The sequence below is a fragment of the Pongo abelii genome, chromosome 7 (genome assembly GCF_028885655.2).
Source record: "Pongo abelii isolate AG06213 chromosome 7, NHGRI_mPonAbe1-v2.0_pri, whole genome shotgun sequence".
Taxonomy (NCBI): domain Eukaryota; kingdom Metazoa; phylum Chordata; class Mammalia; order Primates; family Hominidae; genus Pongo; species Pongo abelii.
In genome coordinates, this window is record NC_071992.2 from 438,911 (window position 1) to 545,376 (window position 106,466).

The window sequence follows — 106,466 nt, forward strand, 5'->3', positions numbered from 1 at the left end:
CTGATTCAAGGAGCACTTAGGGAAGGCCCAGAGATGATTTCACTTTGGGTGAGCACATCCAAGAAGGGGCAGGTGCAGATTCTTCACAAGCCCTCCTTGGACACTGGCCCACCGTCCCAGCACTTAACGTGACTGGCCCAGGTGGCAGAGGCACTGGTGTCCATCAGGGCCTGCAGGTCGGGAATGCACACTGCTAACTGCAATTTGCTTTGCTCTAATTCATCTTAGGAGAATTGCTGCAAAGAACATCCCTAAAAAGAATATCAGGGTCTGGACTTTTTTTTTTTTTTTTGAGACAGAGTCTGGCTCTGTCGCCCAGGCTGGAGTGCAGGGGCGCGATCTCGGTTCACTGCAAGCTCCGCCTCCCGGGTTCATGCCGTTCTCCCGCCTCAGCCTCCCGAGTAGCTGGGACTACAGGCGCCCACCACCACACCCGGCTAATTTTTTGTATTTTTAGTAGAGACGGGGTTTCACCGTGTTAGCCAGGATGGTCTCGATCTCCCGACCTCATGATCCACCCGCCTCTCGGCCTCCAAAAGTGGAAATTTTGGGAGGGACAAAGTGCTCGCAGGGACGGGAAGCTGGCGGGGTGCAGGCTGCGGTGCGGCACAGGGGGACCAACCAGAGGGAAAGGCTGACCCCCTGGGTGCCTCAGAGTCTGGCACATTCCAGCCTCTCCATGATCCGGCTCTCATGGGAGGCCCCATCCAGGGGGCATTTTGCAGACTGGGGATAGGACTGTCACGGTGATGGGGGGCACTGATGGTCACCCCCGTGCAGGGGCCTGGGCCGAAGCCCTGCCCCTCCTGCCGCTGCCGGCTGGGCCCTGGCAATTCCCCTGACCCCCTCACCTTTGAAGAAAACCACATTCCCGCCAAGCCTTCCTCAAAAGATGGACTTGGTGTCCATGTCTGTGTCTCGGGACTCTGAGCGATGGGATGGCGTCTGGAATGTCACTGAGCCATCTGCGATTTCGGGAGCTTGTGGCATGTGGCATCAGGCATGGGGCGGCTCCCCAGGGCTTCTGGACGGTTGTAGGCGCAACTTCCTTTTGTCTCTCCTTTTTACTGTAGTGAGGAAGCAGCATTCAGATTTGAAAATCATGTTTATAAGTAGATGCTAAACTCAAATGATAAGATGTGTGACCGAAAAAGAAGGCACGGACTCGGCGCCTGGAGAAACACCCGGAATCGTGCTCCCAGCAGGATGCAGCCCCCTGAGCACAAGCACCGTGGGCCTGACAGGACGGGGGCGGCTCTCCGGGAGCAGGAGTCCTGTGGACTTGGTGGGGGGGCACACTGGGCTTTCTCCAGCTGATCTTACATTTTAAGTAGGGACAGAAATCGGGGAAGGTGTCTGCTATGTTAAGTCTTGGCCGCATGGGGCCACTGCTGCAGGGATCACTGTGTGGCCTCCTGGCCCCGTCCTAAGGCGAGTGCCTGGCCTCCTGCTCGTCTGGCCTGCGGCAGGCTGGCTTCAGGGCTCCTGCAGAGGGTGGCTCCTTCTTCCTTCCCATATGCTGTGGTCATCGTCTCTTTGTAAATTCAGTCCCTCGCTGGGGCCCACAGGTGGTGTTTTCTTGCTTGTGACGCTGAAAAATTGTCAAAGTGAAGGAAGATTCTTTAATGAGATTTTACTATGAAAGAGGAGACTTACTCATGAGAGTCAAACAGCACAACCCGTTTGTCAGCTAAGACCACTGCTTTCCAGGCCTAATTCTGTTCTGGTAGATGCTTTAAGTATTTCATTTTCATTTTGTTTCTAATGAGAACATAATGTGATACAAGGCTAACCTCAAGCTATAGACGTAGAGAATCGCCTGTAGCAAGTTAACAGGACCCCAGCGCCTTCCAGGAGCTGTGTGAGTGGTGTTCAGGGCCCAGCTGCGTCTCTCCCTCTCTGCCCCAGCATTGGTCTTAGGAGGAAAACATCCAGCCTGACCCGTTCTATGACAGACGCGTTGCCAACCTATCCAAGCCTGACCCGTTCTATGACAGATGCGTCGCCAACCTATCCAAACACTTCTCTCCCCGCAGCAGGTCTTGGGGCTCCTAAGTGGACCTGGGGTGAGTGGGGCAAGGTTTACCAGCAATGCCTACATATGCGTTTCAGGCTCAGCCCTGCACCTGCTTCCCAGCAAGCCCAACAGATGCTGAGCACTCGCGGGAGGCTGGGCCCCGAACACACTGTCTGCTCTCTCAGAGGCAGGAGCTACAGGGCCCAGGACCAGAAGGAATGAGATCCTTCTCCCACGGGCTGGTTACTGCTGTAATCTCTCCTCTTTGCTTTCTGAAAAATGAAATTTTTATCAAAGGCCTGAGTCAGGGTGAGGGGATTTCAGAGGCAAATTCCACACAGAGCAGTGAACCTGAGTTTCGCTGGCCCCAGTGGGGAGGTGGGTGCGGCCCTCTGCAGGGAAGGCCCCTTTCCCTGGGCTGGCACTGGAGTCCGCGTTGAGCTGTGACCACACAGACATGCTGTCCTTACATCGGGACGCACCTGCAAGGAGACCCAGTCCAGTCCCCACTGGAAACACGAGGCCTCACCTGGGCCTTGTGGACTTTGCCCCACAATGATTTCCTGTTGTTGAAAAAACTTTCAATCTAACTTTCCCCCAAAATAACACAAGCAGGGTTTATTCTGGTATTTTTAACGCAAGAGATGCTTTGATTATTTAGAAAACACCGCATGCCTGATACTGTGCTTGAAAAGGTAAATCTCTTGAACTTTATGGCAGAGAGTCGTGTTTTCCTTACTGTCCCCTCAACCCTCATCTTTCTTCTGAAGGAATTCTACAACAGACCTGCAATCATCCTGCCATTCTTCCCCCAGCCCTGACCCACTTCCAGGGCGTGGCTGACCATGGTGTCAGGAAGGCCTCCGTGGTGTCAGGGAGGTGACCGTGGAGGCTTGGGAGTTGGCGGGAATTTGAATTTCTGTAATTTTGCTTTGCTGCCCAGGCTGGTCTCAAACTCCTAGAAGCAATCCTCCCACCTCAGCCTCCCTAAGTGCTGGGATTACAGGCATGAGCCACGGTGCCCAGCCCAGAAATCTGAATTTCTAGGACTTTCAGCTCCTGGTATCTTTCACCGCAGCTCTAGCCCTGCTATCCACTTCACATCTGGCCCCCACTGGCTCCTTCTCTTCTGAAATGGAACCTGGCGCTAATTGGATGATCAGGCATTTCTGCGTGTTGAGTGCCGCGTCTGTACATCTGTGAGATGCACTGAGATACATGTTTTTGGCACTGGCTGCTCTTGTTTGTCTCCAACACGCAGTTACTCCAGGATGAAATGCAGTGGAGAAACATGGATTGTTTAATTAAAGCAGGAGCCGTTATAATTCTTTCTCTGAAGGTTTGGCATTGGCCTTGCAAGGTGGCGGCCATCATCAAAGGTTATCAAAACTCACTTGCTCCTCAGCAGGGGCTTAATGACGTCTCCATGAACTAAATATTATTAGACTCAACCAGGAGAAGACCATGCTTCCTCAAACTGGCTTCACAATGCCACAAACTAGAGTGACTTTGAGAAAAACTGGTTAGAGCGATTCAAAAGCTCTAATTAAAAGGAGAAAAAAGAACATTTTTCCCTGCCTGCAGCAGCCGTATGTATTCAGGGTGATTCTCCATAGATTAAAAAAAAAAAGATCCTATCAAGAGTAACAATTTAAGTCCTAGAAAAATCTTTAGCTCTCACAAAGACTAAAATTGGGAAATTTGCCTAAACTGGTGTTTAATTAAATGCAGAACAGAAATCCATTTTGGAAACTGCATTTTATTCCCAAGTAAGAAAACTGGCATCGGGGGGAACTGATGGAAGCTGCCAGGCACATGAACTATGTCCCAACAGCCCCAGCCTGTCCTTGGGTCCTGTGGCCGAGCCCCTTCCACATGGCTGGACACTGATGGAGCCGCGCAAACCGCAGCCCCATTCTGAGGGCCACGTCCACTTGGAGGTACATCAGAGCCCCGGCTTGCCCCAGCTTCCCCTGCACCTACACTTGCTTGTCATGAAGAAGACGGCAAAGGAGGGCCTGGTGGTGTCTGCTGTGAACAAGAATACAGGCGATACGCGACCTCTGCAAATTCCCTGCTGGTGCCTCCGGTGAGCGTCCAGTGAACCAGGTGCCCCAGGGGTGCAGAAGTGTGCTGCCCACACCTGGTCTTGCTGGCAAACAGGCTCATCCCAGAAGTCACGTGGCAAAGCAATTCCCGTCAGTTAATCTGTGCCGAGGGCCTACCAAGCACTCCACGTTCATACAGGGTCCTCATTTAATCCTCCTCAAAATCTTGTGAGGGTGAGCGTCATCCCAGTGTTCAGGTGTGGACACCAAGGCTGAGCATATTGAGGTAGCCTGTCCACGCAGGTGGAGGGAGTCATGCTCAGGCCCTTGGCACGCCCTTGGCAGCGGTTACACGCCCTGCTTTCAGAGACAGGTAGGGTCATCATAACAGTTTCTGGGTCACAAGGGGGAGGGATCCTACCTCTCAGGAAGTGAATCCTGTCATGCCACTGGTTGTCTCTGAACCACAACTGTTACTCACAACGGAGGCACTGGCGACAAGACACGTGAACCTTACCAAGTGGATGCTGAGTCTGTGGTCTTAATAAAATCCAGAATTAGGCAAAGAGGAGGGTCTGGCACGAGTTTGAATGAATTATACCTCGACACTGGACTTGCCCAAGGGTCAGGAGTTTGAGTGAATTTTACCTTGGCACTGGACCTACACAAGGGTAGACATTTGTGTGTAGGATAATTTAAAAAGGACTTGAAATTTGAAAAGAAATTTAAATTTAAATTTTAAAAGAACTTGAAAATTGACAAGGAAACAGTGAGTAACACTGGAAAGGCAGAAGATAGCACAGTGGGTCCGCTAGGAGGGGAAAACACTAACAAATGGACCCTTCGTGAATGGGTCACAGGTGACCCGGGAAGCCGTCTGGCAGCCCTGATGGAGTCTGGCCAGCCCACTCTCCTGGATGAGCCCCAGAAACACTCCCCACAGTCTCCCAAGGTGGCATCCTATGGCTGTTCCCAGGATTTCTCTACGGTATCAGGGAGTATCATCATTAGGGGAGCTGTAGTTGTGGGGTGACAGGTTCAGGGGAGATGGGGCTCTGCCCACGGGGCCAGCTGGACTCTGAGTCTTTCAGTCTTGATCTACTGCTGCCGGACGGTCTCTCCCCGAGGCTGAAGCTGGTTCCCTACAGCCATGTCACAGGACTCCAGCCCCTGGGAGAAGGGACGGGAGATGGGTAGACAGATTTTTCATAAGGGCCTGGCCTGAAAGTTGCAGCCTTTGCTTTCCCTCAGGACCTCACTGGCCAGAACACAGTACATGGCCATGTGCACCTGCAAGTTAAAACTCACTGCATCAGTTACTGAAAGGAGGAGGGCGGAATGGACATGAGGACAACTCGTTTCTGCCACATCAATGGAAACGTACAGTGTGGCTGACACAAACGATGGCATGTCAGAGAGCAGCTAGAATCCACAGTGAGGTGCACAGACAGCAAAATGTGTGCGCATCTTAGAAACAGGCTGTAAAGAGGCGACAGGAAGCAAAAGGCAGGACACTGCTCACCTGAAGGCTGCTGTGGCCTGAATGCGTCCCCTCCCCAGAATGTCAGCCCCTTCACAGTGGGCTTCCCAGCACCCAGAACTATGGGAAATACATTTCTTTTCTTTACGGATGAACCAGTCTCGGGTATCGTGACAGCAGCCCAAGGTGGACCCACACAATCATCCTGAGCACTTTAATGGAAACGACTCAAATCCACACATCAGGCCCACGGCAAGGACGCTGACTGCAGGGCGCAGTAGGGGAGGTGCTGGGGACCCGTGGGGCTGACACAGTCGTGTCCCAAACTGGACACAAATCACACAGCTCCCTGTGGCCGAGGTCACCAGAGGAAAGAAAAAGCAAAAAAAAAAAAAAAAAAAAAAGAGCAGACATCTGAACAAAAGGGATTTTTAATCCCAAGTATGAAGCCAGGAAGGAGCCCGCTGGTTCTCTCCTTCACTCCAGCGTGCACTATGTGTGAACACAGCACTGTCCTGTGGGCACCAGCCTGGCACCACCACTGCCAAAGTGCATCTTAAATGCAAAACAGCAAACCACGCTTCTGTGTTTTCATTTTGAAAATACTGGAAAGAAAGCTCCTTTGCAAGTGATTGAAACAGTTATTTTATATTTTGATGACTGGGCGAAAACCACATTTCAGAGATGAAAATTAAAGAGGAAATTTAACAATTGCATGATGATAGTAGATTGAAATATAAAATACTGGGAATCTAATAATTTTCTGAAGGCAAAAATAGCAGTTCTGGCATTTCCCATAAATCTATACACAGGACATTTTCCCGCCTATCATCTCTTTGCATATTTTTAAGTGGATTAGTTCTGACGGGTGTGTTCAGGGATATTTGCATACTAGTGCAAATATGTTAAGCTCAGCAGGGTGATTTCCCAAATTCATTCAAATGCTATTATTGATAACAGGATTTTCTGTGGAACTGTGTGCCACTGTGGAAGGGCTGATCTGAGTTACTGCCTGTACAGACACAGACGCACTTTATTACCTGGATGAATTTAGACATGGGGGGCAGGAAACTGTGAGGCCAGGCTTTCCTCCTGTCCACCAGCATCTACCAGCATCCAGGGAGAACAAGAGATGGCATATCTGTGCCAGTGCAGCTGTCTTTAGAATAACCAAATATTTAGCTAAAATAACACATACCTATTTCTTTGCATTTCACCCTGAAAACAACAAGAATAGAGTTTGCGGAGGGGCTTTTACGCTCACAGGGTGGTAAACTGGCTTCTCGGCTAAGAGCGGGGCTTGCTTTTATTCTATGCTGTCCTCAAGGTAGAGCACAGAGAATTCCAGGGTGGGCGTATCCTGTGCATTGTGGAAATGCTCAGAGCCCCTGGGCCCTGGGGGGAAGATCCACAGGGGAGAGGTGAGCCCTGTTGTCACCTCTGTTGGATGTCCAGGACCGTACCTCTCCCGGGGGAGGGGGATTGGGTGGGGCCGCGCCGGCTGCTCTGAGCCCTTCCCGCAGGAAGGTGGGCTCAGATCATGAAGCACTCCCTCCAGGAGGCAGGAGCTGGAGACGGGGCTCCAAGGCTCTGCGGCCCCTGGCTGAGCAGTGTGACCATGAGCGCAGGCACCATCCATCCACGTGGAGACAGAGCAGCCGCACAGGGCGGACTGCGTATCAGAGCAGGTGAGCTGACAGCTGGGCTCCAGCAAGAGCTTTCCAGGAATCGGTGTCAGGGCTGGGAGGAGCAGTGGACCCAGGTTGGGAGGAGACGCGGCAGGACTGGGCCTGGGGAAGCGTGTGCTGGGCATCAGGGAGAAGACGGCAGCCGCAACATCTGACACCTGGGGCTGCAGAGCCTGAGCACCCCAGACCGGGCCCGGCGAGGGCGGCCTCCCTGCGCTGAGCATGACCTGCGTGTCCTGCGCTCGGCTTTGCTGCTCGTTCAGAAGAACAAGGCCGGCGGGTTGTGGTCTCGGTGCTCACTCCATGCCGGGAGCGCGCAGAGCTGAGTGCGTTACAATGTGCGGCACAGCATGGAGCCTGCGCTCCTCTCTGCACTCGAGGGAGCTGTTCCTGTTCCGGGCTGTCGATGAGGACGCCGGCTCCGCCAGGCCGAGTCAGCACTCTGTCCCCGGGGTCTGACTCCGTGGCCCCTGTCCTCGCTGGGTCTCCCTGTTCCAACTTCAGTGACACAGTCTCAGGAGAGGGTGCAGGCAGAACGGGCTTTCCTTTTTCCTGCCCTGGGGGTTGACATCTGCCTCACGGATGCCACCGAAAGGGCAGCCCTTGTCGCCTTAACTCGCTTTTCATCTCAGTTACCGTCCTCGGCAGGACATCGTCACATCCTAAGGTGAGGCTGAAATGGGCTTGAGCTCCCAGCAGCAGCCGCCCCGGTGGCTGCAGGTGCCCCCGAGGCCGGCCCCAGACACTGAAAGGGAAGCAGCCAGCCTGGCCAGGGAGGAACCGGTGTCAACGCGCTCAGATTCCAGAGCCGGCACCGTGCCGTAGGGCAGGACAGAAGGAGGACATGAGGCGCAGGACGCAAGTTCAGGCCACCCTGACCCTGAAGAGGGTGCAGCCACCCCGCAGCGCACGCTGATAAAAGGGTCTCTTCTGTTGTGGGCTCCGAGGCCTGCAGAGCCGAGACCTGACCTGATAAAGCCAGAGCAAGGGGCTGCAGCCACCGCAAGAGGCTTCACCGCTTCACGGTGAAAGGTCCGAGTGAGAGCCCTGGAGTGTGTTATCCCAGGGGAGCTTGAATGTGACTGAAAAATAGATCTGGGGTCCTGTCACCAAGGCGGTACATAAACAGTTTACAAATGACAGCAGATACGAATCATCGAAGCCAGGCGGAACACCCCTCGTTCGTGCACGATAGAGCTCTAGTCTTGCATGGGTTCAAGGGTTTAAGGAAGATGCGTTGTTGGGGAGCCACAGTCCCTGGCTTATCACACATCTTGCCATGGCTTGATTCAGGCCAACATTGATACTGCATTTCAGTTAAGTTGAATTTGACGCTGCAAGTCAATGTCAGTTGTTTTGGGCTTCAGTTCATGTCTGGTTCAGCTCAAGTTGTTAGTCCAGGGTTGGGAAGAGGAGTGGCGCTGGGCTTAGGGGTCCTCATCTCCCAAACCTGCCTGACACTGTGACACTGGGTTGGGTGGGAGTGGGAAAAGAGGGTAAGGGATTCTGAAAATACTAATTCTAATTTTGCAATCTATCTTTACAAATATCATCCCAGGGCTCCTTGGAGAAGCAGCTGATCCCAGCTCTGGGGCACAGAAAATTTCCGGTAAGCCTGGGGCTTCGGGGTCTTCAGAGCAAGAAAGTGCCCTTGGCAACGGGGCAGGTGGAGAAGATGCAGGAGCCAGCCTGGAGCGGCTCCCACTGGCCAAAGAAGAACCTGGGAGTCCACGAAGTGGGAAGGGGGATTAGGGAGAGAGACAGAGAGCTGGGGGCAGGGGAAACAGGAAAGCCTGAGAGAGAGCTGGTGGGCAGGGACAGGAGAGCCAGACAGCGAGGGAGACGGGCAGGGTGGGGGAGAAGACTGAGGGGAGAGAGAGGCTGAGATGGAGTGGGAGGGGAGGGCATCTGCTTTCCCTTCGGCGGCCACTCTGACATCATTGTCAACTCTTTCCTCGGAAATCGGTGAGGAAAGGGATTGACTTCAGCAGCTCCCCCTTGCTTAAGAGAAAGTGTGTTTCTTTTCCTCTTGATGAGAAAAAAGCCCTTTTCACAGAGTGCTTGGTAATAAATGTGGCAGGAATGGTGAAATTAGAAGATCAACTATTTTGCAACCCGAATGAAGGCACTGATTTGGGAAAAGGCCGTTGGCAGTTACTGAGGCATCCGGGGACCTGGAGGCAGAGCGTTTGCGGGCGCTGGGGCATCTCTGCATAGGTTTACCACCGACGGCTCTGCACTCACCTCCTCAGACAAGCGATTGCCCTGGTGCTCCATGCCACCCCATTGACGCCTTCCCTGAGCTCACCCTGCACCCACGTGCCCCCTGAATCCGACGCCTGCAGACCTTACTTCCGGTGGCAGGAAACGCAGCCGGCAGGAGGAAAGGTTACGTGATGGAGGGAGAAGCTGTTCCACAGGAGCAAGACTGTGGCCTGGCCCCGTCGGTCACCACCTTTAGGGAAGCAGTGGACGGAGATAAATGAGACAACACAGGCTCACAACCAAATGCAGAGCCCGACTGTTGTTGGTCGCTGGTTGGAAAGATGTGCTGGGGACAGTGGAGAAATCCAGATAGGAACGGAGTGGAGTTGATATCACATAAAGTGAACACGAGCTTGCCTGGGATGGTTCTGGCTCACACCTGCTGTTTTGGCATAATTATTAATCCCACCTCATTCACTTTCCAAAGTGTCGTGTTCTGGTGATAATTCCTATGGTCATTCAAAAGCTGGGGAATTGGTGTAGTTGTCTTAGGCATGAATAATAGTGTTGAGCTTACAGGGTGTTTTCATTCCTAGGAGATGCCTCAGGCTCAGAGAATTTAAGCTACTTGGAGAGACCAGGGGCACACAGCTCATATGATGTAGAACTGGTTTATAAAAACTGTGGTAAACAAAACAACCCAAAAAGTAGGCACGGGACTGGAATGGACACTTCTAAGAAGATAGACAAAGGTCAACACGCACGCAAAAAGATGTCCGGCACCACTAATCAGCAAGGAAATGCAAATCAAAACCACGAGGTGCTGCTTCATAACCATCAGGATGATTATCATATATTTTTGCAAACCAGAAATAAGTGCTGGAGAGGATGAGGAGGAATGAGCACACTCATGTGCTGCTGCTGAGAATGAAAAACGGTGCAGCCATTGTGGAAGATGGGGTGGAAGTTCCTCAGAAAATGAAACCCAGATTTAATTACCGTATGATCCAGCCCTTCCACTTCTGGGCATAAACCCCCAAACTGAAAGCTGGAACTCAACAGGTGCTTGTACACCCATGTTCAGGGTAACATTATTTTAACAGCCAAAAGGTGAAAACAGCACCATGTCCATCTACAGATCAATGGACAAACATAATGCCATGTGCTAACGCGAACTAAATATGGCCTGAGAAGGACACCAGGATGTCTATATTTGAGTCCTTGTGGATGAACTATAACCTACCTTAATAGCAGACAGGACTGAAAATCTAATTCAGGAGTCTGCGCCTGTAACAGTGGCCGAGTCTTGACCAATCCCAGCAGCCATACGTCAACCATGCATAGACTGCCGAGTGTTCAAACTGTTCCAATAAGGCAAACACCAACCTGGAACCAATCTAGCTGTTCTGTACCTCACTGCTGAGTTCTATATATCACTTCTCCTTTTTTTTTTGTCTATATATTTGTTGTGACCACGAGGCATCCCTGGAGTCTCTCTAAATCTGCTGTGATTCTGGCGCTGCCCGATTCATGAATCATTCATTGCTCAATTAAACTCCTTTAAATTTAATTCAGTTGAAGTGTTTCTTTTAACAAATGGAATATGATTCGGCCTTAAAAAGGAGGGGAGTCTGGACACAGGCTATAACACAAGGAACCCTGAGGCTGTTATGCTGGGTGAAATGAGCTGGTCACAGAAGGACAAATCCCACAGGGCGGCACTGAGGAGAGGTCCCCGGAGGGGTCGGAGCCACGGACACAGAAAGTAGGATGGTTGGTGGCTGCCAGGTGCAGGGAGGGGTGCGGGGTTCCTGTCTAATGGGGACAGAGTTTAGGTTTGGGAACTCTACATTTTAAAATGTAAATTTTACAGTATGTGTATCACAATACAAACGTATTTTTTTAAGTGTAGTAGACTTTGCCTCAAAAGCCCCAGTTCTTCCAATCTAAATAAGAAAATAATGCAAAATACGCCAAAGGCTTTAAGACAGTTTGTTCATCCGAAGGCAACGTAACAGTTCACAAATAAAGGAATAGCTAAGTTAATTGAGGCCCGTTAACTTACTAGCATATTGTGCTACCATTAGGATGGATGGCCAGGAAGCTCCTTCAGAAGCTTGGTAAGAGAAAACCTGGAGTGACTGGAGGGGCAGAGCTAGGACGGGGCCTCCTCCCAGGGGCTGTGGCACTGGAGAGGGCTGTTTCCCAATCTGGGTGTGGGTTACAGGGGTCTCGGCATTTTGTGAGAATTCAAGGAGCTGTGACATTATGTTTTATGTACTTTTCTGTATGTATGCTATACATCAAAAAACATTGACTACAGTTTTAAATAAATTAAAAAATTATGGATCCATATTGGCAACTATGTAAAGACACACACTGAAGGGAAAGATGGAAAGGAACCTCCCACCGGCTACCAGAGATGGCTTAGGTGACATCCCCCCCAGGCTGCCATGGAGACGTCCCCACAAGGACTTGGGCCGACACCACAGTGTCCCCGTTGCTGCGAGGGGCAGGCAGTGGTGTCCATGGTGGCAGTGCAGGTGGATACACCATGGGTTTGCCACAGGAGAGGACCCCCCAGTGGCTGCTGTCCCCGCGAGGGAACCTGAGGCGGGAACACCTGCCAAGCTGGAGACAGTGGGTCACAATGGCTTTGCTTGTGGTGACCAAATCCTCTCAGGCTGGATGCCACCCCCTGGGGAGTTGCACCCTGGTGCTCACTTGGGCACTTTAATTATCTTTAGTAACAAATTCCCTTCAGCTCAACTCACTACAGAAAGCCGTGGAGAACAACAAAAAGGAAAACCAACCCCGAGTGGTCTCCGCCGAGCCCAGATGCACAACGGGACCTCAGGCCAAGCCCACGCCAAGTCAGCCCCAAGGGACTAGGAAGAGCAGCCGCGTTTGATTTTGTTCTTCAGCTTTGCCTTTCTAACAGCAAGGACTTGGCTGTCTCTAGACAGGAGACAGACGCTGTCCAACTTATTCTAAAATTCTCTTTCACTCTTACGCTCAGACGCCCTTATGCCACAGGCAGGTTGTAAGCAAATCCAACATGGCAAATAGTAATTAAGCCTGCAGAGAGGATTTCTGTACGTCAGCACACCCAGGACTGCATGTAATAGGAGTCTCACTCGTTTTCCTTTGCCCGTCTCTCACATAGGCTTAGGTTCTTACCTACATGTGCGTTTCGTGTTCTGGACGATGGTGCACCAGCACCTGCCCTTGCAGGAGCTCCTCTTTTCTTCTTTGCTGTGGTCAGTTGCTGGGACCCAGGAGCTGAGTGGATCATGCAGCAACCTTCATCACGGGGGATCATTCTGGGGGCATGTGTGGCCTTTTCTCTGGCTTGCTCGCTCCTCATCTGCATTCATTCTGTCCTCTGCATTCCGTCCTTCCTTCCTTCCTCTGTGCCCCACTTCCATTCCACTCCTCTCTCATGCAGTCACACACGGTAGACAGTGTATTATTCAAATACATTCTTGCAGAATTTCTATTGTTGTACGTGCCTCATTTTTAACTCATGACCATGTTTCTCATGACACATCCTTTCCTGTCTTACTTTTCCCTCCACGCACGCAGGTGCAGAGACCGCCCATCCACTATACTGTTCTCGCAGTTACACCCAATCCCAACAGGTCCCTCCCCCTGCCCAGGTGGACACCAGGGGCTCCCTCTTCAGCCTCCGCAGATGATGCTGCAGGGCTGTCTCTGTGCCTTCCAGACTTATGGCCTGAAGACTCCCCCAAATCAGGCTGTAGAGCTTCCCGCCAGGTGTGAACTGACCGTGACCACAGCCATTCTCAAGTCTTCTCTGAATGGCCTCGCTGCTGGCACGGTTCTCGAGGGACATGCCCCTCATCCCCACAGCATCTTCTAAACTCCCCTGGTTCCTCCTTTTTCTGTTTTCTCCTACAAGCCTCCCGTCTGGGTGCTCAGTGCCAGTGGCTGGATCCCTCCTGCAAAGCTGCTCCTCCCCTTCAAAATCCGCAAGTCACCTGTGGGGTAAGGTGAGGCTTCGGGACTCTCCCCTTCCCCAAAATATCTGACCCGGTGATTTTAACATCCGGATCATCCTTGTTGGGTTTGGTTATTATTCCCTTGGGGACGACAAAGCACTTTTCTAATTCTGTCATCTCTATGTTTGCCCCAGTTTTTTGTGAGTAGAGCTTTCTCCTCCTGACCCTCCCCACCTGTGCTCTGGTGCTATGGACCATGCGCTGTGGATTACACTGCCCTTTGTAACGCATCATCCTCCATTAATGACCTTGTTCGCATTGAGGCTGAAATCAGCCAGGGCTTGCCCCTGGGAACCTGTCACTCTGACAAGTGTGGAAGTTTGGGGCTTACTTGCCTCTGGGAATAAAGGACATCCCCACTCATGCTGTGTCTTTCCTGCTGCAGGTCTGGGAAGAACATTTCTACAAGGGGCCTCAGCTAGTGTTGTGCCAAACGGTGCACAGCAGTGGTTCCCGGACTCCTGGCCTCAGGACCCCCTCACTCTGAAGAGCCCCCAGGAAGCCCCCCAGCATGCTCCAGCCTAGAAACCAAAGCAGAAACTTAAACATTATGGATTAATTCATTTAAGATAAACAACACACTCCTTATATGTTAACCTAAATAATGCATTTTAGTGAAAAATAATTTTTAAGAGCAAACAATTTTACTATTATTTAGCAAACGTTTAATAGAATGGGAAAGAGGGGAGTATGTTAATAGCTTTCTCAAATAAATATGGATTTTTTTATACAACAGCAAAGCTCAACAAACTGTAGTTTCTTAAAGGTTGGTTGCAATGTGGAATATGAAACCGTAACAATAATGGTGATAGATACTGCAAGAGTTGAAGAAAGAAGAAAGAAACACGAAAAGCAGCTCAACAGTCTAAGACAGGTTTATTTTGGAGAATCAACCTGAGAGGGGCTTCTGCCCAATTTCGGTCAGGAGCCTTTTCTCTTGGAGACTTAAGGGTATTTAAGAGTTCTGGGAGGGGGAGCTTATCACAGGCTAGGAAGGTTTTTGTGTGGAGGAGAGTCTTATTGCAGGATTGGAGTGTCTCTGTTGGGAGGGAAGGTTATCTCGGGGTTGGCACGTCTCTGGTCAGAGGTTTCATTTGTGGTTTAAGGTCATGCTGACATTAGCCATTAGGCTGATGTTTTGGGGCTGGATTTAGGCAGTTTTGAATCAAGTAGAACTCACAGGGGTGATGCTTGTCTAAGATGATGATGCTCCTGCTTCGTCAATCCAGATGGTGCCATGGTCTCCCTGATGGTAAATCCAGTCTGGGTCTCTGCAGGGAACTGCATCATTGGCCACTGGATTTTGTACAGGGGCTTGATTATGGAGTTCATTGGGATGGGTTTCAGCTGAATGCCAGGGGCGCCCTTTTCATCAGGAGTGAGGGTGGAGGTTAGCATGATATAAATGTCATGCCACGTTAAATTAAAGGACTGAGTAATGTGCAGGAATTCCTTGCGATAATGAGAGGGATTTTCAGAGGAAGATCCCAGATGCTGTTGGATCTGCGACAAATCAGACGTAGCGAAAGGGCCATGAACGCCAGCACTGCCTTTGACCCCAGCCACTCCCGGTGTGCACTGAGCATCCTGGGGAGGGGGTGACCATCGAGATCTCCGGTGTGCACTGAGCATCCTGGGGAGGGGGTGACCATCGAGATCTCCGGTGTGCACTGAGCATCCTGGGGAGGGGGTGACCATCGAGATCTCCGGTGTGCACTGAGCATCCTGGGGAGGGGGTGACCATCGAGATCTCCGGTGTGCACTGAGCATCCTGGGGAGGGGGTGACCATCGAGATCACCGGTGTGCACTGAGCATCCTGGGGAGGGGGTGACCATCGAGATCTCCGGTGTGCACTGAGCATCCTGGGGAGGGGGTGACCATCGAGATCTCCAGGGTGCACTGAGCATCCTGGGGAGGGGGTGATCATCGAGATCTCTGGTGTGCACTGAGCATCCTGGGGAGAGGGTGACCATCGAGATCTCCGGTGTGCACTGAACATCTTGGGGAGGGGGTGATCATCGAGATCTCCGGGGTGCACTGAACATCCTGTGGAGGGGGTGACCATCGAGATCTCCAGTGTGCACTGAACATCCTGGGGAGGGGGTGACCATCGAGGCTTCCTCTGGCCAGCTGCTCCCTGTCTGTCCATCTACCTTCCTTTGTGTCCTCATTCGATCCCTTAGGAGGATCCTGGCCTCAAGCCCCCCAAGGGAAGGGGGCAGCCCCTCGTCAACTCACTGTGCCAGATACAGCTGCAGTGGAACAGGGGCCTGTGCTGAGGCAACGAGGTGGGGCTGAGCTCCCGAAGGCAGGGCCTTCCCCGACTCTCCCCCTGGCCCCTGCCCGGTGTCGTGGCCTCCCCTCCAGCATGTGCTCATGTTCACACACACCTGGGGCCATCACCTGTGATGAGGCTTGGCAGTTGTTATTGTAATATTTGACTTTTAACAAAAGGCAGATTACCTGGGCGGGCCTGACGGAGTCAAATGACAGCTTTAAAAAGAGGTTCTCCATACCAGAGGGTTCTTCTGCCACCCTGAGGTCGGCTGCCAGGTTGGAGGGGCCACGGGGCTGGGACTTGGTGCCTTGAGGTGTGGCAGCAGCCACAGCCTCAGCCAGCAAGGACACGGAGCCTCTGTCCTGCGGCCACACGAACAGCGTTCTGCTGGCGGCCCGTGAGTCCCCACACAGAGGTCCCAGCCTGGCTGTACTGAATCCCCACCCACAGACACTGCGAGGCGGCAAATGGTGTCGTTTCAAGCCACTGTGCCTGTGGTCATTTGTTATGCAGAAGAAGAAAATTAATTAATACTTGTTACAATAAAAATTTTGGAATTCAGTTTCCTCCATCCCTGGCCCCGGCCCAAACTGGGAGGGAGCAAGAGATCAAAGAATGGCTGGAACACAGCCTGCCTGGGCAGCCTCAGGACAGTGCTAAGATCCGCAGCTTCCGAGCTCCTTCTACCTGGGCTCCCTGGCTCATTGCCGGCCATGAGCGATGGGACTGCTCTCCTGGGTGGTTCTCGGGCTGGCTCCGGGTTCCTGGGATACCTGCTCCTCCGCCGGGTCCTGGGCGGTTCTCGGGCAGGCTCTGGGTTCCTGGGATACCTGTTCCTCTGCTGGGTCCTGGGCGGTTCTTGGGCTGGCTCCGGGTTCCTGGGATACCTGCTCCTCCACCAGGCACTGTGACCTTGGCTCGCTCTCGGCCTTCAGGGTTCACGCAGTGGACAAAAGCCCTAAGTAACCTGGTAGGGAACTTACTGCACCACAGTATCCTGTTGACCGGGTTTTGAGGAATTTCTGACCCCTTCAAAGCTGTACCCAATATTGGTGCAAGGCGGGGCGGATGCATGCACGCTTCTTATTTTGGAGGGGGTGGAGCCCATTCCTGCGATTCTCTGAAGAGCCCCGGGATGAGAGGACATGTCACCTGGAGAGTGCTCGGGGCAAGAGCTGCACAAAGAGGCAAAGCCCAGAACTGACCCTGTGGGCCCTGGAGTCTCCTGAAGCCACCACAGTTCTGCCCTGGAGCCTGGCGGCAGCTGGGCCTGGGAAGCAAATTGGAGACAGGCTCGTGCAAGCCCTCCCTTCTTCTCAGGCTCTGCAGACACAGGCGGAGGTCCCAGGGTGCAGGCAGTACTGACGGGCTCAGAAATTCTGTGTTTTTTTCCTTCTAGGCACAACTGTCTTAATATTGGCAACCTGACGACAATTCCTCATGCTCCTGAGTGCTTCCTTCTCTGCCTGTCTTAATTGACATGGTTTACAGAAAAAAAATGACATGAACTGAATGAATATTTTGCACTATTGTAGAAGATAAATTGATCTAATTATTATCTAACTTCAAACACAGTGGAATAAACAGATTATCGTATCTATGCTGACATTAGAGACGATATTTATTTGCTTTTGTTTTGTAGAAGATGCATTTTCCTTTTTGGAATCAGAATGATACACAAAACGAATTAACCCTGAACATCCCACCTGCTCGACTGTATCCCTATTCCTCAATATTCTCAAGGTCAGGAAAGTGAATGCAGAAGGTTTCGCAAAGTAAAGCCCCACAGGATCACAGAAGCAAGAAGGGAGTCTACAGGGATTCTGTGGAACCCGGGAAAGGGCCACACGTGACCCACCACCCCCCGCAATGGCAGGGATTCTGTGGAACCCGGGAAAGGGCCACACGTGACCCACCACCCCCGCAATGGCAGGGATTCTGTGGAACCCGGGAAAGGGCCACACGTGACCCACCACCCCCGCAATGGTGCATTCACTTGCAGGGGATGGAGAAGGTGGAGACGGTTCATCATTAAAAGACACAAACGGGACGTTAAGAATAGTAAAATTATGAGTCTGTCAATATTGAATTTATTTTCATATTTGCAAAGCATGTGCTATTAATTAAGAAGCATTTAGGCCGGGTGCAGTGGCTCACGCCACTAATCCCAGCACTCCGGAAGGCTGAGACGGGTGGATCACCTGAGGTCAGGAGTTCAAGACCAGCCTGACCAACATGCAGAAACCCTGTCTCTACTAAAAATACAAAATTAGTCATGTGTGGTGGCGCATGCCTGTAATCCCAGCTGGTTGGGAGGCTGAGACTGGAGAATCACTTGAACCTGGGAGGCGGAGGTTGCGGTGAGCCGAGATCGCACTATTGCATTCCAGCCTGGGCAACAAAAGTGAGACTCCGTCTCAAAAATAAAAAATAAAAATAAAAAATAAAAAAAGAAGCATTTAAACGGGAGGTTTGCAGGCTGGTGCCTCTGAGAGCCCAGGTTCCACAAGGCCATGGAGGTTCTCAGTGGAGGCAGGAGTCCAGCTTGGGCACCACTGCAGCACGGGTTCTTACCGTGGGATGAGCGGCTCCTGGCCACTCCCACGCCTCACAGTGACTTCCGAGTTAGGGGAAGAGAAGGGAGGGCAGGGGTGGGCAGGGCACCCTGCAGACAACCACAGCTCCCCGATGCCAAAAGACGGTGGAGCAGTGGCGCCTGCAGCTCCTGCCTCATGTGTGGCCTCCTGGGAACACCCTGTCTGGAGCAGCCTGCGTCCTGTCCTCGGGTGACTCTGGGAAGAGTGGCGTCTGCTGCCACACGCCTGTGCTCCAGGGCCTGCAAGCCGCATCAAGACGGGGACACTGCAAAGCCACCAGATCCAAGGGGACTATTTCCAGAGCCAGAAACATCCCTGTTTCACCTGCTTCCAGAAGGTTCCAGCATGTGGAAGAGACGTCTCTTAGGGACCTGGAGGGAAGTGGCAGGACAGGGGTCGGCAAGGACGCCAGGGCTCCCTTCCCCTCCCTCCACGCTGCCTACCTGAGCATCAGCTTTGGGCAGGGGTGGTCTGGGCTGATGTTCTCCAAAGACAGACAGAAGCAGACAGCAACACTTGAGCAGCCACATCCACCCAAGAGAATGGCCCTGATCAGGGTTGGGGGTGTGGGGAGCCCAGCAGCCCGCCTGGCACCCCCTCAGGATGTCACCATCACCAGGCGACCCTGCAGTTCCCTAGAGGAAGGGAGACGAGCACCCACACAGCGTCTGGGACACAGATGCTCACAGGCAGGACAGGCGGGACAGGGCACATGTGGGTCCTGGAAGGCACAGAGGGATGCTCTCACCACAAACAGGACGAGCGTGGTGGTCCCGGCAAACACACGTGGTACCTTGAATCATGCACCTAAAATGACTAAAATGAATTGTATGTATGTTTTACCACAATAAAACCCTTTCGATAGAGGCACCTGCCCTCACAAAATGCTGTACCAATTGACTGACGGTTTGGTTTTTTTTTGAGATGGAGCCTCGCTCTGTCTCCCAGGCTGCAGTGCAGTGGCGCGATCTCCGCTCACTGCAAGCTCCGCCTCCCGGGTTCACGCCATTCTCCTGCCTCAGCCTCCTGAGTAGCTGGGACGACAGGCACCCGCCACCATGCCCGGCTAATTTTTTGTATTTTTAGTAAAGACGAGGTTTCACCGTGTTAGCCAAGATAGTCTCGATCTCCTGACCTTGTGATCCGCCCGCCTCGGCCTCCCAAAGTGCTGGGATTACAGGTGTGAGCCACCGCGCCCGGCCTGACTGATGCTTTTCACACTTAGTAATACCAAGAACTGATGACTGCTTCTATGACAGAAAAGAAAATCGAAACAGGAAACACAGGTACCTGATATGATTCACAAAGTAGAGAAGAGAAAAAAAATTCAACTATAATCAAACTACTTAAACTAGAACATTTTAATACCCAGAAAACATTCTTAAAACAGAGACTTTCAGATACAAGGTGATTCAAAACTTCATAAAAATATATGAGCTTCACACTATACAGTTTAACTTAACAGAATGTCCACTTTCAATTTTTACAATAAGTACAAAAACAGAATCAAGTTTTATGTAGTAATTCAAGACATATACAATTGCAAATAGGTGAAAAATTTCCATTTTACCCCAGTTTCTCATCCAAAGCCTCAGATGGCATCTTGCCCACCAGGAACAAACACATGAATAAATAATACGGCAGAAATGTCTTTCAAGTTCCCAGAGGACTAACTCTAAGCCCATCTCACATTTGTCTTTTAAGTTTTTTTGTTAAAGAGGAACTGTTCTTAAAGAGATATTCCATTTTAGTCACTGCTCTTCTCAGGAAGGATATGTGTGATCCAGTAACTAAAGAAAGCTGAGATTACTCTGGCATGGTCTGGAAAGCAAAAAACACAAAGAAAACAAAAAATAAAACAAAGACAAAAAGAAAAATCATAAGTTATTATTACGTAGACATGAGCCTTTGGACCCAAAGTGAACTCCCAAATAATCTAATAAAATGCAATTTTGGCATAAAACTCATGTTGAAAGGGACACATTACACTTGTTAATCACACATGACGTAATCAGTATTGGCAACACAATGGCTGAATTCTGAATATTTGTATTTCACTGGGGTATGTACCCTTGGTTCACTGGCTCTATTACACCTGAACTTCAAAACATCACAGTGCAATATTACAGGCTTAACATCAGACCTGGAAGAAAACCCACATACAAACTGAAATGAAAAGGAAATAGAAGTTCATGTCAAGGGTGAACAAGCAGAAAAAAGCCAGAAGTGGAGCCGTAAGTGAGACAACACAGGACCACGTGGCGCCCACGTCATGAAACCAGGGCTGTGGCAGCGCTGGCCAAAGGCAGCCGAGACACCACAATTGCGACACCACAGTCGCCCCTGATGTCACCACCAACCCTCAGGGCTTCACGGCAGGGACATGGCTCCGACCTCTGAGCCCACTGGTCCCCGGCTCCGACCTCTGAGCCCGCCAGCCCCGGCTCTAACGTCTGTGCTCACCGGGCTCACGGGGGGACACTGGCTGCCAGTGAAGGCTCTCCCCAGGGTCAGGTTTTATAACTTGTTGGGGCACCAAATGCTGCACCTGGAATCCACTGCTTCTGAAGTTTCCAACCACAGAGAGCCAAGCCACAGATAACAGAAGCCTCATCCACACTCCCCCCAGGCAGCCTCCATCCCGCCCAGGGGGAAGTTGCCTGAGCTCTAGAAAGCCCCAACAGTCAGGATGATAAAAATCTAATTCCCATACAGAGGGTTAGAGGAGGGTGATGTTCGGAAACTCCCAGCCCTTCTCAGTGCACGGTGCGAGGAACACTCAGGGAATGGCAGCTGCTACCGATAAGGAGTGCATGTAATAAAACGTCACAGAAGCGGGAGAGCTTGGCCCTAACGCTGGCATCGCAGCTGAACGCAGCCCCCACGACTGAGGAAAAGTAACTGCTGAGCCAGACAAGAGGGAGAGGAGACACGATCGGCAGAAAACACCCTCACCTGCTTTTCCAATGTGATCTCTATAGAGGTGAGAGACACAGTGACTAATTAAACTCCTAAGCTAGTTTTACGGAAAAAACCCTTAATTTCAAAAACTCATATAGGCCAAGTCTGCATTAAACAAATACAACGTGTGAAAATGAAGCTTCACTGTTCGTAAAATTTTATTTCATAAAACAGCTTGACATAGAAAAACTTTAAGCATATATCCTACAGAACTCAAAGGAGTCCTTTCTTAGAGAAAACAGGTTCTTACACACAGTTTAGTTCTATCAGTGGTTTAACGTAAATGTGTGTGTATACAAAACATGTCTGATGATTTTAATATAAGAAACCAATTGTTTTAATAATGGGGGTTCTGCTAAATTCCCCACAACTGCCAAAACTCTTTTGGTGCATTTCAGAAAAGCCTCAAGTGTGAGAAACAGAACAAAAATTAAAAAAATTAAAAAGTTAAAATCGCTTACTTTCATCTCTCATAAAAATCTCCTATCAGTTTAACATAATAAAATCGGCTTTTTTCTTTGCGGTTTGAGATAAATCTGATTATGGAAATCTAAGTTTGTTAAGTACTTGCTGTAAGAGGCCTGACAACCCACCAGAAACAAAGAGATGCCGGCCTGGGGCCAACGCCGCCCTCTCCGCACACACAGATGCCTTCTCAGGAGCACCGCCACCTTCCTGGTGGGGCTCCTCCTCTCTCCTCCACTGTCACCCGTGGGCCCCGCTTCCTCCTCCAGTGTCATTCCTCATGGCCCCTGGCCACGCTCCTGGTGGGGATCTGTACTCCCTGTCCCTGACCTCTCTCCTCCCTGCACTCCCGGCCCCAAGGCCCTCTTGAGCCTCAGCTGGAACCTGAGGTCTGACTGGCACCTGCATAGCTGCCCAGCACTGCGCTCTGGGCAGGGCCTCTCACCTCAAACCCTATCTTTCTGGGAGCCCCTCCTCCTCCTCGCGGTGACCTGGTCCTCCCAGTGCCTCACCGGCCACTCGGCAGCTCCCACTGGTTCTACCTCCACGGCCCACCTGGACGTTGGCTACAGCTGCCTAACCCGTGGCTGCACCTTGGTCCACGCTGCAGGCCCCTCTCGGCAGGTCCTCAGCAACCCCAAACTGGTCCACGCTGCAGGCCCCTCTCGGCAGGTCCTCAGCAACCCCAACCTGGTCCACGCTGCAAGTACCTCTTGCCAAATCCTCAGCCGCCCCCACCTGGTCCACACTGCAGGTACCTCTCAGCAGGTCCTCAGCAGCCCCTACCTGGTCTCCATTCTCTATCTCCTCCATCCAGCCTCAAGATAACAGCCCAGAAGCCTCATAGCCTCCAGAAACCTCCTGTCTCTGTTTGCGTAGAAGCCCACAAGGCTCACATGCCCAGGGTCCCATGTGCCTGGTCCTGTCACCTCTCCCCCTTCTGAGACTCATTCAATGCACCTGGCCCTGTAACCTGCATCCTCTGGTCCAGCCGCCGGGCTCCTCCCATGTGCCTGGCCCTGTCACCTCTCCACCTTCTGAGACTCACTCAATGCACCTGGCCCTGTAACCTGCATCCTCTGGTCCAGCCACCGGGCTCCTCGCAGCTCCCAAACACACGGGTTCACCCATCTCAGCGCGTGTGCACTTGGCTGCACAACACCCTCCTCTTCCTGCTCCTCCACGGCCTCATCTCCAGGATCTATCTGCAGCTCTATGACGCATCTCACCGAGTATCTGGCTTCTTTTCCAGCTCCTCAGCTAGGAAGCAAGCGCCCCAGGGCGGGGTCCCCACCAGCCTTCCTCAGTGATAGGCTCCACAGCCCGGAGCACCATGCAGGGCAACACAGAGCCAACACCTCCGCGACGGATGAGGGTGTTCTGCATAAAGGTAGCTCCTCCAGCACCCACATGCTCTGCACGCTGTGATTCCAGTTTCGTGGTCCCTGCAGCCCCCAGCTCCCTGCGCCGGTGCCACGGCGTCATCACGCCATGGTTATGTAACCGTTTGCTACCTGGCTTCTCTAACATGCCGGTCTTGACCCCTCAGCAACCTTGTGGGTTTCTACAGACAGAAACCACTCCCGACACTTACTCTGAAACTCCCTTCATGAAATCTGCAGAGCCTCCTTCACTCCTTCTCTGGGACGGGTGCCACGGACCCACCTTCACTCCTCCTCTGGGACAGGTGCCACAGACGGGTGCCACACACCCTCCTCCACTCCACAGGTGCCATGGACGGGTGCCACAGACCCTCCTCCACTCCTCCTCTGGGACAGGTGCCATGGACGGGTGCCACAGACCCTCCTCCACTCCTCCTCTGGGATGGGTGCCACGGACCCACCTTCACTCCTCCTCTGGGACAGGTGCCATGGACGGGTGCCACGGACCCTCCTCCACTCCTCCTCTGGGATGGGTGCCACATGCCAGCCCTGGGCCAGGTGGGCTGCTCTGCACTCAGTGGTGTGCAGGTGAATGGCTCAACAGCCTGAATTTCTGATTTTCAGCATTTGCAGGTTTCTGTGGCCTGAATACCCTCACCACAGCTTGTGTCACTGCACACGGCATTGGGAAGACATGAGCACAGCCGCTCCAGCACACAACAGTTTGCATGAAAAGGATGCCCGGTGAAGGTGGCAGAAACGTCATCATCGCCACGTCAGGGGTTCAATAAGGTACCAGAGAGTTGGAGGCCAGCAAAAATTTACCATCTACCACACCAGTAGAGGAGAAGGAAAAGAGGAAGAAATGAATTCACTTCTATTTGAACTTAGGAAAATTTGGCTCCAAGAGTTGACAGCTCCCAAGTCTGGAAACTTAGACTGCACATGCATTTCTGCATATATTATGTGAAATATTTTTATATCAAGCAGAGATGCAGGAAGCCTCTTTCTCTCTGGGACTCTATTCTCCATGCCATATGTGCAGTGTCATATTTTCCAACTCATTGCTGTTTGGGTGGTGTAAGTCTTTTAGAGGCAAACCTCGATGAGAGTATCTTAAGCAGGACCTTGAATAAATCATATGGTACTTACCAGGAGGCATCGTGCAATGTTCTGGGAACATTTCCAGAGCATGCTTCAATCTCTCAGTATCTTGCAGAAGCAGCAGCGTTTTCATGTGGTACAGGATGGTCACGTCTGAGGGCGGCATGCTGTGTGACGCAAGACGGTCCAGCAGCTCCTCAGCGGCATCTGCAAGGGCGGCTGAAGCTGCATCTCTGGAGACACCTACATAAAGTCAGTTTTGCTTGGAAATACAGTTTTGTTTTTATTTCTATAAACTAAAGATAAGCTTTCCTCTCTTAAGGAAGGTCTCAAACCTACGCTTCCACATAGAATGTCTGGGAGATAAGAAGCTACTAGAAGAGAGAATCAGAACACAGCTCAGTACAAAATACCACTGCATGAATGACTGTGGAAACCTGGCCTGTCTAGATGCCTGTCTGGTGAGATGGCTCCCCCGGCCCGTCTACACCTCTGTCTGGTGAGATGGCTCCCCTGGCCCGTCTACACCTCTGTCTGGTGAGATGCCTTCCCTGTCCAACACACGACTCAGGGCTACAAACAGCAGCAGGATAAACCAGACAATGAAACCAAGCTCTCTATGTCCATGTCACATCGCTTAAAAAAAGAATCAGACTGTGGCTGTTTAGAAGAAATCAAGGAGAACTGAAAACAAGCCTGACTTCCCCTCGGTCCGGCTGCTGGTCTTGCCTCTCTGGCTGCTGTTTAGCAGTTTGGCTGCAATGCGCTCGCCTCTGGTGGTTTCGGCATTAACCCTGCTTGGACTTGGCAAGACTTCTTCAACCTGTGACTCTGTGTCCCGTAACAATGGTGTAAAACTCCCAAATGTCACGTCTCCATCCCGCCCCCGCTCCGTCCTCTTTCCTCTCCACCTGGGCCTGTTTCAGGGACACCAGACTTCCCACTCTATGTCTGCCGGGCTCTTTCCTGTGTTTTCCGTCCGTTTTCTCTCCAGCTGCATTCTGGGGACTTTCTTCCTGGTCACCAAGTCTCTTTTATGCCAACTCTCGTTTGCTGTCTCCCTGTCTTTCGGGGCCTGAATTTTAGTTACTATATTTCTCAGGCCTAAAATTTCCATTGATTATTTTAGTAGATTCAAATTACCTGGTGAAATGCTCCAATTTTTCCTTTTTTCCCCCCTTATTTTAGGCTCCTTGTCTGATAACATCAGCATCTCCCACTCCGGCTCTACTGCTGTTTTTTTCTCATGGTTTTTGGTGCTGTGGTCCTGTCTTGTGGCATGCCTGGTAAACTGTTGCTGAACGCATGGAAAGACTGCAGAGGTCTAGGATGGCGATATTTCCCTCTAGAGGGCTCACCCTTTGCTCCCCCAGGCAGACCGAGTAGAGGTGGATCCCCCGGACCGTGCAGGGACTGAGCTGACTCCAAGGTGGCCACACATTTGGGACAGGGTTGTCTGCCTCTGGGCTGCCTTGCTCTGCTGGGCTCGAGGGTCAGGCCGATCCTCATCTGATCAGCACCTCAAGATGGCCAAGAGGCCCCTGTGTTTGTTATTCGGAGGCTCTCTGTGTGGCTTCTCATCTTCCACCCACAGCTTCAGAATTGGGCAAAGGCTCTAAGGGAAGCCATGCAGAGTGTTGAGTTCTGTTCTCTGACCTCTGAGTCCACTGGCCCCAGCTCCAACCTCTGAACCCCCCGGCCCCAGGTCCAACATCTGAACTCACTGGTCCCCAGGCTCCGACCTCTGAACCTGCCGGCCCCTGCTCTGACCTCTGAGCCCACCGGTCCCCAGGCTCTGACCTCTGAACCCGCCGGCCCCTGATCCGACCTCTGAGCCCACCGGTCCCCAGGCTCCAACCTCTGAACCCGCTGGCCCCTGCTCCGACCTCTGAGCCCACCGGCCCCCAGGCTCCGACCTCTGAACCCACCGGCCCCCAGGCTCCGACCTCTGAACCTGCCGGCCCCTGCTCCAACCTCTGAGCCCACCGGTCCCCAGGCTCCGACCTCTGAACCCGCTGGCCCCTGATCCGACCTCTGAGCCCACCCGTCCCCAGGCTCCAACCTCTGAACCCGCTGGCCCCTGCTCCGACCTCTGAACCCGCCGGTCCCCAGGCTCCAACCTCTGAACCCGCTGGCCCCTGCTCCGACCTCTGAGCCCACCGGCCCCCAGGCTCTGACCTCTGAACCCGCCGGTCCCCAGGCTTCGACCTCTGAACCCGCCGGCCCCTGCTCCGACCTCTGAGCCCACCGGCCCCCAGGCTCCGACCTCTGAACCCGCCGGCCCCTGCTCCGACCTCTGAGCCCACCGGCCCCCAGGCTCTGACCTCTGAACCCGCCGGCCCCTGCTCCAACACCTGAGTCCACTGGTCCCCAGGCTCCGACCTCTGAACCTGCCGGCACCTGCTCCAACCTCTGAGCCCACCGGTTCCCAGGATCCGACCTCTGAACCTGCTGGCCCCTGCTCCGACCTCTGAGCCCACCGGTCCCCAGGATCCGACCTCTGAACCTGCCGGCTCCGGCTCTAATGTCTGAGCCCACTGGTCCCCAGGCTCTGACCTCTGAACCTGCCGGCCCCAGCTCTAATGTCTGTGCCCACTGGTCCCCAGGCTCTGACCTCTGAACCAGCCAGCCCCAGCTCCAACCTCTGAGCCTACTGGTCCCCAGGCTCCAACCTCTGAGCCCACCGGCCCCTGCTCCGACCTCTGAGCCCACCGGTCCCCAGACTCTGACCTCTGAGCCCACCGGCCCCCCAGGCTCTGACCTCTGAACCCGCCGGCCCCTGATCCGACCTCTGAGCCCACTGGTCCCCAGGCTCCAACCTCAACCTGCCAGCCCCGGCTCTAATGTCTGTGCTCACTGGGCTCCAGGCTCCGACCTCTGAACCTGCCGGCCCCGGCTCTAATGTCTGTGCTCACTGGGCTCCAGGCTCCGACCTCTGAACCTGCCGGCCCCGGCTCTAATGTCTGTGCTCACTGGTCCCCAGGCTCTGACTTCTGAACCTGCCGGCCCCAGCTCTGACCTCTGAGCCCACTGGTCCCCAGGCTCCGACTTCTGAACCTGCTGGCCCCAGCTCCGACCTCTGAGCCCATTGGTCCCCAGGCTCTGACCTCAACCTGCCGGCCCCAGCTCTAATGTCTGTGCTCACTGGGCTCCAGGCTCTGACCTCTGAACCTGCCGGCCCCGGCTCTAATGTCTGTGCTCACTGGTCCCCAGGCTCCGACCTCTGAACCTGCCGGCCCCGGCTCTAATGTCTGTGCTCTTTGGACTCCAGGCTCCGACCTCTGAACCTGCCGGCCCCAGCTCCGACCTCTGAGCCCATTGGTCCCCAGGCTCTGACCTCAACCTGCCGGCCCCAGCTCTAATGTCTGTGCTCATTGGGCTCCAGGCTCTGACCTCTGAACCTGCCGGCCCCGGCTCTAATGTCTGTGCTCACTGGGCTCCAGGATCTGCTTTTGGTCTCTCAACCTGTGAGGCTGGTTTTTCTGCTCTCTGGGCTCCACCAGGTCCTTTCCCCAGACCCTCACCCTACGCCCACACTCAGGACTGGCAGATTCCTGAAGACAAGTGGCTGCAGATGTTTCCATGATAATCTCCCCGTGAGGGTTCCAGGAGTTCCATCTTTCTATGAGCTGGTTTCCTGAGTAGCTTCCTGATCCCTTCAACAGGTGTTTCTCAACCTGGCTTTTTGGTTACTCCTGGCATGACTGTTGGTCTGCCCCAAGCTGCTCGATCACACACAGAATAGAAAGTTTACTGAGACCTTTCTGAATTCTACGTCTACTTTGCAGTGTCTTAGCCATGTCTTCCTGATGTGCCATCTGGATACGTGTTTTCAATTTGTTAATACAATCTGCTGAGAAACACGCTAAAGAGGAAGAGGCTAGGGTGCTCTTCATGTTGACATCAATCTATTAAAAATGGTACTTCTGCATCACTGTTAAAATCAGTTACTTACTTCCCAAATTATTACATAGCTGATATTTCTCAATCTTGTTGATAAGAACACCATCAAATGCCTTGCTTAAATCTGGATCTGCTAAACCCACCACATTAACCTGAACCTGCTGGTAACATCATTGAAAAGACACCTATACCCACAAAAATTAAAAAGTATTAAAAAAAAATTAAAGAGAAGAAACCCAGGAAGCCAGCCCACGGTGAGTATCTCTGTTCCGGGGCAGCCACGTGTCCCTAAGTCAGCTGTCAACAAAGTGTAGTGCAGATGTAACCAAGTGCCATCTGTGACATTAAACCTACGTTTATTTTCCTTATCTTATGTCAGTATAAACAACTGCACAAAAATGCTTGCTGAGAAATTGTGCATCCGTTCTATGTGGAAGAGAAAATGAAATCTGTCCTAAAGGCACAAGCTGTGTTTCCTTCACCTCTCAGTCTGCTTATGAAGGTGAGCTCAGCTCATCAAAGCCTCCAATCTGGATTTATCTCTTGTTTAGAAAAATAGCCTGGATGCCAACACACTCCAAAACCTGACCTTAGAGGCATGGAGGACACGGGGCCAGCCTGTCCTTGCAAGGCACAAGCCACAGCTGGCCACGGCCACCACACTGCTTCTCTGGATATGCCAGGGGCACATGCCTATCCACATCATCGGTGGAAAGCACGTAAATACTCTAATCTTTGCCTTATAACTAATTATTTACATTGAATATTTTTAATGTATGTTTTAACATTTAAGCATTATATTTGTTTCTTTTAATAAACTTTTAAGTGGATGTCACTATGCAAGAGAAAAACAGTAAAAAACATACCGTCATAAAAATACATTTCCTGTGTTGACTTCAAAAAATTTAGAATACTGTCTGCCTTTTCATTGGTAATTGTATCATCTTCCTCGCTGGCATCCACACCATCCTCCTCCCCGGAGTCTGCACCCTCTTCCTCCCCAGCCCATGTTGGGTCTTCTTCACTGGCATCTGCACCGTCCTCCTCCCTGGCGTCTTTAACGTCTTCTTCCCCGGCCGGTGTCGGATCTTCCTCACTGGCATCCGCACCATCCTCCTCCCTGGCGTCTTTAACGTCTTCCTCCCCGGCCCGTGTCAGGTCTTCCTCATTGGCGTCCACACCGTCCTCCTCCCTGGCGTCTTTAACGTCTTCCTCCCCGGCCGGTGTTGGATCTTCCTCCCTGGTGTCTTTAACGTCTTCCTCCCCGGCCGGTGTCGGATCTTCCTCACTGGCATCCGCACCATCTTCCTCCCTGGCGTCTTTAACGTCTTCCTCCCCGGCCGGTGTCAGATCTTCCTCACTGGCATCCGCACCATCCTCCTCCCTGGCGTCTTTAACGTCTTCCTCCCCGGCCCGTGTCAGGTCTTCCTCATTGGCGTCCACACCGTCCTCCTCCCTGGCGTCTTTAACGTCTTCCTCCCCGGCCGGTGTTGGATCTTCCTCCCTGGTGTCTTTAACGTCTTCCTCCCCGGCCGGTGTCGGATCTTCCTCACTGGCGTCCGCTCCGTCCTCCTCACCAGCCTCTCCCACGCCTTCCCCTTCACTGCTGCTGTCCTCCGGCTGGTACATGAAACTGACACCAGCAGCCTTTGCTGCCAAGCCGGCTGCTTTCTTCCTTTTAATTTGCTGTTTCTTTTTCAGTTTCCTTTTTTTATTTTTGCTTATTGTGGTGCCATCTGTGTGCTGTTGCTGAGATTTCTCCTGTAACAGACTCCACTGTTTCTCTAATTCTGCTTGTTCTATAAGAACATTATTGGGATTTTTAAATTTTTTCTTTGATTTATGCTTCCTAATTCTTTTTCTCTTTGGCTGGTCATGAGGATCCTGATCTGTTAAAAAAATTCAAATATAACGATTTTCAGTACAATGAAACTATAACAAACATATTAGGCTAAATAAATTTTCCATCAGGATCTTGTAGTTTTAGTAGAAAAAGAGTTTACACCATTTACTTCGGTGATTCTCAACTTTACCATCAAAGATCCTAGGACTAACATAATATAAATTAGCAACCTGCTTTTCTTTTTCCCATAAAAGGCTCATTTAGATGTATATACACTCACAGATGCGACAATCATAATATATGGTGTGTTTTGAAGGATGTACAAGTTGTTGCTTTTTTTTTTTTTTTCTGAGACAGAGTCTTACTTTGTTGCACAGCCTGGAGTGCAGTAGAACAATCTCGGCTCACTGCAACCTCTGCCTCCCAGGTTCAAGTGATTCCGGTACCACTGCCTCTCAAGTAGCTGGGAGTACAGGCAAGCACCACCATGCCCGGCTAATTTTTGTATTTTCAGTAGAGATGGGGTTTTGCCATGTTGGCCAGGGTTGTCTCAAACTCCTGGCCTCAAGTGATCCACCTGCCTCGGGCTCCCAAAGTGCTGGGATTTCAGGTATGAGTCATTGCGCCTGGCCAGTTGTTGCATTTTTATAGTAAAATTTCATTTCTATGGGCCTTTCCCTCTATGGGGGGGAAAACCCTTATTTCTTATGCTTTTTAAATAAATTTATTTTACAATTTAGTCCTTTCTAAGGTTACTTGTGTGTGAGAATAAAAAATAATGATGATTTGCCCATCTGAGTCAGCAACAGGTTGCGTTTTGACACGAAGCTAAGCTGGACTCCAGGTTGGCAGAAGGTGGTTTATAAATAGCATAAGTTGGTGGTGTGCTGGTAAATGGCTAACAACCAGCTCTCTGAAAAGTCCGGAGTCCTCCCATCTGCTAATTTCCCTGGTGTAAATACTTCCCCCATGGCCGATTTCAAACTACCACCGTGGTGTTGTGGAACAGAAGAGGTAGCACAGCCAATTCTCACAGGCTGAGGGGCAGCATGCCTTGAAAGGGGCGGGGGAGAGGGTGGGCAGCAGGCACCACGGATAAACCATGGCAGCATCAACACTTCAGTGAGGACAGAGGCGCGGCGCCCCCTCGGTGAGGACAGAGGCACAGTACCCGTGCTGCTGCTCCCTGACAGAAGGGTCTCAGATGAGTAACTGGCGCCAGGCAGGGGGAACAGAGGATGTGTGCAGGCCAAGAACAGACAGCACATGGCGCATACGCCCTGCCCCACACCCAAGACACGCCCAGACACTGATGGGTAAAGTCTATACCACAGGCATCTGTGCCACGGCCGGCACACGGCTCCCAGGTGTTGCCCGAGCAGATCTAGAACTATAAAGTTTGCCGCTGCACCACGCCAAGGGCGGGGGTTCAGACAGTTCTCATTTTAGGAAGTGCCTGTTTGAGTTTTCTGAGCTGCGCACCCCATCACAGATTGCGAAGAATCAAGATGAAACAACGTGAGTGAAGTTTGTGAGAAACTGTAAAGGCAGGTTCCCTATCATTTCCACTCAAGTGCTTTCCCTTCACCTCTGAAATGAGATAGAATACGTGAGTTCCTCTTCCACAGCGAAGCTCTTCAAAGCGGCTTCCTATTCTCCTCTGTCTCAACAGCCTCAAGCACACCGCCCTCAAAGCCCAGGGCCTGCCTGCGTGCTGGACAGGAACCTTGCAGAGGGTGAGCTCCAGGCTCTTCGCCAGCTGCAGACACCGCAAGCTGTGATGCAGTCCCACCCCATGACTCGATAAAGCAGTCCCATCAGTTTCTTTCACCCTGAAAATATAGAAAGTATTTTACCAAGCACCAGCCTCCCCTCTTCATCGGATGTAGACACCCCCCAGCTCTGTTCACGGTCAAACTGAATGCTGCTGTGGAACTGTGAGATGACACTGCTGCCGCTTTGTGGAAGAGTTCCCACCGTGTCTTGATGTGATTGGCATCTGTTCTGCACAGCCTCCACCGCCACAGCGTGGCACAGGCTGAAGCAGCTCTGCACACAGTCGCAAGATGAAGCCGCCCAGCCTGAGTCTCCTCGACACCTTCATCTCGCTCCTCACTCGCCAGTGGGTGTTTGAATAATTTCATCTGTGAGTGTGTGTTGCTATTGGGGTCCACTGTGCAGGTCTGACCAACCAGCCTGGTCCAGACGTCTTTGAACAGCAGCCCCTAGATCTGCCCTGAACACACTGATGTTTAAAACCAACCACGTCTAGGTAATCCATTTTAATTTCCCAGGTTCCGTTAAAAAAAGATGAAATTAAGCCTCTCCTCTTAGGTGTCTATTAAAAAATATGATTGTCTTCATTAATTTGGAGATAAGTAACACATCGAGTGTTTTCCCACCCACAGGAAGCCCCTCTGGGACGCAACAGGCCACAGGGGCGACCCTCATCACCCAGCAAGAATGCTGCGGAACGCTGCTCATCATCCCCCAGGCTCCTCCCGGCATGTCCTTCTCTGCCAGCTCTGTCAGTGCAGCTCATCGCCAGTGTCGTACCTGGGGGTCAGCTTCCCCTCCTAAGACTACAAGACAAACAAATGGTTGCCCTGTTGAGATCGACTGTGCTACTGATCTATTTTTATAAGACTATAAAACAGTAATTTAAAAAGGTGAAGGAGGCAAAAAGGCCATAAAATGGGAAGTTTATCACATTTTTTCACATAAATGTGTGTGCATGTGCTTTTGAAAAGGAAAAGTTAATATACATTAAAAAAAGAGACTGGACATCCATTTCTCAGGATGCTCCCTGCAGTTGCTCCTTGGGTGGTCTAAGTATAGTCTGATTTTTTTCCCCACTAATTTCTCTGATCTCCAAGTCTAGTTTAAGAGAGGAGGCTTGAAAAACCAGCATCGGGAACACAGAAGTGCCGACGGTGTTAAGAAGGTAATGAAAGGATACTGCACACAACGCCATGCAAATCAGTTAATCTGTTAGAAACAGATTCCTGAGAAAAGTACAATTTATCCAATGGACACACAAAGAAACAGAAAATCACAATATTCCTGCATCTGTCTTAAAAAATGAGTCTAGTTAAAAATAATCCCACAAAAGAACTTCAGGCTTAGATAGGTTCACCTGCGACTTTTACTAAACATTTAAGGAAAAAGTCTTGGGAGGCTGAGGCGGGTGGATCGTGAGGTCAGGAGATTGAGACCATCCTGGCTAACATGGTGAAACGCAGTCTCTACTAAAAATACAAAAATTAGCCAGGCGTGGTGGCAGGTGCCTGTAGTCCCAGCTACTCGGGAGGCTGAGGCAGAAGAATCGCTTGAACCCGGGAGGTGGAGGTTGCAGTGAGCTGAGACTGCACCACCCAGCCTGGGCGACAGAGTAATACTCCATCTCAAAAGAAAAGAAAAAGCCAACACGTGTCTTACATACCCGTTTCCAGAGAGCAGAAAAGATAATGACCCCTGACGACTCCGACGTCCCTCACAGCTCTGGGCCCTCATGGCTCCGACGTCTGTCACAGCTCTGGCCTCTTATGGTTCTGGCCCCTTACAGCAGTGACCCCTCACAGCTCCGACTCCTCACAGCTCCCACCTCTCACAGCTCTCACCTGTCAAAGCTCCGGCCCCTCGCAGCTCCCACCCCTCACAGCAGTGACTCCTCACAGCTCCAGCCCCTCTCAGCAGTGACCCCTCATAGCTCCCAACTCACAGCTTCAGCTCCGACCCCTCACAGCTTTGATCCCTCACAGCTTCTACTGCTCACAGCAAGTGACCCCTCACAGCTCCCACCCCTTACAGCAGTGACCCCTCACAGCTCCCACCACTCACAGCAGTGACCCCTCACAGCTCCCACCCCTCACAAAAGCTCTGGCCCCTCACAGCTCCCACCCTTCACAGCACCCACCCCTCACAGCTCCCACCCGTCACAGCACCCACCCCTCACAGCTCCCACCCGTCACAGCTCCCACCCGTCACAGCTCCCACCTCTCACAGCTCCCACCCCTCACAGCACCCACCCCTCACAGCTCCCACCCCTCACAGCTCCCACCCGTCACAGCTCCCACCTCTCACAGCTCCCACCCCTCACAGCTCCCACCCCTCACAGCTCCCACCCGTCACAGCTCCCACCCCTCACAGCACCCACCCCTCACAGCTCCCACCTCTCACAGCTCCCACCCGTCACAGCTCCCACCCCTCACAAAAGCTCCCACCCTTCACAGCTCCTACCCCTCACAGCTCTGCGAGGCCCCCAGCGTCTCCACTTCCCTGACAAGGGCATTGCAAGAAGGGAGTGCCACGGGCCCATCTCTCCCGTGGATGCTGCCACAAATATTCCATGCAAAATATTCACGAGATTCCAGTCATGTAAAGTGTATGATAAAATCTCGAATCAAACTGCCTCAAAAGAAGAAATCTAAATTGGATACAAGATACCTACAAGAACCCACAGCCAAGGTCATACATGATGGTGAAATGCTGAAAACCTTTTCTCTAACAGGTCCTGTGACATCACTATGGTCACCTCCACACCGGGGCTCCAGGCAGGGCACGAGGGAGACAATGTGTGCAAGAGCTGGAAAGGAAGAAACACAGCTGCCACCTCTGTGAACACAGAAAATGCAAGAGAATCCACAGCTGCCACCCTCCCCTGAAAACACAAAAAGTCCAAGAGAATCCACAGCTGCTACCCCTGAAAACACAGAAAGTCCAAGAGAATCCACAGATGCCACTCTCCCCTGTAAACACAGAAAACGTAAGAGAATCCACAGATGCCACCCTCCCCTGAAAACACAGAAAGTCCAAGAGAATCCACAGATGCCACCCTCCCCTGTAAACACAGAAAGTCCAAGAGAATCCGAATCCACAGCTGCCACCCCTCCCCTGAAAACACAGAAAGTCCAAGAGAATCCACAGATGCCACCCTCCCCTGTAAACACAGAAAGTCCAAGAGAATCCACAGATGCCACCCTCCCCTGAAAACACAGAAAGTCCAAGAGAATCCACAGCTGCCACCCCATCAACAGGCAAGTGTGTCACAAACGCAGTGGTCACCACCCAGGAGGAAAAGGAACATGCCACCAACATACACATCATGAGCTGCAACATCCTGACAGTGTGTGAGAGAGCCTAGACTGCGCCCGCTCCCCCAGTTCCACACACCACCTGGCCCCACTTCTGTGAGTCCTGGGGTCTGTGAGCAGATCCAATGGGCAAAGGGGAGGAAGGGGCCGTCTCAGGGCACAAGGAGACCTGGTGGTGACGGACACATTCATTATTTCAACTTCGATAGTGGTCTGAGGGTCATGCTACACGCAGACTCATGAACTGCACACTTTGAACGTCAGTGATGCTGCCCAAAGCCACTAAAAAACGCCATATCCCAGAGAGCCAGACCAGATGCGTTTGGCAGGCTCTGCTGCACCAGCTTGTGGCCTCTGCACCCCACTTCCCCTGCTGTCAACTGGGGGCGTGACAGCAGCTCCAGGGTCACCCAAATCCCCACGCCCAGAGCCCTGCAGTGCTGCCCGGCCTAAGGACACTGAGTCATGGTGCCTACTCCATCCCAGATCTCAAAGTTCCTGATGCTTCTGGACAATGGAGCACTGCACAAAATAGCTTACAATCTAGCTCACGAGAAAAACAACATCCTTTAACTCTGTCTTATTTAAAACACGTGCCTGCGTTTGTGGTGAGACATACCCAGCAGGGGTCACACGAATTTGGCAACTGAGAAAAAAAGATGTTTATGAATGACTTTCACATATGAGATGGAGAAAAGCTTCCTTGGGGATTGGAGTCCCATACAAAGAATGCAAGAGTAATCAGAACTTGGAGGAAGAAAACGCAAGCAGGATTGCAAAGCAGTGCCCTCCACCTAACGCAGACAGAGGGCCTCCACAGGTCTTGCCACCAGAAGCCACAGAACCCATCCGTTTTGCAATTGTTGAGCTTCGGTTCATTCAGACAGACCTGTTTCTTTGTAATGATGTTTTCATTGTGCTGTTAGGTTTCCTGCCAAGCCAGAAACCATTTCCTAAGCAGAAGCCGCACTTACATCTGGGTAGAAAGATGGCCAGCAGAGACTGCCAGGCTGAGCCTTTGTCAGGCTCCGGCACCTCCTCTGAGGCCCACCTGTGCACTTCCCTGCAAAATCCAGTTTCAGCAACAACCCTGCTAAGTCACTTTAGCAAGGACCCCACCCTTGACACCTGATTGGGCTCCTCACCCCACCACCCCTCGGTGACGTCTGGTTGCCCTGTCTGCCTTCATTAAGAATCCTGGTGGGTTGCTTTAGCCAGAATCTCCCTCACCTTTACGTCTCCTCTCAGAAGTTTTCCATCCACCCCCACCCTGCCCCTTGGCTATAGATTCCCACTTTTCCTTGTTGTATTTGGTCTTGAGCCCAGTCTCTCTACCCCCATGCAGAACCCCGTTGTGGTGGTCCCTGCACCTAGGGTGATGTCCTGAATGAAGTCTTCCTCACTGTGGTCTGACAGACGTCTTGACCACCGTAACACAATTATAGTCACAACCTCCCAGCTTCTCAGTCTCATCTGAGGGGTCTGCCAGGCATTCCGTTCTCAGGTTTAGTGAGGAACACAAGACCCTAAGGAATATTACCCAAAAAGACAGCTGGCTCAGCAGGTCAAGGGGAAAACAACTGAGGCTTCATCCAAACAGCTCTGAGGCCCTGAGCATGTGCTCTATGCTCTGACGTCCCGGTGGCTCTGACACGGGCCCTTTTACCCTGATGCACTGTGACTTCTCCGCTCATGCTGCACCCTCCATATGACTTTTCAGAACCACTCCACAGACTCCAGAATGTCCACATCTCCAGGGCATTTGGAAGGTCTATGCCCTTCACAGCCAGCAGCTGAAAGCGATGTGAGGGAACCAGAGGCCAGGCTATTTATAATCAGAGCAGTGCACTTTGAAAAGCTGCCATTCCCAAAACATACCTTTCAGACACACTAACTTTAAAAGTTAGTGTGACAATGTGTCAAAACTCTCTCCGCTACTATTTGGCACCTATGTTCTGATGAACTGCTGGAGTAGAAATAGTTAGATACCAAAAATAATCAGTCTTCAGATTATTCTAATTCTCACAGCTGCACCTTCTTTCATGAAAGTAGGCTAGGCATTTTAAAGGAAACATGAATTTTATTCTAGATTCAAAGCTAGGCTACAAATTGCATCTGATAATTACCCTCAAGCTACCAATGTCCTCTAGGTGCTAAATAAAAAGTAGTAAACTTCTTATCAAGTTGATTTAAACCCCATCTGTGAAAGATCTTTAAAATGTAGTAAGATGAAAAGCCTCCAATTGCTGAGTGTGCTGTTTGCCTAAAATTGAGGATAATATTTTGTAATAACACACATAGATTGTACTCATTTAGCCAAGCAAACACTGGAGTCTCACAGACGTGGACACTCGGGCCTGCTGAGAAGCATGTCCTGCCCCGGGCAGGGTGGTTTGAGACCCTTGGAGACTCTGGGATGGATGAGAGGTGGCTGTGGCTGGAGTGGACCATGGCAGTTGCTTTCCATGTAGAAGACCTGCCACAGAGAGAGGAATTCATGTTCGGTTTGGCCTTTGAGGATAAAATTCAGACCTGGCAGACAGGGCTTCAGGGAACAAAGGTGGCTCACATGGCTCCTGGGGAGAGACTTCTCCTCAGGGCCTCAGCCACCAAGGACTGCCTGTGAGACGGGGAACACCCCTCCAGGGTCAGCCATGAGGGTCAGCAGGTGCCCGAACACCCTCCGAATAAATAGGACTTGAAGAGTTCCCTGTCACTTTAAAAAAATGGATTCTCACTCTCTCTCTCAATGGATCTGAATGTGTAGCAGTAATTTCCAAAGACAGCAAGGGAGGCGCAGCCTTGGAGCCGGAAATGTGGCTTCCTCTCCCGACTCCATGCCAGCTGCAGGACATAATTTAGCTTTTGATTCCAAATGGCAATGAAAGAACATATGGGACCTCAATGTTATAAAAAACTGAGTTGGGCTAAAACACAACAATCTAGATGCTAAAGTTTTTGTGATTTTGAATTTGGATGCCTGGCGGTGATCAGGAACCACCAAAGGGAAGATGGGTTTTGCTCTAGATATGATCTGCTGCTAAGCTAAATATCTGCCTCATGAATACTTACTAAACATGTGGTCAAATACACATTATTTCATAATCTTCAACAAGATTAGCTCCTGAATTGTTCCCTGAGACAGACTTTGAAACCGAAATAATGTCCAAATTTTCTAGGTTAGTTTTGAATAGGCTTGAATTATACATACTCAAGAAAATGTTCTTATGTTTCATGTTTACATGTTTGAGTTTTAAAAACTGACTTAGTGTAAGAGTGAGTAGTTAGTGTCTCACCATAGAACACTTTGATAGATACTTTAAAAAACAATTCACATTTAGTCATTTTCTATAACTTTCCATAAAATGGCCAACAAAATGATAAAAATTTTATAAGCAATAAAAGGCTTAAAATAGGGCAATAAAGTGCTAAATTCCCTTAAATAAAACTGTCAAAACCATGAGGCAAGTCATTAAATTAAAATTAGATGAAGGAAAGTTTTTTTAATTTAAAGAATAGGGAAGTTAAGAAAGTAATTAAAACAATACAAATGAAGAAAAAACTTTGAATTATTCAATAAATATAAAGCCACAGTAAATAAAAAAGTTAAATAGTAAATTTAAATAGAGTAAATGTATCCTCAAAAAATGTTAAAATGAGGTTATATTTGTGGGAGGCTCTGAAACTATGAAGTGTTTTGTAAATATTCTTCATCGACTTGGACTTGTGACTTTTTGAGTTGAAAACTTAACTAAAACGCTCATTTACTTCACGGGTTTTCAGTGGTTCCACAGAGAAGAGGGGGGCTCTGAAGCCTGCAGCTTAATTCCAATTTCTGTCAAGACATCTGTTTTCCTCCCAGGCATATCGGGGGAACCACCCCCAATATTTCAACGTAGGGATCGGGTTCCCACATGCACTTGGGAAAAAAGAAAGACCACGTTGGGCGCCAGATATCGGGGGAAGCAGCTCCCAATATTTCAACATAGGTTCTTTTCTATTTTCCCTAAGTGTCAGCTGGTCTGAGAAATAAAGGGACAGACTACAAAAGAGAGAAATTTTAAAGCTGGGTGTCCGGGGGAGACATCACATGTCGGCAGGTTCCGTGATGCCCCCTGAGCCGCAAAACCAGCGAGTTTTTATTAGCGATTTTCAAAGGGGAGGGAGTGCACGAATAGGGTGTGGGTCACACAGATCACCTGCTTTAAGGGCAACAAAATATCACAAGGCAAATGGGCAGGGCAAGGTCACCAGGCCAGGGCGAAACTAGGATTGCTGATGAAGTTTCCTGTCCACTGTGCACGCACTGTCATCGATAAACATCTTCACAGGAAATAGGGTTCAAGAGCAGAGAACCAGCCTAACTAGAATTCACCAGGCAGGAATTTCCTAATCCTAGCAAGCCTGGGGGCGCTGCAGGAGACCAGGGCATGTTTCATCCCTATCTACAACTGCATAAGGCAGACACTCCCAGAGTGGCCATTTTAGAGGCCCCCCCACCCCCACCCCGAGGAATGCATTCTTCTCCCAGGGCTGTTAATTATTAATATTCCTTACTGGGGGAAGAATTCAGTGATATTTCTCTTACACGTTTTTGGCAATAAGAGAAATATGGCACTGTCCTGCCCGGCTCCCAGGCAGTCAGACCTAATGGTTATCTCCCTTATTCCCTGAACATCGCTGTTATCCTGTTCTTTTTTCAAGGTGCCCAGATTTCGTACTGCTCAAACACACATCCTTTAAGAACAATTTGTGCAGTTAACGCAATCATCACAGGGTCCTGAGGCAACATACATTCTCAGCTTAAGAAGATGATGGGATTAAGAGATTAAAGACAGGCATAGGAAATTATGAGTATTGACTGGGGAAGTGATAAATGTCCATGAAATCTTCACAATTTACGTTCAGAGATTGCAGTAAAGACAGGCATAAGAAATTATAAAAGTATTAATTTGGAGAACTAACAAATGTCCATGAAATCTTCACAATTTATGTTCTTCTGTCACGGCTTCAGCTGGTCCCTCCGTTCAGGGTCCCTGACTTCCCACAATACAGGGATATTTTAGCATCTTCTTCCGAGGCCTTGTCTGGCATTTCAAGAGTCTTTCTTCATTATCATGGTAGGGACTTTAGCCATCTTTCTATTCCTGAGAGTCTCTTCAGCTTTGGGCAATTCATGTATTATTTTTTCAATAACTGGCTGGGCACAGTGGCTCAGGCCTGTAATCCCAGCACTTTGGGAGGCTGAGGCAAGCAGATCACTTGACCCCAGGGGTTCGAGACCAGACTGGCCAACATGGTGAAACCCCATCTCTACTAAAAATACCAAAAAAAAAAAAAAAAAATTAGCTGGGTATAGTGGCGGGCACCTGTAGTCCCAGCTTCTCAGGAGGCTGAGGCAGGAGGGTGGCTTAAACCCAGGAGGCAGAGGTTGCAGTGAGATTGCGCCACTGCACTCCAGCCTGGGTGACAGAGTGAGACTCTATCTCAAAATAATAATAATCATCATCATCTTCTACCTTTTTTTCTCAGTTATTAACTTCAATTAAATAAATAATATCTAGTAAAATATTCATAAATCACTCTATTTTTGTAACACATTCACTTCAAGCTAAAAGCAGTGTAGTAAGCATATACCAATATCTAGACATTTCTCTAATCCAAATTGCTTAAGAATATGTGCCAACAATAGCTTGGAAATCAAGTAACTATGTTTTAAGAAAATAAATGGCAATAAGAACAAATGCATTCTTTTCTTTTGTTTTTTCCTAGGCAAGCTTAAAAAAAAAAAACAAACCGTGTAGATCCCACAGGTGAGTTATTTCAAAGTTAATGCCTGACACCCCGCACCCACAGTCTTTAATCAAACAGCCAGTGCTGTTCTCATTGGCTTCATTAAGTCCAGGAAGAATCCAGGAGATGCCAAAGATACAAAAACATGACCATACACAATGCCAACCTTTTAGAAACCATCACAGCCTTTTCTGATGGCCCAGGATGCATGAGACCTCCATGTCCAGGCTCTCATCCCACTTGTGGGTAGGTAAAGGCAGCCGAGCAACAGGTCTCTCGCAGGACACCCAGAGTGAGTGAGAGAGAGAGAGAGAGAGAGAGAGAGAGCGCGCGCGAGACCGCGTACAGCAGGGCGCCCCTCCCCTCCTCTAGGATCAGGCGAGCTTGGACACAGCTGAATGTGTGAAGTTTCACATCAATAAATCAGCATGACAAGAATGGAACACTGCTAGCTCTGACTTTGTCAGGCCCTTGAGAGGGTGAGATGTGAGGAATGCGGGGGCGGGGGGCAGCCCCACCACGCACCCACCCCCCGCACCCACGAGCCACTCTGGACGGGCTAAGAGAAGTCAGGCTAGGACTCCTTCAGCAAAGGCAAAAGGCAGAGAGCCACGATTCTGTCAAAACAGAGCATGGACGGATGTTTAACTCACACGAAATCCACATTAGAAGTGTGCATTTACTGCATGCTTCCAGAAGCCGTGAAGTTAATAACTATTTCAACTGGTGCTTGCTGAGAGAATCATCATCACAGTAGCTCTCCACAGAAATGACTTATGTTCATGATTCTGCAGCTGGATCCGAGCACAGAATCTGAGTCAATGCCACACACCGCTTGTGATTAGGAACCGGGAAAATACTGACACTTGCCTTACGGGCTGTTTTTATACATAATCATTCAACGCAGTTCACCAAATATTGACTTAAGACTTAATTCCACCAGGCGCCAGGATAAGGCTCCTCAGGGAATAAAAAGCCGGCAACGCTCACGTTTGCACAAGCTTTGCAATAAGCCCAGACGGTCTGGCACAACAAACGCTAAGCGTGTGGGTTCAGACTATCATCCCATGGGCAGAGAAGGGGCCCGCTAACAGCACGCGCTGAGGGGGCGCAGGGGAGAGGCGGGAACCTGTGGAGGGAGGCGGTGGCGCAGGGAGCGCGACTGGAGGGAGGCGGGTCCCTGTGGAGCGCAGCAGGAGGGAGGCAGCGGCGCGGGGAGCGCCCGGGCGGCCCAGGCGAGGCAGGAGGCAGCGCGGACCGGACCCAGGGCTGAAGCCGGCGGAACCGGCGCCAGTGCGCGCCGCGCCAGGGAGAGCGCGCCAGGCCCGCGGGGCGGCCTCGGGGCGTGGCCAGAGGGGCCCGAGCCGAGGCCGTAGTAGGTGGACTTCGGGCGGCCACGGAGGAATTGGGGGCGAGGCGCGGAGAGGCCCAGGGTGCAGAGGCCCCGCCCCGAGAATGGAGCGCGCGGAACTTGCGCAGGCCTCGGAGGCTTCTAGCCGAGACGGGACCCAGGTTTCCCGAGCAGGCTCTGAGGCTCCAAGAACATCCCGGCGGCGAGAAGGCGCCCAGAGATCCGCCTGGGCCCCGAGCCCCGACCGCAGCCCCAGTTCCCGCCGAGGCACTGGAAAGGCGGGGGAGACGCGGGGTGGCCCTGGATTAAATTCCTCAGGCACCCAATGCAGTTCCCGGCTGCAAAAACACGGGAGACAGGAGAGGAGGAAGGGTCTGCAACCCAGGCGGGGAAAGGGCGCCATCAAGGCCGTCGCGAGCGGGGACGCAGGACGCGGCGAGGCCCCTGAGCCGCGCATGTAGGTTTCCCGACGTTCTCGCAGAAAGGGTTAAAGAAGGACCCCGGCCCCAGTTCAGCCCCGCCCCGGCCCTTCCCCCGCCCCGCCCCGCCCGGGCCCACCCCACCTGGGCTCACCTCGGCCGCATCCCACTCTACTTCGCCCCACCTCGGCCCCGCCCCCCCGGACCACCTCGGCCCCGCCCCCCCGGACCACCTCGGCCCCGCCCCCCCGGACCACCTCGGCCCCACCCCCGACCCACCTCGGCCCCGCCCCCGACCCATCTCGGCCTCTGCACCCCGACCCACCTCGGCCTCCGCCCCTCGGCCCCGCCCCCCCAGCCCCTCCCCAAGCGCCCAGGCTCCGCTTCCCTCCCGGCTTCCTTAGCGCTGCGCCCATTCTGTAGGCCAGGCTCACACAGGAGCCTCCCCAGCTAGGGTCAGCTCCTACAACGCCAGGGCTCTAGCCTGGCGCTCTTCCCTTTCTTAGGCCTGAGCACACCGCCCAACACAAGCGTTTAAAAAGCATTTGATACAGTGAATTACTTGGTAAGCCCTGATTACTCAGTGTACTTCCAAAAAGATGTAGCTCAGAAAACAAGCCCTGTTTTAAGAACCTAATCTAAGAAGAATGAGTTAAGCAGCTGAGAAGTGGGGAAAGGTGGTAACTACCACAAAATGGAGGTCAAAGGAAACAACTGCTACTGAATAAAAGCAATGAAAAGCTGAAATCTGAGCTTCCTGGTGGCCAAAGCAAAAAGGGTATCGATGGGAAATCTCTCTCTTATCCAACAAGAAGTACACGAGTTCATAAGAACAAAATATTTTTCTAGCACTGAACTCTAAAGGGAATACCTTTCACCTGGATTTTTACATAACTGCTAGTGACTGCACAGTGAACAAGATTTTAAATGACAGTTTTACAAAAACAAGGAAAAAAGGCCAACACTCTCCAGGTCTTTTGATTAATCTGCAATAAAAGATGAATATAAAAAGTGAAACTCCAAGATGATATTTTCCCAGAGAGGTACACCCATATAAACTAGGTGAAGAGCTCACGTATGATCTTTTTTTTCTTTTCTTTTCTTTTTTTGAGATGAAGTCTCGCTCTGTTGCCCAGGCTGGAGTGCAGTGGTGTGATCTCAGCTCACCACAGCCTCCGCCTCCTCAGTTCAAGTGATTCTCATGCCTCAGCCTCTCGAGTAGCTGGGATTACAGGTACACGCCACCACACCTGGCTAATTTTTGTATTTTTAGTAGAGACAGGGTTTCGCCATATTGGCCAGGCTGTTCTCAAACTCCTGACCTCAGGTGATCTGCCTGCCTTGGCCTCCCAAAGTGCTGGGATTACAGGCGTGAGCCACTGCGCCTGGCCTCACCTATGATCTTGACTTGATGTAAGCATTTCCAAAACCTAATGGACTGATCAATTCCTGTGTTCCCTGAACGAGGCTTTCAGATGCTGGCAGTGCCCCCACACCCCTTGTCTCCTCCTGGAGCTGTCTGGCAGGAGCAGGAAGGTGTACCACCATGCAAGTTGCCATCCGCTGTGTGCCACTGGAAAACCCAGAGAAGAGAGGCATGTTGGGGGTGCTGTAGACATTTTCTTCTAAAAATTACATGGCTGGACTTGTTTCCGGCACAGTGGCATAGGGACACACTGTCGTGCTGCTGGGAAGGTGCCCAGCATCCCCACAGTGGTCAGCTGGGTCCAGAGTCCTGTAATGCGGTCTACACAGGAGAAGACGGACGTAAGGGATATTTTGAGGACAACCTGCTTATCCCAGCTGCCCAGAGGAATGTTCACATCACTGTAATAGACTCTGTAACTTCATGTAGGGCAGTGTTCCTACGACGTGCCCGGACCGTGAGCAGAAGAGTATCCTGCCAGATAAGTGAGTTCGCCTGCTAAATGAGGCTGTGTAGCATTTTCCATGGAGAATCTGCCAAAAAGAACAACTTTCTTCTGACATAACAGGCCAGTTGTTCTGTCACTAACAGGCCAGAGGTTTACTGGCTTCTGGAAAGCAAGACGCAACCCCACGTCAACAAGAGGAGTACGTGCATGTTTCTGTCTAGAGCCAAGACCCATTAACCCAGGTGGGAGAGGTCCCAGAACTACATCCAACACAACGCCATTCAAGACTTCCCACAGCCCGTCTCCTTCCACCTGTTCCAGAACCACATCCAACACAACGCCATTCAAGACTTCCCACAGCCCGTCTCCTTCCACCTGTTCCTGACAAGCTGTGAGCCCAAAAGCACCCAGAGTCTGTGATTGTCACATTCAGAGATTATCCAAAAAACACAGACAAGACAGACTGAGACAAACGGCTGGTGCTTAGGTCTTCCTGTCCTGGCTTTTGGGCACAGGCCTGCCTGTCTTCATAACAAATACACACAGGCCCTAATTGATATGGTTAGTGAGCACTAAATCTCCATTTATCACAAGGCAGTAGCCAGGTACCCAGGACAAGACAAAGCGCAGGGCCTCAGCCTGATGGAACTGGGACCAGCAGACCCAAAGGCACAGCAAGTGCCGCTGCGGGGGCCTAGATTGCCTCCGGGAGGGTGGAAACCAAGTCTCAGAGGCTGGGCAGCCAGGAGGGGCCAGACTGAGGGCTAAGCACCAGGTATGCCACCCCTGCCTGGGCGACAAGGCCCTGGGCAGCCGATCCAAGTCGCTGCGGGGACGCCCTGGCGCAGAGCAGGGCTGCGCAAGGTCCTGAGTGTGAATGCCCAGGGGGCCTGGTGCCAGGCACAGCAAAGGCAAAAACAAACAGCACTTTCCTCTGCAGCTTCCTGGGAGTTGACGTGTGGGCCCCACGTGTTCAAAATGAAAGTCAGTGACCTAAGTGCTTCCAAGAGAGACCACGACAACAACGTTGGCTGTTATTTTTCCAGCTCCAGTTCTCACCTCTGTGCTTAAAACTGCAACCGAAAAAGCTCAAAGGCTCTTCCTTCTTGTGTGCCATGTTCCCATGCTGACCTTGGAGGGTCAGAGAAAGAGGGGTCCCATCCTTGCTTCTCCCAGCCTCTGGCTCCTAAGGGCCCTGGAGGCTCCATCGGGTCTGCAGCTGCAAGGCTGTGCTTGGGGCTTGCTCTGGCATATGCTCTTTCATTTTGAAGAACAAAGGTAGGAAACACAGTTAGAGGGTGGGCATTGCTGTCTTTTTCCCAACTTTACCATTTCAAGTCACTGGCGCCAGGCGATCCTGACAGCCTGCCTGGAGGAGGTGGCAAGGGGGCCCGGGCAACAGGAAAGCAGTGACTTCTCAAGGGCTCCTGGACACATGTCCTCAAGAAGCAGCTTGTGAAGAGAAATGCCTGTCTATGTGGTGCAAGTATCTTTCCACTTCCTGTAAGAACACTGCTCTAGCTCAGTCCTGACACAGCCTGTCTGGGAAGCAGTGTTGGCTCATGGCCAAGCGAGCCTTCTACCCTGGGGTCCAGCACAGGCCTGCCCTGGGAACATGAGCAGCATGGACAACAGGGTACAACACGGCGAGAGAGCCAACCGTGGACAACAGGAAGGGCGTGAGTGAGGGCTGACGCACTTCCTTCTTGAACAGATTAAGTACGCAATGAAGCATATTCACCCAGAGTAATTTATCTTCATAAGAACACAATTAAATTTTCTAGTTAAATAATCTATTTATCTAATAATTGTGTTTCAAAGATTTTCAACAGGGCTTGAAAGGATGAATCCATTATTCCCTAGTTATCTCATTTTTGTTTTTATGGTTTCTGATCCTTTAATTTAGGAAGCCAGAAAGACAAAAGCAGGCAAAAACCACATTTTGTTGACATTCAAATTAATGAATGTTTATAGTATAGAGTTTCTTAGTTTATATTGTTATAAATCATCTAGGTACAACTTTTATTTGAAAATTCTAAATTCCTCTTGTGCACCTTAAAAAAGATCAACGTGAAGCGAAAGACAACTATTTCCCTCTTAAGGTAAAAAGTATATGGGCAACTTCAGCTTTTCCGTGCTCAACAGTAAACTGTATTAAGAGAATATTGTATATTCTTCCATTCATACAACATGCAACAACAATAGCAATTATAATAATTTTTTCCAAAAGAGATTCGAAATAAGTTATTTCCTTGATTACAAATTTGATGTACAATCTCAGAAATTTTGAAAAACTTGGAAAATCAAGAAAATAATATTTTGCTAAACTAAGACAAGTAGTGTTAACAATTATTTCATGGTATTTAATATGTATTTAGTTCCAGGGTACTCCTGAAGCATTAACAAACATGGCCTATAGTCATATTCCCACTTTCAATCTCCCCCATATGAAGTCTTTTCTCCTGTCATTACAAGTTTTTTAAGCATCACTTTTCATAGCTGTAAAATACATAGGTACACCACGTGGTTCATTATACAGTGTAACAACATGCTCACCCACCCCCCAAGTATAAATTTAGATAAAGGTATTACAGTACTGGAAAATTGGGAAATAAGAGCTTATCTGCAAAGATGTCCACCTTTCCTCCCACCCAGCATTTCACCTTCTGTGTTGTCCCCGCTGGAGGCGTTCTCGGGGCTCCCACAGCTGCTGGGCTCCGGCCAACAGGGGACGTAGCCCTCGGGAGGCCCGCTGGCGGTGTAGAGCCGTCGGGCAGTCGGGGTCTCAGAGCCAGCGTCTGCAACAGAGGAGGAAAATAACAGGAACTGGTAAATATCACAAAATGCAGTCATTTATTTGCCTTGATTACATCAGCATTGTTTCTCTAAATTCATTCAAGACATGAAATCAAATAGCTCAATAAAACCTAACCACTGTCGTAAATACTGATTTTAATATGTCAAGTATTGTGCCAGAAAAGCAAGTCAGCTACACATCCAGCCAAGAAAAAGGAACTGTCCATGATTATTTGAATTCACATTAAATTACTTATTATGTAAACTTCTGGGTTTTTGTAATACAATACAAAAACATAACTAATTCATGAGTATAAAGCAGCAAAATATAAACAGTTTGCATGACACACCCTTTATCATCACACCAGGAGTCCCTGGGGATTTCAGTGCACAGACTTCTGGGTTTTTTTCTCCACACGTGCGAACAACAACATGTATACACTGTGGTTGTGTGCACACACAGCCACACACACAACAGACACACATGCAGACACACAAACATCCAGAAAACACACAGAGACAACACACACAGATACACACAGACACAGAGACACCATGCACATCCACACACACAGACACAGACCACACACACAGGGACAACAAACACACACAGACACAGACATGTACAGAGACCCACAGATACACGAATACACAAGCACACACAGACACACATACATCTTCAAGGGATCGTGTCAAATACTTTATTATTATACACATATAAGTTATACATTTGTATCTTACATGTATAATATAATTGAGTGAATACAGTGTGTTAAAATGACATATTGTAACTTAAATCTGCATACTTTTAATGGCTACATTCTCATTCCTCAGCCTCCCGAGTACCTGGGAGTACAGGTGTGCACCACCACGCCCAGATAATTTTTGTACTTTTAGTAGAGACGGGGTTTCGCCATGTTACCCAAGGTCGTCTTGAACTCCTGACCTCAAGTGATCCTCCTGCCTCGGCCTCCTAAAATGCTGTGATTACAGGTGTGAGCCACCGCACCGGCCCTGAATTACATTTCTGCCAGCAATTTTTGAGTATCCATTTTCCTAAATTCTCAATGACAAGGTGGTCACTGAAAAATTACACACTTCTGAAAAATATTTTAAAAAAATTCTTTTAGAGACAGGGTCTCACTCTGTTGCACAGGCTAGAATGCAGTGGTGCGATTATGGCTCACTGTCTCCTTGAGCTCCTGGGCTCAAGCAATCCTCCCTCCTTGGCCTCCTAAAGCGCTAGGATTACAGGCGTGAGCCACTGTGTTTGGCCTGAAAAGTCTCTTGTCCATTTTGCTGGAAAAAGTGCTGGAGGCAAAACCAGGGCCCACGGTGCACCTCCGTCCTCCTCACGTATGACGCCACAAAGTAGCACCCTATGGTTGTCTCTGTGAGGTTTTTTTTTTAACCAGAGAGGCTCTCCAGGATCATCTTGCAGGGGAACTGCAAGCGCCAAGCACAACTGCTGTGCGTGCTCCGAAGTCTCGGCTCAGCCGCGGCGGGAGGCTCAGTGGAGCCCAAGAGCTCAGGGCTGTGGGTGCCAGGACCATGCCTGGAAAGAGCACCGCACTCCAGCCTGCGCAACACAGGGAAACCCTGTCTCAAAAAACCACCCAAACCCACTAAGTATCAGCTCAGAAACTCCCCGCGCATTTGGCTCCATTCTACAATATGGTCACAGCCACCCTGATATGAGATGTTTAAGGTTGGTTATTATCAGGAACGAAAGACAATGGTATTTCCCACCTGCATGGATAACTGGCAAAATGCTACCGCAGGGAGCGCCAGCCCCAAGAGAGGGCTGGACAGAAGACTGGATGCCACCCCCGATCGCTGTCCCGGCAGCCTTCTTCTCTCCTGGTACCACGACACTTCAAGTAATTAGATCTACATCAACGCGTGGCCACAATCACAGCAACTTCAAGTGAAATCAGTGTAAAATCTGAGGACAAACACAACAATGCTGCCTGGTATCTCCGCTGGGCGCTGCACCCAGAGCCTCTCCGCCCCTCAGGGAGATGGCGACTCACAAAAGCAGGAGTTCCAGAGGAGTACGGCTTCGTTTCCCTCCTATTTTCATCATATTTAAACAAGCTCCAGCATCCAAGATCTCAGCACACATGTGAAAGCACACACACGAGCACGCAGACACTCACAGACCCACACAGGTGCGCAGGCCCGCATAGGCACACAGACCCGCACACATGCACACACCTGACAGCTCCAGTCAGTCCTCACTATCCAGCTTCCAAGCTACAACTCATTACAGCTGTTTTATGTGCAGTAAAAGGTCCCACTGCCTCGTGGCTGCTCGGAGAAGGTGCTCAGCGGTGGAGGTCCTGGCCCCATCGGATGGGCTCCTCCATGCAAATGTAGTTTGCTGTCTTTCACAGACTCTTAATCAGCTAATCAGAGTCTTGGTAAAATATTCCTTTATCAGAGGCTTCCAGATAGCAGATAAGAGGAAAAACTCTCCTGAAAAATACTTAACAATGCCAGATAAAACACAGCAAACCTACCTTAAAAGCACAGCCCAGCCCTCAAGACAAGGGCAATCTGGCCCAAAAATGACAGGAAAAGCAGCCGAGAGGAAGCGCAGGTGCCAACCACGCTGCGTGCAGTATCGCGGACAATGCGAACTGTCCCCAAATCATCCACCAATGACACAAATGCAAACACATTTTCAAGATTTTTTTGCTGCAACTTGACATGATTTTAAAATACACATGGAAAAGCCAAGGGCCAAGAAGAGCAGAGCAAGGGCTGGAGAAGAACCAGGTGGACGGGTCTGCCCCGCCGGACGGGAGCACGCCGTACCCACGGGTCTGCCCCGCCGGATGGGAGCAGCCGTACCCACGGGTCTGCCCTGCTGGATGGGAACACGCCGTACGATGGGAGCATGCTGTACCCCAGAGCAGCTGGGAGGCTGAGGCACAGACGCGGGCCCAGGACAGAGCCGCTGCCACAGGGACTGGCCCAGCACAGAGGGCTGAGGAAACTGCAGCGTCAGGTGAGCAACACAGAGTCGGACCACCACCTCACACCAGACAACAGCTGCAAGGGCAAACACTGTCTAGAGTCGGACTACCACCTCACACCAGACAACAGCTGCAAGGGCAAACACTGTCTATGATACGTGTTTTTTTTTTTTTTGCAAAAAAGTATAAAATATCTTTGTTATTGAGGTAGATTTTAGATAAAGATTTCTTAAACAAAACACAAAAACTATGAAATTAAAGATGAAGTCACATTATATCAACTTCTAAACAATGGAAGACACTGACGTTTTTAAAAATGAAAAGGCAGCCATTTGCGGTCGCTCACGCATGTAATCCCAGCACTTTGGGAGGCTGAGCCAAGCAGATCAAGAGGTCAGGAGTTCGAGACCAGCCTGACCAACATGGTGAAACCTCGTCTCTATTAAAAATACAAAAATTAGCCAGGCATGGTGGTGGGCACCTGAGGCATGAGAATTGCTTGAACCTGGGAGGCGGAGCTTGCAGTGAGCCAAGAATGCACCACTGCACTCCAGCCTGGGCGACAGAGCGGGACTCCATCTCAAAAAAAAAAAAAAAAAAAAAGAAAAAGGCAATCCACTGAGAGAAGGTGTTTGCTGGGCTTTGAAGCATCTAAAGAACCCTGGAAATTGGTAAGACAAGCCAGCCCCGCAGAAACACGGGCAAAGGCAGATGGCCAGGAGGCGTGAAAGGCTGTCCAGTTTTGTCAGCTGGGTAGCGCGCATTGAATAAGAAACAGAAACCTCACACTCAATTAGTGAGACTGCAAACACTCTGTATTAACCAGGGCCCGGAGAAACAAGAACACCAGCGAGTCAAGTGAGCACACAGCGGCACAGCTCCTTTAAAGACAAGCTGGGAATCTGTCCCTACATTGAAATGTACAACCAGCACCTCTCTAGGCACACACCTCAGGGAAACTCCCTGAGTGCAGACACACAAAGACAGCAGAGAGAGCTGCCAGAAACCACAGAAGCAGGCACCTCCCACTTCCAGCCAAGACGGAAAAGTCTTGAACAGACACTTAGAAGAAGAAATACAAACGGACAATAAGCACAATCAAAAGCAAAACATGAAAGAGGCCGACGGTGCACCACGTGCTGCAGGATTCACTCTCACCACACTCAGCACCAGGTTCTGTGACAGGCGACGGTCACGGCTCAGCAGGAGGGTTTGCATCTTGTGTGGGAGTGACACTGGTGCCAGCATCTAATGGCCAAGACCCGCCAAAGTGGACCCTTTCAGCCCGCACAGCCTTGGTGATGGACACAGAGAGGCAGGGCGGAAGCAAGAAGGCAGGAGCGAGAGCTGGATGCCCCAGGAACCAGGCAGAAGCCTGTCTCAGTCCTTGCTGCAGAGGGTAGCAGTGGGTGTCCTACCCAGGCCAGGTACCCCGTAGGCCTGGGGTTAGCTGAAGGAGGGCCCAAGAAGCTGCAGAGAGCCGGAGGCCCAGAACTGCCCACACCACCCAGGCAGGCAGCAAGTCTGCGACAATGCACGTGAGCTACGTGAGCTTCCACCCCCAGGAGCTGGAAACTAAAAGCGCTTACGTCCACCTTCTGAGTTTCAGGCAGAAGGGCCTCTCGTGGCCCCCTGTAACCAGGAACATTCGGGGAAGGAACTGTGGGAACTGCAGTTCAGCACAGCCAAGTGGACAGAAATGAACCCATCCTATCTGTTAATGGCATGTCAGTAAGATACAGATGAAGGTGCAGGACAGAACAAGTGCACACACCCCATCCTCCTCCTAAGGCCCCACCAAAATGAGAATAAGTGGGTTTGCAACACACAGAGGACAAATGAAAGACAGATGAAAAAACACAGTGTTGGAAAGTGAAAAGTATATGGGATACTGAATCCTAGAATGGCAGCCGAGACACAGCAGACATGAGACCTGCTCCAGAGGGGCTGCCAAGGAGCCTGGAAGTGGGAAGAAAAAGGGGTGCTGACAGGCTGTGGAAGCCTCCCCACCACCGGTGGGAGAACTGGACTCGCTCTCTGCAAAGGCCAGGCCTGGCCCCCAGGAGCCCCAGGCACCACAACTGAAGGCGAAGACCCCATAAGATAAACAGGGAGGGAGAGCCTGTCCACAGAGAGTGTGGGAGAGACCCTTCCTCTCCTCCTTCCCGCTCCAACTCTGAGATGCAGTGACAGAAACGAAGGGTACAGCAGGAAGGGTGTAAGATGAAGTCTGAGAAAATCTCCCAGAAAGTGGCCTCAAATCACTAAATCTTAAAATCCAGGAAATGTAAGAAAAAAAGGGGATCTATTGGGAGACTCAATGTCTGAATGACAGGAATTCCGTAAACTGAAGATTGAAAGCAAAGAGGAGGAAATGATCAAGGAAACAAGAGAGTGGCACATGTTCCCAGACTATGGAGGCCACGACAGATGAAAACAGACCACGCTCAAGACCTCGGCATCAGGCTCCAGCACATGAAGGCCAGAAGCAAAACCTCAAACTGTCCCAAGAGAGGAAAACTGCTCATAGCCAAAGGAATCGAGAATGATGGCAACTGCCTTCTCACAGCGACACTGGATATTAAAAGTCTTACAGTGTGAGAGACAATTATTTAGCCCAGAATCCTACACCCTGAAAAACTTTTAAGTACAAGAATTAAGGTATACTTGACCTTCAAGATCTCTAAAATATTTATCTCCCAAAAACCATTTTTCAGGAAGTTACTAGGGAACGTGTTTCAACAAAATGGAAGCAAACCCAAGAAATGAAAAGACTGAGGCCCAGGACAGTAAAGGAAGCCCCCAGGAGAGGCGAGACAGGGAGTTATGGGAAGGACTTGGGGGCGGCCCATGCTGGGGGCGGAACGGTCTGGAAGAGCCCACGAAAGATGAAGCTCATTGAGCCCTGAATGTGTCTGACCATAGAACAAGGACAGGGAGGTGAGGGGAGAAATTAGTACTATTAAGTGTTTAGAAGAAAATGTAAAAATCCAAGAAAACTATTAACTCTACTAGAGCTCCGCTCACTCCACTAAAGGTTTCACAAAATGGAATAATCATGTTATGTGACTCAGCAAGAAACTGTGTTTATGGAGACATAAACATGTAAACAATACTGATGTACAAACATTTTGAAAAAATCATATCGGAAGGACAGGGGTTGTAAAAAATGTGCACCCACGGTGGGGGAAGGTGCTAAGAAAAACCAAAATCCTTAGTTTCCAAAGTCAATACATGAGATTTAATCCCTTCCCTCCCTGCCAAAAAAGAAAGAAAAAGAAGAAGAAAACAGGAGCAACAGTGTAAGTGTGTGACTCTGAAAGGGGGCGTGGTTTTACCCAGGAGCAGCCACTGCGGAGCTGGAGGGTGTGTGACTGGAGTGACGGGCAGAACATTGCTGTTTTTAATAATAATTCCTGAGAATTATTTGAATCTAAAATATATGCAACACATAACTGACAAATTAAAAAAAAAAGTTCAATATGGGCTCTTCAGTGAAAAAAATTTACCAAAATGCACATACACCGGTTATTTTGGTTGTTGACAAATCAGTCTTATTTTTGGGACAAATGGAATTATCAACACTCTTCTAGAACCAAAGAAATAGATCGTGTAAACTGAACAAGTATCAATCAATTGGCTAAATCATTGCCATAATTACCATGCTTTGTCCTAACTGTACAAGAACATTTGTCTCCGTCTCATGTCCAAGGGTGGATGTGGGCACCGTTCCTCATCCTGCTGCCTCCTGTCCCTCACGGGGTGCCACTTGCCCCAGCCCTGATGTCCAGCAGGCCTCCTCCTGGACATGCATCTCAACGGACCCTGCGCGATGGCCCATGCAGAAGTGACCCACGGTTCTTACCTTTTTTTATTGTGATTTCATCATTTTGCTCCTGGCCAAGACTTCTCTTTTTTCAGGTGCAACTAAATTATAACATTTTTCCTTTAACATTTCCAAGGCATAGCACTTCAAAAAATATGTTGCTTTTTCATGATTAAAAAAAAATCAATAAACTGGGCATAGAAGGCAACTTCTTCAACATGATAAAGGCCACGTATGAAACCCACAGCTAACATCATACAGGATGGTGAAAACGGGGATGCTTTCTCCTCAAGATCAGGAATGAGACCAGGATTCCCATTCATGGCACTTTTTGTCAACATCGTATTAGAACTTCCAGCCAGGGCAATTAGTCAACAACAACAACCAAAGGAAGCAAAGGGCATCCAGACTGGACAGGGAAAAGTACAACTATCTTTACTCACAAAGGAAAAAGTAAAACTACCTGAAATCACAGATGCACCTTGCATCTTGCACAGTGATGCACCACACAAGACGCTGGTGAAAGGCTGGCCGCATGGGGGACGGTGGAGCCTTCAGATAACGCGGACCCTGAAGATGATAACACTGCACTTTCATCGTACCTTTTTAATGTTTGGATGGTGAAAGGCTGGTTGTATATAGGACGGCGGACCCTGAGGATGATAACGCTGTATTTTCACCGCACCTTCTTAATCTTTGGATGCATTAACACTCACCATCGTGTTACAGCTGCTACCATGTTCAGCACAGGCATCTACTGATCGGGCGAGCAGCCTGGAAGCAACAGGCTGTGCCACACAGCCCAGGCCTGCAGCTGGCTGCACCGTCTAGTGTGTGTAAGCACGCTTTGCTCACACAACAATGGACTCCTCTAAGGACGCCATTTGTTGGAATGTATTACCATCGTTAAGTGACGTGTGACTGTATATAGAAAATCCTAAGGAATCCACAACAAAATTGGAAGAGCTAATAAACTGAGTTCGGCAAAACTGCAGGATACAAGATCAATACATAAAACCCCTTGCATTTTCACACACAAACGCTGAACATTCCCAAAAGAAAACAAACAAAACAGAAAGCAGTTCCTCTTACAATAGCACCAAAAAGAATGAAATACTTTGGAATTAACTTTTTAAAAAATGGTAAAACTTTTCTACATTCTGGAAGTACTGGAAGGAAAAATATAAAAAAAGATGAGGCCGGGCGCGGTGGCTCACACCTGTAATCCCAGCACTTTGGAAGGCCAAGGTGGGCGGATCACCTGAGGTCGGGGGTTTGAGACCAGCCTGACCAACAGGGAGAAACCCCGTCTCTACTAAAAAAATACAAAAAAAATTAGCCGGGTGTGGTGGCACACGCCTGTAATCCCAGCTACTCAGGAGGCTGAGGCTGGAGAATTGCTTGAACCCGGGAGGTGGAGGTTGTGGTGATTCAAGATCATGCCATTGTATTCTAGCCTGGGCAACAAGAGTCAAACTCCATCTCAAAAAAAACAACAACAAAAAGATAAAACTGCAGTCTGAAAACTACAAAATATGGTTGAAAGAAATTAAAAAGGACTTAAATAAATAAAAAGACATCCTAAAGTTAGGGACTGGACAGTGTAATAGTGTTGAGAAGACAAAACTGCCCAGTGTTCTACAAACTCGTGCAACACCCATCAAAATTTCAAATGATTTTTTTTTGCAGAAATTGACATACTGATCCTAAAATTAATATGGAATTGCAAGAGACCCTGAGTCTTGAAAAAGAACAAAGTTGAGGGACCCACACTTCTCAATTCAAAACTTAGTACACAGCTATAGCAATCAAAACAAGATAGTGGATGGTACACACATGGGATGGACATAGATCACTGGAATAGAATTGAGAGTCCAGAAATAAACCCCACATCCGTGGCCAACTTCTTTTTTTCAAGACAGAGTCTCCCTCTGTCACCCAGGCTGGAGTGCAGTGATATGATCTCAGCTCACTGCAACCTCTGCCTCCCGGGTTCAAGCGATTCTCCTGCGTCAGCCTCCCAAGTAGCTGGGACTACAGGTGCCTGCCACCACGCCTGAATAATTTTTGTATTTTTAGTAGAGATGGGGTTTCACCACGTTGGCCAGGCTGGTCTCGAACTCCTGACCTCAAGGGATCCACCCACCTCAGCCTCCAAAGTGCTGGGATTACAGTTGTGAGCCACCGCACCTGGCTGCCAACTGATTTTCAATGAGTGCTAAGTCCACTTGATGGGGAAATGATGTCTTCCACAACTGGTGTTAAGACAATTGGATATCCACATGCAAAGGAATGAAGCTGGAGCTCTACCTCACACCATACACAATATCAGCTGAAAATGGATCAAGGACCTATACATAAGTGCTAAAACTATAAAACTCTTAGAAGAAAACCTAGGCATAAATCTTTGTGACCTTTGATTAGGCAATGATGTCTTAAATATGATATGAAAAACACAGGCAACAAAAGAAAAAATAGATAAATTGGACTTTATCAAAATTAAAAACTTTGGGGCTTTAAAGGATACCATTAAGAAAGTGAAAAGATAACTCATGGTATGGAAGAAAATATTTGCAAATCAGGTATCTGATGAGGACTCAGTATGGAGAATGTACAACCAACCCCTACAACTCAGCAACAGAAAGACAATCCAATTAAAACTGGGCAAAGGACGTAAACAGATATTTCTCTAAAGAAGATACACAAATGGACAACATGCAGGGAAAGATGCTCAACATTCTCAGTCATCAGAAAAATGGAAAACCACAATGAGATACCACTTCACACCTACTAGGGTGGCTATTATCTAAAAAAAAAAAAGAAAATAAGTGTTGGTGAGCATGTAGAGAAACTAGAGCCTTTGCACAATGCTGGTGGACATGTAATATGGTTCAGCTGCTGTGGACAAGAGTCCGGCAGTTTCTGAAAAAGTTAACGTGGAGTTACCATTTGACCCTGCATTTCCACTCCTAAGTATAAACTCAAGAGAATCGAAAACACACGTCCAAACCAGGCCACACAAGAACATGTGCATGGATTCTCATAGCAACGTTACTGACAATAGCTAAAAAGGAGAAACAACCAAACGTTCATCAACTGATGAATGGAGAAACAAAATGTGGTCCATTCATACAATGGAATATTATTCAGCCTTAAAAAAGTAAGTTAGTTTTGACGCATGCTACAACATGAATGAACCTTTAAAAAATTATGCCACATGAAGAAACCCAGACACAAAGGGTCATACGTTGCATGATTCCATTTATATGACATGTCCAGAACAGACAAATCTATAAAGAAAAGAGATTAGTGGTTTCCAGAGGCTAGAGGGAGTGGGGAATGGGGGCTGAGTGGTTAAGGGATAATGTGTTTTGTTTTTTTTTTTGAGACAGGGTCTCCCTGTGTTGCCTAGGTTGGAGTGCAGTGGCACAGTCTTGGCTCACTGAAGTCTTGACTTCTCAGGCTCAAGTGACCCTCCCACCTCAGCCTCTTGAGTAGCTGGGACCATAGGTGCACATCACCATACCTGGCTAATTTTTGTACTTTTTGGTAGAGATAGGGGACTCGCCATGTTGCCCAGGCTGGTCTCCAACTCTTAGGCTCAAGTGATCCACCCACCTCAGCCTACCAAACTGCTGGGATAACAGGGTGAGCCACTGTGCCCGGCCAAGTGTTTCTTTTTGGTGTGGTAAGAATATTCTGGAATTAGATGGTGGTAATGGAATGGTTGTACAACAGTGTCAATATACTAAAAAGCACTAAATTGTATACTTTGAATTGGTTAATGTGAAATGGTAAATTTTTGGTTACCTTTCTGGGGTGCAGCCTTATCTATCTCTGCCCTGGTGACACGACCTTATCATCACAAATTCCCCTTTCAGCCAGGGCCAAGTGGTTTTGGTTGATTGTAAATGAAGGGTCTAAATTGTCCAAGCAACTGACCCAAGGACATCAGACTTGACAGACCAGAGTCTGACCCTCCGAAATCACATGTGAGACCCTGTCACTGAGGGAACCGAAGCAAGGGCAGCATCTGCACCCTCACCCTGGTGGGGTCAGCCCTCAAGTGCCATAGGCTGTTTCTCCGTGTGCCCACCCATCCTGATTCTGTGTTGGCACCTCCACCTGGACACAGCTCCAACTGTTCAGCAAAAGGCTTATGCACCCAACCTTCTCATTTGCTCCCTGGAAAAATAATGTTTTACCCTTTGAGACTAGGTCAATTCACATCAGTATTTTGACTTTTAATTCAACATCTTCATATTAAACAGTATCTTACAAATGCCACTGAAACGAAGTGGCTGAATGCTGAAGCTTTGTGAAAAGACGTCACCCAAAGGATCACCAGCAACTTCAAAGGCCAAGTGCTTTGTCAGAATCACAATGGACCCAGCCACCTAAAAATCAGAACTCTTTCAACACCAACTTGAAATAATCATCCTGACATTGTAAGCTTCCCATATGCCACTGCTGCATGAGTACATAACTTGGTAAAATGAAACACGAATAGCAATGCAAAGAATTGTCTCCTGACAATTTCAGAGAGTAAAGGAGGTCTTGAAGTGTTTATTTTTAAACAATGATTTTAAAAGTGAAAAGCCAATCACTTTAGGCAAGAAAATATATATCTTCTAGAATGAAACTGGCCTGGAATTTACAGATATTATTTTTTCACTTAGAAATGATCCATCATCCATCCATGCATACAGCTTCAACTGCCCCACCTAATTTCATCTTCCTACCACCAGATATGTTACTGGTGAACAATCACCGTTAAAACTTTAGTTAGGTTAGAGCAAAGAAAAAGTAAATTGACCCTAAAAATACAATTTTAAAAAAGATTAAAAATGTTGGTTCAGTAAAATTCAGAGAAAAACAGGAAATGTTAGGGATGGCCTGCTTCTTGTAAGGCGTAACAGTGCACCTGCTCCCCATTATCATCACCATCAGAGTCATACATTGTTATAATCAATAAACCTATGCTGACACACGTTGCCACCCCAGTCTGCAGTTTACATTGCTCCCCATTGTCATCACCGTTAGAGCCGTACATTGTTATAATAAACAAACCTACGCTGACACATGGTTGCCACCCCAGTCTGCAGTTTACATTGTGGTTCACTCTTGTACATCCTGTGAGTTGGAGCAAACGCAGAATGAGATGCGCCCACCATGACAGCATCGTACAGGGCGGTTTCACCGTCCTGCAAGTCCTCTGGGCTCCACCTGCTCCTCCCAGTCCCCAGCAGTCACTGATCTTTTTGGGGTCTCCTCGGTTTTGCTTTTCCACAGTGTAACAGAGTTGGAATTGCAGTGGGTAGCCTTTTCAGATTGGTTTCTTTCAGTTAGTAATAAGCATTTAAGGTCCCATCATGTCTTTTCATGGCTTGATAGTTCATTTCTTTTTAGCTCTGAATAATTTTCCGTTGTCTGGATGTACCACAATTTGCTTATTCATTCACTTACTGAAGGACATCTTCATTGCTTCCAAGTTTTGGCAGTTATGAACAAAGCTGCTATAAACATCCATGTGCTGCAGGTTTATTGACGTTTTCCATCTATTTGGATAAATGTCAAGGAGCATAACTGCTGGATCCTACAGGTAAGAGTATGTCCAGTTGTGTAAGAAACTATCAAACTGTCTTCCAAAGTGGCTGCCCTGTTTTGCATTCCCATCTGCAGTGATGAGAGTTCTTGTTCCTCCAGTATTTGGTGTTGTCAGTGTTCTGGATTTTGTCCATTCTAGTAGGCGTGTGGTAGTGTCTCATTGTCTTAATTTGCATTTCCCTGATAACATATGATGTGAAACATCTTTACATAGGATTATTTGCCATCTACATATTTTCCTTGGTGAGGTCCACATCTTTGGCCCATTTCCTTATTAAGTTTTAAGAATTCTTCAAACATTCTGAATAACAGTCCTTTGTCAGATATGTCTTTTGAAAATATTTTCTCTAAGTCTGTGGCCTGTCTCTTCATTCTCTTGACAATGTCATTCGCAGAGCAGAAGATTTTAATTTTAATCATGTCCAAGTTATCAACTGGACATCTACTAATCAATTCTTTCTTTGATTGATCAAGCCTTTGGTGTTGTAGCTAAAAAGTCACTGCTGAACCCAAGGGCACCTAGATTGCCTCCCATGTTATCTTCTAACAGTTTATAGTTTTGCATTTTACACTCAGGTGTAAGATCTTTTTTTTTTTTTTGAGATGGAGTCTTGCTCTGTTGCCCAGGCTGGAGTGCAGTGGCAACATCTCAGCTCACTGCAACCTCTGCTCCTGGGTTCAAGCGATTCTTCTGCCTCAGCCTACCGAGTAGCTGGGACTACAGGCGCCCACCACCATGCCCAGCTAATTTTTTGTATTTTTATTAGAGACAAGGTTTCACCGTGTTAGCCAGGATGGTGTCCATCTCCTGACCTGATCCACCCATCTTGACCCCCAAAGTGCTGAGATTATAGGTATGAGCCACCGCGCCCAGTCCAGATCCATTTTTAGTAAGATTTTTTTGTGAAAGGTTTAAGGTCTGTGTCTATATTTTTATGCATGTGGATGTCTAGTTGTGCCAGCACCATTTGTCGAATAGCCTTTGTTTGCTCCTTTATCAAAGATAAGTCAGTGGTATTTATGTGGGTCTATTTCTATACTCTCTATTCTGTCCCATTAATCTACGTGTCTACTCTTTTGCCAAAAATACGCTGTCTTGATTACTGTAGATTTATGGTAAGTAACTCTTGAAGTCAGGTAATGCCAGTCCTTTATTTTATTTTTCTCCTTTAATATTCTGCTGGCTATTCTCAGTCTTTTGCTTCTCCATCTAAACTTTAGAATCAGTTTATCAATATCCACAAAATAACTTGCTGGGATATTAATCAGGATTGTATTGAATGTGTATATGAAGTTAGGAGGAATGAGTATCTCTATAATATTGAGTCTTCCTATCCATGAACATGGAATATCTCTTCAATTTTTAGTCTTCTTTGATTTCTTTCATCAGAGTCCTATAGCTTCTTCATATAGATGTTGAACACATTTGTTAGATCTACACCAAAATATTTTATTATGGGGGGGTGGTAATATAAATGATACTGTGTTTTGTTTTTGTTTTTTTTGAGATGGAGTCTTGCTCTGTCGCCCAGGCTGGAGCGCAGTGACACGATCTCGGCTCACAGCAACCTCTGCCTCCCAGGTTCAAGTGATTCTCCTGCCTCAGCCTCCCGAGTAGTTGGGATTACAGGTGTGCACCACCATGCCTGGCTAATTTTTTGTATTTTTAGTAGAGACAGGGTTTCTACTGTCTACTGTGTTAGCCAGGATGGTCTCGATCTCCTGACCTTGTGATCCGCCCACCTTGGCCTCCCAAAGTGCTGGGTTTTTAATTTCAAATTCCACTTGTTCTTTGCTGACATACAGGAAGGCAGTTGACTTCTGTGTATTCACCTTGTATCGTACAACTCCACTATAATCCTTTATTAGTTCCAGAAGTCTTTTTTGTTGCTTCTTTCAGATTTTCATTACCTGCTTTTTCTTTAAAAACTTTGTTATGCTGATTGAAAAAGCAAGAAAATTTCTAACAGGCACAATGGACAGTGCATTAGCTTTCTAGGGCTGCCACTACAAAGCCCCACAGACTGGGTGAAGTCAACAACAGATATTTGTTCTCTCACAGCCCGGAAGGCTGGAAGGCCACGGTCACAGTCTCAGCAGGGCTGGCTCTGGACCTTGGCTTGCAGATGCTGTTTTCTCTCAGTTGTCACAGGGTCGAGCCTCTGTACGTACGTGTGTCCTGATCTCGTCTTCTAATATGGACACCAGTAATATTGGATTAGGGTGCATCCTGACGACTTCAATGACCCTTAATCAACTTTAGGACCCCATCTCCAAACACAGTCACATCCTGAAGTACGGGGGGTTAAGGCTTCAACATACAAATTTGCTGGTGGCGGCTGTGGGGCGGGGAGGGGCAGTTCAGCCTATAATAGGTATATTCTTTAAAAGGTAAAAATATGCCCAAAAGCAGTCATTTACTCCTTAATTGGAACGTTATCCTACTACACTGGAAGCTTGTACCATTTGAAAACATTAAGCCATATGGGAAAAATGCAGAAAAGAACATGGAATACATGGATTTGTCCCATGGGAAAAGCATGCTTAGTGTAACCCCGTATCTAGGAGACGTGAAAGAAACTTTTTCCTTCTCACTTGTCTTCTATCCTCGACCAGAACGGTGTCCGTGGCACTTGTCACATCGCAGGTTAGACAGGCTTTCTGAGCCGGCCTGGAAATGGAATCACCACACAGAATATTACATCTGTGGGAAAATGTGTTCACAGTCAACGGAGATCTGACCTGTGGGGCTGGAGGGTGATTTGTGGGATGACGAGGACTGCCTGCTGAGATCCCACTGAGCGTCTCCATTATAAGGTGTGTGAGAACCAGAGACCACGCAGCTCTCAGGAACACAAATGCGTGGAGAACAAATGCCCAGTGCGAGACCACCACTATACAAACACAAATGAGACCCCCAGAAATGGCACCCCGGAACCCACGTCTGGCTTTATGGACTTATGTGTTTACTGGGGAACCAAATGGACCTGCCCACATGTGCTGCACCCAGGTGTTCTCTTCCCACGTCTCTCAGTAGGATGTGCTGCATATAGGCGGTCTATTCCCGTGTCTCTTGGTGGGATGTGCTGCACCCAGGTAGTCTATTCCCGTATCTCTCAGTGGGATGTGTTACACCCAGGTGGTCTCTTCCTACATCTCTCAGTGGGATGTGGTCCACCCAGGTGGTCTCTTCTCGTGTCTCTCAGTAGGATGTGCCGCAAACAGGTGGTCTATTTCCGTGTCTCTCAGTGGCACCCAGGTGGTCTCTTCCCATGTCTCTCAGCGGGGTCCTCTCACAGTCTCACAGGTGAGCGGAGCTGCACTGCAGGGACCAGAGCTGATGGGACTCTCATGGCAGATGATCCTGCAGCCACCAAGAGCTTACGTGGGGCTGTCATGGGACAGACGTCTGCCAAAGACCACAGGACAAGAACATCAGAAGCCTGTCCCTGAGTGGGCACAAGCCAACAGGGCCAAGGGGGCCACCACAGTGACTGGGGGCACGGTGTTATGGTGGGGAAGGCGCCTGTCTTCCTCAGAGGACAGGAAGGCTGGCCCAAGCCCCAGTTTCAGTCCAATCGCCATCTTCAGAGCACACCAGTAAATGATCCCAAAAAGGCAGCACCCTGACCTGGCCTTGGCCGGGGAGTCCACAGGGGCCTTGGCAGGGCTTGTGTGGAGAGTGATACCTGCCCTGCCCACCTGCTGCAGGCCCTCTGCAGACCTGCAGACAGATGCCCGAGGCCCAGAAGACACATTCTCCAAGGCAAGTGATGATGACGGAGGTTAACTTCAGTCCCTGAGACCCACCCACATCTGCAGACAACCTCACCTGTCAAAGGCTGAGCATCTTTCCGGCTCACTTTCTCAGAGGTCACTTTCTTTGGTGGATTTTGGACGGCCAGTGTCTGGGGTTCTCTCTTTCCTTGGCCACTTGGAACACGAGGAAAAAGTCTCTGCAGCACCTTCTCCACAAACACTGTACAGACAACCGATTGGAAGAAAAGGAAAGAGTTATGCAGTTTATCTGAATCACACATGACTTTTACTCTACACAAACACACACATCCTGAAAGCACCAACGGAGACCCAAGTCCCTGGTCCTCCCATGCTGGGCACTGCACACCAGGATCCCCCAGACTCTGCCCTCAGAGGAACCCCCGAGGCTGGCCCGAGGACCCCCCACCATCCTGCCATCAGCTGACCCTCTCCCCAGGGCATCACCCTGCATCTAGTAGGCTGTGCACTGCCGGCAGGTGCTGCCTCTGGCTCCAGGTCGCTCGGTTCCTCCGTGTGAGGTTCAGGCACATGCAGGCCGTGACCCCTGTCAGTGGGGGCTGTGGTCCTGGGTGGACGGTGTCAGTGGCCCACAGCGCTTGGAGCCAGGTGTGTGAACGGAGCAGGTCTGGGGGGCCCTCAGGCAGGGCAGGCACCACCCTGCGCCCTCTGGGAACCCGTGGTCTGCATTCTCTCCTTTAAACTGAACGTGTCAAAAACTGCGACTGGGGAGAATTCCGTGCACCTGACGTGGTTTAACCACTAAACAGAAATTCTTTACTTTGCTTGTTTTAGTTTATGTTGTTTAAACTGTGGGACAAACTGTCATAATGAATAAATATTTCTGCCCTGATTTAAGTGTGGTTAATGAACAGGCATTGATCTCAAAATAGCACAGTGGATAAGGTGCAGGGAAAAGTTAATGAAATGAATTATTTTAACCTCATAAAATTTAGAAAAAAGACAGCTGCTTTGGAATAACCAAAAGTCGCACAGCGGAAATCAGCATTCCTGACACAAGTGCCTGGTGCCTTTAGGAACAGGGAGGCGGACACTTGGCCTGACTGGAGGCGTGCAGGGATCTGTCATGGGCCCCGAGAGGAGATGCTGGGGGTGGCTTCTAGGCAAGGCAGGGAGGCTCCATGGCCCTACATGGGAACACTGTAGCTGAAGGCACAAACCCTTCCTAATTCTGGCCTCTCGGACAAACACGTGATAGAAATAACCCTCCTACAGGCCCCGCTGTTAACACTATGTGGGTTTCCACGCAACGCTCACCGGAACTCCCCACGTCCTCCGTGGATGGACCATGAAAACCCTGAGCATAGAGCTCAGCGGGAGCAGGGCGCAGTGTGATCACGAACACGGCGGCTGCTCACCTGAGACTGTGCACCTCTGCGGCTCCCAACGAGTGAGCACAAAGGCTCCTTTTGCTGGGAGGAAACGACCTGTGGTTAAGTGGAAAACCTGAACTGAAACGATGTGATACCTGAGACCCCGGGGTCTTCACCAGGTCCTGGCAATGAGAGGGTCCCCATATGCTATGTTCTGAATACGATGCAAAAGTGCACTAGCACAGGACACCTCAAAAGCTCCTGCCAGCTGTGGTGAGCGGGTCCCACCCCTACAGAAAGGCCTTGCCTCAACCACACCTGCCCGGAGGAGACACCTTGGCTCTCGGGGAGCAACAGGCGGTCTGTGAAATGCTTTTAAAAATGTGCTGCAGTGCTCCCAGGTATGTTCACAAGAAGGTTCCAAGACTTCAGATAAAAATCCAATAGTCACATTTCCTTCAAATGTCAAAGAAGAAAATGTCCTATGCCAGATGACCAAGCTGGTGATGAGCAGAGATGGCAGGCAGATAAGATGCACTTTATCCAACATCTTCACAAACCAGAACAAATTCTAAGACAAAACCATAACCAGCCACCCAATTCTGCAAACAAGGACAGGGCGCTCAGAGCTAAAGCCTTGCTGGGCCTAGGGCAGCCAACGTGGACATGTGGCTGAAGTCGCCTCCCCAGGCCCAGCTGCCCGCGAGTGTCTGGAGCCAGGAAAATGCTACGGAGAAATCCCAGGCGATGGTCAGAGCCAGGCAATGCTGCAGAACGCCTGAAGCTGGGCAGGCACAAGACAGTCCCAGGGAGGGGGGCAGGCCAGGGCAGGCCCTGACTAAATAGCCACCGCCAGGAGACACTGGGCCCAAGCAAGCATCAGATGACAGAGTTTGCTGAAACAAGGCAGCTGATCTCAAAGAAAATGGCAGAACACACCAGGGTATGGATCGGAGCGCACTGAGAAACCACACAACACACCAGGGTACGGATCGGAGCGCCCTGAATCTGGCCCAAGGTCACAGCTTTCAAGGCTTCCTAAGGCAGATTTCTGAGCTAGAAGCAACATAATAAGAATGTACCTAAAAAAAAAGAAAGGTAGGGAGCATTTTCACTGAATTCTATCCAGTGCCTGAAATAAACTACATTTATAGCCTAATTAACAGTGGTTTTCCACCAACACTTTTAAATTTCATGTTTCAAATGAAAATATCTGATATAGGTGTACAGTACATTTAGAATTTTTATAAAAATTCTAAAATGGAAGTAGAAGGCGGGAACAATCTAAAGTCAGCTGGCTTTAAATTCAGAGTGACAGCTGACAGGGGTTTCTTAGGGAGAACTGACACAGCAGAGGCCACCCTGGGAGTCACAAGCTCCGCCTTCTGTAACACAGGCATTTCTCTCGGACGTGATCCCAGCCTCATGACCTGAAAGTCAGGAATCAATCTGCTGGCACAGTGTGCAGGGCCCACAGAACCCCAAGGCCTCTGGGTCTTCAGCCTCTAGGATTTCTGCAATTCCCCTGCACGCCTGCTCATGCGCCACATGAGCAGATTCGGGAGGGGTGGTTCCCAGAACCATGCAGACCCAGGGGGTCCAGGCCACATGCTGAGGCCCCAACACGCTCCTAAGGAGCTTCCCCATAGACCACCTAGGCAGGTCCTGGACTCACCTCCCACTGGGAGCCCAGGCCCTGGGGCCACTGCTTGGGCTGAGAGCCCGACGCTCGGGGCTTTGCCACACGAAAGCCCCAGGTCCGGCGAGGCTCAGGGAGGCCGTTTCAACCGTGAAAACTTGGGTTTCTACCCCACCCCAGCCCTGGCTGTGTGAGCCCTCATCCAACAGCGGGCTCCCACGTTGGCCAGGCTCTGATCCTGCCCCATCCGCCCTCGGTGCCTCACTTTTCTCCCATTTTCCTCGTCCTCCACCATTGTTACATCTCTTGCGGCAGTTATTTTTTGGAACTGCAGTAGCTTGGGTCCAGTGTTCTCAGGGTGACACTGAGGTCATTCACTTCTGTAGAACTGCAGATGGGGGCTGGCGCCCACATCCGGCTGAGATGCTTCTCTCCGCTGACGCCCTCGGTCACCCACAGGTGCTGTGAGGTCTGCTGGGTTTCTCCCTGCCAAGCAACTCCCTTTCCTTTATAACCAACAAATTCTGTGGAGGAGACACCACGGGAATAGATCCTTTTCCTCCTCAATCTCACCCACTAATTCTGGCATCTGCTGGCAGGTCCTACCAGCAGCAGACGTGGCTGTGGGCTCCTCAGTGGCTTTCCTTCCTCACTCCTTCCGTGTTTATCACGTGGAATTTTGTACTGAAGAACTGCCCACACTTGCACATGTATTGAATTATTACCTTTGTGTTATTTAGTACTTTAAGGACTCGTAGATCTTTCATTTGTTCCAAGGACCATCACCTTGTACTGTCCACATATACTTTGTTGCTCAAATAGTCCCGGCACTTGCCACATGGTCCATCGTAGTGTGGACCCAGCGCCCTCCAGCCCACCCGGCCCTCCCATGAGCACACAAGACCCTACAAAGTACTGCAGGCTCATCTTGCATTTTCTCTGCCTAGGCCTGGAAGCAGCCCCTTCTCCAAGGAGACCAATATTTAGAAAGCAGAACGGGGCCCTAGACGTGCACCTTGCTCCTCTTGTCTTCTGAACACAAAATCTCATCATGCCAGTCCTTGAAAATCACCGACTCCTCTGTACAAATGAGGACTTGGAGGAAGAGGAATGTCCTGGACACCCTCAAAGACAAATGAGACGTCCGAGAGGTAAATGCAGGCCGCACAGACATGACCAACGGCAGGACGCCGAGGCGCCCACGAGGAAGGACGAGGACACACACCCACCCCGCGTCAGTATCACCCACGGACATCACCGATGGCAGAATGCTGAGGTACCCATGAGGAAGGACGAGGATGCATGCTTGCACTACGCCAGCGTCAGCCACAGACACAAAGGATGACAAAGCTGATATCTGGGATAATAAATCAGGATGCCAGGAAGAGCATGCAACTACTTAAGAATGCAGGAAAACAGGCTGCTTAAAAATCTTAGCAAATAATACAATTTTAGTATAGAAGTTTAGTATAGAAGTTTAGTATAGAAGTTTACGTTTAAATCCCAAGTTTTCATATGGAGGGTGGGAGTGGGAAGAAGGCTGTAGGAATTTGGATGTGCTAATTCACGACGGTGAACACATAAAGGTCTGTACAGTTTACAGCCACGGGAAAGACGACGTCCCTTTTCAAATTCAAACTTGAGCACGGTCGTCAAAAAAAACTAAAGCAAAAAGAAAACCTTTCAGTAGCCTAAGCTAATCTGGTTTAAGTATCTCGTGAACCCCTGTGGCTGAAGGGGCTCCATATCGCATGGATGTTCTAGAACCTCGTGAAGGAAAACATCTTTCCCAGCGGCCCACACACTCCTGGAGGTCACCGTGTCTGCTCCATCCCTGGAATGAGCCTGAAGCCACTTTGACCTCTGCTACTTCTGGTAAGCCTTGTTATAGAAAAGACGAGCACGTCCCGCACAATGCTTCACTGACAGGAGTTATGGCATGATTTTGATATTAAATATTGGCAAAGGCCAGTTTTGTGTCATATTATCCATGACCCATGAATTATTCATAAAGCGTCCTGTAAACAGGCACAAAAACAAATGATCTCAAATAGATGTCAAAATGGATATCTCATTATAAAGCAGGAGATTTTTTCTTCAACAAGAATTTTAATAAATCTTAACTGTTTAACAAATATCCAGGTATCTAAAAATAACTTTGCTGACAAATATATATGTCTAAATATTTATAGCTGCTAAAATATAAATCATAAAGTATTTTTTAAAAATATAATTTTAACTTTTTAAAATCAGTTTTTAAAAGAGCAAAGTTTAAAATGCAAAATTAAATATTAATAATTACTTTCCACCAGCTAATATTGCTGGCAGATTCATAGATGAGCTTCACTTCCTCCCAGCCCCGGAGATGAGAGGATGGAGATTGGGGCTGGGAGAGACCTCATGGATACGGCGCCACTTGGGTTTAGCATCTGAGCTGACAAGTGCCGAGTGTGCAGCCCTCACACACCTGGCCCAGGCACTCAGGGCCTTTACCACCAGTGCTCACACTGTTTGTTTACACAGAAATAATCAGCTGTTTTAGACCAAAACCACATTGCATGGCACTGATGCCCTTGCTGGTTCTTGGAACCTTCAGAGGAATGACACGAGGACCCCACGAACTGCTGGTGGTTTCCTGCAGATATGGACACGATTCTGTAAACACAGCCTGTCTTTCAACGGGCCAGCTCTACTTGGGGACTAATACCAAAAGCAGAACATAAACGAAAGGTTTTTTCCCTCCAGAATAACCAGGACACAGTGAAGCATTTGTCATTTTTTGTTTGTGGAAATGCTCCTTTTTGATCCAATGTGTTTTTACCTAAGTGTGTGTACGTTTATGAGCTACAGATGGAGACTGACAAAAATCAAGTTACAGGTTAAAAGCATCTTTTCTGTTTAATTTATAATGTGTTGAAAACAAAAGGAACCCACAAAAACAGAGCTGGACCAGCTGGTGCAGCAGGAGCTCCTGGAGCCCCCACGCTGCATGGCCCAAATGAAAGTGCCTTGTGGTCACAACGACTCCATGTCTGTCAGAAGCCTGAGGCTGGTTCCGTTCTCCTTCCCACACCTCATCAATGTGCTCCGCTTCCAGCAGCAAGAGCAAGTTTTAACTTGAAACTCTAGTGCCCGTCAAAAAGCAATCACCGGAAAATAAAAAGGCAGAGGGCTGAGTGTTTAATGCCAATCGAAAAAAATAACCTGCAGGAAAACAAATAAATTACCAACAGGCCAAGCAATCAGCACCGAGAAAGGAGAGACACAATAACAAAAGGCCCAGGCCCAGAAAAAACACCCCGTCTGAAATTAACATGCCCCAACACCCAGCAGAAATGAGTCCCTTTCACAGGGGAATTAAGTCACTTTGGTATAATTCTCAGAAAGCACTGTTGCCTACACTTGCTATTTCAAGTCAAAGACACAGCCAAATACCAATAAAATCTTTCAGTAAAGAGTTCTTTGGAAATTAGACACTTAGGAAAAACTGTAAATATATGTACCTCACAAAGAAACAAAGTTTGACCGCTGGAAGTGAACCTATTCAATTCTAAACTCCTTCTAAATGCAGTTGCTGAATTTAAAATCTAACAGTTGGGTATGAGACTCTTGGTGTTGGAAGAGATTAAAATAATGATCATTTGTGATTCTCTAAAATTTCAAAACTTTTGCTATCACCCTTATAAACTGGTGTCTCTTGGAAAAGTGTGACTTTCAGAGAAAATACGTGTACAGCTTATTTGGGAATGTGAAGAATGAGATCAGTTCAAAAGGACCTATTTCAAAATGTGGATGCTCAGGAGAAGCTGTAAAACCGATAGGACCACAGGCTTACAGGAATTCATTAAAATAAGAGAGACCACAAACATTCACGAGTGACTTTACAATGTAAAGTCACTGTGGGAGAAAAACATACTGCCGTGGTTCGGACGCGTCCCCTCCAAATCCCATGATGACCTGTTGAAGGTGGGCCTGCTGCGAGGTGTCTGGGCCATGGGGCAGATCCCGTGGGAATGGCTTGGTGCCCACCTCGTGGTGACGAGCTCTTGGAGATCTGGCTGCTTAAAAGGCCGGGACCTCCGCCTTCTCCCGCTCTCCCTCCCTCACCATAGGACGTTGGCTCCCCTCTGCCTTCCCCAAAAGTGGAAGCTTCCCGACGGGGCCTCACCAGAAGTGGGTGCTGGCGCCATGCTCCCTGTACAGCCTACAGAACCGTGAGCCCAGCAAACCTCTTTTCTTTATAAATTACCCAGCCTCAGACATTCCTTTACAGCAATGCAGAACAGACTAATACTCATAGAGAACAAAATCTGTTTATAACATTCCTTTTTAGTTTCCACTTAATAGAGTTACAAACAGAAAGGTGATTAGATTTTCAAACAAGAGTTGGCAGGCTTTTAACATCATATTTAAATGAAAAACTGCTACTGAAAACAAGACTGGAAATAATCATTAGTAGAAATTTCCACCACGGCCAGCTTGGAGGTGCTTGCTCCCTGCCTCCTTCACCTGTCATATTAGAGAAATCTCCCAAAACATTTCCACTAAAACCACAAAATACACACAAACCACATTATTTCATCAGTTTAGAGAAAATATCAAAATTCTGCTCTCTCAGTGAACAGCAGCTCTAGCTGATCTCTTTTTCCTCCTACATCTGCCTGTCTCGTTGTAATAAGCATTTTAAATTTAACATTTATTAGGGTTATTGTAATTTTTGAAAATCTGATAGTTTGAATTTTCTTTTTTTCAGTAAAAACTATGTTAAATGCCTGCTGAAAATATGCTGGCCCGGCCACAGCTTTCTTTAAAATGATAATCACTGTGGGATTTTTTTTTCATTTTATCCCTATAATGAGGCAAGCTATTTAGCCTTTGACTATAATCTAGAAATAAAGGAGTAAACTGGTAATAGAATTACATCACTTCACAAGAAAGAAAAGTTCAGTATGTTAATTCAATGAGTAGTAGATTCTTAAGGAGTTTCATAACAGAATGACAAATGGAAAAATAATTGGCTAATACTTAAGCAGAAGTGGGCAAGCTTTCTGAAATATCAAAAAGAAAAAACAAAAAAACAAGTGCTCGACATCAAACCAGAAATAATCCTCAAATGGGACATCACCAGAACCTCACACCATGACCGATCTGACGTGGGATCCTCACGTAGGAGGTGAAAATACACCAAATAATCATTTTCTACTGAAACTCTAACCCTTAAACAAAGAAGAAAGCCGGGCATCTGTAGGCCAGCTACTCAGGATGCTGCATCAGGAGGATTACGTGAGAACCAGCCTGGACAACATAGTGAGATCCGATCTCTACAAATAAAAAAGGAGAACAAAACATTCCACGCAAACTTTGCCCAGAGTTTCTCCTTGTAGTTTTTTAACCAGCATTTGTCGTATCACGAAGCGTTCATAAACATCTTACCTTCAGGGGCGGCTGCAACAGTTTTTCATTAGGCACTGGTAAACACACCCAGTGGGATGCGAGCAACCCAGGGGCTTCCGGGTTGACCCTCTGGCAGCCCACTCAGTTCTCGGAGTCAGTTTCTCACCAAAACAAGGCTGGGCTAAAACATGCTGAGAGGTCATTGGGAAGGCAATTCAGCAAGCTGCTTTATGAAAATCAGGAGACACCAGATAAACTACATCTTTTACTCCAATATTTTTATTTTTTCCAGTTTCATTAAACGTTGGCTTTTTTATTAGATAGGTCCTGAATTCAGCCCAAAGAACTTGCAACCCATAAGGGATTCCACACCGACAAGCCCCGTGTTGTTTGCATGGGCAGGTTAGCTCACTGAGGAACGCTATCAAGGATGTGGAACCCAGAACCTGGGAAGCAGCTGTACCTCCTGCACCCACGCCGCCTCGCCCGGAGCACGAGGGAGCCACGGCTGCCCCAGTGTGGCCTCCTGGATCCCACTTCTTCCCTGCGCCAGCCACGAAGAACCATGTGGTCCTTTTTGGGTGCTGTGTTTTCTCGTCCTACACCCTGACGCGGTGACGCCTGCTCACCTGCCGTCCCCTCTGGCTTCCGTGCCTGCCGTCTCCTCCGGCTTCCTGTCTGCTGTCCCCTCCGGCTTCCATGCCTGTTGTCCCCTCCGGCTTCCGTGCCTGCCGTCCCCTCCGGCTTCCTGTCTGCTGTCCCCTCCGGCTTCCGTGCCTGTTGTCCCCTCCGGCTTCCGTGCCTGCCGTCCCCTCCGGCTTCCTGTCTGCCGTCCCCTCCGGCTTCCGTGCCTGTTGTCCCCTCCGGCTTCCGTGCCTGCCGTCCCCTCCGGCTTCCGTGCCTGCCGTCTCCTCCGGCTTCCTGTCTGCCGTCCCCTCCGGCTTCCGTGCCTGCCGTCTCCTCCGGCTTCCTGTCTGCCGTCCCCTCTGGCTTCCGTGCCTGCCGTCTCCTCCGGCTTCCTGTCTGCTGTCCCCTCCGGCTTCCATGCCTGTTGTCCCCTCCGGCTTCCGTGCCTGCCGTCCCCTCCGGCTTCCTGTCTGCCGTCCCCTCCGGCTTCCGTGCCTGTTGTCCCCTCCGGCTTCCGTGCCTGCCGTCCCCTCCGGCTTCCGTGCCTGCCGTCTCCTCCGGCTTCCTGTCTGCCGTCCCCTCCGGCTTCCGTGCCTGCCGTCTCCTCCGGCTTCCTGTCTACTGTCCCCTCCGGCTTCCGTGCCTGTTGTCCCCTCCGGCTCCCGTGCCTGTTGTCCCCTCCGGCTTCCGTGCCTGCCGTCTCCTCCGGCTTCCTGTCTGCTGTCCCCTCCGGCTTCCATGCCTGTTGTCCCCTCCGGCTTCCGTGCCTGCCGTCTCCTCCGGCTTCCTGTCTGCTGTCCCCTCCAGCTTCCGTGCCTGTTGTCCCCTCCGGCTTCCGTACCTGCCGTCCCCTCCGGGTTCCTGTCTGCCGTCCCCTCCGGCTTCCTGTCTGCTCTGTTCTCACAGGCACACGGGTCCCCTACCTACGTGTCTCCTGCACCCAGGGGACAGGACCAGCGACGGTGACCAGCTCGTGACTCCAGCAAACCTTGCATGTGATTGGTCACCTGGCCGGGTCCTCACGGTGCTGCCACCCACTTTACAGATGAGCCACCTGAGCATTAGTAGAGTGAGCTCTGAGGCAGCAGCCCAGCAGAACTAACCTCGGTGGCCGTTCCCATCGAGATCTAGGCCTGATGTGCACTGGGGCGCCGGCCGTCAGGGATGGGCGCATTTGGCATCCACCACCTCCTCGGCCCACTTCCCTCTCCAGCCGCACACCAAGCACGACTCTCTCCCAACCTGCAAGGAGCCGAGACTGCAGCTGCCCCCATGTCTGGGCAGCTCCTGCAACCCTCCTCCAGCCGTCGCAGTATCGCATCTCCTCATCCCCACGTGCGCTGGCCTTGCCACCACTGCACCTGCCCTTCCCTGCTGGGGCCGACCCTCACCCCCCAGCCTCACCATGCACCAACACTCCCGCAGGGCCTGGCTAGCACGGCGCCTCTTGTTTTGCCGGGATTCTCTAAACCTCCCTGTTCTGTGAGGCTGGTTCCTTCCTTCCTTCCTTCCCTCCTTCGTTCATTCATTCAGTCATTCACTTGGGAAGCGGTCCTGACCACGCTGTCCTTCCTTGAAGACGGGGAAAGAGGTGCCAACTCCTGTTCCGGAGGAAGGATTCTACTGCATCTGAGTAGAGAATGTCAAAGCCACACGTGTCAATGAACACAGCTCCACTTCTCCTGCAGCACAGCGATGACTCCTGTCCAACTCTGCACACAGTCCCACACACGGGGCCAGAATGAAAGTCGGCCCCAACAGAGTCACCAGGCACCCAACCAGACCAACGCCACGCTGTAAGAAGGAAAAGGGGCCTCTTTCCAATGGAAATAAATCCGAAACGGCATCTTTAGCTCTGGGACTCCAAGGGAGAGGCAGGTATCACAGGCAAGTTGCAGGGTACAGCTGGGAGATGCACACACCACACAGGGACACACCTAGACATGCATGTATACACATGCCATATGCAGACACGTGTATGCAGGCACATGACACACAGGCGCACACACATACACAGGTGCACATGCATGCATATATACACAGGCAAACACACAGACACACATGTACACACATGCCACAGGCAGACACGTGTACACAGGCACAAGACACACAGGCACACATGCATGCACATATACACAGGCAAACACTCAGACACGCATGTAGACACATGCCACACGCAGACAAGTGTATGCAGGCACACGACACACAGATGCACACACATACACACAGGCACACATGTATGCACATATACACAGGTGAACACACAGACACACATGTACACACGTGCCACACACAGACGTGTACACAGGCACACCATGCACAGGCACACACGTATACACACAGGCACACACAGGCAAACAGATATGCATGTACACACACCACACACAGACACATGTACACACACACTGGCACACACACATACATGAACACAGACACATGTACACACACCATACATGCACAGACACAGACACCACACAGGCACATAGATATGTACACAGGTACACATGCACACACATACATACACATCACAAGCAGACATGCATGTACACACACACCACATGCAAAACACACATACATACACCACACAGGCACACATACATACTACACACAGACATACAACACACAGGCACACACATGCATGCACACACATACACTACTCAGGCACATACACATGCACACATGTACACATACACATACACACACCACAAAGGCACACACATGCATGCACAGATACACACCTGCACAGATGCACACCTGCACAGATGCACACACCTGCACAGATGCACACATGCATGCACACATACACCAGACACGTGTGCACACACAGGAACAGCGGCACACATACATGCATGCACACTGACAATATGCACACACAAGCTCACAGACCCACGCCTACATGCCTACACACACACACCTCTCCTCGACTACCAGAGCTGAGGAACTCTGGCACCAGCGCCAGCACCGTGGACAGCGCCAGCAATTCCTGGTGTGTGAAGTTGGGGCAATCCACTCCCTGAGGTGCAGGAGAAACCAGAAGACGACAGGGAGGTGGTGAACAGGAAGTGTGACTGCTCACTGCAAGGCACTGGCAGCTCCAACTTCATCTGAGGAGTCTCAGGAAGACAGAGGCCGCCTGCCTGCTGCAGGCTCCTTGGCCCTGGAGGACGCACCTGCAAGGGCGAGTGAAGCTGTCCAGTGAAGCTGTCCTGTGCGTGCAGCAGTCACAGCAAGAATGAATTCTTATTAAAAAGCAACCAAGCATCCCGCGCTCCAGCACACGTTCCCCAGGCTGACACCAGGCTGGGTGCCTCCCAGGAGAAGGCCTCTGGGACAGGGCTCTGTGGCCTTCCCTACAGAAGGCCCAGCCAGGCCAGCAAAGCCAGGCCAGCAAAGCCAGGCCAGCAGCATGGTGCCCTTGGAGCTCTCTCCTTGATGCAAGTGGCTGGCACCACTGAACCACCTTGATGGGAAACTGCAGGACAAGGAGTCAAAGGACTGGCCTCAGGGTGCAGTGAGATGAATGCAGGGGGCGCTGCGGGGCAGGGACTCTGCTTAAATCCACTGGCACATCCTCCCAACACACACGCAGCAGCAGGCGGTGAGGACAGGCCTGGTGCAGGGAGACAGGGAGCCGCAGGACCGCCTGGCACTCCTCTGCCTGCTCAGGGCTGGGCCCTGGGACGGGGCTCCTGCCTCCACGAGGCTGTGGTCCTCACCCCAGCATCTGAGGATCGCCTCTGCCCAGCAAACCCCACGCAAGCTTTGCCTCCTCCGGAAACGTCCCTGAAGCACACACGGAGTCAGGGAGAGGACCAGAGACAAACCCCTCACAATGACCAACCACCAGGGAGGAGGCTCTGCGAGCCCAACAGCAAGACTCCGCCCAGGCAGCAGGGACACAGTCAGTGTCTTGGGAAGGAAGCAAGGAGCAAGTCCTGCATGGCTCTGCTCACCAACACGAGATGTCCTGACAGGCACTGGGAACTGTCCAGGGAGGAGGAGGCAGCAAGGTTCAACCCGGCCAACGCCAGACGCAGTCACTCCTTCCAGGAGTCAGCCGGGCAGCTCCTAAGGTCCTCACCCACCGCAGCAGGCCCCTTCCTCGAGGGGCATGCAGCCCCTGGGGGATCTGTGACATGGGGGCCTCCCCAGTCTACTGCAACCCCACTCCAGGCTCCCCTGACCGCTGGCTACCCTACATGCCAGAAACAGCCCGACCTGAGCTAGCACTTAATTACATGCCAGATATTCACCCAATCTCCCTGGGTAGAATGGAGGCCATAGTGCCCTTCCCCTTCCTGGGACCCTCTTCAATTAGGAGAGCAGTTCATGGTCAGAGCTGCACAGCACCTCTCAGAGGCTTGCAAAGTAGGCCCAAGAAACATCCTCCGGTGCTATACTTACACTAGCATAACATAGAGCACATTTGAGGAATTTTTACTCAAGTGCTGCTGCTTCAAAGGCAACACATTCTTCCCATTAATCCTGCAGAGTTTTGCTACACATTGTTACAGGGAAACTGCCGCATTAGCAGGTTATATTGCCTAGCAGAAACAATCTACTTCCGCGGAAAAAAAAATGCTTAGAATCACTGTTTAGCCTGACTGCCAACCTTTCCACCTCATGTTTCTTGGTCTGTGCCAGGGCCAGGCAGGGGAGAGTATGGGCCCCTGGATGTGTCCTCTGTCAGCAAGCAGTGCCCTAACCCCAAGCACAGCCTCAAAGCACAGCAGAGCCTCACTTAGCTCAGGGAGGGAGGGATACCGTGCCTGATTCGCTGCCGCAGCCAGGGCCTGAGGTGCCCTGCCACACTCAGCAAATGCTCCGCCAACACCCGGCGGTGAATAAACGACGCCAAGTCAGTTCTGTGTGGGGTCTGCTCCAGGAGAGGCACACCTGCGTCTTGTGGCACCTGCCTCCTCTCCCACCATCAACAACAGTGCCCAACCGCCATCTGCAACCACCCCACGACCCTGAGCTGGACTTTGGGAAAAGAGACATCCCTGCAAGGGGACACGCCAAGCTCCATCCTCTCTTCCTGCGGCATGTTCCCCTAACTTCACTCGTTGCAAGCCACACAGAAGGGAAATGCTCTGAAGAAGACACACACCCCAGTTTCCTGCTCCATCAGATCACAAATGCTGGGAAGTTTTATTGCAGCTAAATCCTTTCAGTGCCTCTCAGAGCCTAAGTGCCACTCAGCCGATGGGCTCTTCAGGTGATCTTGAGGAAGACACACAGAAAACTAATATTTTCTTTCCCACCTACATTTTATACTTTTGGGATTTATTAATCCATCCTTCCAACCACAATGTCCTTAAACAACGTAAATTTACTTGACCATTCTGTCACATATCCAATAGGAAAAAAAGGCTGTTTCGAGGGAAGATGATTAGTGAATGACTAAAACAATTAACAACTTTCATTCACTTTAGTGAGTGGAGAAAGGTTTTTTTTTTAAGTTGATTAGATACATTATAGATACTATAATAATTTCTTGCATAAAGAAGAGCATTTATTTCAGGCTTAGAAGAGTTGCAAACATTTGAAGGAATGTAAGAGAAGAGTGTGCTGTGGTTTAAAACAAGGAGAAAACCCGCAGTAGCAAGAAGCCCCCCACCACGAAGGCAGGGACAGCTCTGCAGGCAGCCCACCGTTAGGTCTGCTCCTAAGAACCTGGACACTGAATTCACAGCCTGGCAGCCCTGCTTCCAGGACAGGGTCATGAACAAGGTATTTCTGGTGCTCATTAACATACGTGAACGTCCATTTTAGAGCCTAACATCTGACTGCTTAAAAACTGTTAGGTCATTTTTAACCTGTGAGCTGATCAGGTGACAGTTCCCTGGCCCTGAAGGAGAGGGAAGCCCACGTGCAGTGTGTCCCTAAAAAGGAAGACTTGAGACCATTTTTTTCTCCACATTCTGCCTCACTGAGAAATTTCTTCTTTTTAAGCAGTTGTTTTATAACTGTAGTTTGCCATTATTTTTTCATTTCAAAGGGAAAAACATGATTATCAGTTTTAAACATAGAGAAGGAAAAAAATTCATCAGCGCCTGAATTAATCCAAGTAACACGAGATTCATGTCAAAAACCGCCACTCTTTTCATTATAATGATGATTACACGGTGAGGGTAATGAGCTGGGGTTTGCAGGAGGCAGGAGCACGCTTTATTTTCTAACACTTCCGTTCTAAGGCACGGCCAGGTTAACCAATTCCATGTATTATGCTCCTGTCTTTGGTACTAATACTATCACAGAAGTTAATAAGCACTAGGATGCGCCCCACAACTTAGGTCCACTGAAGGTAAACACCATGACCTCCGTCTCTCAGATGAGGACACAGTGGCTCAGGGAGGTTCTGCTGTACTTTTCGGTGAGGCTGCCGGAGCCGGCTGCAGCCCCACCCCAGAGCCCTGGGCTAGGACCCCTCTGAAGAGCTGAGCGGCCCCTACTCACTCACCAACAGGTGCTCTGCTAAGAACACGAACCCCTGGCTGGGCTCGCCCCCGCCCCGGTCCCCAGACACCAGGTGGGGCCTGGCAGGGCCGGCCCGACCAGCAGCCACGCAAGCAACAACACGGGCGAGGGGTGGGCCGCGGTCCGGGGTCGGGGTCTGGGGTAAGAGCGGGGGATGGGTAGGGACTGGGGTGGAGGTGGGGAGTCGGTCTGGGTTTGGGGTGGGGCCTGGAGAGGGGCCGGGGTCGGAGTACCGAGTGAATACCGCGGTCTGAGCCGAGAGGCGGGTCTGGGGTCTGGGCAGGCCTCCGCGCCGCACCCACCTACCGTGCTTCCTGTGCGCCGCCATGCGGGACCCGGCCGCGGACCTCAGAGCACGGCGCGCTGTCCTGACCTGAGCGCCGTGCCTTCCGGGTTCCGCCCTCCTGGGCCCGCCCACAACAGCAGGAATGTCCAATCCGAATACGGGACCCTGCCACGGGCTGTCAGTCAACTACATCACGGCCGTAGATTGGTTGCTATCGAGTCTGTGGGCGTGTCGCGAGGCTCCAGACCCGCCTCTGGGAGCCTCGCTGTGGAGCATGCGCGGAGGGAGTGCTGCGGCGGCGACGGCGCGGGCTCTTGGGGACCTGAGGACGCTGTGGGAGCGCTGGCTGCGACTGCTCTGCGCTGGCTGCGACTGCTCTACGCGGTGGCGGAACTCTGGGGGCGAACGCTAGGAAGGGCGCTGTGGAGAAGAGGGGAACGGAGGGCCCCAGAGGAGACGCGCCCACCCCCAGCCCCACGGGTGCACCTGCGGATCCCCAGTCCCCGCTTCGCCCCCAGGCACCTGCCGGACACAGGGAATGGCCAGGGCAGTGCCCCCGGCCCCAAGGCACCTGCAGGATACAGGGAGTGGCTAGGGCGGTGTCCCCGGTCCCCAGGCACCTGCGAGACACGGATAGTGGCCCTGGCTGTGACCCCAGCCCCCAGGCACCTGGAGGATACAGGGAGTGGCCAGGGCGGTGACCCCCAGCCCCAGGCACCTGCTGGACACAAGGAGTGGGCAGGGCGGTGTCCCCGGCCCCTAGGCACCTGCTGGATACAGGGAGTGGCCAGGGCAGTGCCCCCGGCCCCCAGGCACCTGCAGGACACAAGGAGTGGGCAGGGCGGTGTCCCCGGCCCCCAGGCACCTACAGGATACAGGGAATGGCCAGCCGGCCCCCAGGCACCTGCTGGACCCAGGAGTGGCCAGGGCGGTGACCCCAACCCCCAGGCACCTGCTGGACACAGGGCACGGCCAGGGCGGTGTCCCCGGCCCCCAGGCACCTGTGGGACACAGGGAGTGGCCAGGGCAGGGCCCCCACGTCACCCCGGCTTGTCCCACCCCTTCTTGTCTCCCTGTCCAGCTTCCAGGGCCTCTGCCCTCCCGCTCCACCCCCTCAGGACCCTCCTCCTTGAATTCATTTCTTCCAAAACATTTCCCAAGTGTGTGCCAGGCGCTGTTCCTCATGTGGGCTGTCTCAGGAGAGGAACCCACGGAGATGGGTATTTTGGAGGAAAATGAAGCTGGTAGGGCCTAACTGGAGAGTGATGGGCGCGGGCTTGAGGTACGTGAGGGAGCAAGACTGGGGGTGCCCAGGGAAAGAGAGCCCACAGAAGGGAAACGATGTCCCAGGAGAACAGCTGCCCTGTTTGAGTTTGGGGACCAGAAGCAAGGCCAGTATAAGGGGAGCTCAGATCAGGAGGAGAGGAGACCTAGGCCCAGGCTAGGTCTGCAGGGAGCCTGATAACTTTGCACGTTCCAAGAAGCAGGGTGGAAAGTTGTTACACGATGTAGAGCAAAGGGGTGAAGTGATCTGATGCATTTTCTTTCTTTTTGGGGTAGACAGGGTCTCACTCTGGCCCAGGCTGGAGTGCAGTGGTGCAGTAGTGACAGCTCACTACAGCCTCCAGCTCCTGGCCTCCAGCAATCCTCCCACCTCAGCCTCCCAATGTGTGGGATTACATGCATGAGCCACTGTGCATGGCCTGATGTACATTTTAAAGAAGTCATTTAGCCTTGTGATAGGAATAGAGTTGCATGGAAGGAGGTGTGGAGATTTCATCTGCTGCAATAAGAGATGCTGACAGCTCACATCCAAGTGGTGGCACTGGAGGTTCTGGGTGGTGGGGGCTAGTTGGATTGTGGACATGTTTTAAGGTAAAGCCAAAGAGATTTTCCGATTGATCAAATTGGGCTATGACAGAAAAGGAGAAATGTAGAATGGCTGTAAATTTTTCGTTTGGAAACTGGAAGGCTGGAGTTGCACTGAGGAGGTGGACAGCCTTCTGGGGATCTTCGTTTGGTGGCAGTGTGCAGTCTTAGACAGGTCAAGTTTGAGGTGCTCATAAGATGAGTAAGCATATGAGGTCATGAAGGGAGCAGGCGTGAACTTTAGAAAGTGGTCCAAGGAATAAGCCCCGAGGGACTCTGGCCTTTGAGAGGTGGGGAGATGAGGGGGCCCCAGCTGTGGTACATGAAGGGTGGCCAGGGAGAAAAGGAAGGTCCTGATGCCAAGTCAAAGAATGAACCATTCATCTCCAATGATGCGGATGAAGCAAGACGAGGACCAGTGATGGACGGTTGCGTTTGTCAAGGGCAGGGGCCATCAGGGGTCTTGGTTACAGGAATTTTGTTGAAGTGGTAGAAGCAGCAACTTGATGGAAATTCATAGAATTTCGAGGAAAAGTTAGACATTGACTGTACACCGTTCTCTGGTGGGACCATGCAAATGGGGCAATAGCTGGAGGGTTTTTGAAGACAGAACACACACACACACACACACACACACACACACACAGAGAAAGAGAGAGAGAGAGAGAGAGAGAGAGAGAGAATTTGACCTGATCAAATTGCTATTGAAAATGAGTGATGCAGGAGGGGAAATAATCCCTGTAATGAGGCTGCATCTTGAACTTGTTCTCCACTTCATCATTCTCACCAGCACCCAAGCCCACTGTGGACTCCCCCATAACAAAACCCTCCCAGGAAATATGTATTTTTCTCCAGCCCTGTTTCTTCAATCTCTCCCACACTCAATCTGGCAGAAAGAGTTGACTACAAAGCCAGTCTCCACTTTGACGTCTTCCATGGACTCTGTGACCCCGTCCAGCTTTTTTTCTCTCTCCACCCCTCCACTGCACCTGCTCCTGCCAAAGTCCCCAAGGTGTCCACGTCCCCAGCCCCAACACACAGTTCTCAGTAAGCATGTAACACGCTAAGGCCTCCCAGAAGTGTCATCCAATTGCTGGGCCAAGCTTGGGGGTCCTTGGTGACTCTCCTCTTCCTCTCTTCCTGAATAACCAGAAAAATCACATCAAGCACATTCTACTTGCATCGTGTCTTACTTCCACTGCTGAGTTTGTGTCTTCATCATTTGTCACTAGGATTTCTCCAGCCTTTTTTAAGTTGATCTCCGCAATCCCAAGATTTGTCTGAGCATTTTTAAATTGATCTCCCCAATTCCACTCTTGTTCCTCACTCCCACCCTACCGCCATCTCTTCTTATAGCAGCCAAAATGGTCATTTTAAAACCTTACTGCCATTCAAAAATCACTGAAGGTGGACCATCACAGCAACAGGACAGGGAAGAAAAACCACACAATCACATCATTAGATGCAGACAAAGCATTTGACAAAATCCAACACCCATTCATGATTTAAAACCCAAACACCCTCAGCCAACTATGATTAGAGGGTAACTTCTTCAGTTTGATAAGGGACACCTACAAAAACCCTAGAGCTAACAGCACACTAAACTGTGAGAAACTAGAAGCTTTTCCCACTAAGATCAGGAAGAAGACAAGGCTCCCCCTCTCACCACTGCTTCTCACTGTCACACTGGAAGTCCTGGCCAATGCAATGAGACAAGAAAAGGAAATACAAGGTATACAGATTGGGAAGGGAGAAATAGAAGTTTTGTGTGCAAATGACCGGATTGTCTATGAAGAAAATCTCTGCCTTGCTCAAAATCCTGCATCATAATTCATTGTGTAGCAGATATAAATCAAAGCCCTTAAAATGTCCTGAAAGACCCCTGAGTTTTTCTCCCGTCACAATCATGTGGTCCTTTTCTCCCACAGTTTCAGTTATTCTGACTGTTTAGTTAAAGGAAAATGTGGCCAGGCATGGTGGCTCATGCTTGTCATCCTAGTGCTTTGGGAGGTGGAGGCAGGAGGATCGCTTGAGCCCAGGAGTTGGAGACCAGTCTGGGCAACATAACAAGCCCCTGTGTCTACTAAAAATACAAAAAGTTAGCCAGGCATGGTGGCGCACACCTGTAGTCTCAGCTACTCAGAAGGCTGAGGTGGGAGAATCACCTGAGTCAGGGAAGTTGAGGCTGCAAGTGAGCCGTGACAGCACCACTGTACTCCAGCCTGGACAGCAGGAGTGAGACCCTGTCTTAAAAAAAAAAAAAAGGCCAGGCACAGTGGCTCACACCTGTACTCCCAGCATTTTGGGAGGCCGAGGCGGGTGGATCACGAGGTCAGGAGATCGAGACCATCCTGGCCAACATGGTGAAACCCCGTCTCTACTAAAAATACAAAAAAAAAATAATAATAATAGCTGAGCATAGCGGTGCGCACCTGTAATCCAGCTACTTGGGAGGTTGAGGCAGGAGAATCGCTTGAACCAGGGAGTCAGAGGTTTCAGTAAGCTGAGATCGTGCCACTGCACTCCAGCCTGGTGACAGAGTGAGACTCCGTCAAAAAAAAAAAAAAAAAAAAAAAAAAAAAAGCACCAAGTCCTTCTATCTCCCCAGGTCTTCAGGCCTGCTCTTACCTCCCTAAATCCTGTTCCCAGGGCCATGGCAGAGGCCACCTCTGATGCCACCCTCACTGTGCTCTCAGGTCCCCGTGCACTCCCCTGCCGGTTGGCTTCTGGACTTTCTTTGAAGCTTTGGGAGGTGCTCAGCTGGGGGAGTGGGGTGTGTGGGTGAGGAGCAGCCCTCAGTCACTGGGACCTAGAAGCTGAAAAGCTGTCCATCCTTGCTAAGCTGACGTGCACTCCAAGCTGCTCCTGTTAGAGCACCCCAGCAGGACGGGGCCCCAGTGGCCACAGGAGCAGCCCAGTGTCACCGCAGACTCCGGGACGTCCCCTCCTGCCCTGCCTCTCTCTCCCTACTTCCTCTCTCTAGTTTCCTGGGATGGATTTCCCGAATGAACTACCTGCACCCAAATCCACATCTCAAAACCTGCTTGTGGGAGAACCCAGGGGAAGATTTAATAACAATGTCCTCAAAAAGTTCTTTTCTGATGTCACAAACTGTATTTGTTGCCCTTTTCACATTCTCCAATAACACTCCCTATGTTTCCTTCAGAGAAGTAATTATAACTTGTAATTGTCTGTTCCTTGGGTAACTTCTGGGCGGATCCCTCTCTAGACTGAAGGCTTCATGGGGCCGGCAACCGTGACTTTCTGTGCTGCTCACACGCTGAGAACACAGGAGAGGCCGTCAGTACATTTGTGTGATTTTCTTGTTGCTGTTGCATGAAATAATAGATTTTTTTTTTTAAAGGTGAAGGGATGGGGACGAAATGCAAGAGAGGAATGCGAAGGGAAAGTAAATGTGAAATGAAAATAAATTGGCCTGGAATCTCTCCCTAGTTGAGGTTTGGGCGCTGAATCCACCGTTGTTGTTGTTGTTGACGACAGTGGAGACCACTGATAGATTCGGGAAACATTTAGAATGGACAGCGGCCGCACTTCTTTCCCCCCTTCACCTTTCTACCCCCTCGTCGTTTAGCACTCTGCCTTGAAAATAAACTGCAACTGATGAATATTTGGGTGATCAATTCTAAGGGAAATTCTTAGAGACTGTTTTTTGTTTAAAGATCTTGGAATTTCTGGAAAAGATTGGTTTGTCCATTCCAAATATTTTGGATGACCTGATTTCATTCTAACTCCCATCCGTCTTTCTATGCGGTTTGTTTTCGCATCTTTTATCTCATTTAAGTGCCATAGCCATGCAGGTGGAAAGCAGAAATCCATTTCTGCGTTTATGTTAAACTGGGGCTGAGAGACTTGCCCAGGGTCGGTGACCGCCCGGGGATCCCCATGCCAGCGCGTCTCGCTCCCGCGTTCCGCTCCTGGAAGGGCAAACCCATGATCCTGGCGAGGGTCCGTCCACACGTGGCCAGGGTGGCTGATCTTCCCGGCTGCTGCGGTTGTCAACACCACTTCTCCGGGTCGATTTTCCCTTTTCCTCGGCTCTGTCGTCCATAAGCCACTCACAGCAAACCCAGGCGGCGGGCCCCCTCCGAGGGCGCTCCCTGCGTCCGGACCCAGGTTCTCGGGGCGCCCCCGGTGGGTCCCCGCGAAGCTGCCGCCGCACACCTACCTCAGCGTAGCCCGCCCGTGGAAACCGGGGAAGGTTCTGCCTCCAGCACCCACGCGGCGGCCGCACCTCGCAGTGAGACCTTCGCAAGCGCCCGCGCCTCCCTCGCCCCGCGTCCCCTCTGCTCCGCGAGCCCCCCTGGGCGCCGAGCCTACTCCAACCCGAGCGCGAGTCCCTTGCACAAAAGCGCCGGCGCGTCTCCAACCGCGGTCCACAAAGGCTGACCCTGCCCGGGGGCGACGGGTGTGACCGGGTCCCCCGCTAACTTTCGGGCGCGGTGAGCGTCGCCCGCGCGCGCCGCGGTGGAGGCCGCTGCTTTCCCGCCGGGAGCCCGGCACAGTCCGCAGGTGACCCGTGCGCCCCGCGCAACAGTTGAAGCCGGGCTGTCCGCGCGCTCCCCGAGCCGGGCCCTTCCCCAGATGCAGCCGCGCGCCGGCCGCCCCCCAGTGCGCCGGTGCCTCCCCGGGCGCCGAGTGCGCAGGCGCCGGCCGTGAGACCCGACCGTGCGCCGGGCTCGAGCGCGGTCTGAGCGCGCGGCGGCTGCGGCGGCGGACAGACGGACGGACCGCGGACGGACGTACGGACCACAACCCGCGAGCCCCGGGAGCCGTCGGCCTGAGGAGGGGCCGCTTCGCCATGTCGCCCCGCACCTGCTGAGCCCGGAGCGTCCGAGGATGTCCGCGCTGAGGAAGGTGCGAGCCGCCGGGGGATGCAGGGAGCTGGGCGCGGGGCTGCGAGAGCCGTCGAGGCGGGGAGGGGGTGGCGTGTCGGACCCGCGGGGACGCCCCGAGGGCGTCAGGGTTGGGGGCGGGGGCGAGCGGGGGTCGTGCCGCCCGCCGGGGCCGGAGCGCCGGGGACCCCAGGGACAACCTGTGCTCGGGGGTCGCGCGTTGCGCTCCTCGCAGGGCTCCGCGCATCCCTGGCTGCGCTCGGGGGTGCCGGGACCCTGGACTCCGGGGGTGCGGGAGCGCACGGGGCCGCGGAGGTGTGAAATTCTCCGCCCTGCCTGCCCGGGGTGGAGGGGGCACAGCCTGGGGGGCGCCGGCGGGCCAGGGGCTACGCGCCTAGCTCCGGTGGGGCAGCTGCGAGCGAGTGGGGGCGGCGGGCAGCAGACTGCATCCCCCTCTCCCCAAGCCCGGGTGGAAACGCCGACAGGGACCGGGAATGAATGAAGGGTGCCCGGCTGGGCTGCGCGCGCGGGGGCTCGCGGGGGCGGGGGCGGCCAGGAGGGGCCCCTTGTGCCGGGCAGCCGCGGTTGCCGAGACCAGGCGGAGTGGAGGGTGCGCGCAGCGAGGGGGTGGCCGCCGCCCGGCTCTCCAAGTGCGAGCGAGGAGCACGGGGGCTTTTTTAGGGGTGGTTGCTAAGCGAGGCGCTACCCAGCGCAGGGTTTTGTAACTAAGCCTCCCCCGGCAGCGGCTGTTGCTGTCTCCGGCTCCTTCGCTAACGATTGCAGGAGAAATAATGAGGATGTAATTATTACAGCCCTGCGCGGAGGGCTGGGGGGCGGCGGGCGCGGGCTCCTCTGCCTGCGCGCCCAGGTGGGGCTGGGCTGGGCTGGGCTGGGCTGGGCTGGGCTGGACTGGACTGGACGCCTCTCCCCGCCCGGCCCTTCCTCAGCGCGCGGCGTGTGCGGTGCCCGAGGCTTCGGAGCAGGCTGGACCTGGGAACCCGGGGAGGGGCCTGGAGGAGAGATAGTTGGGCGAGGTGGGCGCCGGCGAGAAGGCGGAGCCCCCGGACAGCGGAGGTTCGCAGGTGGAGAGCGGGCGCGGGGGCGAGGGCGCGCGGCGGGTCTGCGATGCGCGTCGGAAACTCGCGGCCCCCCGTCCCGGCCCTGCGCGCTTGGAGCCCGGGTCCTTCCAGCCCCTGCGCGACGCCGCCGCCGCCGCCGCCGGTGAATGGCGATCCCGGCCACGGCTTGGAATTGGGAATTCGTGACTTATCGGCGGCGCCGGTGTTGTATCGATTAAAGATAAAGCGATCAGCAGTGAATTTATCCTTCGTGTGGATGAACTCGGCCAGCCCGGGCTGTGGGGGGTTTGGGAGCTGGAAATATTCTCCAAAGCGCCGCCGCTTCTCCCGTCCTCCCGGACTCGAGGCTGGAGGCAGCTCCGGCGACGCGAAGGCGAGGACCCTCCGGCGAGGTCGGGCCTGGGGCGCCGCGGACAGAGACCCGGTCCCAGAGCCTGGCGGAGCCCGGCAATCCGCTCTGTCAGGAGGAATCTCATCAACAGCCGGTGAATTAACTGTGCTTGGTGAATTAATTGTGCTTGCAGTTGGGAAATAACCCGGTACCTCGGCATAGCCCGAGGGAGTCCAGGAGGCTCTCCAAGGACCCTTCCCCCAGGTCGCGAAGCTGCGCTAAACCCCGGCCCCAGCGCACTTTGGAAGGCACATTTTGGCCTGAGGTGAATGCACCTTACACCATTTTCATTTTACTTCCTTTTCTCTGAGAAAGGTAATAGATAACCAAGGCCAAAAATGGCGAAATGATGAAAAAATGGTAATTCTTGGCAGGTCCAGTTGTTACTCTGGGTTTAAAAAAATGTCATTAATCAGGATTTTCCAGTAGCCAAATTGTCTTGTGCCGGCAGCTGGGTGACTCACAGATTTGGCTCCGATAGTAATTGTAGAGTGTGCGTACCATTTCCTTCTGGATGGTGTGGCTTTTTCATTGCTTGGAAGAGAACACGTTAGAATATTTTATCGCCTACATCTGGCAGCTTGGGGAGCAGGCTGTAGGCAATACTCTGTCCAAGCACATCTGGGCGGGGAGGTCGTGGAGGGACCGAGGTGACACAGAGCCGGCCCTGTCCTCGGTTCTGTCTTGGGTCACCTGAGGCATCTTCTCCACCGCGGCAGCTCAGGCGCGTGGGATCTGCTCTGAGTGATGACCTGGGACGCATCCTGCCTCTGTGCGCCATTCCTGCCCCTTCACTGTCACTGCTTGGTGATCGCCCTGTTCTTGCGTAAGAAGTGGAGAGGCACAGAGTGGCTTCCTCTGTTGATCTACCGCGTCAAATCTGTAGATTATAATTTCAGGTTAAAGGGTAAGCGTTGTAAGCAAAATGAGTACTACGTCAAATAATTGAAAGGAATGAAGTAATTAAAAGTAAAGTTTTCTCACCATGAAGATGTTTTCTCAGATAAGCATTCTAAGTCAACTTTTCATAGTATTCAATGTCTATTTGTTATTCTTCCAAAGAACTTTGCACTTATGATTGTCCAAAGTGGTACAGCTTGAGACAGAAATAAACATGTATTTATTTACCAACTTTTTGTATGCCTTTTGTTACTTGTGATTTAAATGGGTTAGTTCGATTTTTATTTTTATAGAATTCAGATGACATTACATTATTTCTTCCCAGTGACATACATGCCCTTCTGTGCTAATCTATTGCTTCTCTTATTTTTGTCTACTTATTTCAGTTTTGCAATTGGTAGAAATTCCAAATTAAATATTAAAAGCAAAAATAGGCTTCATGGAATTTAAATTACATTGGATTCTGTGTACCCAGAACCCAACTAATTCTGAAACTAAAGTGCTCTAATATCTTTTTAAGGGTGAGAAGATTTTGTTTTGTTTTGCTTTCAAGACATTATCTTCCATAATGTTGAAATTGAAGAAATGCTATTTTTTTATTATATAACCGTATTTGAAGAAAAGCTTCATGACTCCTCAGTTATCCAAGGAGTTGAATGATGTATACTTTGATTATAGATTTTAAGATGAAGTTAATTAAATATTCTGTTTATTAACCCTCAGGACGGATGCTCCATGGTCATTCATTGGATACAATAAAAATAACTATGATTCATCATTTTGGCCAGATGGGAGTCATATTTAGAGCATTGCCAGCATGTTGGTTATAAAAGAACTATAGGCTGCCATACAGGAAGTTAGTAGGCACACTTTCTATGCAGTTAAAAATTATTCTTAATCAACCGTAGTTTTACCAAGTAGTTTTCATCATACGAGGCTTTCTAGTGCCACTAACTTCTTAAAAATGTTTTGTTGTTTCCTAGGTACTTGTGTGTACAAAAACTGAGCATGGTGATTTCATGTGTGTTCATGACAAAAGACTTTAATTTCTAGGGAAGTTAAGCAGATGGGCTTCGGCATTGACCAGGCGTGGGGTTGCAGGGTGTGCAAACTCCAGTTTAAATCTTGCATCTGCTGGTAGCCACCTTTCCCTTCCAGGGCTTAACAGCAGTAACAAATTCATCTCCTCAGCAAAGGCAGTAGGAGCTCATCTGTAAACCTCTGTTTTTCTTTTTTCATGTCATTCTTCTGTGCACTGACTTCATGTGCCTATGAAAATCTTCTCCCAATCCTCAGGTCATGGGCCATGACATGCAGTCCCTTAACTTTAGCTCCAGGAGAGGGGCCTGGCTGTTCTGACATCCCGGTGATGGGTGTCCGCTGCAGGGGCTCTAAGGCATGTACCTCTCCTGACTTGCTGGCAGTGTCTTCATGTGGGATGTCAGTTGCCTTAGTTCTGGAACCGTCCTGTCTGTATTTATTGGTGGGCCTTCAGGAGTTGAGCTTTCTAGACCCGTTACTGCAGACTGTGGTGTATTCGCAGTTCAGTGTACGCTTCCCTTTCCAGGCAGCAGCCAGCTCCCCTTGGAGATCACCTGCCCCCTCATGGTGTTGGCTTGGTGGACCGTACTTCCCGTCAGAGGTGGCTCCTGACTGGCCAGAGCCCTAGCTCTCTCTCAAGAGCAATTGGATGAGTGAAGAGCGGGAACTTTCAAGGAGAGGAAAGCTTTAGGAAAAATGGCGGGAAAGGTGTAAGGCCTGGAGTTGTGGCATCAGTGAACAGCCTTGCAGGGATGGCCTGTCTGGAAACGACGCCCTCATCATCTGTCTGTGGAGGAGAAGGGCGGCCGTTATGCAGAGAGCTTGGTCCTGAGATGGCCTGTCTGGAAACGACACCCTCATCATCTGTCTGTGGAGGAGAAGGGCGGCCGTTATGCAGAGAGCTTGGTCCTGAGATGGCCTGTCTGGAAACGACACCCTCATCATCTGTCTGTGGAGGAGAAGGGCGGCTGTTATGCAGAGAGCTTGGTCCTGAGGATGCTGTTGGAAGCTCTGAACTAAGTTATGCCTGAACCATCATTACCCCATGACTTTCAGTTACATAAACCAGGAGATTCTTTCTTTGAATTGAGTTTTCTGTCCCTGACAAGAAAATGGGATGTATGGGTTTTTAGTTTCATCAAACATTTCCACATTAAACCTCTTGTTGCAGGGGAAGGCTTGTTCATCTTCAGGTACTGTTTCTTATATGGTACATCGTGTGTATCGGCAGGAAAAAAACAGAAAAATTTAAATCAACCATTTTAAACAATGAATAAACATTTGGAACCAGCCCATCTGTAAACTTGTGTTAAAAATTTTTAAAGTAACCTGTGAATCTGACTGATCATTGTCTTTAAAATGTTTCATACTCTGCACAAAAGAAGCAAAATGGGAATGATCCCAAGCGTCCATAGAGTATGTATTTTAAGTTAGGCTGTATTAAAAAATATCCTTTTGTGTGTAATGAATATTTGTCCTGTGACTTTTGCACAGCATTGCAAGTGGCTTTTTAGAGACAGGGTCTCCCTCTGTCACCCAGGCAGGAATGCAGTGGCATGATCATAGCTAACTGCAGTCTTGACCTCCTGGGCACAAGTGATCCTCCCACCTCAGCCTCTCTAGTAGTTGGTGTATGCTACCACACCCAACTAATCTTTACTTTTTTTTTTTTTTTTTTTTTTTGTAGAGATGGAGGTCTTGCAGTGCTGCCCAGGCTGGTCTTAGATTCCTGGCCTTAAGGAATCCTCCTGCCCTGGCCTCCTCAAGTGCTGGGATTACAGGAGTGAGTCACTTTTCCCAGCTGCATTTGGCTCTTTATTTGACCTCACCATATTTCAGTTTTGTCATCACTAAGAGTGGGGCCAATGCAATATTAACTTCATAGGGTTAAGGAGGATTAAATAAATTGATGACTGTAAAGTGATAAGAATGGTGCACATAGTAAATGCTGGATTAGTCTTGACTATTTTTATCATGAAAAAATACAATTGAGGCCTACTTTGAGCTAGTCCACAATGAAAGTTATCAAGCCACTCTTTGATTTCTCTCAAAACTCTTTTACTTATTATTTCTGGTCTTCTTTTACTTTTTTGTATATCTCTTGCCACTTTCTGAAAAGTTTTGGACCCAACTTAACCATGAAAGGACAAGGGCAAAAATGCTAATTAGAAAATAGAAATAGAAAATTGGAAGAAACAAATGTGATAACCATGAGGATGGACGTAATTCTCTGGGCATCACGTTTGACACTGAGCTTCCAGGGAGTCAAGTCAACAAAAACCCAAAACCACAAAGCCATGTTCAACCTCACAATCATGCTGTCAGGGTAGACATTGCATACTCATTTTTTTGGTGAAGATGAATTTTCTCTAGCCCTAACTTGTAAGAGATGTTCTGAGGGTAGATCTTATATTCAGGGGCTAGGGTTGTGTAACATATAACAGTTAAAAATACAGAAGTATTTTTTAATGATTTTGTCTTGATTTGATTTCTTTGAAATAAACCAAAAGCAAAACTCACATGCACAGCCTACACTCAGCACTGATGACCTCTTCTTGGTATTTATTTACTTACTTATTTAGAGACGGTCTCACTCCTGTCTTTCAGGTTGGAAAGACGGTCTCACTCCTGTCTTTCAGGAGTGGCATAATCACAGCTCACTGCAGCCTGGACCTCCTGGGCTCCAGTGATCTTCCCACCTCAGCCTCCTGAGTAGCTGGGACTGTAGGCACGCACCACCACACCCAGCTAATTTTTTGTATTTTTAGTAGAGATGGGGTTTCACCATGTTGTCCAGGCTAGACTCTGACTCCTGGGCTCTAGCCATCAGCCTACCCCAGCCTCCCAAAATGTTGCGATTATGGGCGTGGGCCACTGCACAATGCCTTTTGCTGGTCTTTGCATATGATTTCCGTGGCCAGGTCTTCATGTCTGCATCACTGAATAAGCTACTGTGGTTTAGGGCTGAAGACATGTGGATTCACGTTGTGTGTCCTGCAGACAATAGCAATTTCTCAAGTTTCATGTGCCTTCACATTTCCTCTGAGTCTTTTCATCTAAATGCCCAGACACCTGTTTTAGCTGAAGATAAGTGACTGTTGTTCTGGTGGCCATGGCAGTCTATGGATGGAGCCATCATAATGGTTGTCTCAGACCTAGCGCCGCTTCCCTCTTCTCTCTCTCTCATCTTGTGCGTTGGGAAGAAGTGCTCATTCGCTCAGCAAGCTTAGAGGCAGCGTCTCCTCTCTGCACATCCCCCCTGACCCACGAGATTGGGTTGGGCAGGTTTCTCTGTGCTCTGACTGTCAGGCTGACACCTCTCACCACCTTGTAATTCCCACTTTCCTTGTCTTTGATGTTTTGGAATAGCCACTCTGTGAGGAAGGGTCTTGATCACCCTTGAACCCTGGCCCCGGGTCTCATCTAATGATCTGAATGGGTGAAGGTGCAGAATAGGGGCTGATGCCTCCTCGAGGTACAGATTCCCCAGCCCGACCTGCGTCCCTTCCTCTTCTCCAGTCTCCTGGGCTGTGCCCCAGCAAGACTCTGGCTTCACTCACACTTGACAGTGCTTTTCATTCCGTCTTTTCCTCATGTCTGTTCTCTCAAACCTAGTTGGAGTGCTGCTTCCCTGGCCCCGATGCCTGAGTGAGGTCATGCTCCCAGCCTCCGAATTCCTCGCTGGGGCTGAGTCCCGGCCTCCACCAGCCCCAGTCTGTCCACGTGCTGTCCTCAGTGCAGCAGAAATGGCGGGAAGGGGTGGTCCAGGCCATCCCCACACCTGCCGCAGGGTTTTAGGCCATGTCACTGGATAAACAGTTGCATGAACTCGTAAATACACACAGTGAACGCCTTGTTACGCCACCGTCCCTTCTCCCGCTGCTTCCGAGTTGTGGGTGCTGGAGACAAGCACAATGGCAGGTTATTTACCTTTTTTCTTGGTCTTTAATATGAAACCTTTAGCTCTTTAAAAATAATTTCCATTTTGTAACATTCTTTGTAATATTTTGACATTCTGAACAAACTTCCAAACATCTGTTTTTTGACTATGCTATACATAATTCAGAAATTTGCATAAACAATTGAGAGTTGTAGTTTCAACCTTTTGTTGTGGCCATTTTAGAATGAAGCACTACTGGGTCTGAAACAAAATGTTCTAGGTTGTCACTATAATTAGATTCAAAGTTTTATTTTTGTTGGTGAAACTTGAGTTCCGTAGTTCTTTAAAGCAACCAAACAGTATTTCTCAGTCTTCAGTTTATCCATCTACTTGCTTCTCTAATGATATTTTCTCAAGAGTCACAGCACTCAATTTTAAAAAACCCTTCTTTGCATGTAACTATCCCAGCAATTTCACTTCTGGAAACTTTTCCTGAGGAAACAATCATGAATTTACAGCAAGTTAGCTAAGTGGATGTTCCCTCCAGTTTTGTTTCATAGTATAATATTGGAAAACAGCAGTAACAGGATTGGGTAAATTCATGGTGGTACAGCAATGTTATAAAAAATACACATCCACAAAAAGATGGACGTTAAGTACTTAATTCTATAAGAAGGTGTTCATACCATATTAAGTAAAGAGGATGGATTATAAGACAGTATGAATACTTTCATCCCATTTCCCTAAATTACTGAGTTTGGAGCATAAAGACCAGACTGGAAGGATACCAACTCCAGAATGAGGAACCCTAGAAGCCTGATCACATCTCTATCTCACTCAGTGCCAGGCCACCTGCCTATGGGGGTCCGCACCACCCCTCACAGCCCGCGCAGGCCAGCCAAGGTCATCCCCTCAACACTCTGCCCCCGTCACCCAGGCCTCCTTGCTGGTGCCTGAACTTCAGTGATTGTTGTGGTTGGGGCCCGTATGCCCTGCAGCAAGGCTGGGGGCGTATCTCTCCCTTCCTTCAAGCCTAACCACATGTGGGGCTTCTCAGAGAGACCAGGCCAAAGTGGGTGCCATCCCTCCAGTGCTCCCGGCTCCCTTGCCTTCTCACACCCCATGCGACTTATTTATTTTCGATGTTTTCTGGTCATATCTGGCATCTGTTGAGCGCTTCCTATGTGCTGGGCACTGCTGGGCGAGTTACTCACATTAACTCATAGAATTCTCATGCCAGCCCTGTGAGGTCAGTGCTGGCATTGTCTGCAGGCTGCGGATGAGGAAACTGGGGTAGAGGGGCCAAATGGCGCATTGGATCCCGTGTGGGGTCACACAGAGCCACAGGCCACATCGGCAGGGGGGCTCCAGAGCTGGGGGCGCACCTCCACCATCCAGTGCCACAGGCTGGGAGAGAAGATCTGCGGGATAGAGGGCCGTCCACTGTGGTCATGGCATTGTCCGTGCGCCTGACACCTTGCTGGGCATGAGCCTCTCATCTGCTGAATGAATGTGGATCAGAACGCCAGCTGCACACCGGCAGGTGCTGAGGTGGACAGTGGTTTTGATTTTCTGTTTTTGTTTTTGTTTTGCTGTATCAGAATACTTTTGGCTGCATATAATAGAAAGCCCCACACAAAACAACTGAAACTGAGGATTTGTGCGTTCTTACCACAAAGCACCACAGCGGGGCATCCTCGGCAACCAGGTTCCCGCCGTCTGCTCTGTGGCCTTCACCATCCCGGTGTAGCCCCTGCTGGCTGTGGACGCTGGCCTTGAAGCCATGATGCGAGGACCGTGCCCCTGTTAGGGTGACGTTGGCCCTGCAGGCGTGATGGGGACACCTTTGCAGTAAGGAAACCTTGTTGTGAGTTCTCGGGAAGACCTCCCCTCACATCTCATCATGTCCGAGCCGGTGGCTGGGAAGGGAAGTGGGCCCCTTGCCCTGGGCCTGGGGTGGTCTTACTCGCCTTCCCGGGCTGAGCTGTCCTGGTTCTCCGGGGGCTGGGGAGAGCGACACTGGAAAGCTGGCCTATCCTAGAGACCAGGAGGCTCTAGAGGGTGAGGGGCTGCCGGGCACTGCCCCGCCTCTGACTGCTCTTCTGAGTTTGTGCACTACCCACAGTGCGTCCTACTTCTGAGTCTTACAGAACTTCTTTACGTTTTCATTCAATAAAAAGACTGCAAGATATCATAAAGCAGACAGGGAAGGAGAAACCTCCTCTGAAAACCATCGAGCCATAATGACAAATGCACCATTTACTGTGCTCCGCGCCACTCACGCGATGGGCTTCTCCGCCGGGCCTCGCTTAGGCATCTTTGGTCCCAAGTTCCAGAAACAAGCTCTGGCTGACGAAAAGCAAGGTGGAGAGGCTGGGACAGGCCACGTTCCGGCCGAGGGGAACGCGGAGGACACAGGCGGCTGGAGGGTGAGCTTTGAAGTGGGACGGGGCGCAGGGTGGGGGTGAGGGGGCTCTGCAGCAGTATGGGGGGCTCCATGACGGGACGGGCAGGCAGTGTGGCAGGATCGGGTGTGGGGGCTCCAGGATGGGGCAGGGTGGGGGTCTCTGTGATGGGATAAGTGTGCTCCATGGTGGGATGGGCGGGTCTGTGGTGGGATGGGCGGGTCTGTGGTGGGATGGGCGGGTCTGCGGTGGGATGGGCGGGTCTGCGGTGGGATGGGCGGGTCTGCGGTGGGATGGGCGGGTCTGCGGTGGGATGGGCGGGTCTGCGGTGGGATGGGGTGCTCTGTGGCAGGCTCTGTGGTGGAACGAACGTGTCTGCGGTGGGATGGGCCGGCCTCTGCGGTGGGATAGGCGGGTCTGCGGTGGGATGGGCGGGTCTGTGGTGGGATGGGGTGCTCTGTGGCAGGCTCTGTGGTGGAACGAACGTGTCTGCGGTGGGATGGGCGGGTCTGCGGTGGGATGGGCGGGTCTGCGGTGGGATGGGCGGGTCTGCGGTGGGATGGGCGGGTCTGCGGTGGGATGGGCGGGTCTGCGGTGGGATGGGCTGGCCTCTGCGGTGGGATGGGTGGACTCTGGGGGGGCTCCATGGGGGACTCCGTGGTGGGATGGGTGGGCTCTGGTGCTTTCTGTCTCTGCCTTGCTCCTCCAAGACTGAGGTCCACAGAGCCAGCTCAGCTCAGCCGCATGCTCCACGTAGCCACAGGGGTGCAGTGTCCCTAAGTGGGGACAGAGTGTGCCATGTGGGCGTCAGTGGGTCAGCATATCCCACGCTGTGACCCGAGGAGGAAGCCCTTACCTGGCGTTTGTTTTCTCCCAGAAAAGCACCAGAGTCCAAACCGTAGAGGAGCCAAGAGATAGAATATCTCATATCATTTACCACGTACTTTAGCTTTTTAAAAGGTGCTTACATATATTGGGTGACATCCAGCCCCACAGTGCTGTGAATTTGCAGACGGCCTCACTGAGGAGCTCGTGGCGGCACACAGGTGCTCTGCACTGCCCACCAGCACCTGCCCGCTCCTTAGAGCCCTCCTCTGCAGTGGACTGGGACGCTCTCGGAAAGCAGCCAGTGGCTTCCCAGTGGACGAGGGCGGGCGAAACCCAGGGTTACTGCTTTGTTGTGCAGCATGGAGACCTTTCCTTGGCTGCCAGATCTTTGCTTTCTGGCAACTTTTATTATATTTGTTACATCTCTTGAGATTTTTCTCACCTACAATCTATTTTGCTCTCTCTGTATCTGGTGGTATAACGGGAGGTGAGTAGGCTACTTTTGTACATTTTCTTTTCTTTTTTCTATATATGAGAGAGGGCCTTGCTTGTCACCCAGGCTGGAATGCAGTGGCATCATCATAGCTCACTGCAGCCTTGACTTTCTGGGCTCAAGTGATTTTCCTGCCTCAGCCCCTGAGTAGCTGGGACTACAGGTGCACACCACCACACTTTTTATATTTTCAGTAAAGCTGGGGTTTGGCTATATTGCTCAGTCTGGTCTCAAACTGTTGGGTTCAAGCAGTCCCCCTGCCTTGGCCTCCCAAAGTGCTGTGATTACAGGCATCAGCCATAGCACCTGGCCTTCTTTTCTTTTATTTCTGGTCATTTTATCTGCTAAGTGTTTAGGAGCTAATTAATGTATTACAAGTCAGTAATAATTCCGTGACCTAGAAATGATTATAGTTTATTGCTGTGTTTCTTTCCAGCCTTCTTCTAATTATTTTAAAAATCAGAATTGGAAATTACTTTGTTTTTTTTCACGTTATATTCTTTTCTAAGAATTTGTCCATATATTCAAAACATCCTTTTATAATTTAATTTTCATTGATGTGTAACGTTCCTGTATGGAGTGTGATTAAAACTTTCCCATATTGTTTGACGTTTAAGTTACTTATAAAAATGTTTGGCCATTGTTCTGTGGTTAATGTATTTTTTTTGAATATTTTCTGAAAATGTAGATCTTTTTTTTCTCCAGTCAATTCCTAGGAACAGAATTATTGATTAATGGGTGTGTTTAGTTTCCTAGGGGCTGCTATAACACATTACGACAAATCGGGTGCCCGAAACGGCAGAGCGCACTCTTGGTGCTGGAGGCTGGAAGCCTGGAGCCAAGGCATCCTGGAGCCTGCTCCCTCCAGAGGTGCGGGGAGGGTCCCCTCCTCTCCCAGCTTCTGATGGCTCCAGGCATCCTGGCTTGTGGCCTCATTGCTCCAGCCTGCTTCTCTGTCTCCACGTGGCCTCCTTCTCTTCTCCTGGGGTCTCCCCTTCCATCCATCTCAGATCTCTCCTGCAGGACACATGTGAGTGCGGTCGGGGCCCACTGAGAAAGCCCTGGGTTATCCCCTCATCAAAGAGCCTTAGTTCATCACCTCTGCAAAGACCGTCTTCCAAACACGCTCACATTCCTGGGTTGAAGGGCTTTTCCTAGGTCTCCCTAGGGCCGGTTAGGCCGGCTGCATGGGCGAACGTTCCCGAATCTGGAGGCCGTTGCCAGAGCTCTCTCTAGATGCCCGCATCCACACTGGCACCACCCGTGGGCACTGGCCGTGCCGCATCTTTGCCACACGAGGGGCGGTCAAGGCGATTGTGCAGAGTGGGCTCAGGGAGGACGTCACAGGAAAAGTAACAAAAGAAACCAAAATAAAAAGGAACAAAGAAATGGATCGATTGATCTAACGAAAACATTTCGAATCTTTTCTGTGTGTACAGGAATAAAATCAAGTGCATTTGGAAACCGGTTAATACCCCAGATATGAGGGTTTTCCTGAGTGCATAAAAATGGAGGAAGAATATAAACAGAAAATTAAAGAAGTCAGTATTTCAGTTAATAAGCATTTGAAAATGGTCAAAATTGCCAATGAATGGTAACAGAAAACATGACTTTTAAAAACTACAAGTGAGCTATTATTTTACAGATAATTAACGGCCGTACATTTTGATGTCTGACTTCCAGGGCACCTGGCCCACGTCCCTGTCTGCCTCCGCCCTCCCCTGCACAGGTCTGTTTACCATGTGGCCCCCATCGCTCGCCGTCTGCAGTGTTTCAGGCTGATGGGAGAACAGTGTGTCCTGTCTTTATAATGAGATGTAGATTCCCTATTTCAAAAGGCCTAATGGGATAGCATTTCTTAAAAAGAATCAAACTGGCTAAATTTAGTTTCTGAAAAATGTCCAGTCCAAAAATAGACCGATTCCGAAATATTCGTCACTGGACCCCTGCTCATTTTGTCTGAGAAGGTGAGTTGGCTGAGTTGTGGACGGTTGGAAGTTTCTTTTTCCATCAGCAAACAGGTGTCCGTAGGCATGCTGATCTCTGGCCACCCTCTCATGGAAAGGAGCATTTTCCTGGATCTCCGGCCACCCTCTCATGGAAAGGAATGTTTTCCCGGATCTCCGGCCACCCTCTCATGGAAAGGAGTGTTTTCCCGGATCTCCGGCCACCCTCTCATGGAAAGGAGCGTTTTCCTGGATCTCCGGCCACCCTCTCATGGAAAGGAGCATTTTCCTGGTGCTTGGCTGCTGCAGGTTTCTGATAGTTGCTCAGGAGGTGTCGCGCCCTCTGTCCCTCTCACTCGGCTGTCTCATGACTCCGTGACCAGGCCTCATATTTTTTTCCCCGGGACATTACAGAAGTTGGATCGTGAGGTTAGAAAAACTTCTCTCTGAGTTTCCTCTTTCTGGTCCTTATAGTAAGTTCATCTGACACTTTTTTCAGGCCCATTTTTTTCTCCTTAAAGAAGTGGTCATTTGCTGCTGGCTTAGAAGAGGGTCTCCCTCCAGGGCTCTGGTGTGGCCCAGATTCTTCCCTGGTGTTCACCCACCCAGTTTTCATCTCACTTGCTGCTTGGAGGTGAGGGTGCTGGGTTGCCTGCGCCCCCTTCTCCCTTCCCTGTGCTAAAATCATCGGTCTGTCACTTTTTCCTCACTGTGAGGTCAGTGTGGGCTGAATCGTTCTGTCCAGTTGTCCTGCCATGAAGCAGAGAGGGAGAGGAGAGACTCAGTTAATCCTTAGGCTGCCGGCTACCACCAGTGGGCGCAGAAGGCAAGGTGCACATTGCTCCATGCTCATGCCTCGCCTTTCTTCAGCCTAGTGTGTCCGGGCCGGTCTCACACCCATGGATTAAAGGGCAGATGAAGCCTGGTCTTGCCCGCTGGAGATCCACAGTCAGGCAGGAAGCACAGATGTGCCAATCTCAGTCGCACCACCAGGCAGAGGTGCAGCAGTGCTGAGCCGGATGCCCCTGCTGATGGCAGGGCCTGGTCAGCACCAGCCGCCTGTGCTCAGTGTGGGGTCAGCACCAGCCGCCTGTGCTTGATGTGGAGTCAGAAGGAGAGGATGGGGCAGGAGGTTCTTCGGATAGCTCTGTCCTTGCTGAGCACAGTGGGGGCTGCCCAGAAGATGAAGGCTTAAATTCCCTTCTGAAATTTATAAATGGGGAGATGCCATGGTGGCCGGGAGGCACTGGAGAGAGGCAGCCTGGATGTGCAGGCTGCGCCCGTGAGGGATGCTTGTGACTGGATGCTGTGCCTTCAAGGTGGGTAGGGGAGGCCTTCATGGTACTGTCGGCTGGGCCCAGGGCACTGCGCGTCCGGCTCAGAGCCTCCCACTCCTGCCCTTCCAAGAAGACGACCTCCGGGGTCCTCAGAGCAGCCTTCTGTAGGCGACTCTCTCAGCCGTTTAAGTAGATCACCCTCACCCGGTTCCCAATTATTATCACGTGAAAAACGGCAGAAACTGCAGTCATTGTGTGGTTACCACTTTCCTACACCTCTTCCTTAAGGGAACAGATTACAGCTCAAACAGTCTTTTAACTTGGTGTATTTGGGTCAAGTGTTACCATGTGTCTTGCAAACATGAAAGCAGAGGTGTTGAGAAGCCAGGAGGGTTTTGAGAAGCCAGGAGGGTTTACTGGTGGGACGCAGACCTGACCGTTTAGGGCCGGATGGGTGTTGCTGCGGACCCCGTCACTTACACAGAGGAGGGGCCCGGTATTTATGAGGAATTGCTACTCTGTATCATGGAACACAAACTTTATAAACGCGTCTTTGGAGGCTCATCAGTGCTGGGAGGCCAGGCCGTCCCCTGCTCTTTCTTGCGTTTCCAGCTCGCATGGCCCTGGTGGGTTTGTTCTGAAGCCCCCTCTAGGGAAATGGGACATTCAGTCACTAGGAAGAATAAGGGTCTTGAAATCATAACTACGCCAACGAACATTTACTTCCAGGAAAGAAGAATTGCAGGGATGCCTGTGAGATGGGAGGTGCTGCTGAAGGTCTTTTGAGATTGTGGACAGACCTGCAGGAATGAGAAGTTGTCGACGAGGTGCTGAGAGGGAGGCGCAGATGCCTGGGGGAATGAAAAGGAGCCACAGACGGTGGATGGAGCGGGAGGAAGTAGTTGGTGGAGCAGCCAGCAGCCCTAGGAGCTTCGAGTTCTTTATTCATCATTCGAATGCTGTGGGTATAAAAACGTGCCGACTCACCAGATGGAGCCTTATCCACTCCACAGACACACTTGTGTGTCCTCTAAGATGATCCAAGCTAATGAAATAGATAAAAACTTGTTATTTTCCTTGAGGTCTTAAAAAGTCCTGCACAGAGAAGCCGGGTATGTTGAGTGGCCCGCCATGGGGTAGGCTGTTCCCTGTCCAGGTGGCGCGGTACGGCGTGTGATTGCAGCAGGAAGGGCCTTCTGGGCACCACCAAGCGCAGACCCTGGGTGCAGCGTCAGGTGCACTTTAATTCCACATTTAACAGCCGTGCCTTCTTGTCTACCTTGCCTGGAGCTCTCTTTCTGAGGGTGGGAAGCTTCGGTTGCCTGGTGGATCTGAGTGAGGATGGAGGCGCACCGTTCCACATGGGGAGTGAGTGGTACGGTGTAGGAGGCCTCAGAGCAGGTGCCTTTCTGAGTCCTCACGGCAGCCTCTGCAGCAGGCGTCCCAGCCACACTTGACAACCTTTCCTGGGGCTCACTTTGTGAGACCCTGACGGATTTCGTCCACTGTCACTGCCATACCCCGTCGCCAACTCTGCGGAGTACTTCCCGTTCTCACTGACACACGGTTCCGTTCCACACTGACATGGACAGATTTCATTGAACCTTAAACAATGGGACAACTCTCTTCCTAAAAAATCCAGGACTGACAGAAGCGAAGACACTTTTGGCCTGGGTTTTGCATGTTTTACCTGTCTTCCTCTGTGCCCATGCCTTTCCTGAAAGGTGCAGTGAGCTTTGCTTAGAAACAATGGTTGCAGTGTCAGTATCTTACATTCCTGAAGCTAGGAATAATACTACTTAGACGTCCAAGGCCACAGAGTAGGGATTGAAAAGCAGTGTGCCTGCCCAGGTGCGGGGCTTACACCTGCAGTCCTAGTGCTCTGGGAGGCCAAGGAGGGAAGACTGAGGTCAGGAGTTTGAGACCAGCCTGGGCGACATAGTGAGACCCCACCTCTAAAAAAAAATTAGCCAGGCATGGTGGTGTGCACCTGTAGTCTGGTCACTCAGGAGGCTGAGGTGGGAAGATCACTTGAGTCCAGGAGCCTGAAGCTGCCATGAGCCACACACGCCACTACACTCCAGCTTGGTGACAGAGTGAGACCTTGTCTTTAAAAAAGAAAGAAAAAAAGCAAGTAAGGAAGCAAGCAGTGTGCTGTTGTAACCAAGATACATATTTTTAGTCCATCTGGTAAATCATCCTAGCAATTTGTGATAATCTGGATGACTTTGGCTGAGTTTCTGGAAGCTTGCTGACAATATGGTCTTCTAGAAGAGGCTTTTGGCATGTCTGGTGGATACAAAAGAGGACACGAGGGTTTATTACTGATGAGTCATTCATTCATTTGATGTATTTACCAATAACCCCCAGTGCCTGTCACTGCGTTTGGCCTTGAGTATGCTTTTGTAAATACAGAGGACAGTGTTTTCTGGATTTAGAGTCTGTGGCGGGAGATAAATATTAAGTATCCTGTAATCCCAGCACTTTGGGAGGCCAAAGTGGGTGAATTGCTTGAGCTCAGGAGTTTGAGACAAGCTTGGGCAACGTGGCAAAACCTCGTCTCTACAAAAAATACTCAAATTATTAATACCTGGGCGTGGTGGCTCTTGCCTGAGGTCTCACCTACTTGGGAGGTGGGAGGAATACTTGAACCCAGGAGGCAGAGGTTGCAGTGAGCTGTGATTGCCACTGCACTCCAGCCTGGGTGACAGAGCAAGACCCTGTCTCAAAAAGAAAAAAAATTAAGTGCCAAGCAAGTGAATTGCTAAACATGTTTTTTATAATCTTGATTATAACTGAGCTCTGACTGTGGGAGCAGCTGGAAGCCCAGCAGAGAAGCGGCATTTGAGGTGAGGTCTGGAGTGTGAGTAGGAACGAGGGGCAGGTATTCCAGGCCCAGGGAGAGAGGGAGGGGCAGAGCTCTTGTTGAATCTGAGGACTGTGGGTTGACTAGTGGCTGGCATGGCTGGGGGGCCTGGAGAGGGGGCCCCATGTGTGTCAGATCCCCGGCTGGGCTGCCGTCCACCGGGTGATGCCCCCAGGTGTGGTTTTGAAAGAGCAAAGTGCTGGGCGTTGGCTGGGAAGCCAGGATTCTGAATTTGTCAATTGACTGTCAGGGCTGTGCCACCCACACACCAGAGACCATGGCAGGCAAGGAGGCGGGTGGAGAGTGTGGGATAATGCTGGGGTGTGCCCACAGGTGGTCGGGGAATCCAGGGGCATCCTAGTGCTTACCCGAGGCTTGGTGCCCTGAGCTGTTGGGGTCCTGTTTTAGGTTATAACCGGTATTTGGGTGACAAGGCAGTTAGGGGCCAGGCTGTGAGGGCCTTTTAGGTCAAGTTAGCGGCTTTTTTTGTGCTAATGGTCATAAGAACACACTGATTTTGTGGCTGGAATACCTTGCCGGGGGCTGTGTGAGGATGAGCGGGTTGGGGCCACGAGTGTCTGGGAGGAGCTGGCGTCTGTGAGGGATACTGCTGGTGGCATAGGAGGCGGGAGAAGGTGATGGACTCATGCTGTTTAGCAAGTGGACCAGGCATTGTCATGGCCAGAGGAGGAGCAGGTGTGGGCAGGTGAGGGCTGACGGCAAAGACGATGCTGTTGTGGGACCGCCTTTGAGGACCAGGTTGGGTTACAAGCCATGGAGCTGATATTGAGAATGTTCTCTAATCTGTTCTTAATTAGCACAGATGCAATCTTATATATTAGAGAAGATTTTAAGACACAATAAAAAATTCATGAACTTTAGTTTGCCAAACCAGGCCTTGTACTTTAGGTGTGAAAGCTGGGATTTACTTTTTTTTCGTCTCCCTGATTTCATATTCATATCCAGCCTACCCTGAGATCTTACTGGGATCTCAGGACAGAAGTCTGCTGAGTCAAGACCTGTGCAAGCTGAAAGATTTTCTGGTCAGGCCTCACCTTTCACAGATGTGGAAACTGAGGCTGGACCTGGAATCCCCCTTCCCCTGAGCGCTGTCTCCCCACACAGACTCTGCCCAGCCACACCCTCCTCACCCTGAGCTTGAGTCAGGAGAACGTTCTTTTAGCAGATCTCCCGCCTCCGGTCTCTCTCGGCTTGAAACCATCCTACACACAGCTGCCGGGATAATCTTTCTGGAGCCATTTTTATCATGTCACTTCTCTGCACGCGGTGTTTTCTGTTGCCTTTTGGCAGACCCAGATTTCTCCTTTCTGACTCTCAAGCTTTCTGCAAAATGTCCTTTTTCCTGGGGTGCCCACAATGGGTCTTCTGGAATGTTTGCCGCAAGAAGCTGTTTCCGTGCAGTTCCCTGTTCGTGGCTCCCTGTTTCCCACCATGGGGCCTTTGCACATGCTGCACCCCCACCTGGAATACTTGCCATCAACCCCCACCTCAAGCTGTTTTTCCTCATTGCTCTCTGTCCCCTTCCCTTTCCCATCTAACTCAGGGACCTTTCTGCTTTAAACTTGCTCCAAAAAATTCTTCCCTCCCCTGAACTCGGACCATTTCTTCACTTTTGGGTCACTTTTAGTAGTGAGTTATCCAGTTTACATTTATAGAATATGTAAAATACCACAATCCAGCCAACCTGCCCTCATCCAGTGATGAAGCCGATCTGTGAAAAATGCTAAGAAGGCCCCCATGAGATTTATTGAAAACATGGTTTCCTTCGTGTGTCGGCCATGGTGCAGTTGCATGAGACTCGATTTATTTAGCACCGTGTTTTGAGGACTGTTGCTCTGAAAGTTGAATGACACCCGTAGGCACTGGGCTGATGGGATGTTCTGGTGGGTTCCTAAGCATGAGCCTTTGCTTCATTTGGGTTTACCGTTTGGACCCGGCTGTACCCTCCCCTGTGTCACGTGCTGCTCACGGCAGCTGACGGATGGTGCTGAGTCACAGGCTGTGTGGTCCACAGGCTGGCTGAGGGTTAGGATTGTACGCGACCATATCTGAGATCAGATGTCTTTGAATTAAAGATTGTGTGTCTTTGATTTTCCTATTTTGGGTTCATGATTTTAGCAGAATCTAGAGGGTGTTGAAGTTGTTCTGAAGCTGTATCCAATTCCCTGGTGCTCTGCATCAAAGTCACTATGTAATCAAAGACTGAGTCTCCTCTCGTGTATTTTAAAGAGGAATCGGGGCACAGGTACCAGGCATTCCCGAATGCGTCTTGTCTCCTCCCTTCCCACCTCTGTGGTCATTAGGGACTGCCGGGCGGTGTGGGGCAGGTGTGTGGGGTTGAGTCCTGGTGCTGCCTGCCACCTTTGAGCAGTGAGGACATGGCTGTGCCCTTTACTGTCCCTGCCCTGTTATTTTATCTGCGAAATGGAGATGATGGTAATTTCATCACCTACCATACATGGCTGTTACAAAGATCAGAATGAAAATGAGGTCACTGAGGCCTAAAGAGCAGGAGTGGCCGTCCCGAGGTTCCCTCATGGCCAGGTGGACAGTGAAGCCAGGACTGATGGAGGGGCCCCTGTATTGTGAGCGATATTTCTTATTTTTGTTTCCAAAAATATTTTTTCTTCCGGCAAAAACTCGGTAGTGCCACATCTGTACTTTCTGAATAAACCTTGAAACAATCATGAAGGCCTTTCTGTAGGTAGAGGGTTACCTCGTTTCCCTGTTATTGCTTATCAGGTTGTATTTAAAAACTTAAAAATGATTTAATATTTATATATTTATAGATATTTTAAATAAAAGTAACATTTGCATATAGTTTACAAATCAAATAGTTCAGAAGGAGCTACAATTGAAAATCAAGAGTGTCTTGCTCCACCTCTGCCCATCCCAAGGTGCCCAGGAGAATCACTGGTAAGTCACTGTTAAAGACTTCCTTTTCTGAAATTTTATTTGAGACAGGGTCTTATTCTGTTGCCCAGGCTGGAGTGCAGTGGTGTGATCATGGCTCACTGCAGCTTCAACCCCCTGGGCTCAGGTGATTCTCCCACCTCAGCCTCCTGAGTAGCTGGGACTACAGGTGTGCACCACCACACCTGGCTAATTTTTGTAGAAATGTGGTCTTGCCATTTTGTCCATGCTGGTTCTGAACTCCTGGGCTCAAGTGATCTACCTGCCTCAGCTTCCAAAGTGCTGAGATTACAGGTGTGCGTCACCATGCCTGGCCAAGACTTTATTTTTCAAAGAGTTTTAGATACACTGCAAAATTGAGCAGAAGGCACAGAGAGTTCCTATCTACCCACTACCCTCCCCAACAGCCTTCCCATTATCAATACCCCCGACA

General features: G+C 50.4%; 3 protein-coding genes across 7 annotated transcripts; 1 reads left to right on the forward strand and 2 right to left on the reverse strand.

Moving 5' to 3' along the window:
• Positions 1–297: 297 nt before the first annotated feature.
• Positions 298–79,385, reverse strand: ERICH1 (glutamate rich 1). Of its 5 annotated transcripts, XR_010141039.1 has the most exons (7): positions 79,292–79,371; positions 63,567–63,713; positions 47,188–47,322; positions 29,018–30,040; positions 24,297–24,491; positions 23,357–23,972; positions 20,045–20,157 (listed from the first exon to the last, which is right to left on the reverse strand). XR_010141039.1 is itself a non-coding variant. In XM_054561143.2 (6 exons), exons 1-6 carry the CDS (start codon positions 79,311–79,313, stop codon positions 1,545–1,547), a joined length of 1,569 nt encoding a protein of 522 aa, XP_054417118.2. In that variant the 5' UTR covers positions 79,314–79,371; the 3' UTR covers positions 298–1,544. The 5 variants fall into 5 exon arrangements, 3 of the variants coding, with proteins under 3 accessions (XP_054417118.2, XP_054417117.2, XP_054417121.2); XM_054561143.2 differs by lacking the exons at positions 20,045–20,157; positions 23,357–23,972 and adding an exon at positions 298–1,591; XM_054561142.2 differs by lacking the exon at positions 23,357–23,972 and having other exon boundaries at positions 19,683–20,157; positions 79,292–79,385.
• LOC129060861 (uncharacterized) lies at positions 13,565–19,597 on the reverse strand. The gene is given in 2 exon segments (XM_054561147.2): positions 13,565–14,690; positions 14,693–19,597. Coding segments are annotated over 2 exon segments (975 nt in total). The 5' UTR covers positions 15,633–19,597; the 3' UTR covers positions 13,565–14,655.
• A 7,352-nt stretch (positions 79,386–86,737) lies between the features above and the next one.
• Positions 86,738–88,594, forward strand: LOC103891257 (uncharacterized). Its single transcript, XM_009243499.4, has one exon. It carries the CDS (start codon positions 87,119–87,121, stop codon positions 87,605–87,607), a length of 489 nt encoding a protein of 162 aa, XP_009241774.2. The 5' UTR covers positions 86,738–87,118; the 3' UTR covers positions 87,608–88,594.
• Positions 88,595–106,466: the final 17,872 nt, after the last annotated feature.

Coding starts and splice junctions, on each gene's coding strand:
- ERICH1 (XM_054561142.2), bottom strand. CDS start 79,313: ATGGCGGCGCACAGGAAGCACG. Junction 47,323..63,566: donor AGATGCTCAGCCTTTGACAG/GTGAGGTTGTCT, acceptor CCTCTGTTGCAG/ACGCTGGCTCTGAGACCCCG. Junction 20,158..24,296: donor ACATTGCACGATGCCTCCTG/GTAAGTACCATA, acceptor TTTGCTTTCCAG/ACCATGCCAGAGTAATCTCA.
- LOC103891257 (XM_009243499.4), top strand. CDS start 87,119: ATGCGCGTCGGAAACTCGCGGCCCCCCGTCCCGGCCCTGCGCGCTTGG.